Here is a 143,134-nt window from a genome sequence, read left to right as displayed (position 1 = left end):
ATACTTACCTCATCAAATCAGTGAGGATTTAATTAGAACATACCAGAGTTGAGGTAGAAATGCCAGTCAATCCTGACAGAAAAGGGGGGTAACTGGAAGAATGTTTAATAAAGGAATTATTTACAAAGGTGTGGCCAGGGTGTGGGGATGGTGCTTACCCTGGGCTGGTGACAGCGGGGTTACCCTCTCCAGGCCTGAGGGGAGGGGAGCGGGGCATTGCCAGAACCTGCCTTGCCTTGCAGGTACCCTGGGACCTTTAGTCAAGGGACAAAGCCACCCAGAGTGATGCCAGCAGATATCACCCCTCCCTCCCTCCCTCCCTCCGTCCTTCCAGCTCCCTGCCTGGGCTCCCACTGCTCCAATCCAGCCAGGAGCCAGAGGGCACCTGGGGCGGTCGGCACAGGGCAGCCTCTGGGACACAGTGCGGTGGAAAACAGTGAACTGCACAGTGAACCAAGGAGACAGAAGATAACGGGCACAGGAAGTACTCAAGAAAGGAGATCAGTTGTGATAAGTGGCTTCAAGTTCAGTTGCGAGCCTTTCCAGCCCATGACTTGCAGATTTCTTGAGAACAGGAATCTTTGTTTCCCACAAAGCATTAGCAAATCCCCGACAGACAGCGTGTGCCAATCAGTGGTTGCTGGACAGTAATCAGGTTCTGAAAAGGGTGTAAGATGTGACGTGGGAGCAAGCTTAACATTTGAATCTAATATAATGTTCAGAGATGATGGTGTTAGGAATTTAAATCACACATCAGGGAGATAAAATAGGAAAGGCACCAAGGCATCACATCTGTTAGGGCTGTATCCATTTCTTTTCCTCTTGAATTGAGTTTGCCTGCCTCACTCTCGCATTGGCAAAATGGCAGTGTAATGAACTAACAGCATTTACAAATAAGTGACTATAAATTGCTTTGTAATCCAAGGGCTAACCTGTGTGCCACACAACTATCTCTTGGCGTGTGCAATTTTCTTTGAAGTGGACGGGGAAGCTTTTTGCTTGCAGGGGGAGGCCCTGGATGGACAGAACCTATAATGTATGCATCATAAATCCCAGGTCCTAGGGCTTCATTTGGAGGAATAAAGCAGCTTGCACAGGCAGCACTATAGTGGTCTGTTCTAGAACCAGGACCCTTGCCCTTAGAATTGGATTCCACAGTGGCCAATCGGACTTTTTCCCTGGGCTCCAAGGGGTGACCTACATGTGGGAGAAGAAAGGACATTGTGGCTGCCGTCCCCAGAAATGCTCCCCTGTGTCTGTCCCTTGGGAACTTGCCTAACCTGCCCTGTAAAGGTTTCAAAATGTTCTAATGCATTAACTTTAATTTATTCAAACCCCAGTGCATGATCAGATATCTCTGGCTTTGGTTGGCTGGTTGGAAAGAAGGGTAGTGCTGAAAGGTAGTTAGATGGTGCGGCAGGGTGATCAGGAGAGTCCACTGGAATGAGTCACACTGCTCAGGGGTCAGGTAGCTTACCGAGCCTGTCCTTCAGTGTCCCAAACTAAGGCTTCCAAACCATGCTGCACCCGGGACCCAGGAATCTGCATTCTAAAGCTCCCCATTGATGTGGGCAAGCCTTGTTTTAGAAACAGGATTCCTGGGAGCAAGGGAACCAAAAAGTATACTTTAAGGAGAATTTGAGCATAAAAATTTTCTACCTTATAAGAAACTACCTACTTGCCATGAAAAATATGATCTGAAGTTTAACCACTTGCATTTAACTTATTTCTAGAATAATTGCATTGTGCTTACATTTCTTGACATGTAAGATTGTACTACCAATTGATCTTTAAAACCTGGAAAGAAAACAAATGAACTAAAAAGTTTTTTCACTCTTCCTACCATGCCAAATCAAGTAATGGTTGGTTCTACTAGTCTTCGACCGACCGATCTAATCTGACTGCTGCAAACTCAGTGGCAAATGCATCACCCAGGAAAATGACCCTTCTCTTTTGTTGTGAGCCAGTGAGCACCTCTGATGTATAGACTTCTAATGAGCACATATTTTAAAGAGGTGGCATCTGCAATGCAGGCTTTATATCTGAAGTCCCATGGTGCTGGCTGAAAAGAGGAACTGTCTGGACTTCAGTGCCAGGGTCCAGTCTGCTTTCCGCAGCCCACACTAAAATGCTGGGGGTCAGAGGAACAGCCAGTAATCAAACATTAGTGAGAAATCTGTCCTGTGGCGGTGGGAGGGAACTGGAATCCCAGATCCGGCTTTAATGCTTACATTCCCGTGGTCGAGCGATGGCGAGCCATCTGCAGACCCGCAGATGTACAGGTCTGACGTTCGCTGGAGGCCTCGTCCTGCCTGATATTTGCCTGAAGTGACAGGCGATGGGAGCCGCCCCCGCCCTCTGCCCCTTCTGTGCAATAGGAGGAAGAGTTGGTGGCTTCTGATCCCTGGCCAAGATTTCTGCCTGTTTGTGCTTTATATACTTAGTATGTCCGAAGGCTGTGTGATAGACACATGTTGATCATTCAGGACTTAGGCAAACACACTGTTTGGTGCAGAAGTCCCCAGCTGCAGACTTCTCCCAGAAATGAAGCCCAGTCCCGCTTGAGCCAGGCCTGCCCCAGTCCCTGCGTGGTGAGTGGCACTATGGCTATTCTCCTTGTCCCCTGGACTGAAGACCTGCACAGGTCCTCTGGAGTGGGGTGGTGGATTAAAAACCTCAAGACTCTGGCCCCAAAGGTCAGGACCCCGGTGGACCCTGGAGTCCCAACCCGTGGTTGCCTATGCTGCTTCCTGATGCAGAAGGTCACCTGGGACTCCCTCCAACTCCTCGGCAGTTTAAGGAAGTGCAAAGAGGTGGGCAGGCGGCCTGGAGGCTGCCCCACCCCACCCCTTCCTTCCGGATGTTTTCCTTCTACCCAGAGCTGGCAGGGAACCCGCAGGCTGACCTCACTCCCCTGTTTAGGGACTGTCCTTGCTGGAGGTGTGTTTGCACCGTGCTGGTGTGTGTCCAGCACCTTGTGTGAAGGGAGTCACGCCAGGGAAACCACAAGTCCTCGGACCCAGGAGCTTACACTGGAAACAACTGGCTGACACCAAGGCTTCACATAAACAGGCTAATGGTGCCGTGACTACGTGAGTCTACTTTGAGCCAACGTGGGTGCCTGCCTGTAACTGGGGAGAGGAGACTGCTGAGCAAATATGAATCAAACCACAGTCCAGCTGGCTGGAGAGAAAGCATGAATAAGAGAACAGAAAAATAGGAAGAGGTCAGAGGTAAAGGCAAAAGCAGAATTGATGAGAATCTTAGAAGTACGTGGGAGGAATAGTCAGTGTTCTGATTTACTGACCACATTTCAACTCATTATTTAGTGCCATGAGAACAAGGTGTTTATCAGGCAAGACCAGAAGTCTACAGGATTAATCATTCCATGTCCATGTTCCCTAAGCAGAGAGGTGAGTAGCTGATAGCACGGTAAAAGTTTAATCGGTTTTTTAGAATAAAACACAGACCACATGTGGAGAAGTAACCACTTATCCTGTGACTAAGAAAGCAGAAATCAATGGAATCTATGCACATGCCATTGTCTGGAAACCATCTTGCCACTGCAAGGATGAAAGCCATCTGCTAAGTGTTAAAAGAAGAGAAATAGAAAGAGCCTGGAACCTGATGGCATTGCGGAGCTGCCGCGTCAGCCTTGGGTGGCTTACCTCCAAATCTCCTGCTGTGGGAGAACAATCCACCTCTACCTAGTTAAACTGCACACTCAGTCTTCAGTCCCCCAGGGCAGCTGAATGCAACCCTGATGTGTGCTGCCCTCTGACAGAGCAGACCCTGGACAGAGAGCAAGAGGCCTGAGTTCCAGTCCTGACTCTGGTCCCTTATTTATTACTGTGTGACCTGAGGCAAATCACCCAGGACCCCAGGCCTCAAATTAGGGGTAAAAAAATTATCTAAAATAACATCTCTTTGATCCAGCAATCCCATTACTGGGCATCTACCCAAAGGAAAAAAAGACATTCTACAAAAAAGACATCTGCACTCGAATGTTTATAGCAGCACAATTCGCAATTGCAAAGATGTGGAAACAACCCAAGCACCCATCAATACATGAGTGGATTAACAAAATGTGGCATATGTATGCCATGGATACTACTCAGCCACAAAAAGCAATGGTGATCTAGCACCTCCTGTATTATCCTGGATGGAGCTGGAGCCCATTCTACTAGGTGAAGTATCACAAGAATGGAAAAACAAGCACCACGTGTACTCACCATCAAATTGGTATTAACTGATCAACACTTAAGTGCATGTATAGTAGTAACATTCATCAGGTATTGGGCAGGTGGGAGCGGGGAGGAGGGGATGGGTATATACAGAGCTAATGGGTGCAGTGCACATTGTCTGGGGGATGGACACGCTTGAAGCTCTGACTCAGGTGGGGGAGAGGCAATATATGTAACCTAAACATTGTACCCCTGTAATATGCTGAAATAAAAAAATAAAATTAAAATTAAATAACATCTCACAGGCTGTGCTGAAGATCAGGAATTATTTGAGCTGGGCACGGTGACATACACCTGTAGTCCCAGCTTTGCAGGAGCCTGAGGCAGAAGATCCCTTGAGCCTGGGAGTTTGAATCCAGCCTGAGCAACATAGGGAGACCCCGTTTCTAAAAAAAAAAAAAAAAGATTATCTGAAAGCATTAACATTATTAACAAAGTACAGAAAAGGGTGAATTCAGTTAAGGCCAGGCTTAAGCAAAGACATTAAGACAATGTGGCATTTGGAATTCAAAGTATAGGAGAGGAAACCTCATACACAGCGTATGTGGTTATCACAGTTGAGGCTAGGGAGGGAGCCCACGTCGGCAACAGGTTCCCACACGCTCTCAGTGGGCAGATGGTCCAGTGGCCAATGGAACCAAGAGAGGCTGGTACCTAAAGACCCTACTGGACCAGACAATAGTGGGAGATCAACCCACTCCCCAAAACTTTGTCTCTGCCCAGCTGCTGCACAGGGTGAAGGGAAAGAGGAACTTGAAAGACTATTTGCCCTAATAAGATTGAGTTAACTTGGTAGAGACTGTTTAAACCCACAATAACTATATTGCCTCCAAGTGGAAATAGCAGCTCCTGGGACATTTGAGATTAATTATAGAAAATAAAGTTATATTTCTCTATGTTCTGCTGTGTTTGTAAAGTTCAACACCTGTGCCCACAGCTACAGAAGGGTTAATGTCCGTGGGCACAGGGAAGACACACAGAGTCAAATCTGGAACCAGATACTCCTACTGAGCTGGCGTAGGTGCTAGAGATACCCGAAGGTGAGGGAAGAAAAGCAGGTCATGCAGGTAAAAGACAATAGCCAGAGACAAGCAGCAGGTGGTAGGCAGGCCAAAAGGTGTACGAAGGTTGGTCCCACAACAGGTGGGTGGGTGGAGCACAACAGTGGCAGCCCCAGCGGAGAGCTCCAGAGATGTCAGCAGATGGTCGGGGCGGGAAGACTGGCCCCACCCACAGAACTAGGGCACAGGGGACAAGTGGCAGACAGTAGTGCCAGGGCCACGTAGAGGCACATGGCAAGAGAATGCAGAGTTATGGTCCAAAGGGGTTAAGGGATCAAGTCAGGGACACGGGCACTAGAACTCATCTCTGGGATGTGGCCTCCAGGAGCAGTTACAGCCCCGTGTAGAACCAGACAGCGTATTGAATGTGTGTTTCACTAGTTTCCTGGCCTAGGAGAAGGCTGGTTCCAGAACCTGGTGTGAGGCCGTTTCCACATACTTCCCGGGGGGAGATGTGCTAGGTGGCATTGCTGGCAGGTGGGGAGTGGGCAGAGAGAGGTATCAGGTGGTCCAAACAGAGGAGGAGGGTAGAATGGTTCCAGGCAAAATAAGCCAAGAGAACTTCAAAAGCTGTGTCATTGGCTGTGGGTTTGGGCCCAGTGGATTTCCCTCCCCAGTGTGAGATCTCATTGCCTTTATGCAAGGAGTGAACAGTGACAGACGCTATCAGCCTCCTTCTCAGTGAGTGGTTCTGCTGTGGGAGAATCCGGTGTGCTGGGCAGGGGCTGGACAAGCCCCAGGCCGACTCCTTGCTGCTATTTATCCCAGAGGCAGACTGGGCGGTTGGGAGGCACTTGCTACATTGAGATTGAACTGACGCCCGGAGCGGCACATCTCTCTTTGTCAGTTTAGGCCTGGCCTGGATCAGCAAAGGGGCCCTGCTGGGAAAGGCTTTCAGGAGAGAGGAGAATGGATAAAGTTGTTGTTGTTTTTTTTTTTTTTTTTGGTGGTGGGCAAGGGAACATCAGTAGAGACCCTGGATATGCCATCTTGATAGACAGTGCATTTCTTACTAGTTAAAGGACCACTGACTTCTAAAAGAAACTGAAGAAGCACCAGCAAAAAGCACGCACCTTCACTCATCGTGTGCATGAATTTCAGAGGGGCAGGAACACTCCGAAAGGATCTTTGCTAGACTGAGAGACAGCATTCTTCAGCAAGACAGTGAGTCCAAACGCATCAGCCTCAGGTTCCTGCTGCAGATGTAACAAGAGGGGCCAGGAGAGTTGCTCAGATTTTCATCCAACGTGGATGAGAAGCTAGATGTGAGGTTGCATCTTGAGCTGGAAGCAGCCTTTGCAATCCGTAGGAAACCCTGGGTGCAGAGTCAGCCGCAGGAGGCTGCGGGTCACAGCCTCCACCCTGGCACTTCGTCACTCGAAGATCTTGGCAGGTCATTTGACTGCTCTGGTTCTCAGTTTTCCTGTCCACAAAAAGGGGGCCTACTCTCTCCTTTTCTAGGCCCTTGTTCACTGAGATGACACACAGGAAAGTACACTGTTGGTAAAATGTGATGTTCTGTTCAAAATGTAAATTATAACATCCAGGTCCCCTGCTAGCTGCTGGCCAGTAAGGACAAGACTTGGTCTTTCTGAGCAGGGAGAAAACCCCATGCTGCGTACTCGTATCCTGTTCTTCCAGCCACTGGAGGTGCCAACATTGCTCCCCAAGCCTATAAGACATGAAGGCTTTGCTCAGTGGTCTTGTGGCCTCAGCATAGCTTTACTCATTGCTATGGGCTGAATGTGTTCCCCCCAAGAACGTCACGTGTTGAAGTCCTAATCCCCGAACCTCGGGATGTGACCATAGTTGGAAAGAGTCATTGGAGATACAATTAGTTTAAGATGAAGTCGTTAGGGTAGACCCTAATCCAATATGACTGGTGTCCTTATAAAAAGGGGACTTTGGACACAGAGACATGCAGAGAGGGAAGATGATGGAAAGAGACAGGGAAAGACGGCCCCCTACCAGCCAAGGAAACAGACGAGAACGGATTCTCCCTCACAGCCCTCAGAAGAACCAACCCTGCCGACGTGGTGATCTCGGACCTCCAGCCTCCAGAACTGTAAGAAAATAAATGCCTGTAGTTTAAGCCATACAGTTTGTGATGTTCTCTTGAGGCAGTCCTAACAAACTAACACACTCATCAACTGCAGGAGGAAAAAGCTGTTTTTCCTTCTCTCCCGTATTTCCCTCTGATTTGCAATTGGGTAGAAGTACAGCAATTTTAATTGTGTAGAGATATATATTTTAATGGAAATTTAAAGACTGTGTATCCTATAAAATCATATTTGTTCAAGGCAAGATTGGAAATTACATAATGTGCTTTGCTTTCACACTTTAAGAGTATCTTTCACTAGCATTCATTTTCCCCGACCATGAGCTTTTTGCTAGTCCTTAGAGTTACTGCTAGGTGAAGGGAACTAGACTGAAATGCTCTAGGGATTTACTGAGCGTGAATACGCGGATCACGGGATCCTCTGGAGCGATCCCTTTGCCTGAACCCAGGCGGGCATATGAGTCTCACAGAAGTTTGCAAATCTAGCACGATGTGAAAGAAAACGGGGGTGGGGGACACTTCTTTTTAGATGAATCTTTTGATCTCAAAACAAAGCATTCACTTTCCTGAGCCGAATTAAGAAGTTCTGGTTGCCTTGAAACAGCAGTCAGCCTCCGAAGTTGCTCAGAGAACATTAAGCTCCCTTGGGCTGGTGTGTGGGAGAGAAGTTTTTCTAAGCAGATTATTAACAGGAAATTATTCATCTGAGTTTCTGAATGGTCTTTCATTGCCAGGCCACAAAAATTCCTTAGTTTTAAACAAACAATAATGGATAGAAATAACTAGGAAACACTCAGAAAAAATTGCAGATAAGTTCTGATTCTAGACTGCCCAAAGCTAAGTTGATGGGCTCAGTTTTAGGGGCCCCATGTCCACCAATGTGTGGACTCTCAGGGTCCACGGGGCTTGGACAGATAGGTCCTGGCACGAGGCTGGCACATGTAGGCCCACAGGAGAGATTGTTTAAGGAACGCTGAATGGCTGAAAGGATTTGCACACAACAAATCTGGGTAGTGTATGGAAATTTAATTAAATATGTTTGTTATTTTTATGAGGGACGAAGTCACGTGGCTCAGAGACAGGTTTGGACGTCTGGTAATTGCTACGTCAACTTGGCAAAATCATTTCACCTCTTTGGGCTTTAGACCTTCATCCATAAGTTGACTTCTGCCTCCTCCAACTTTGAAAAGGCCAAGACCTTCCTAGGGTCAAGGTGGGGAAAGGCCACTGAACGGAAATGAACAGACGTGGGCTGCGCCCTGGCTTTGCCCACTGTGAGCTCAGGGGCCTGCCGTTAACACAAGCTGCTTCCCGCTTCCGAGCCTCAGTTCCTCGCCTGTAAAATTAGAAAAATAGAACTTGCTTTAGGGATTTCTACTAGGAATTTACTATATAACAGAGAAAGTATCTTTTATTATAAAGAGTTGTAGAATGTGATATGTGTTATCATCTTTAATTACTGGGGTAGGATTTTGGAAGACCTTTGCTTTGTATTCTTTATGCGATGGTTGGTCAGGTGTGGCCACAAGAGGAGAGGCTCAGGAGGACAGGGTTTGTCACACTCACGGCTCCTAGAGACAGGAGGTGCGGCACACTGCTGCGCAGGGCCGCGTGGGGAAGCGCCAGGGTGGAGCGGGCAGAGGACAGGAGAGAGGGGAAGATTTAGGCCGGGACCTTTACTGAGGTTTCCTGGGAATGGCAAGGTAGGGCCAGGTGAACGGTTTAGGACTGGGTACTCTGAATAATTTTGGCAGGTCTGGGGCTATAGGGTGGGTGGTCCCTAGTTGCCTGGTACCTGCCCTGGGATGCCTAACCAGAGTAATATTGTCATCTGGGTGGAAAGGTCAGATAGGGGAGGTGTGGCCCCATTGGTTAGTTTGCATATCAAAGACGCACTCCTGGCTGGGCCCTTTGCTATCTCCAGGGAGAGGCACTCTCTCCCCAGCCAGAAAGCGTTTTTACGATGTCAAAACATCACAACATACACAAAAATCTAAAATATTTATAATATAGCCTTCTTTAAATGCATCTTAAGGATTATCAAGAAGTAACGTGAAGTATTATGAAGAATTACTGGGCTCTGAGTCTGTTTTATGTGCCCCATTGGGTGAGGGCTCCAGGTCAAGGCAGGGCAGACAACTGGGTAACTAAACAGCTCCATTTTGCAAAGTCTGCCCCTGAGGACTGGTCTGACTACTGGTTGTTACTGTGTGCTCTTGAAATATCACTCTGTACCTTTTGAATCTGATCAGTTGCCCAGAGATTATTTTTAAAGTATTACTGAATAAATATTACCAAAATGTTTCTGAGGAGGCTTGTGCCAGTTTTATACTTCCTCCGGTAAGGTTTTAGTTGTCAGTTTTCCTACCACTGGATCTGCACTGACTATTGACAAGTAGTTGAATTTTTGTTGCTTTAGTAAAAGAACTGCATCGGTGCTTTAATGCACATTTCTTTAATAATTAGCAAGGTTGAATGTATTTGTCCTGTGGTTGTTTAATAATTGTAACTTTTTTGGTTGCAAAATACCTTTTTATATCATTTATCTATTGGGGTATTACTGGATTTTGGCATCGTATTTAATAACATACTTGTGTTACTTCTTAGGGCTGCTGTAACACAACATCACAAACTGGGTGGCTTAAAGCAATATAAATTTATTCTGGCACCGTTTTGGGGACTAGACGTCAGAAATCAAGGCAGAGCCAGGCTCTCAAGGCTCAAGGGAGCCTCCTTCCCTGCCTTGGTTGCTGGAATCCATGGTGTCCCTTGGCTTACAGATACATAGTTCCGGGCTCTGCCTCTGTCCCCACATGGCTTTCTCCCTGTGCCTCTGCGCCCAAACCTCCCTCTTCCTATGAGGACACCCGTCAGAGTGGGTCCACCCTACTCCAGCACGACCTCACCGTAACCTGACTACATCTGCGAAGACCCATTTCCAAATAAGGTCCCATTCACAGGGGTTAGGACTCCAACCCACCTTTTCGGGGCCGCCATTCAGCCCACAACAATACTTAAAAAGAAAATATGAACAGGAAGTTCTTCTGACAGAAAAGGAACAAAACACTAGCAAGTGAGTGACATAATCTCAAAGGGAAATCTGTGTAGGTTTATGACCATCTGTTCTATAAGGCGACTACAGAAAGCTATGTTCTCGACATTTTAAACTATTTGGATTTTAAAAACATATAAATTCATTGTAAAGATTTCAGGAGACTAGTTACGAACTACTGGAGCTATGGAAGTAATTTCTGGCAATCTGGCAAGGTAGAAACATTCTACATCAAGTCGGGTGCTCTGGGATTTTTCCTGGTTCCGGCACTGCTTAGCTACCTGATGTAGAACGATTTTCTTAATTGTCCTATCTGTTTTTGTTTCAAAATTTGTAACATGCAGAGTATAGCAGCCACCTGTAAGACTCCTTTCAGTTCTGATAACCTACGACTGCAATGTCATAATAAGTTAACTTCATTGCTCCAGTTTTCACCTGTATGTTTATAGGGGTAAACAGTTCTCCAATTTTGTGGTTAGTAAACACAAGCCTAGTAGTTTAGGTTAAAGTGAATTTATATTCAAACCACTGTTATCCTTGAATACCACGGTGAATTCTGGGAAGGTCAGGAGCTCTGACACACTGAGATGCTCAGATAATCAATCCTCAGTTTGCTCTTCCTACAGGAAGAGAGGATATTTTCAAAATATAAAAGGCTCATTGATGTTGGAAGTGGAACTAGAGATTCAGCTATAGAGTTTTCATCTTCAAAGCCCTTTCTTTATAAACAAGAAATTGGTGGGACCTGGGGTGAGAGATTCCGGAACCTGAAACAAAAGGGTCCGATGTAGATAGAAACAGAGCTCCCTGGATCAAAAGCCAACTTGTCCCTACTGAGGTCAAATGTCCTTGTTCAAAAGTTTGGTTTTATATGTACTTCTGCCCTGTGTATGTTCTTCCAAAACAAGCATCTGGGGTTTATTAAATATGCAGGACTAAAATTGGGGTAGGTATTTTTTGGGGGGAACTTTTCAGTTTTCAGTGAAAAATCCAAGAATGATGGTATAATGAGGTGGGCCCACGGATTCTAGCTTTATTTTCTAACTTCATTAGTGATGAACACTACAATTCACATCTTTGAGGATTGTTTACCACATTTTTAACATTAAAACCAGTAAAGCTTACCTGTTTCAAATAACATTGAAGGAGAGTGGTAAGAATCAATATTTTAAAAATTAATGTATTAAGTGCTCTGAGGAATTCCAGCAAAGGTCACTGTTTGCTGTTGGCCGCTCGTAGTGCTTTTGAATCTTCTGCCTTTTCCTGTGTCCCTGTACCTTGCCACCACACTCGACTTCTTGAACATGCTGTGAAATTTCACAAGTCTAGTCTGCCCTCCCTTCTGTGCCTGACAGACTCCTACCTATTCCTCAAAGCCTTACTTGACTTCTCCAATTGAGATAATCCTTCTCTCTGCTGTGTTCCAAAAACACTTTGCATGTTCCTTTACAGTAGAGCTTATCAGCATAACATAATCACTAGGGCAGTCTCTGCTGGATGTGAACACCCCACAACGGATGGTCTGAGTCTTGTCTATCCTTGCAGCGCTAGTGCCTGGCATGCAGGAGGTATTTAATGGATGTTAAGTAAGTAAGAAATGGGGCAACCCGTAAAAGTTGTGCCTTTTATATGAATAGCTATGAAGCCTCAGATGGTTGAGAAAAAGAGATCCAGAGATATCATTAAGTGAACATTGTTATTTTTTTCTAATTCACGCATCACTTCAAGGGCAATAATGTGCTGTTTCAGAGCAGACTAACGATCAGTTTGGGCAAGTCTGGTATTCTCCTTTTCTTCAGAACTGCCATTTAACCTGGGCCAGCAAATGGGGTGTTAGGTCTTCACGTAGCTATTTACCCACCTGGCTAGAGCATCTCAGATGAACTGAGTGGAACTGTCTCAGAAACAGTGTTTCCAAGAATGAGCTAAACAGGGCTTAGAAATACAACTGTGAATGTTCCGGCTTGTGTGGTTACAAAAAGTAGACCAGGCAGTGTCCACTTTTGTCCAAAAATTTCCCTTTTGTCCACTTTTTACCAGAAATAGTCCAGCAAGCATTTCCCCACTGCGATTTACAGTCTTGGATAGTTCTCTTCGTTTATAAGGAAAGCTTTTTCTTTTAGCTTTTATTTAAGAATAATTTTGGACTTAAAAAAGTGTTGTAAAAATAGAACAGAGGGTTACTGTATATCCTTCTCCCAGCTCCCCCAATATCAACATCTGACGTACCCACAGTGCAATGACCGAAACCCAGGATATTAACAGCGACACAAATACTATTTGCTGGTACAGCCTCTTTCAGAAGTTCTCAATTTCCCCACCAATGTCCTTTTTCTGGTTCAGGATCCAAACCAGGACTGCACATCCATTCAGTTGTCAAGCTGAACTGTTCTCTCCAAACTGTTGCAGTTCTCCAGATTTTCTTTGTCTTTCATGACCTCGATGCCTTCGAAGAGTGCCGCCATTGACTCCCTCGATTCCATTGTCTGATGTTTCCTCGTATTAGATTAAGGTTGTGTATTTGGGGCAGAAACGCCGCAGAGGAGATATTGCACCCTTCTCAGTGCATGAGAAAATGTTTACCTTGACTTTTTGTGTGAGTGTTGGAACTTGCCCTTTAAGAAGTAATTGCTGCTGCTATTGTTGTTGTTCTTCTTGTCATTTTATATTCTTTTTATTTCTCGGAAATTTGGTAGATCACTCAAAAGACTTAGTGTTTGGAATCAACAATTCATGGAAGGAGGTACCCTTGGGAGAATGTTCATTTCCCTGCCTCTGGGAAATCTGAGAAAAGACTGGGCTGGTCATCCTGGTCGTCACCAAGGGGCCTTGCCGAAGCAGCTCTGCGTCCAGTCTCTGACCTTCACTGCGTACAAAGTGCTTCCCAGGTTGGGTTTGCACACTCACCCTGAGATCAAGGCTTGCGTCTGTTCCTATACCTGGGAGGCGAGCCCAGGAGCACCTGTGGGAGGGCAGGCAGGAGCAGGAAGGGAGGGACTACTGAGGCGTCTCACCTGCAGCCCCGCCTGTGGTCAGGTGAGGGCCCTGCCAGCGCATTCCTCTTCTGCCATGGGCCCCTTCCGAACTAGAGATGCCTCCAGGCAGAAAGTCTAGAAAGTCCTTAGTGTTTAAGGCAGCCGCAGGTGCCCGGAGGTGAGGGAGGGGCACCGACATTGCCCTTTCTGCCTTTCCCTTCGTCTTTTTTTATTTTTCTCCTCCCATTTTACCCAATATTAGAAGAAAAGAATCTTAAGTGGTAGATAGAATGGAATTTCAAGGGGAGGGCATCAGAACAGAAATTTTGTTTTGGTATGAAATAAAAATCCTCAGATACCAGCAGCACTCTACTCCATATGCTTGTTTATATTTTGGATCAATTGATGATTAGTCCTATTTTCTTTATTAATATAATGAATGACCCAAAGCAGAAAAGAAAAATGTGTTTTCCAAACTTAAAAAGTTGTTCTTCTCCAAGTTGTGGGCTTTCTTCCCAGGCTTTCCAACTGTGCTGTCAGCTATAAAGAGAGATGAGTGACCTGAGCTTGGGGCTGTCGCGATACCACCCACACCTAACTCGAAACACCCTGCAAAGGGAAGCGGAGAACACCCGACACTGGGCGTTTAACATTTTTCAGAAACTGGTGACTTGATGCCACATCTTGCAGTAACACTGTCCCACAGGTCTGAGATGGGCCCCCAAAACTAGGAGAAAAGGCTTACGATGGGGGCCAGAAACATGCAGCTTTAACACTTTGCTCTCTGGCCAGACGGCCTTCGGCAAGTTGTTCATCCAATTTCCTCATCTGTAAAATGGGGATAACGACACCTGCCCCATGTGCTTGCATGTGGTTGTGAAGAAGATAAGGTCACATCAGTGAGCAGTGCCCCGGCCAGGGTCAGCCAGAAAAGCCCTGAGCACATGGAGGGAGGGGAGGGAAGGCAGCTTCCCACTGCGTCTCACACCTCCTGATACCCATGGCCTCACGTGCTCTCTCCCAGAGGGTCCCCGTAAAAGCCTGTGACATCTTTATTACAGTATCCCTGCACTGCAGAGCAGAAGCTCAGTTCGCAGAGGCTAAGCCCCTGCCTCTGGGCACATAACTGTAAGTGGTCAAGTCAGGATTTGCACCCGGGTCTGTCAGATGCTGTGACCCACTCTCCACATGCCTCCGTACACCACAAACGCCACACCAAAGTGAGAGGACAGGTGCTCACCTCCCCCTGCCCTGTCCCCCCACATCAAGATGGACCAACAACAAGTGCTTTTTAGCTCTACAGCCCATGCCCAAAAGGCAAGACGAAAGAAAGGGAACTAACGATACTCAGCACCTTCCATGTTCCAAGCACCGTGCCAGGTGCTACCCGAAAAGTCTTATTTAAGAGGAGTCGGAGCATAGCAGAGCCCAGCTCTCCCTTGTGGGGACCGCACCGCGCGCAGTGAGCCCGCGCCGCCCGGGAGCGGCCTTGGTCAGGCACAGCCGAGAGGCTCTAGGGTGTTCTTGGTCCCTGCAAGTTGCTGCCCTCATGCCCCTCACTCAGCCCCGTCCTGGCTGCGGCGTGCCAGCGGCTGCAGCAGCCACCAAGAGACGGATCCCACCTCCCCAGGCTCTGGCCGGCGTGGCCTAGCTGGGGTTCCCTTGACCGCCATGAGAAGCCACAGAGGCTAGGCTGTAGGTTCCAGAACGTGCAGCGGGTAATCCCTGCACCTGCCTGACTGTCGACCCCCTGCCTTCATCTTCCGGGTCCTGCTCAGAGCTCTCCCCTTGGGCTTGAGGTGCTGACTCCTCTCCGAGAAATCCTTCATTCCTTCCAAATTTGGATGAACGTTTTAGTAGACTTACGACCACATGGAGGATGAGGAAACAGAGGTCCTTCAGGTAGGAATGAGGTGGTAGGAAGAGGAGAGAAAAGGGACATTGAGTGTATAGTTAGGATGAAAGGTTAGAGCATAGGCCAGGCATGGAAGCTCGTGTCTGCAATCCTAGCACTTTGGGAGGCCAAGGCGGGAGGATCACTTGAGCCTGGGAGTTGGAAGCTGCAGTGAGCTGTGATGATACCATGGCACTCCAGCCTGGGAGACAGAGCAAGACCCTGTTTCCAAAAAAATAAAAGAAGAAGAAAGGTTAGAGCGATTAACCAAAGTGATCCCTATTTCTGAAGCGGGCACGTCAAAAGAAACCTGTTCCAACCCCTTTCTTCTCCGGTGTCTGGCGATACTGGCATCACTCTATGATTTGGGTGTTGGGAATGTTAGGAAGAGAGAACGCTTGATTAAAATGGGCAAATCCTACTGCTCTGGAAGAGTCTGTTTTTTTTACGATGGCCACAGAATACCAACTAACTGGATAAAGGTGATGATCTGACTTCTTTTCCTCTATTAAAGGTATTAATTGGGGCTGTTGCTAACAGCTGTGGCATTGTGAAAGCGCTGGAGGATTCCAGCCAAACAGGACTTTGCGGGGTCTTTAAACAAGGTTTAAAGTATGTCCCTGCAGGGAAAAAGAAGTCTGTCCAAAGAAACTGTAGCATCCCTCCTACTGCATTCCTCTGCTGGTTCTCAGTTCCCTGGAGTCCTCAGGGGACATAAATTGAGGGAACCGCTAACAGAGGTAACAAAAATAATCCCAGACCTCAGTGAGAAGAGTCAGAGGGGTGGAGGCTGGTACCTGAACAACAGCACTTGTGTAGCTAGATTGGACTGAGGAACAGAGCAGGGACTGGTGAGTTCTTCTTCTTGTAATTCTCAGTTTACAGTTTGGGGAATGAGTATTAATAGCTAAGTGAGATCTGTCAGCCTCTGGCAGGAGCAGGCTGGAGGAAGCGAAAGCTGGTGCGCCCTGTGTGCCGAAAGGCCGCCTCCAGGAGGGCAGCTGTAATGGCTTAATCCCTGCTTCCCAGGGCTCTGAGCAACACAGGAGGGCTGGGGAGGGGCAAGCACAATCCAGGTGGAGAGAACTGTGCATGATCGAAAAATAGAGAACCGCTGAATGCCACACTGGTGGTGCTGCTGGGAAGGCGTTAAGACCAGGAAGGGGAATAATCCTTGTGGATGGCGTTGGCCAGGACGTCACAGCTGAGGCCTGGGGCAGAGAAGGCTTCATATTGGTGGAAGGAAGGAAGAGGGTTCCAGATGAGAGGGAGAATGTGGACAAGCCCTCCTGAACAAACTGCACACGTAAAACATGAGGCCTAGTCTGTCTGCAGCTGAGCTTCCTGGGGAGTGGGCTAATTCCACTGAACGGTTAGCATGAGGTGACTTTACGGAGTGCTTTGAAAGCTGGCCAGAGGAATGTGGACTTGGGAATCTTTGCTGATTACACAGAAGGGTGGCAGACCGGGAAATGGTATTTTAGGCAGCACCTATCCACATTCTATTTAGGACAGAGGGAGTCTCAGTCAACAGACTCTGGGTATCTTGATCCCATTGGCAAAGCCGGCCCTAACTCGAAGATGACTGCGGGGATTAAAGCCGGTTAAACCTGGGGACTCCAGCCCCGTTGGCAAGGCTGGGTTCCCACTGCGGAGTGGAACGTCGGACTCTGTAAGCCTGACACAATCAAGCATCTGCTTCCAACTCCCTTGATGTGACGCTCCCCGAGTGTCTTCGTGATTGTCAGCTGCTTCCTGTAGGCAGGTCTACAAGCAGTCGGTTGGTTTTCATTTAAAGACGGGAATTGATAACTGAGATTACTAAGGAGATGAACAAATGAGTAGTCTATAGTGTTATCTATATACTGTAATAATATAAGAAATAACATATAAACCGGTGTAATTAATATAGACGAGTGCAGGCTAAAAATAGCCTCTAAAATGTTCTTTAGATGATATTTAGGAAGTGCACAGAAATTTAAAAATTTTTTTTAAATTACCAATAATTTTCTTACTTGTCATAGGTATTTTTTGAATGTCATGATTATGTTATACATTTAATTAGTAGATACCTTCATATCTAAGGCATTTCCCATTATGGTTGGCTATGTTCAGAGTGCGCACTGTAGAATACCCCATTCCCCAGATGGGCCGAGATTTGTTTAATCCCTCCCCTAATTTTGAACATCTGTGCAAGTTCCAGTTTTTAAAAGACCTTATTCAGACAAGAATTTTTTTTCTTAGAAAAACCACGTGTTCCACATGGAAATAAAAGGTAAGGAAACATTGAGGGGATTCTTGATATACATCAATAAATTCTTTTCCCAGGAGGCTTGTAGATGAATTTATTATTAATATTTGCCACAGTCTGTAACTCCAAGCACACATTGGGTGAAAGACGATACCTGATAGTTAAGATAATTTTTTCTTTTACTACTAAGAGTAGAATGTTTTTTCTACTTACAGTAAAAATTGTTTCAAGAAGACCACTCTGATTAATTGGCATGGCAGGGTGACGCATTTCTAGAAACTGAGGCAAAACATGATGCAGTGAGAGTAGACAGAAGACAGAATGATGACTCTAGTGAGTAACTGCATCTTGACAGCGGTGTTAGCCCTTTTTGTAATTGTGGTAAAATATACATAACATAAAAGTTACCATTTTAACCATTTTTAAGTATATAAGTACATTTACATTGTTCTGCAACCAACACCAACATCCATCTCCAGATTTCGAACAGAAACTCTGTTCCCATTAAATACCAGCTCCCAACTCCCTCCCCACCCCCGCCTCCAGCCCCTGCAACCAACGTTCCACTTCTGTCTCTGTGAGTTTGCCTGCTCTGGGGACCTCACATCAGTGAAATCAAAAGTATTTGTCCTTTGGTGTCTGGCTTATTTCACTTAGCATAATGCCCTCAAGCTTCATCCATGTTGAAGCACATGTCAGAATTTCCTTCCTTTTTAAGGCTGAGTAATATTCCATTGTATGTATGTACCACATTTTCTTTATCCATTCATCCATCAATAGACACATGGGTTGCTTCCATCTTTCGGCTTTTGGGAATAATGCTGCCATGAGTGTCCAAATATCTATTCAAGATCCTGCTTTCAATTCTTTTTGTATATACCCCTAAGTAGAATGGCTGAATCATATGGTTTCCTACCTTTTTTGTTTTTGTTTTTTTGAGACAGAGTCTCCCTCTGTCACCCTAGCTGGAGTGCAGTGACATCATCATGGCTTACCGTAACCTCAAACGCCTAGGCTCAATTGATGTTCCTGTCTCAGCTTCCCAAAGTGCCAGGATTACAGGAACACAAGGGTTTTTGTTTTTGTTTTTGTTTTCAAAAATGTATGCATCACGTCAGAAATACCCATAGAGTTGAAAGAAAGCAGGCTGGAGTCTAACTCAGTGCTGTACAGCCTAGTTGCTTTGGCAACCTTAGAAACATTAACTCACATCAGTTTTCTGCTCAGTAACACAGACTTCTGGGTTCCCTTCAGGAGACTGACTTGATGCACCAACGCAAACGCTTGGTGCGCACATAACCAAAGTTATGACACGTTACGGTGTCTGATATGACTGAGCAAAGGCTAAATGCAGAGAGCGAGCTTGGTTGGAGAGTTGAGAATCTTTGCAAGCAATTGACTCAACATTTTTCTTGTGCCCACAACTGTTGACAACGTCCACAAGGCTTAAGGGACCAAACAAATTGTACAGGCAAAAACCATAAACAGGGGCGTTCTGTCCTAGCGATGAGTGTGTGTGCAGAGAGACTGGGAGAGCATGAGCAAGGTAGGGGGGGTGGGGGGAGAGGACACAGGAGCTGCTGTTAATTTCGGGGGAGCTGCGTGTGTGTTATTCACGGTTTCCATGAGCGTTTCTAGCAGGAAAGGCTCTGCCCTGCGTGCCCCATGAGAGGAGGACTTTGTGATTCAGGGGTGGTGACTGGCCTTGGAGGAATGTAAACTCCATCCACAAACAGAGAGGGAGAATGAGGACTTGGGTGTTATGGTAAAACTATTGGAGACTGAAGAAGAGAGTGGGCAAGAGGGGAGCGGGAAGAAGCCAAGGAGCAGAGGGGACGGTGTCCTGTCTGTCCCTGGCCGTCGTCACCATGTGGCATCATTTCCACGCTGCGGATCAGTGTGGTGTTCGCTAACTATAGCAGGGAAGGCCTGACAGCGGGGAGCGCAGACAAGGGGACCCTTCCGGTCCCACAGGAAGCTGGCGTCTGCTTGACTGTGGCAGCCAGGACTGTGGCCCGGAGGAGGACAGAGTTGGCATCTCTGAGATTCTTAGACCGACGGGAGGACAGTCATGTGAGAAAGTGGCGGGTGAGCACCCCAGGCTGTGAGGGGAAGAACGAGGCCCTGCCTCCGGGTGCCTCGGCTGTAAAGTGCCTCTCTCTCCTCTTACCTTACCCCGTCCACCACGTCAGCTTCTCCAAACACCCCCGGTAGCCCCCGTACAGTTTTGTTTTTCCCCCAGCTTTAGCACCAGTGCACACTCCCCCACCCCTCCACCCGTCCTCGGCGTCCCGCGGCTGGCATTGTCCCAGATCTCCTGCCAGTCATCTAGACAGCAGCTCTGGCCTCAGTGACGCTGTAGCACATCTTTAGCATCGTTAGTTGTCAACTCTGTGCTACGTCTCTGACCAGTACTCATATACTTTCTGGGAGACCTGCAGGTTCTGTCTCTGCCAGGGTTTCATAATAAACATTTCAAGTTATGAATAGACATATGTACAATCCCAGATTACTTCAGAATTATAATTAGTGATTTCACTTTTATTATTTATCTTCTAAACTCTTTGCCTATTTCCATATACATTTCTACTTATTCTTAAGTGAGCACTACATTTTTGTGCTTCTGACAGTCTGCTGAACATCTAATTGACTGTTTTTTTCATACTTAGCCTTTGATTCTGGGTTTTTTGTTCTGCTTACATCTAGAAGGCAATGCCGATCACTGAGGCATTTTTGTGAAGGCAGGGTCTGGAGCTCAACCATTGGAGTTCAAATACCAATTATGCTTAAGTCCCCACCCTCCTTGGAGAGGCCTCAGCTTCCTCATCTGTAAAATGGGAACATTAGCAGTTCCTACCACATAGGGTTATTTTGAGGATTCAGTGAGTAAAAACATGTAAAATGCTTAGAACAGAACCTGGTACATGTTAGGTATTTAGTAGACTTCACTGTGTTTGCTCTCTGTGTCGTCCTTAACAGTACTAAGCATTATATATGCTCAATTAATTCAACTGATACTAGTGAACTGATATTGTACATGGCCCAGGACGAGGGCAGCAAAGGGGAGGGAAGGCTGTATTGCTGGAGAGACACAGTTCAGTTCTCAGGGAATGTACAATTTTATAAAGGTGGTGAGGTTTTTTAGAAGTAGCAAACATAGGCAAAGTGTGATATGTGCTGTCTTACTCCATTCCAGCTGCTATAACAAAATACCTTAGACTGGGTAATTTATAGACAACAGAAATTTATTTGCTCACAGTTCTGGAGGGAACTACTGGGAAGTGCCAGCTCAAGGTGCCAGCAGATTTGGCATCTGGTGAAGGCCCTTCTGGCATAGATGGTGCCTGTGGGTCCCCACGTGGTGGAAGGGGCAAACAGGCTCCCTGAAGCCCTTTTATAAGGGGCTAATCCCGTTCACGGGGGTGGGCACATTCAGACCCTGGTATACATGCCATTAAAAGGCACAGGCAAGGCGCCAAGGGACTCAGGTGAGTCCTGGTGAGGGACACGACTGCTCTCCTCTGTGCCTCCTTATGCCCACAGCTTCCTCTGATGTCACCCCTGTCACACTGTGTGCAGTGACCTCCTCCTCTGCCTCCCCCAGACCATGCACTCCGCAAGGGAGGTCCTTGCCACTGACGTCCTGCACAGTGTGCGCTCTGTGCCAGTAACGGAATAAAACATGACGGTGCCCCAGCCGCCCACGCTCCAGTCCCACAGCGTCCCACATGCTCCTCTGTGTGACCAGTGTCTCTGCTCACAGAGAGATGACACCCAGGGCCTTTTCCAAAGCATGCTGTGGACGATGTCTCTTTGTCACTCACCATCACCCTTTCTTCAAATACAAGCTGCTCATTCATCAGGCTCGAATTAGCCGGTCACTCTGACCAAGGTGCCGGAGCTGAAACGCTGAGTAATTCAAAGTGCTGTCATGGAGGAATTTACACATCTTGAAACAGTCTTGTCTCTCTCTCCCTCTCTCTCTCTTTCTCACCAAATGTTCATGGCCCAAATGACGATTACGTCTTTTCTTTCTCACTTCTATGTTTTAAATTGAAACTGCTTTTTTCATCTCTGTGAACCCTTTATGTACACACAATACACGACGCAGTCGAATGTGATAAAGGCAAATGTGTGAAACAGAAGCAATTCTGTGCGTATGTGTGCAAAAAATTCTATATTACATCTGCGCTCATGTCTAATTACGATCTCTGAGTTGGGACTCGGGCTTCCTCTCCAGATGGTGTCCCTTCAATCGGATTTGATTTCATTTACACGCCCCATAAACATTAAATCAATATTACAGCATTCCAGGGCATCACAAACACGTTAGCTGCTGGGCAAAGGAGGCGATGCTAGACTGGCCCGCGAGCCTTTGGGATTCCACCAGGCCCTGTGGTCCTGGCACCTCTGCGTGGGAGCCTTGGCTGCGTGTTCCAGGTGGCCAGTCCCCACTGCGTGCATTTCCTCCTTGCTGCCACCAGCACACTCTCCTCACGGTCCAGTTCATGGGCTTTCTTCGTGCAAGGGAACTCGTTCCCGTCAGGTAGACAAGGAATAAATAATAAGCACAGTAGTTCTGTTAATATCTGACAGAAAAGTGAGGAAGTCGACGATTTAGGACTCATCATGAATCAAACACACTGTAGACGAAGAAATCAGCAAAGGCCGCCAAGGCCACTTTCAGCAGAAAACATGTGGTAGAGAGAATGATCCAGAGTAAATTGCAATGAAGAGTGTACAAATATTCTGTTAAAAAAAAAATCACAAATACCCTCCACATGTCGAGTTGGAATTCTGGTTACCTTTGAACTGTGTAGGAATAGCATTTACTTTATGTGGATCCACCCAGGAGAACAGAGTCTAAAAGAAGACATCATTTTGAAATATTTGTAGAGCTTGATGGCCATTGAAAATGACTTGGGTCGTGGGGAGGTGGCTCACGCCTGTAATCCTAGCACTCTGGGAGGCCGAGGTGGGAGGATAGCGTGAGCTGAGGAGTTCGAGACCAGCCTGAGCAAGAGGGAGACCCTGTCTCTACTAAAAATAGAAAAATTAGCCAGGCGTGGTGGTTGTGCACCTTTAGTCCCAGCTACTCAGGAGGCTGAGGCAGGAAGATCCCTTGAGCCCAGGAGTCTGAGGTTGCTGTGAGCTATGATGACACCACTGCACTTCAGCCAGGATGACAGAGCAAGATCCTGTCTCAAAAAAAAAAAAAAGAAGAAGAAGACTGGGAAGTGGCCTGGTGCAGTGTGACTGAGGGAGTATGGAGTTTGCAATTCATCCCTTGGGGTGCAAATCCCAGCCCAGTCGCTTTTGTGTGGCTGGGCTAGCAAAATGATAATAAATTCCCACTATTAATCAAACAAGTATTATTTTATGAAGACATGTATGTATGTCCTCACCTAATATTCATGACAACTCTGGGTGGTGGGTACTATTGCTATCCCTGTTTTCTGTGGCTGTGTGAGTCAGAGCCCCTGATTTCTGATGGCTATTGGGTGAAGACTGACCCCAGGTCCCAGGGGCTGCCACAGTTCTGCCACGTGGGCTTCTCCAGCAGTGACAGTCTCTACCTCCAGTCTGCTAAGACGAGGCCTTACAGGACACAACATAATCATGGGAGTGGGAGTGACATTCTGTGGCCTTTGCCATATTCTGTAGTTAGGTGCACATCACAGATTCTGTCTACATTCAGGATGAAGGGAGGACATGAATGCAAGATGTAGGGAATGCCCAAGTTATTCTCTCTCAGGGAGTGCAGCCATCATGAGGATGAGCCATTTCAGTTTTGTTACTTGTGAACATTATCAGTTTCATTCTGAAATGTTCAGGGAGCAGTGTGCATATCTCAAACAATGCAATGAATCCGAGAAGGTGCCAGAACCCCAGTGTTTCTAGATTTTCTGTCTAAGGACTACTCTAATTGAATTTGGTCAGGTGTACACTTGAAGCACTGTTTTCTTAAACTCTCAAGAACATGGTTTTATTTTCATAGCTCATTTTCCTAGCACATCCATTTATTCATCCTGTCTTGCTACCCGGGCCCAGAAGTTTACCGTGAACATTCCTTAGTGCAGTGTTCTGATGTGTCACGTTACTGCAGTATCATCGTCTCGTCGACCTGCTCCTCGTTGTTCGCAGGCGACTTAGGAGTGAACAGTAGATGATCTTGTTCACGCTCATCTGCTCTCCTGCACTTCTGGAGTCAGTGGGGAAAAAAGAGAATTAACTGGGGTTTTAAAATGGGAGAGTTTGGTCAGAGCTGAAATTTAAAACTGGTCACATGATCCACCTCAAAATATAGTCGTGGAATATGGTGGTTATCAGGAGTTTGCTCAGGATTTTGGAGTTGAAAAGAATTATTGTTTTAACAGGAAACATAAAAATTGGGCAGAAAGAGGTGTGTTTGAGGTCTCAGGGCACCACCAAGTATGAAGTAGTTAACGTTACTGTGGGGAGTCAGGGAAGGCTTCCCAGAAGTGAACTTGCATGAGTCCTGGCAAAACCCTGGAGTCCACGAGGTAGACGTGGGCTGTATGTACGTACCCTCCGCAGCCATTTTTATTACCTGCTCTTTCAGGCCAAGGCTAAATTCTTTACATAGATCATCTCACGTAATCCCCACCACAACACAGGGCAGCCATTATTGTTTCCATATCACAGATGAAGAGACTAAGTTTCCAAGCAACCTGTCCACAGCCACCCAGCTGGTGAAAGGTGGAAGGAGGATTCTGTCCGAGGCCTGCCTGCCTCTGCTGCTGCCCCATCCCAGAGGACAGAGATCTGTCCTTAAAGAGCGTTAGGGCCCACCACGTAATGACGACAGAGTCCAAGGGAGAGAACAAAAATTGATAGATAAGGATATCAATCATGAAAATTTAATAAAGAAGACAGGATTTTAGGAGTTACTTAATTAAGGCAAAGAGGAAGGCTGCTGGTGGAGACCTGTTCTGGAAAGCCCTCCCCTCCAGCGCTAGTCCACGTACACTATCGGATCCTAGATTCATTGTTTAAAGAGGGGCCAGGGCAGGGGGAGGCTTACAGGGCTTTCAGAACCATGCTGGGATCAGTCAGTTGCAGAGACAGCTACTTTCCCCAAATCCCAATGGCTTTGTGCAACTTCTGGCCTGCAAATTAGAAAAGCTGGGGACATTTTTTAAAAATTATGGTAAAATATACATAAGATTTAGCATCTTAACTTCTTTTTTTTTTGAGACAGAGTCTCATTCTGTTGCCTGGGCTAGAGTGCCGTGGCGTCAGCCTAGCTCACAGCAACCTCAAACTCCTGGGCTCAAGCGATCCTCCTGCCTCAGCCTCCCAGGTAGCTGGGACTACAGGCAGGTGCCACAATGTCTAGCGAATTTCTCTATTTTTAGTAGAGACTGGGTCTCCCTCTTGCTCAGGCTGGTCTCGAACTCCTGAGCTCAAGTGATCCTCCCGCCTCGGCCTCCCAGAGTGCTAGTATCACAGGCATGAGCCACCATGCCCGGCCACCATCTTAACCATTTTTAAGTGTTCCTTTCAGTGGCATTAAGTACAGGCATATTGTTGTGCAACTATCAGCACCATCTATCCACTGAACTCTTTTCATTTTGCAAAACTGAAATTCTGTACTCATTAAGCAGTAACTCCCCACTCCGTAACCACCATTCTACTTTCTGTCTCTATGGAGCTGATTACTCTAGGGATTTCATATAAGTGGAATCACGTGGCATTTGTCCTTTCGTGACTGTCTTACTTCACTTACCATAATGTCCTCAAGGTTCACCATGTCGTAGCATGTGTCAGATTTTCCTTCCTTTTTAGGGCTAAATAATATTCCATTGTAGGAACAGACCACATTTTATTTATCCAGTTCATCCCTTGATGGACGCTTGGGTTGCTCTCACCTTGTAGCTATTGTGAATAACGCTGCTATGAACATGAGTGTGCAGGTATCTGTTTGAGTCCCTGCTTTCAATTCTTTTGGGTATATCCCCAGAACTGGAATTGCTGGATCATAAGGTAATTCCATTTTTAATTTCTTGAGGAATCACCATACCTGTTTCCTGCAGTGACTGTGGGTTCCCTGCGCATCCATATTCCCTCCAAACCCAGCTGTGACAGCGCCCCTGTCTCCGAGAGGCAGGGAGGCACTGCAGATGGTGCGCTGGACTCTGTACTCTCTGGTCCCACTGGGCTCAATGCCCCATTTCTGGGCAAAAGGCAGGGAAAATGCTTTCCTCTCTCTGCCTAAATTAATTAGACCCTCCGCTCCCCCAGATAGATACTTATATGCTAAAATAATCTGATAAATGTCAAACATCATTCTATCATCCTAGGAAGCTTCCAATTAGAAGTCTGCTCTAATAAACTGTAGACTAAAAGATGGCAAACTCACCTTATCCATTCTAATCAAAAGTGACAGCCACCATTTATTGAGCATTTGACCACATGCCAGGCACTGGGCTAGGACTTCACATACATTATCACACTCAGTCTTTACCACGATATACTGCAGATAAGGAGCCGGTTATAGTGAGGTTAAGTAATTTTCCGGAAACCACAGGGCTGGAGAGGCTGGAGAGTGGAAGAGGCTCTGGCTCTCCTGCTCTCTTGGGTCTTGTCTTATGCTCCAGGGGCAGTTGTGGGCCACCTTTCTTCCCCTCCCACCTTCACAGCCAAATACAACGCTGGGGACAGAGGGATGAAGATAAAAATGTCAGTGATAATACTGTCAGTTGGAGAATGTGTGCACAATTCCTGCTAATAATACCTGGGTCCCCGGCCAAGTCTGGACCTTTAGTTACTCCCCAGGTGAAAGTCTTGTCTGTGGCGTCCAGACACTGACCCCAGATTGCTCCTTGCAGTAGTCCTGGTGGAAAGGTTAAAAAAGACAGTGAATCCTCTGTGCTGTTAATAAATTACTTTAATAAATTAGGTTCATCCACCAAGGAATCCTGCCAATGGATTTCTCCAACCAGTCAAGCAACTCTTTCTTCTTCTGCAGTAGAGAGTGGGGCAGAAGCCAGAAGGGTTACTTTGTCGAAGCTCCTCAAAGAAAAAGCTTAAAATGAGGAAAAAGGAGTTTCCTTTCCTGTTGTCCCTTCTGAGAAACTCCTGGCGAACGGGACTTTCAGCAGATGGAACACAACAATGCTTCTTTGGAACCCTGGGGGAACCCACAGCACTGTTTATTTCAGAGTGTTTAAAAAGCAGGAGCGTAAGATCAAATCCTGGCTCCACTGATTAGTAGCCCTTAGACCTGAGACAATTCTTTCTACCTCTTTGAACTTCATTTTCGCCACCTATGAGAAAGATCACAGTCTTGCAAAGATTGTTCTGAGGCTTTAAGGAGATAGTGAATGTAAAGGATGTGGCATACGAAGTACTCAATAAATACAAAGGGAAAGACACATTCTAATTTCATAGATGTTATGTGAAAAAAAAAAGCACCTCACACTTGTTAAATGGTGGTTGTTTCTATCCCTGGACGCCGTCCTGCAGAAAGTGGCAGTATGTTTACAATGAATCTCAGGTGAAAGTTTTGCATTGGCTACTAGAGGTTTCAGCTGCCAGTCAGTGTTGAGTACTAGTCAATCAGCAGAGAAGAAAAAAGGTCAGAAACCCTTGGAGGTTCCCATTTGTGGGGAATAACAGAATGCAGATGTCAGCTTTGTTTGCAAGGCTGTGAGTGATGGCGGGCAATGTGGGCAGAGAGAGCCGCTACAGGGGACTTAGGCTTTTAAACTTAGAAGTCACATTGTGGTTCCTGGTAGAGTGATAGAAATGGAAGGATATTTAGGTATTTTTGGCCTTGATCTCTCATTTAACAAATTAGAAAAGTGAAGATTAGAGACAGTAGGTGATTTACCCACATGACACATAGCTGAGGATGGAGCCGGGGTCAGAGTGCCCAGTCCCTCCGTGTTAGATCAATGAATTTTCTCTCAACCCATCCTGCCTGTCTCTAACAACTTTATAATCTGAACCCAGAAATATCTTTTATCCCAGGAGCTCAAGGTTTCCACTGAAAAATGGAGTTGTTAAAGGACAGGAACTAACAATTACCAAGCACTTGAATGTGCTAAGATGATACCAAGAGCCTTATAGGGACTAAAGTTTTAATTCTCCAATGGATGCAGACATAGGGTACCACTGTCATCTCCTCACTGAAGAGGAAGCGGAAACTCAGCAAGGTACAGGCTTGCCCAGGGTCACACAAGGTTTCAAGGAAGCAGGATGCCTTTAGGCCAAGTCTTTAGGATTCTACAGAAATCCATTTATCTGAGGGCCAGGCTTATTTTCCCAAGGACATGGTTTCAAGGACAGTGTTTTCTTCACTAGTAAAAGCATTGTATGTAAATATTAACAGTGGCTTCCAAGCAAGCAAAAATATTCTTTTGAAACACAGATTTTTGTTAAAGAAAAATCAAAATGTGCTCCTCAGATTTGTGCTAATTCTAAAGAGATAATAAAAACTCATTTTAGTCCTTGATATTCTTTTTTAAACAATACTAAAATAGATTTCATTGTAACATTTATGAGTGCTTCATGCAGATTTTGTTAAAGTTATATAAGGTAGAAATAAAATGGAATATTCAATGATATTAGCCTTTCATGCTGCTTCTAAAATTTTCCATGGTTTAGTTTTTAAAATATTTTTTCTGTTCCAAAAATATATGCTCATTGTCAAAAATGTGGGAAATTTCAATAAAATTTAAAAGAAAATAAAATTTGCCCATATTTCTACCATCCAGAGATAATTACGATTAATATTTTGGTGTGTATTTCATAGGCTTTATTTTTTAGAGCAGTTGTAGGTATATAGAAAAACGAATGGAAAGTACACAGTGTTCTGATAACACTGCCTCACGCCCCCTCCCTCCACACAGTTTTTCATATTATTTACCCCTTTTATTAGTGTCGTCCGTTTGTTACAACTAATGAGCCAATATTGATATATGGTGATAAACTGAAGTCCATAACTTAGGAGGTTCACTCTGTGTTGTACGTTCTATGGATTTTGACAAATGCATAATGACAGGTACCCACCATTACAGCATCATACAGAGTAGTTTTTTCAATATCTAAAAAGCATATATAAAATTAATTTTGACTTTGCGTAATGTAATTTTATACATTCTTTAGTTTCAAAATAGTGGGCATTGTTCTTCTTTGGTTATAATACATGCTTGTAATAGTATGGTGGCATAGAATAATCACCAAAAGGAATCATCTAAAAAACTACAAATTTCTAAAGACTACATTTGTTTTAATAGTTCCATTAGCTGCATGTCAGGAAGCAACATGGAACACTGGGGCGCAGATCCCAGCGCAGAAGGGTTTGCTTCCCCTCCGTGGTTTTCACGTGAATTAATGATCACGCCTTGAGCCACATCAGAAAGGTGACAGTCCTTTCAGTGGGGTCATTGAAACAGTGCACAGAAAACTTGCCCTAGACCCTGGGAAACCGGCAGCTTTAAAAATCCTCACCTTCCGTTTTCCTTAGCTCGGAGGTGCAGCCTCGGGGCCTTCGCCTGGAGTGAACTCCCAGCCCGGGGGGTGGGTGGGACAGGAGTGCGCGGCTGGGGGCGGCTGCCCAGGCAATGCGGCGGGGCTGGGGGAAGAAGCCGGTTTGCCAGAGGTGTAGCGGGGACCCAGGCTGAGGTCGGTGGTGCGGGGGCGTGGCTGGGGGGGGTGGCTGGTGGGAGTCGGGCTGGGGGTGGTGTGGCTGAGGGGAATGGGAACCCAATTGGGGGCTGTGGGAGCAGGGCCAGGGGCGAGGCGGATGGGGGAAACCTGGTGGGGCGGTGGGAGTGGGGGTGGGGAGCGGCTGGGGGGATGGTAGGGGTGAGCTGGGCCGGGGGCATGGCCTGGGTGGGAAACCGGCACGGGGCGTGGCCTGGGTGGGGGTAGCCCACAGGGGCGTGGCCTACGGTATAAGTGGGGGAGCCGGGCCGGGGGCGTGGCCTGGCGGGGCCCGCGGCGGCGTGGGCGGGGAGCCTGTTCCCCGCTCTCTCCGGGGCTGCCCGGGCTGCACCCAGCTCCGAGGCCGCGCTCCGGAGCCCGCGGAGCCCAGCTCCACTGGGAGCGCGGCGAGCTCGGGGCGCCGCCGGCGGTGCGCTGGCTCTGGGGCGCAGGGACGTCCTGGATGCCCTGACCTTGGAGGCTCCGCCGAGGGGAGCCGCGCGAGGTGAGGCTGCGCCGGGGGCGCGGGGCGCGGGCTGTGCCATAGAAACCGGGGAGGAACTGAGCCCGATCGCCAGCTTCGTGGCTGTAGGACGTCCTGCTCCCAACTCCTCCTCCTCCTCCGGGTTCTCGGAACGCGCGGGGCCGCTCACCTGTTGGGTCTCCGCGTGGGCTCCCTGCCCCGCGGTGTTGCCGGCGCCTCCGGCAGCCTTGCCGCGGGAGGGGCGTGCGTGCGGGGTGCTTTCGGAACGCCGTTTCCAGCCGAGTCGTCCCGGGAGATTACCCTGAAACTTTACCCGCGCTCGCGACTGGCCGGGCCTGGCCCGTGTGGTTGCGCGGGGCGGGCGAACAAAGGTCGGGGAGCCCGGGGGCGGCCGGAGCCCCCGTAGCGCTCGGCTCTGTCCCGCCGCGTGACGCCGCCTCCGGAGGACCCAGACAGATGCGGTTGGAGAACTTGGCTTAGAAAGCAAGTTTCTTCCCAGGTCCAAGGTGCGTCTCGTTCCAGCAGAAAGGCGTTGGGACCCGGCGTCTCCTGCCTGGAGGGAGTGAGTTGGCAGAGCTGGCTCGGTCCCATTTCTGTTCGGGAGGTGGAGAAGTCCGTATGCTAGCCCCGGGAAGACAGAAGCCGGCGGTGCCGCTGGTGTCAGGGGGAGCTCAGGTGACCTGCGCTGGCGGACCACCCGTCTGACTGTGCAGAGTTACAGAGCTTGAGCAAATTGTCCCTCCCTCCATGTGCAAAAAACCAAACCAAAGCAAGCAAACAAAATCTTCCTGGTCAGTTGCTTCCCAGCATTGGATAATGATGTTGATAAATAGGATAATAATTTGAATTTATTCAGCATTTGTTCCCAAGGCTTCCGAAAGTCTTACGTTATCCACCTCCCACAAGGTTTTCTGGGCACCTCACCTCATTTTCTGTTGCCTAGTGTTTTGCTCACTATTAACCCCTCCAGATCTCCCAGTTCTTTGCTCTCCTTTATTCCACTTGCTAACAGCAGAAATTTCACCCCATTTCCCCCTCCCCCCACCTTTCCCAGCAAATTCTCCTTTTCTGTTTGAGCCCTTCCTCCTCGTCTTCCAAACTTCCTCACTGCATTGTTCTCCGGGTGCCTGTTAATTATGCACCCCTCCATGTGCTGCAGGCCCTTGTCCCCGGTGCCCCACCCCCATTCTTTAGAGTTTTATGTGGCTATTTCCTATTATCCAGTATTCTAATTTTCATCTACCTGCTTTGGCCCCAGACTTGCCATCTGCCTCCCCGCCAGGTCTGTGCCATCCTTCTTTATTTGTGCTCCTGTGCATGTGCAGGCTTCTTCCTTCTTCTCCGTGTTTTTCCCACAAGGTACTTTCTCCCCTTGGCCCTGCTTCTCCCTGACAGGTGCTTTCCCCAGCCACAGCCTGCACAGCACACCTGGTCTCAGGACCTTTGGTGGTTTTTCATACTCCATCAGCAAACCTGGGTTCCTCGTGCCGTTTCCAGTCAGCCCTCCATTGCCTTGTAGACATCCCCCGCCCACCCTGGCAGAATGTCTGGGAGTGGGGAAGAGAGGAGGTGCGCGGCTGCATTTCTGCAGGAGTGCTCTGGATTTGGGGACCTTTGCATCTGCCACTGCTTCTGCTTGTTTGTTTTCTTACTGAAGAAGTATGGAAGTCGCACCTTATACATAGTTCTTGAAAATTGTTAACGTTGATAGCAGGTAGCATTTATCAAACTGAGTGTGTGCCATGCGCTGTTCCCAGGGCTTCACTTGCAGCAGTACTCATTTAAAATCCTCCTCACATCCCTACAGTGTAGGGTCTACTGCTCTCCCCATTTGACAGATGAGAAAAGGGAGGCTCAGAGAAGGTAAGAACAGGTGGTTTTCTCACGGCTACGTCACGATAGAGGCCCTCTTCTCACCAGGCGGTGGAGTTTCCTTGGCTTGCTACCTCTTGAACTCAGACATGCCTGGAGTTCAGCTTTGGAAATGAGGTCATTATTTGACATGTTTTATTTAGTGTGCAATGTACACCAGTTGAGGGCACACACTCTATACCTGTAAGGTAGTGCATGGAGAAAACCTAATGCCTGATGAGCCTCAGAAAGCCCGAACAGTGCCCGGGTTGTCAGCTCAGCCATGTGCTCAGCCTGCTGTCCCTCAGCCACAGGAAGCCCTGAAGAAAGTGGCATAAAAAGACCATTTCCCGCCGTCTCCTCGTGTGCATGGACAGTTCCATTTCACTTTAGCCAGACAGAACTTTGGGGTCCCTGTCAGCCATGTGATTTTATGAGTCTTGTTAATATCCATTTCATTATGTAATCTTAAAGCCTGGCTCAAACATTTCTTTGTTAGTCTTCACCTTCCTAGGAGTTGGAGGCAGTTATTTCTACTTTTACAGCAGAAAAGTTGAAGTAGAACATACACTTTTTGATAGCTGGAAGGGAACTTACATCCCACAGATGAGGAAACCGGGACCCGGAGAAATAAAATCATGTATCCAAGGGAAGGCATCGGGATGGAAATGCTGGCCCTGGGACCCTGGTCTTTGGACCTCTGGTCCCGGGCTCAATGCCTGGCCTCATGGTTTGGTGGGTTGAGCTCTCTGCTTGCTGCTGAAAGCAACCAAGCTTCTTCCCCCTTCCTTTCCCCTGAGCTAAGAGGCATGTGAAGGATTCACTTAGAATGGAGCTCATTGGTGCTTTTCTTTTTTCCTTTTTGTTTGAAAGCTAAACATATTAAAAATGTTTGCTTATGAGGCATGTAATGACATAAATGGCATCATAACGTTGCAGAAGCATAAATTGAAATGTTTTAGAAAGAACAGCTATTGTTTCCAAAACAGCAGGAAGGAACACCAAAGGTACATGGCTTTCTAGGGGGAAACCATATAATATATGGCAATTTGAAAATCAGTAACTGGAATGTTTAATTGTATTTTGCATTTGCAGAGAGGAATGCGTTAGTACAAAGTGCTTATGTGATTTTCTTCATCTCTGCGTGGCAAATAAAACAGCAGTGGAGGGGAGTGCGGAATGGTTGCTGTTTCTGTGTTGGCTCTCCTCTGCCCAGGCCCTTGCCTGGACTCCCACTGGGTCGTCCTGGCTGCTGCCTCTGCTCCCTTCCTGGTTAATCCCTTTCCTGGCCCCTCAGGGAGCCTGGAGCGTATTATTCACTCATGATGCTCAGCTCTTTCCATTTGGGCCCATTTTGAGAGAATTAAACCCTGGTTCCCCCGGTATGCAATGGCTTCACTTCTCTCTTACCTTTCTAGAAGGAGATGGGTGATCATGTCCCATCCTTAGGAGAAGGGAGGAAGCATTTGCATAAGTCGTTGTCTGTGCTCTGTGATGCAGATGAGGGTTGTTGGAACTGAATAGCAAATTAAGATTCAGGGCTCTCTAAAGGAAAGGGAGGTTCAGGGAAGCTGTTGTGGCCAAAGCCCCATGGCAAGTGGCAAGACTGAGACTGGAACCCAGGGCTGCCGGGCTCAGGCGATCCATGTGCACCCTTTTACAGATCTGTCTTCTCTGTCTTCTCTATAGCTGGTACTCCCTGGGACAGATCCTTTCAGAAAGTAAATAGTTCCTGCTTGCTGAGCTGAAGGTAAAGCCAGAGAGGAGGGGCCAGGGGACCAGGGGACCGGAGGACGAGAGCCTGAGGGCTCAGAGGAGTTCCAGGTCCAGTCCTGGCTCTTCCTTCAGGGATGTGGATGGTGCTGGCTGTGCCTGCAGGAGCCCCAGGGAGCTGTGGCAACACCGCACGATGCAAAGGGGATGGTGTATGTCTTCTTCTACATAGATACGTGGTTGTGGCAATTTGCTCTGGTCAGGCTGTCAACTTTTATGGACACAGGTAATGACCCATCTTGTGTCATCATGGGGTAATGTCCTGGACATAGGACCATTACCTCTAACCAGGACCTTAGAGGACCTGCTTCCCTGCTCAGAAATCACCTCTGCTCATTTCCTTAAAGCAGGACCACTCCGGCTCTGTGGAACACAGGAGAGCTCGTGCACTGTAATTTAAGGGACCGTGTGCCTTCCTCAAAGTGTCTTCCATGCTAGCCTGCCACGTGTGGACTGAGAACCTCGCCAGCATCCTCACCCTCTGGATCCAGCCACAAGATTGGGGAACTTTACATGTCTAATCCAGGAGAGGGGAAGGGCCAGCCTGCCCCGCTGCCCCCATTAACACCATGGCAGAGTTTGTTTCTGAAGACTGGCAAGCTGTCCCTGGAGAAAAGTAGAACACAGGTCTGAAATGGCCAGACTGGAGAGTTCCCGTGGAGGGCGGCAACCTGAAAGATCTCAAGCCCTCAGGCGGCTTCCTTAGTCCCTGGCCAGCAGGCCACCCTGCCCTCCTCCCCTCTCAGCCCCTCCCAGAGGCCCTACTTGAACTGCAGGAAAGGGGAAGTCTTTGCTCACTGTCTTGGGCAGGTGCAAGGGGAGGGTGAGGCCGGGGTTTTATTCTTACAGCGGCAGAGCAGGAGGCTGGCGGTGAGATGTGTTCCTGGTATTGCAGGTTGGAACTTTGATCACAGTCTTTCAGAGAACATAGGAGCAGTGAGCAGTCTGTTGTACTTCAGTGTCAGAATTACAATTCAGGCTCTTTAAACAAGATTCTGAGGTCAGGCCCTAGTACACAGTCCCCACAGATGATAGAGACAGAGGCAGGTAAGTGTGCCCTGAGTCCTAGACAGCTTACACATAGACTTTTAAACACATCTGATTTGTATGTTGGGACTTTCTACGGCTGAAAGAAAAATGGTTGTGCTTCAGAAATGTGCTCCGTTCCCGCCTTTCCTGAGGGGTGGAGTGCTCTTATGTGATGTGTAAGCCTCTCGCTAATTCATCATGAGTCACCTATTTGGGGATTTATGTGGATTCGTAGATACTGCTACCACAAGTGTAAGTGGTAATACCTTTGTACTGGTTTGGAGGGACAAATGTATACCCAACACTTATTGTGCATCTTTTGTGTGCTGGATGCTAAAGATAGAATTATTAATCAGAAACAGCCCCTGTTTCCATGAAGAGGATCACATTCTTGTGTAGAGGGAGCAGTGAATATGTAAAAGCAAAGTAGTGAACAGTGCTGTGGGTGTGGTGGTCAGTTTATGCAGAGGGTGCTGGGGAACACGTGAGAGTTCTAAGATCCAGGAGGGCTTCTTGGAGGAGGAGCTAAGTGAAGCCTGGGCTGAATCCTAATGGAGGAGTGAGCAGGCTGGCAGAGGGGCTGACAGAGGGAGGCATTCCGGCCTCTGGGGACAGCATAAGCAGAGGTGGGGAGATGGACTTCAGCTTGGTGACTCCAGGGCCCCTTGAACAGTTCCGTGTTGCCCCACCACCAAGCTTGTCAATCGTGACTGATTCTTTGCGCTTAGAGCATGGTTCTGGCATTAGCAATATGTAGGGATTTGTTAGAAAAGCAAATTCTAGGGCTCTTCCCTAGACCAACTGAACTAGAAAAATCTGTGGGTGGGGCCCAGGAATGTGTATTTTAAGAAGTCTTGCATGTGATTTTCATGCACGCTCACTTTTGACAGCCACCGTTTCAGAGCATACGCTTTCTGGAGGTCTGAACAGCCACTCTCTGTGGTGGCCTCACCATAGTTCAGAGGACTGTCCCCGTGCCCTTACCTGGGTGGGTTGTGTGTGGTTCCCCTCAGGTAGACAGCCGTCCACATTTCTTGCACTTCTTTCCCAAGGATACATCCTAACGGTTTCTTTTGCCCACCCTGCATTACCTGAAATGATTCCTTAGTGTTTGGCAGTCGCTAGACAACGGCGTTCAGATCTCAGCTATGCTGCTTATAACTATGTGGCCTTGGGAAGGTCTTAACCCCTCTGTGCCTCAGGTGCCACATGTGAAAAGTGTAGGTAATCCCTGTGTAGGTCCGTTTCTGCTGCTATAGCAAAATACCTTAGACCGGGTGACTTATAAAGAACAGATATTTGTTTCTAAAGTCTGGGAAGTCCAAGATCAAGGTGCTGGAGCTCAGTGTCTGGTAAGGGCCTTCTTGCTGCTGCGTCTTCATATGGCGGAAGGGGTCAAAAAAAGGCAAAAGGGATGAACACTGTGTCCCCAGGTGGCGGAAGAGATGGAAGGGCCAGGCTGCTCTCTGGATCCTCTTTTATGAGGACATTAATCTCATTCACAGGGTAGAGCCCTCATGCTTTAATCAGGTCCCAGAACGCCTCACCTCTTAACACCATCACCTCGGGGTTTAAGTTCCAACATAAGAATTTTGGAGGAGCCACGTACACTGGAACCATAGCGGTTCCCATCTCTCGGTGTTTCAGAAACTTTGCTGCGTGTTGGAATTACCTGAGAGTCTTTAGAAACATGGATGCCTACTCCCACCGCCCAAATACTGTGATTGGTTTTGGGTGTGACCTGTGCGATGAAATGTTTAAACGCTTCCCAGGTGCGGTCAAGTTTGGGGACCACTGTCACAGACTGTTGTGAGGAAGAAATAGCTGACCATAGCTGACCCTTGTAAAATGCCTGGCAGAGTGTGCCCGGCTGGCACTTAGGAAGTGCTCGTACCCAGCCATCTGGTGAAGGAGGCGGCAGTGGCCCCATTTCAGTTGTTGAGTGAGTGCTTGTTCGCTGTGGAACGCATGTCAGCATGTCAGCTTGGAGGTCTCCTGGTGGTCCTTTGTTTTGGTGTGAGAGTTGGGAAGTGAAATAGCCCTAGTGAAATGGGTTTGCACATCTAATTCTGTGAGCCTCCGCCAGGCGAGGATGCAGGCCATGATGCAGGTCACAGAACACAGGCCCCACAAGGCCAGACTTCCAGCACTGGGCACTATTTCCCTCGCCTCTGTATGGTTAAAACTTGAATTCTTAGAATAACCTGATTCTAAAATGGTGAAGTACCAATGCTTTACAGTGTGAATGGGAATGTTAATGTGACCCGGGTGCCCTGCCTTCTCCAATCAATCATTTGTACGTAAATGCCAGTTTTTGAACACACCCAATCCATCTCTAGACTTAGTCTCTTTTTGGCAACTGATCTGTCTTCTAAAATCTAAATGTCATTATGTTATAAATTATGTATTTCTGAACATTATTTGAAAGAATGTATAATCTTTTTGCATATCTTATCCTGTCATAAATATTCATTCCACCTTCATTCATTGTTTTACTCATTCAACAAATGTTGATGAACACCTGCTTTGGACCACGCGCTGAGCTAGCAATGTTATTGCTTTTCCTACTCTGGGGAGACAACATGTTTCTCTGTCAGCATGTACAAAGTATTTCTTTTGGTTTTGATTTATAATGGTAGCCTTCTCTATTTCTGTCTCTTTTAGTGACATAATTACTCAACTTTAATAATAGAACATCTGAAGGACATTTTTCATGTTGACTTCATGGGCCTTCTTTGAACCCTGCTGAGATTAATTAAATCAAACCCCATGCGACAATTATCCTAAAATATCCTGACAAGTTATTAAAACAGAGTTTACCCAGGACCATAAGACCTTGAGTAAGTGACCCGTAGCATAGTGCTCTTGCAATGAAACCTGGGATCCAAGTTTAAGTTCTTTCAGTTTTTAGGTTCTTTTAGTCCTGGGAGTGTATGCAAATTAATTATGTAAATGAGAAATATATGTGAATTCGTATCTCTAGTTTATGATTTGTTCTCTTGTGGAAAAGTTAGATTATGTTTTTGGTATTGCTTTGCTGTTTAGGCTTGCAAGTAACTGATGCTTACTGTGAGGTTGGCCCTCCTGCATTTAAATGTGTGTTGCAAATGGAAATAATTGATTCACTATATTTGTTCTGCTGCTTAATTCCTAAGCAAAAATCTACCACTGGGGCCACTTTTGTATAGCCAGCACACAAGCAGCTCAGTATTATGGTAAAGACTGGCCTCCATTGTGTGGTCTCACCATTATCACTCACGTTACCGCGGACTGAATAGGGTTTAGAAATACAGGCCTTCAAAGGACTCACCCTTGCTTAAATGTAGCATGGATCCTTCTGAAATAACATCCCTCAAACCCTCATTCAAACAAAAAAGAAGGAAGGGGATATATTAATATCTGCAGCTTCAGTTTGATTCAAAAGGATTATATATTTAAATAAGAAAAAAATTGCATTTTAATTTTAAAAACTTGAGGTTAAGTAATTCAAAATACACTAAAACAAAACCAAAAAACCCCACCACAATATTCCTTAAAATGGCATGTTTTAAGATCTGCCAGACCTGCTTTCTATGCTTTTTCTACGTTTGACTTTTCTAAAGCGAATCGGAAATCCCCAGAGGGGGCTGCTCAGCTCATCTTACTGAAGAGCCTGCTTATTTGACCAAGTTCAGTTCAGTCCTGACGTGAGGTGTAGTATGTGTCCCCAGGCCACTCTGGTTTCTTGCACTTCCTAGAAAAGGCTTGGGCTCTTCACTCTGCTGTGTCCCAGTTCCAGGTCTTGGCTGTGATCTCGCTGGGGCTGGGGGGCGCGGTGCTCTCTTGCACCAGGGCGATGTGGAATGAGCTGCTGACCACGGAAAGTCCCCCATGGAGTCTAGTCTTAGACTCCTGGCCTCACTACGTGAATCAAACAGTGAGATTCTGAAAAAGGAAAGCGGCAGCTTCTTCTGACCACTTATTTTTTCATGACAAGTTGCGGCAGGATGCGAGTGAGAAGACTGAGACAGAAACTTGGGGCTCGTGGGCTCTGTCTGTCTGGGTTATATCTGCAGTATTGCCGACTTCTGTTCTCACCAGCCGGCGTGGAGATAAACAGCTCTGCTAGATGTTGAGCCACCTGAAGGCAGGTAGACACCTTCCCCAGACTCAGCCCTTGGGATGCCGTGGGACCCTGTAACGCCCCCTCCCCAAGGTCACCTTGGCTCCCAGAGCATGAAGATGCAGTCTGGGCGGGGCTGGGGGGCTGAGGGGAACAGGCTTGTTCCCAGTGTGAGTCTCAGCAGTAACCCAGGTGGTGCTCACCTCTTCCCTCCCCTTCTATTGTCACCTTCTCGCATTAAAACTCTGCAGAGTGGGAGGAGAACTCTGAAGGTAACTTCCTCTAGACCTTTCTTCCTAGGCTAGAACCTTCTGTTTCCTCGAAGTGGGGCTCAGGAGAAGTGAGAAGGCACAGGTGGCTCAGTGGGGCCCTGCCCTCCTCCCCTGTCTGGCTGCTCTGCCTGCAGGTCACCTGTGCTTCTTAAGAACAAATGCTGGCTGGGCGCGGTGGCTCACACCTGTAATCCTAGCACTCTGGGAGGCCGAGGCGGGAGGATCGCTTGAGGTCAGGAGTTCAAGACCAGCCTGAGCAAGAGCAAGACCCCGTCTCTACTAAAAATAGAAAGAAATGATTTGGACAGCTAAAAAAAAAATATATATATATAGAAAAAATTAGCCTTGCATGGTGGCACACGCCTGTAGTCCCAGCTACTCGGGAGGCTGAGGCAGGAGGATCGCTTGAGCCGAGGAGTTTGAGGTTGCTCTGAGGTAGGCAGACACCATGGCACTCTAGCCTGGGCAACAGAGCAAGACTCTGTCTCAAAAACAAACAAACAAAAAAAGAACAAATGCTCAGGGCTTAGAGAATGTTGTACACTTCTGTGGCATGAATGCCTCAGATATAGAGGTAATCTCATAGGAGAGAGCTAAGAACTCTTCTTGCTTTTTCTAACCCTTATTTTAGTAAAATCTGACCGCTTCATGCCAAGTGCTCACCCTTATTGTCTTCTGACCCAGAAGGCTTCAGGCGCTACACAGAAGCAGGAACGGTTTGGCATTGCAAGGTCACATCTTCAGTTCATCACATTTTAGGTCTTGAATGTGTACAGGTGTATAGGTCAAAGCATATAATGTTAGTACTATAGCCACTGCCTAAATGTGTCTGATTTGGTAGCATAGTTTCTTAAATTTCCGTACTGGCATATCTGAAGGAAGTTTACCACATTGACTTCCTGGGGGCTGTTTTTAAGCCTGCTGAGATTAATTAAATAAAACCCCTTGCAACAATTCCTCTAAAGCATAGGGGCTTCTTAAATTTCAGTGCATGCTGGACCACTGAATTTGAGTCATCTAAGTAGATGATTATGTTTTTTGTTGATGTCCTTCTAGAGGAGTCTAATATCCTTTATACATTTTTGTGGGTGGACACTGCTAGTCTCTAGCAGTTTCACTTTCACCCTGGGGTGAGGAATCCCTCAAGGAAGGAGGCAGTGCCGTGGGCAGGACCAGCCCTGTTTTCTAAGCTTTCCTGGAGAGTCCTCCCCTCCACACAGTGCATCTCTGTTGTCCTCAGGTTGGAACTTTTGAAGAACACTTTGTATCGATTGGAACGTTTTCTTCCGAGATAGTGTGTATCTCTGCAGATCTGTCTGGGATGAAAAGATCATTGTGAAAGGAGCCTGGTTCCGCGGAAGGGCTCCTGGGCCTTGTTCCTCTGAACCAGGGCAGCCACCCCCTCCGGGTGTACTTCCAGGGCAACTGAAAGACCTGGGAAACACTGTCATCTTTATTGAGAGAGGATTTGAAAAAATAAAAAACGACTCTTCAAAGCGTGTGTTTGTATTGTTGCTTCTCCCGAACTGAAGAGTGTTCTTTGATGTGATTGTTGTGCAGAGAACTGGGTGGTCCAGTGACCAGCCGCACATGCGTGGTTATCCTTCCTTGGATAAGCTCGTCACTGCAGGATTCAGAGAGAATTCGCGTGGAACACGTCTTTCGTGGAGTTTTAGTTAGAAAGGTAATTCCCTGCTTGGGATCCCACAGCTTTCGCCTCAGGGGGGTGAGACGTTCAGAAGCCACTCGCAGACTGCTCACTAGCGCTGGGCGGTTTTAGATTCCTGAGGAAATGGCTCTTGGGCCATCTGAGTTCAAAGGCACTTGGAAGGCAGTGCCCATGGCTGCCTCCTGTTTCCTATGCTGCCCTTTTTGCAAGCGTTGAAGGAAGTTAGTGAAGTAAGTTAGTGAAGTAGTGACCTGGATCTCAGAACCTGCAGGGCAGATCTGGCAGCACCTGCTGCTTTCAAGGGGAGGGTGGAGGGAGATGCCGCCGCACATGTCTCATGCATGGTTTTATAACCACAGTGGCCTCACCCTGTTTCTCATTGGGCAATGCAGATGACAATGGGAATGCCACGAGGGCTGGATGAATGGTTTCAAAGGAAATGAGGTAGAGGCCAGGTAATTACAAATGGCCTCATGGGGAGGTGGCTCATGTGCTTGCTGATGGACGACTGGCTTGTCTGTGCTGGAATTCAGACAGACCTCTGCATTTGTCCTTGGCTTTCCTACCGAGCCTGTGTATATCAGTGATGAGGTTTGGATATTCAAGAAAAGGTCTCTGTAAAATAGTTTTGAACTTGTGGATTAAAGGCATACCCCAGTCCTGGTGATGGGTTGTGTGAAAGACAAACCTATGGTGCATAGATTGTTTTCAATAGCTGGATTAATGCTGGGAAAAGTCAACGTCTGACACAGAAAAGGCAAGAGTTGACATAAGAAACACGTAACGATTTGAAAGTTAAGATGATAAGTAATTGTATCAGCAAAGAGCTTAACATTCTTGCTTATTAATATTTTAAATTAAACTGTATTTTGAGACCATTCAGAGATATTTTTCTGTTTCCCCCTATGATAACACCTCACAAGACTACAGTACAATGTTGCAGGCGGATCTTGACATTGATACAGTCAAGAGGCAGAGTGTTTCCATCACCCCAAGGACCCCTCCTGTGTGTTCTCTTACGGCCACTTACACCCACTTCCCTCTGCCCACCCTTGCCTTTAGCCCGACAGCCACTAATTTATTCTCCATATAATTTTGTCCTTTCAAAAATGTTACAAAAGTAAAATGTTTGGGATTAGTTTTTCTCACTTAGCATCATTCTCTGAAGATACTAATCCTCTTTCAGACATGTGGCTTACAAATACATTTTCTGACTCTGTACCTTGACTTTTGAGTCTCTTAATGGGGTCTTTGCAGAATGAGAGTTTTTAATTTCGATGAGATACAGTTTATCAGTTTTTCCTTTTATGGATCATGCTTTTGGTGTGAAATCTAAGAACTCTGCTTAGCCCTGAATCCCGAAGATTTTTTTCTGTGTTTTTTGGTAAGCATTTTGTGGTTTTACATTTTATAGTTAAATCCATGATCTACTAAAGTTAATTTTTGTGGAAGATATAAGATTTAGGTCCATATTCCTTCTTTTGGCCTGCGGATGTCTGATTGCTCTAGCACCATTTGTTGAAAAGGCTATCCCTCTTGCATTTGATTGCTTTTGCTCCTTTATAAAAAATCAGATGATCTTGCTTGCGCACATGTGTTCCTGGGTTCTCTCTTCTGTTCCATTGATCTATATGTCTGTACCTCAGCCAGTATCACAGTCTTGATTACTGTAGTTATCTAATATTGAAATCGGGCAGACTGATTCCTCCCATTTTATTCTTCTTTTTCAAAATTGTTTTAGCTATTCTAGCTCCCATTTCTTTCTTTATAAATGTTAGAATAATCGTCTATCTATAAAAGCCTTGCTGGGATCTGATAGGAATCTGGGGAATAGTGACGTCTTTACTGTGTTGAGTTTTCCAATCAATGAACACAGTTTTTCTCTTTATTTGATCTGTTTTTGATTTCTTTCATCAGCACTGTGTAGTTTTCAGTATACAAATTCTGTACACATTTTGTTAGATTTACAGCTAAGTAGTTCATTTGTTTGAGTGATTGGAAATATTGTTGTATTTTAAATTTTGGTGTCCACATGCTCATTGCTAGATACAACTGATTTAAAAAAAAGTTTAGCTTGTATCCTACAACCTTGAGGAGCTCACTCATTAGTTCTTGAGTTTTTTTTTTTCTTTTGTAGGTTCCTTGAGGTTTTCTATGTAGGCAGTCATGTCATCTGCAAATAGGGATGGTTTTAATTCTTCCTTTCTAATCTATGTGCCTTTTCTTTTCTTGCCTTATTACACTGGCTATAGCATCCATCTTTCACCATTAAGAATAATGTTAGCTGTAGGGTTTTTTGTAGATGCTGCTCATCAAGTTGAGGAAGTTCCCTTCTATTCCTGTTTTTCTGTAAGCTCTTTCTTTTTAATGAAGAATGGGTGTTGAATTTTATCAAATGCTTTTTTCTATATCAATGAATATGGTTATATGATTTTTCTCCTTTAGCGTGTTAATATGGTGGATTACATTGATTGATTTTCAAGTACTGAGCCAGTTGTAAATCCCTGGATTAAACCCAAATGGAATGAACCCCACTTGGTCATGTGTATAATTATTTTTATATGTTGCTGAATTCTCTTTAGTTAAGAATTTTTGTGAATATATTCATAAGTGATATTGGGCTGTAATTTTCCTTTTTTGGTACTGTTTTTATCAGGTTTTAGTATCAGGTTAATACTAGCATCATAAAATGAATCAGGAAGTGTTTCCTCTGCTTTCATTTCCTGGAAAGATATTGTAGAATTGGTGTTAATTCTCCTTAAACATTAGGTAGAATTCCTCAATGAAAACACTTGGCCTGGAGATTTCCTTTTTGGGAGTTTTGAAATTACAAATTCAGTTCCCTTAATTGATTAGGGCTGTTAAAGTTATCTATTTCACCTTGTGTGAGTTGTGGTAGTTTGTGTTTTTTGCAGAAGAGGTCCATTTTGTCGAAGTTGTTAAATTGATGTGTTTAGAGTTCATATTATTGTCGTGATGTCTGCAAGGTCTGTAATGATATCCTGTTTCATTCCTGATACTGGCATACAACGTCTTCTATCTTTTTGTCTTTGTTAGTTTTGCCAGAAGTTTGTCAATTTTACTGATCTATTCGAAGAACAATTTTTTGTTCAATTGATTTTTCTGTAATGCTTTCTGTTTTCAATTTCTTTTATATCTATTCTTTCCTTAATTATTCTTCCTACTGCTTGCTTTAGTTTTATTTTACTCTTTTTCTAGGTTCTTGAAGTGGGAGCTTAGATTATTGATTTGAGATGTTTCTTATGTGTGCATTTTGTGCTATAAATTTCCCTCACAACAACCAGTGCTTTAGCTGTGTCCCACAAATTTTGATAATGTTGCATTTTCATTTTTATTCAGTTAAATGTATTTTTACAAATTTCTCTTTAGATTTACTTTTTGGCCTGTAGATTATTTATTTAATAGACATGTGTTGTTTAGTTGCCAAGTATTTGGAGATTTTCTGTTACCTTTCTGTTACTGGTTTCTAGTTTAATTCCATTATGATTGGGGAACACATTGTATAAGATTTAGGTTCTTTTAAATTTGTTGAGGTTTGCATCATGTCCCAGGATATTGGTCTACCTTGATATACGTCCTGTGGGCACTTGAAAAGAATGCTGTTCGAGGATGGAGTGTTCTATAGCTGTCTAATCCTGTTGGTTAGTGGCGTTAATCCTGCAGTGGAGTGTTTTGTTGTAGTGATGTTGGTAGTGATGTTTGTTTTTTGTTTCTTGGTTTTTTTTGGCAGGAAAAGGGGCGTAAAGATTGGACAGCATAGAAGTTGAAGTCATGTTGTCCAGCAAAAATAGCTTGGCTAAAAGTCTACATTACCAATTTAGGGAAATTTTGACAGTCAACTAGGAAGAGAGAAGAGTTAATATTCTTTGGATAATTTAGGGACCAAAGAGGGCCATTTCATTGCACTGTAATTTTAGAATTAGAAAATCTGAAGAAAGTCAAGCTTGATCTTGGAAAACAGAGGCCGACAGCTAAACTTGCCAACTAGGACTGGAGGAAAAAGTATGTGATTCACGGTTGTCTAGATTGCTTCTTGTTGAGCAATATTTATCAGTTAACCACCTTAAGGTTTACTAAGTACTTATTCAATCATTAGTTTAATTAGACCCAGAACAAGGAAATGGGTTTTTTATATAAAAGCTAGCTTATTCATTCATCTATTCTAAACAATTTGTTGACTACTTCCTCTGTTCCAGATGTAGTGCTAGTCCTTGAGGATGTGGAGAGATACGGATCTAAGTATCTTTTTTCTTCTCCCACAGAAGAGAAGCTTAGGAATCCCAATGGCTCCCATAGAGAATGATTACTAGGAAACATGAGTAAATTCAACTTTGAAGATTATTTTAGTTTTAGATGCTATAGCTTAAATTTGAAAAGTGGTATTAAAAATGCTTTGCAGAAAAACTACTCCATGTTTTATTAATGTGCTTACATAGTCACTCTCAATTCAAAATTCCATTCAAAATACAGCGGTTTTTTCACATCACCCGTGTGCCAGGCACAGAAGTGGGTGCAGGGGCTCTGAGTTTGCTGGTGTTGTATTTCTTAAATCTGATTGTTACGAAGACAGGGGCCAAGTATACATTCCTTAGACTTTATATCCATTTTTGTTTTATTTCTTAAGAAATAGAAGCCCCCATGTAGTCTGGAAAAATTCATTTCCATCTGTCATTTCAGTAACACAACTTTATAAGGACTATCTATCAACACGTCATGTTGAACTTAAATATTAATACAAACAGATCCGGTATCAGTTCTGAAGTGACCTCATGTGTTATAAACACACCATTAGTTTAACCTGTTTTACCAGGTACGACTTCAGAAGGGTGGCGGAGACCTTGGTCTATTACGTTTCGTGTAATATGTAAAAGAAGTTATAAAGTACAGCTAAATAAATCTTAGTATTTGCTCTCTCTTTTCTCCATGACATCATCATTTCCTTTTTAATATCTGCTTTTTGGATCACAAAAATATGTTGTTTTCTCAGACAACCAGGTCTTTTGATTAATAGAGCCAGGCAAGTCCCAGGGCAGGTTTAGCATCCCGGGTCCTGGCAGGAGTCCCAGCAGTGACCCTCAGTCAGTCTTCTTTCCCTCACCGTGGGGCTGTTTGATTTAATTTACTGTGTTTTGTGTGTCAGTGGAGCCTGGCAATTCTCTAAAGAAGCTCCATATATCTAAATAAATAATGATTGGTTGACTTGCTGTTAATTGTTAATAGGTGACAAGCTCATGCCGTATTGTATCATTTTATTAACAAGCCTCCTTTCTCCTTAGTATTAATATAAAAAGAAGTTGAAAATTGTATCGTCTATTGAGCTTCTTTATTATTTCTTAATCAAAATGAAATGGACATCACCACTGCTCTTTACTTCTGGATTTTTAAGTGAAATCTCTCTATTCTTAAATATTGAAAATGAATTCCATTTTTTAAAAAGTCCCTGTGTAGGCCAAACAAGGCATGGGTGCTGTCTTAGTCTGTTCAGGCTGCTGTAACAAGATACCACAGGCGGGGTGGCTTAAACAACAGAAATTTATTGCTCACAGTTCTGGAAGCTGGAAGTCCAAGATCAAGGCGGTGGCAGGTCCAGTGTCTGGTGAGCGCCCACTTCCTGGTTGGTAGACTGTGTCCTCAGGTGGTGGGAGGGGCAAGGGGGTCTCTCTTGGGCCTGTTTTATAAGGGCACTAGTCCCATTCATGAGGGCTCTGTCCCCATGACCTAATTACTGTCCAAAAGCCCACCTCGTAATACAACCACCTTGAAGGTTAGGATTTCAACATATGAATTTTTTTTTTCACTGAGGATATCTGCTCCAGATCAACATGTAACTTTTGAGGGGACCTAGAATTCAAATGGATTCTGTAAAATTGAATCCAGAAGCCAAAGCTTGGCTCCTCTGAGCATGCTTTTGGAATACCTTTATTGAATTAAGAGTAATTTATTGAGCTACATTGTGATGTGGCTGCAATGAATGAGTAGACATCATTCTGATACGTCTGGGGAACATCCATCTCTATTCTTACCGTAAGAGCTTTTTTGACTATACTCTTACGATATCACTTATACAGTTATTAATAGTACGAATAAGAAGTACCCTAATAAATGAGCCTACCATGTGCCATGCATTGCTAGAAAGGTATTATGCATGTAAGAAAGGTGTATAAATTGAGGATCAGAAAACTTCAGTAATGACCCAGGCTGACCGAGTCTACCTAATGGCCAGGCTGAGACTGTAACCCAGCATCTTGTTACTGTACCACTTCTGCCTGTTTGCCTTCCATCTAGATTAACAATTGACACCACAGCAAAGCAACTAGCCTCGTTGTTTCTTTTTTTAACAGCTTTGTTGACATATAATTGACATATCACACAACTCATCCTTTTAAAGTGTACAGTTCAGTTGTTTCTGTGTGTCCACAGACTTGTGCAGTCATCAGTCACCATGGTCAATTTTAAGACATTTTCATCACGCCGTAAAAGAAACTCTGTACTCATTAATAGTCACTTTCCATTTTCCCCTAAACTCCCAGCTTTAGGCAACTGCTAAGCTACAGTCTATCCCTGTAGATTTGGCTATTTTAGACATTTTATATAAATGGATTCATACAATGTGTGGCCTTTTGGGTCTGGCTTCTTTGACTTAGCATAGCGTTTTAAGGTTCATTCATGTTGTAGCGTGGATCAGTACTTCTTTTTATTGCTGAATACTGTTCCATTGTATGTGCATACCACATATTTATTCATTCAGTTGGTGGATGTTTGGGTTGTTTGTACTTTTTAGTTATTATGAATAATGCTACTATGAATATCTGTATACAAGTTTTTGTGTGGACATATGTTTTCATTTTTCTTGGATATATACCTAGGAGTAGCATTGCTGATTCATCTGGTAGTTCTATGTTTTTGTTTTGTTTTGTTTTGTTTTGTTTGAGACAGAGTCTCGCTCTGTCACCTGGGCCAGAGTGCAGTGGCGTCATCACAGCTCATTGCAACCTCAAACTCCTAGGCTCAAGTGATTCTTCTACCTCAGCCTCCCAAGTAGCTGGAAATATAGGCATGCACCACTACACCTGGCTAATTTTTCTATTTTTTGTAGAGATGGGGGTCTCATTCTTGCTCAGGACGGTCTCGAACTCCTAGCCTCAAGCCATCCTCCTGCCTTAGCCTTCCAGAGTGCTAGGATTACAGGCATGAGCCACTGAGCCCAGCCCCCATTTCCCATTTTTCAGTTGGGTTGTTTGCCATTTTGTTGTTGAGTTATGAGTTCTTTATGTATTCTGGATATTTGACTCATATCAGATACATGATTTGCAAGTATCTTTTCTCATTCTATTGGTTCTCTTTTGAAGATTGTTTTGGTTGCTCTGAGTCCTTTGGATTTTCTTATCTGTTGTAGGTTCAGCTTACAAATTTATGCCACGATTTTGATAGGATTGCATTGAATATGTAGATTGATTTGGGGCATATTGCCATTTTAACAATATTGACTCTCTAATCCATGAATCCATTTATTGAGGTCTTCTTAAACTTCTTTCAACAATGTTTTATAGTTTATAGAGTATAAGTTTTAGACATCTCTTGATAAATTTATTCCTAAGTATTTTATTCTTTCTGATACTATTGTAAATGAAATTGTTTTCTTAATTCCCTTTTTGGGTTGTTCATTGCAAGTATATAAAAAATGTGATTAATTTTTTTCTGTGCATTGCTTAACAACAGTGATATATTCTGAGAAATGCATTGTTAGGCAATTTTGTAGTTGTGTGAAAATCATTGAACGCACATACACAGCCTACCACACACCTTGGATATGTGGTATAGCCTATTGCTCCTAGTTACAAACGGTACAGCATGTTACTGTACTGAATACTGTAGACAATGGTGAGCATTTGTGCATCTAACCATAGAAAAGGTACGTTAAGAATATAGTATAAAAGATAAAAAGTGGTACACCTGTATAGGGCACTTACATGAATAGAGCTCGTTGGACCGGAAGTTGCTCTGGGTGGGTGAGTAGAGTAGATGTGAAGGCCTCGGACATGACTGTGTACTGCTGTAGACTTTGGCAACACTGTGTACCTACGCTATACTAAATTTATACAAAATTTTTTCTTTCTTAAAGAATAACCTTAGCTTACTATAACTTTTTTACTTTGCACACATTTTAATTTTTTTCCTCTTTTGTAATAACACTTACCTCAGAACACATATTGTATAGCTGTAACAATTTTTTTCTTTACCTCCTTATTCTTTCTTTGTCTCCTTATTCTGTAAGCTTTTGTCTATTAAAACATTTCTTTTTCTTTTAAAACTTTTTTGTTAAAAACTAAGACATGAATACACAAGTTACCCTAGGCTTGCATACGGTCAGGATCATCAACATCACTGTCTTCCACCTCCACATCTTGTCCCACTGGAGGGTTTTCAGGGGCAGTAACACACATGGATCTGTCATCTCCTGTGATAGCAATGCCTTCCTCTGGATACCTCCTGAAGGACTGCCTGGGGCTGTTTTACAGTTAATTTTTTTTTTAATAAGCAGAAGGAATATACTCTAAAATAATGATAAAAATATAGTATAGTAAGTACATAAACCAGTAACATAGTTGTTATTATTATCAAGTATTATGTGCTATACATAATTGTATGTGTTAGACTTTTATACACTGGCAGTGCAGTAGGTTTGTTTACACCAGCATCACTACAGACACAGGACAATGTGTTGTGCTACTGTGTTAGGACAGCTATGATGTCACTGGGGACCAGGAAGTTTTCAGCTGCGTTGTAATCTTATGGGACCATCGTAGTGTATGCTGTCTGTCATTGATCAACATGTCTTTATGTGGTGCATGACTATATCTTTATCCTGGAACCTCCCTGAACTCATTTATTAGTCTAATAGTTTTTTAGTGTTATCTTTAGTACTTTTTCTGTATAAGATCATGTCACATGGAAGTAGAGATATTAAATATAGTTTATTTCCTCCTTTCCAGTCTGGGTGCCTTTTTTACTTTCTTGCTGAATTGTCCTGGATGGAACTTCTGGAACTATGTTGAATGGAAATGATGCCAGCAGGCATCCTTGTTCTTGATCTTGGAAAGCATCCAGTCTGTCACCATTAAGTATGAGGTCAGCTGTGGCTTTTTTGTAGCTGTTGTTTATTAGCTAGAGGAAGTCCCTTCTACTTGTCTATTGAGTGTTTTTATCATGAAGGGGAGTTTAATTTTTCAATATTTTTTTGTGTCTATTGAGATGATCATTTTTTGGGGATCTCTTTATTGAGAATGTGTATTATATTAAATGATTTTCGGATGTTAAACCAACCTTGCATTCCTTGGATAAATCCTACTTGGCCACTGTGAGTAGGAATTTTACACGTTGCTGGGTTTGGTTTGCTGGTATTTTGTTGAGGATTTTGGTGTCTGTATCCATAAGAAATACTGATTTGTAGTTTTCTACTCTTGTGATATCTTTTTCTGGTTTTGTTATCAGGGTTATGCCAACATTGTAATATGAGTTTGACAAGGTTCTCTCCTATTTTGTTTTTTGGAAGATTTTGTGAAGAAGTGGTATTTATTCTCCTTATTTGTTTTTAATTTCTGAAAGGACTAACACAACCATTTTTTATGCCATCATATCCTTCTTTCTCTAAGCTACTCAGAGTTTTCATCTTTCATGGACATATGGTTGGATCCTACCTTTTCCATAAAGCTTTCTTTGATTATCCTGCCTCTGAAGCTGCTTTTATTCCTGAACTGCTGCACTTAATGTGTAAGGCCCAGGGGCGTAAATAATCATGCACTAGGTTGTCACACTCTCTGGGGTTCATGCTTGCCCCTTTTGTCTGCTCCACTGATCGCAAACTGCTTGAGGGCTGTGACCGGGCTTTTGGCTTCCCTTGAGTGTCCTGAGGTGCCCTGCACTTTGCAGTAAGGACAAGTAGAACATTTTATTCAATTATGTGGATTTAAAGACTCTGAAAAATCTTATTCAAGATTTCCCAGTATGTATGAGTATCTCCAAATTAGGTAGACATTAAGAAATATCTTCGTATGAGTAAACATCTTTATGTGCTTTATGTATCTGTGTATATATAAATATTTACACAGTCGTATAAATAATGACTATGCACATTATTTCAAACATAGGCCTAAATATAGTTAAAAGAGAATTTGGGAGGCAGCATTCCTGGATCTCAGTCCTGGCTTTCTCATTTTGGGTTAAATACTGGACTCTGAGCCTTGCCTTCAGTCTGTTTTCTCATACACAGCATGGATTTGTGTGAGGACTAGAATAAAATATATAAATTATTTAGGCCAATACTTCATGCTAGTGTACACTCAATATGTAAAGACTAACAATTGATGACTTAAGCTCCTTTTAAATTGTTAACCATACTCTAATACTTATGTTTTAACATTAAATCTGTGTTACCCATGTCCTAATAGTAATTTGAAATAATAGATGAATTGGTTCAAAGTCTTTGATTTTCTTTAATGGCTGATTAGCTGAAATTTAAAAATTCTCATTAAATTCTTTCACAAAGGAGTGCTCTATGTTCTGTTTTAATTCTTTGGAATGTCTTCGGGCTGTTTGGTTAAAGACTGTCATTTTTCCTTGGCCATAATTATTGTGAGTTCCTGAGGAAGCGCCTTAGCGTGGGCTCTGGGGTGGCATAGCCTGGACCGCCGTGCAGACCTCCCTCCCCCACATCCTCGTGTGTCACATGCGGATGAGTCTCTGCTTCCTGGGGTCCTTCTGGGAATTCAGAGAGACTCAGCAACAAGCACTCAGCACAGGGCCCGGTGTTCAGCGAGTGCTGTATGTTAAGTAATTGTGTTTTTTATATACTCTTCATCTTCAGCACCTCATACGGTGTCTGGCACACAAAAAATGTTTGAATGAAAAGTTTTGCTGACATTATTAAACTAATTGTGGAAAACTTCCCTTCAGAGTTTATTTTTTCCTTAGGAAGGATTCTTGCTTTGGGAAGGCAGTCTGGCTAGCTGAGACCTGTTTCTGGATAGGCTGAGAGTCGTAGGGTTGAGAAAGATCCTTTTACGCTAGCCTCAGTTTACAGATGGGACGATCGAGGCTGCAATGCTAAGAGTTTGTGGTTATATAGTTATTCTTCCTTAAGGTATATCCCTTAATTTTTAAAAGTCTTCATTTCTGGTAATTTTGTTCTGCTAGGGTTAAAATATATTTAGCTGTGCAGATTTTATCAGTGTTAGAAAAACTCAGTATGTTGTTCCACTTCATTAATCAGGCCAAACAAAGCGAGTCCATTAAACCAAACCTGATGAAACCAAAGGCAGCTCCTGTAGGGAACACAGTGGCATTGCTCACAGTGGTGGCATCGGTGCCCACGGGGGGGTTATTGGCTTGCAGGGCACCGTTATTTTTATTGGTACATTTGGGGTGAGAGTGTATGAAGCTTCTGAAGAAGGGCATCTCCTCACATGTGGTCCTTATTCACGTAACTTGCCAGGAAAGATGTAACGAAACTTGCTACGTGCCTGAATGCCCTCAGTGTAGTAAATAGTAAAGTCACCATTGTGGGCTGGTTATTATTATTTCCAACACCCTCTGAGACTAAATTTTCTCATCTAATTTCTTTCTGTTTGCATGTTGAAGAGTTTTTGGCAAAGGGCTGAATTTTTCAAATATAAAATCACATAAACTGAATATACATTTTTTCAAATATAAGTCAAATATAACACACACAAGTTTCCTTCAGGATAGACCTTAATTCTTTACGACTTCACTCTGGAAAACTGCCGAGAAACCCAACCAAGACTGAATGGCAGAACCAGGAACGTTTGACAAGGGCATCATCACACCTTTAACTTAGTACACAAAAAGGCATAGTGTCCCAAGGTTGACTCTCTTTCCATGTAGAAAGTTTTCAAAGAGGTGCAAGTTGACACTTTCATTGCTTTATATCTCCGTTGTAGCAGTGGCCTTCCCTGTCAGCAGCCCTGGGGCGGAGCGAGCAGAGAGATGAGTGGATTGATTCTTCTCTGCACTGAGGCTGGAGATTTGGAGGCTCCTTCTCATCCTCATTTTGCTCTGTGTAATTTTTAAAAATAATTCCGGAAGCATTCTCTGACACAGTGCCACGCGGTATTTCTCACATATTGGTTCATTTCATACACACAACACGTTGAGCAGACGTTATACTCCAAAACTCAGAGACAAACTCAGAGGGAAGTCACCGCGAAAAGCCGACGTCCTTCGCAGGACTGCTGGGAGAAGAAACTTGGAATAAAGTGCAAAGTGAAGAGTTAAGAGACTTCTGCGGATTTTTTCTTTATCTGCAACATATGCTGACTGCTGTGTTTGAATGACTGATTTTAAATAAATAGGTTATCTGGTATCAGTGCTTGCTGAGAATGACTTATTTTGAAAAATCAAGGTTAAAGTCATCTGGATGTTGAAACTCGATACAGAAAATTCTTGGGGAAAAGTTTTTAGTTTCGTCCTTAACCCAGGTAGGCAGTTTGCTTTTCTTTTGTACCCAGAACCACTGAGCTCAACAGAACCATCAGCTGTGGAGTGGACCCAGGGTGGGCTGAGCAGTCACCAGTCCAGAAACTTGTGGTCACCAGCGTATGCCCTCGCACGTGTGGACAGTGGGGGAGAAAGCGCACACGCACAGCCAACCAAATCGCAAAGACTTGTCACTTTTTTTTGGTTGTTGTTGCCAGTCTTGGTTTTTCTAGAGTACATATTTAACTTGTTGATTTTTTTTTTCTCTCTGATGTGTAATTGTTGTTATAGATTAACTGAATGCCAGGCAACAGCACAAACTTACAAATCACAGCGGTGGGTTTTTGTATTCTGTGCAGGACAAAGTTCAAAGCTCTGATAATTTCATGGTCTGAGCTCTCCTGCCAAGTGACTGGACCTAAAATAAAATCATGCCTACTGTGGTGTGACCTCTGTAGTGGCATTTTCAAGACTTGAAAAGGTAAGATGGGTCAAGATTGTTTTTTAAAAATAAAATAGTTCTTTAATTATCTTGATGAAAATCAGAGTTAGAGGAAAATCCATTATTTTGTTATTCTGAGTTTGAGGTTAAGTGGCAGAGTCTACAGAAAGTGACCACTTCTTTACTATTCTAGAATCTGAGTAGATATAGTGGTGGTTCCTTGGGAAATTGCCTACGCCTTTCGGAGTGGGCACTGGGAGCCAGTGTTTTGAAAAGTACATGCACGTAGCGTTGCATTTTGTTCTCCTGGGGATCTGCTCTGTGATTGTATTTATTGCCGGTTTGGGCACTTCCCCCCTTTAAGTAGTTCAACATAAGCCTTTCCCAATAATGAGGACTGAAGCACCATACTGTGACATGTGTTTGTGGAGCTGGGTAGATGCTAGTTTGCGTTACAAAAGACTGTACAATAAATGCTTTTGTTTGTAATAGTGCCTGCCACATGTGACAGGCCCTCAGTAAAGTTTTATTGCTTGCTTTATGACAGATTTTTTTTCACAAGGGATTTTATTTATTAGCAAAGTACTGCCATGAGCTTGATTTTTAAGGGCCTATAATTTAGATTTTCCTGATTCAAGGCTATAATTTATTCTAAAGCTATCTGGAGATCCATTTAGTAAGAAATAAACCTTTGCAAAGAACTTAAGGGACTGAGATTTGAAAGGACCAAATTAAGTCATGACTTTTATATCACCTCTGGAAATAATCACTCCTTTAATTTTAAATCCATTAATAGTCTTGTGTAAGTTTTGACATCGTGATTATCGGTCTTTTATATGGTCTTAATTCAGAAACCTTAAGCCAACCATTAGTTTTAACATAACAGGCATGGTGTTTTAAATGTCATATATGATGCATTTTATTGAATATTTCTAATTACCTGGATTTAATTTAGAATACATACAAATAAATGCAATTTTCATTCATGACCCCATGTTAGGCTTCTCCAGAGAAACAGAACCAACACTGTGTGTGTGTAAACAGAGAGGCAGAGATTTTAAAGGACTTGGCTCACATGATTGTGGGGGCTGGTAAGTGCAAAATCAGCAGGGCAGGTCTGTAGGCTGGAGTTGGTGTTTTAGTTTTGAATCCTAAGGCAGTTTTGAAGCTGAATTCCCTTCTTCTCTAGGGACTTCAGTCTTTACTTTTAAGGCCTTCGACTGATTGGGCGAGGCCCACCCACATTATGGAGGGTTGTTTGCTTTCCTCAAGTTTACTGATTTAACTGTCAATCACGTTTAAAAAAGACCTTCACAGTGACACCTAGACTGGTGTTTGACCACACTGGCCACCACGGCCTAGCTACACCGACACACAAAATTAACCATCGCAGCCTCCAAGTGAGGAAATGTGGGTGTTATAGTGTACGTGAAGAGACAGGCAGGTCATCTTCCCTTCACCTGCAAACATGAGGTACATAATTACAAAGTAAAAGTGGAAAACTGGGAAGTTTGTGAGTAGGCGCAGGAAAATTTGATGCTATCCCAGCAACTGGGAATCACTACTAGGACCAAAGTCAGAAGTTTATGGTACGTCACAGACACACACAGTCCCGTGTCATGTATTTGATGGGGGGATGACAATAATCTTCGAACAGAAGAGGGTATGCGAGAAGGAACAGCAGCAATGGCCCAGCAAAACTGGTGACAGAGTATCCTAAATCAGAGAACTAAAAAAAAAAAAAATAGAACAACAATGCTCTCTAAGTCAAGATTCCAGCTGAAATGATTTCGGGTCGTCCTCAGGGTCTAAATCGTGCCACTGTGCTAGGCCCAGTAGCTGAAGAGAAGTTATTTACCTTTCAGAATTTCTCAGCCTTCAATTTCAGAAACCCAAGGAAAAAGCATAGCAATGATTAATTTTCTGCCTGGAAAATACGGGTTTTAGAGAGAAGCACCCACAGGGCAACTTATTTGAGATGAACAAAACCATGATGGATCAAATGAGAAAAAGTGAAGGAAGGAAGACCAAGAGACAGGACTGAAAATAGTAGTGTGTTTGGTTTTTGTATATCCTCAGGAAATTGTAACTGGCTAATTTATCAAGAAGGTGGTTTCATTTCCGTAAAGGCACATTTAATAGGCTGTTTGGTTAAAAAGAGCCTCAGCATAGGTCAGATGTGTAGGCGTAGGTTTATGCAAATTGAGAAGAACCTACAAAGAGACTTTGATCAATCCTTGTCTTTGAGGAGGCTGTCTCAGCAAACACCAGGTGACGTGTGCTGACATTTTGGCAAGAAACTACCTTTTTCAAAGCAGTATCACCTGTTTTTAGACCCTGTGCTGTGACTACCTGTGCACTTCCAGGAATTTCAGGGCCCGTGAGTTCTTTTGCCAGCTAAAGGAGAAACAGCCACAGCTAGGTCTGTTTTTCTGTTGCGGGATCATCCCCGGAGGTAGAAGCAGGTCCAGCTCTTGAGTGTCAGGCGGCCGCTCTTCCAGGTAGCCCTGCCCATCCGCAGTTCTCGGCTGGCTTTGTTCACACGCAGTCATTGCCTTGCATCTCCCCACCCTTCTCTTCTTAGAAGTTTGGCAGGAACGTGGAAAACAGCTACTGACATACCTCGTTTTATCACTCTTCACTTTACTGTGTTTTGCAGTATGGCATTTTTTACATATTGAAGGTCTGTGGCAACCCCATGTGGAGCAAGTCGGTTGGTGCCATTTTCCCAACAGTGTGTGCGTGTCTCTGTGTCACATTTTTATAATTCCCACAATATTTCAGACTTCTTCCATATTATTATATCTGTTATGCTGATCTGTGATCAGTGATCTTTGATGGTACTATCGTAATAGATCTGGGCTGACACGAACCACACCCATGGAAGACAGTAAACTTCTCCAATAAATGTTGTGTGTTCTGACTGCTCAACTGACCAGCTGTTTCCTGTCTCTGTCCCTCTCCTTGGGCCTCCCTATTCCCTGAGACACAGCAATATTGAAATTAGGACAATTAATAACCCTACAACGGCCTCTGAGGGTTCAGGTGAAAGGAAGAGTCACATGTCTCTACTTTAAATCAAAAGCTAGAAATGGTTAAGCTTAGTGAGGAAGATGTGTCAAAAGCAAAGAGGCCAAAAGCTGGGCAAACACTTTACAGCAAATAGTTAGCTAAGTTGTGAGTGCAAGGGAAAAGTTCTTGAAGGAAATTAAAAGAACTACTCCAGCGAACACACAAATGATAAGAAAGTGAAACAGCCTTTATTGCTGATACAGAGAGAGTTTTAGTGGTCTGGATAGCAGTTCAAATCAGCCACGACATTCTCTTAAACCAAAGCCTAATCCAGAGCAAGGATTTAACTCTTTAATTCCATGAAGGCTAAGAGAAGTGAGGAAGCTGCCGAAGAAAAGTCTGAGGCTAGCAGAGATTGGTTCATGACGTTCATGGAAAGAAGCCGTCTCTGTAACATAAAGTGCAAGGTGAAGCAGCAAGTGCTGATGGAGAAGCTGCAACAAGTTGTCCAGAAGATCTAGCCAAGATAATTGATGAAGGTGGCTACACGGAACAACAGATTCTCAATGTAGATGAAATAGCCTTTTTTGGAAGAAGATGTCATCTAGACCTTTCATAGCTAGAGAGGAGAAGTCAATGTCTGGCTTCAAAGCTTCCAAGAACAGGCTGACTCTCTTGTTAGGGGCTAATGCTGCTGGTGACTTGTAGTTGAAGCCAGTGCTCCTTTACCATTCCAAAAATCCTGGGCCCTTAAGAATTATTCTGAATCTACTCTGCATGTGCTCTCTAAATGGAACAACAAAGCCTGGATGACAGCACATCTGTTTACTGCAAGGTTTACTGAATATTTTAAGCCTACTCTTGAGACCCACCGCTCAGAAAAAAAGATTCCTTTCAAAGTATTACTGCTTATTGACAATGTACCTAGTTACCCAAGAACTCTGATGGAGATGTATGAGGAAATTAGTGTTGTATTCATGCCTGCTGACACACATCCATTCTGCAGCCCATGGATCAAGTAGTAATTTTGACTTTCAAGTCTTATTGGTTAAGAAATTTTGTAAGGCTATAGCTGTTGTAGACAGTGATTCCTCTGGATCTGAATGGATTGAGAGAACAGGTCTTGGGGAGAAGTGACACAGCTCTGAGGTAGGGCGGTGGCAGAGCAAATGGGTGGGCAGGAGTGACTGCAGAGACCGGGGGTGTGGGTGGGGAATGGGTCAGGACAGGGAGAGAGGGAAGGCGGCCAGCGCTGCTGGGGACACCTGGACAGCTGAGGTGGGGTTGACAGAAGACGCCGTGTGGTACTGTCTGTGCTGGGGGACTGCAGAGCCGATGACTTCAGCTGGTGCATCGGAGTGTGAGGGTGGATCCTGGCGGGGACGCTCCCCAGCTGTTGTTAGGATGGATTCACCTGGGGCGGAGAGGAGTGGGTGACACAGTCACAGTGGCCACTCAGGTACATCGAGTGGCTGGAGAAGCCAGTTGAGCTTGGAACCTGGGGCCTGGGCAGAACTGAGGAAATGGGTAAGGACGGAGAAGGAGCCACCAGGCAGGAAGGAAGCTTGGAGTGGAATCAGTGGTTACGGCCCCGGAGCCCTCAGGAACATCACTGGGATTCTTTCTGGAAGGAGTCCATTAGATTTGGCACTTAGAGGTGCAGTGGCAAAAACAACAAGAAGAGCGTTTAGGAGAGCGTAGGGAGGCAGAGTGATTAGTGTGACCACGTAGCCATTCGTGCACCCGGCAGTTTGTTGAGTTCTCCGTGCGTCAGACGTGCTGGGCGAGAAAGCCGCAGCCGTGAACGAGATGGACGCGGGGAGTTTCTGGAGAGTGCACAGTACGACGACTGATTCGGGGATTTCGATACCTTCCCGTGAGTCTAGAAGGGAGGAAGTTCTGAGGACCGCGGAAACACAGAAGAGAAGCAGAAATTTGAGATGAGATTCCAGAGGAGACTTACCTTCGCAGCTGTACAAGGTGTCCAACTTCCCGGCTTTTCACCCCGGGGCCGGTGGCCGAGTCCTTGGTGAGTGCCTCCTTGATCTACGGTTCATGGACTCTAGCAGCCTCCCTCACAGACAGAGATTCCAGATCCCTGAGACTGCAGTGGTACGTGGAGTGGCTAAATCGCAAATTATGATTCGAGTGCCAATATGTAAAATTATTTAAATGTGCAATTAAAAGTGTCCCAAACTTTGCATCATTTCAAACATAGGATTTAAAAAAGAAGAAAAGAAAGCACACTGAGATTTCTGTTTTGTTTAGGGCCTGTAAGAGTAGGACAGGCGCTGGAGAGGAGAATTCCCAGGCCCTTTGCGGGGTGCGGTACGCGTTGTTAGAAATGTTAGAAGCGCTGGCGGAAAAGCACCGTCCAGCACTGTGAATACAACATGCCAAGTCGCTGGGCAGGTAGGACGGGGGCGAGAAGTACTTACTGCATTTGCTGCATGTGAGTGCGAGTCCACGCGTAGTAAGTCATGGACCACGGAAATGAGTTACTAGTTCTTCATCCCGCCTCCCCTCAAGTGAATCTTTAAAAGATAGTTAATTTACATCTTGATCTGTAACAGTTTTAGAACTTGGTAACCAATAACTGCCCTGAGCCCCCTGTCCATCCTCACGCCATAGACAGACTGGGTCTGCTACATTCAGGTGGGAGGACAAGTATTTCCTCTTCTAACACGCTGTTTATTCTACGGCTGAATCATTTGTTACACTATTCAAAATTCTGGCTGCTTAAAGGTATGTAGAATCGTGACCTTACTTGCAGGAATTTAATCAGTATTTCCATCTGTACCTATCCAAGGAAGTCACAGTGGTTTTCTTACCTGAAGGACAGTTACAAAATGTTTGTTTATTGTAACGGGAGTCAAACAGTGCTCCCTTTAAGGATGAATTAGGACTAAATTCATGGGAAGTGGACAATACAACTTTTGAAAACAGCTTTATTAAAATATGAAGCCCATAAAGTTCACAAATTTACAATTCAATAAATGGTTTTAGGGTATATACATAGAGAGAGAGAGAGAGAGAGAGAGAGAGAGAGAGAGAGAGAGAGAGAGTTGTGTAGCCATCACCACTAACTGATCCAGAACATTTTGTTCATCCCAAAAAAGAGTCCCGGTACCTGTTAGCAGTCATTCCCCATCTCACCCTCTCTCAGCCTCTGACAACCGCTAATCTACCTTCTGTCTCTACGTATTTGCCTATTTTGGACATCTCATATAAATAGAATCATACAGTATGTAGCCTTTTGTGCCTAGCTTCTTTTACTTAGAATAATATTGCCAAGTTCCATCTGTGTTGTAGCATGTATCAATACTTCCTTTTCATGGCTGGATAATATTCAGTTATGTGGGTCTATTAACGTTTGTATGCATTGGTTGATGGGTATTTGGTTTGTTTCCACTTTTTGACTATTATGAGTAATGTTGCAATGAACATTCATGTACAAGTTTTTACGTGGATATAAGTTTTCGGTTCTCTTGGGTTTATATATACACCTAGGAGTGGAATTGCTGGGTCATATGATAACTCTATGTTTACTGTTTTGAGGAATTGCCAAATTATTTCCAGAGTGGCTGCACCATTTTCCATCCCCACCGGCAACGTTAGAGGGTGCTGATTTGTCCACGCCTTTGCCAACACTTGTTGTTTGGAACAATACAGTGTTATATTAAACTCTTAATTATTCAGGGGTTGGTTATCTATAGGGTGGGTATTCTAGGATGTTTGTTTCTCTTTCTCTGTCTCCCAAGTTACTGATTTGTTGGTTTTAATATCTAGTTTCACTTCCCTGGAGAGTGGAGAGTGAGAACATGGGAGAACATACATAAATTGGTTAATATAGGTACACATTAACACCTGTTAACAAGTTGATTAGAAAAGTTTGGAAAAGGCTGAATTTGTTAGCTAAAGTGATATTTGGATCAATGGCAACCTCTGTAAGACTGGGGTTATATTCTTGGGTACTATAATAATTTGTAATTTTTGTGTTTCCATTTTTAAAAATATTAAAGGCTTAACCAAGCATGTTGCATATTATCCAGGTGACCACTGTATAGGGAAAACTGCAGCTTAATTTTAGTGCCTTCATTTGCCTTTGAGTTTAATCCTTTGATGCCAACAAATTCAATAATCAATTAACAGCAATTAACTTAATGTGGAGTTTTCAAAGCATCTGAAAGGGTCTGGGATAATTTTTCTACAAGCTTCGTGTGTTACTCAGGTTTGATGAAGAGTCCCGTAGTCAGTCTCCCGGGGTGTTCCCAGTGGAGCCCTCGCGGTGGCGGTGAGAGGAGGGGACGCTCCAGAGCGTGTGAGGCGCAGCACGGAGCCGTCTGTCATCAGCAGACATGACGTTGGAGTGTCACGCTTCGATCTTTTGAAATTCACATGGAATCTGTATTTTTTCATAATGTTCACATAATTTTAATATTAAAGTCTTGAATTACATAACATCAAATAAGAATAGCTGCACCTTCCCCCAGCATACTAAAAAATGTTCCAACGTATGTAGAATAGATTTTTACTATCCTTTTCATGTCATCCATTCATTTAATAAGTGTTTATTGATCCCTGCACTAGGGATATAAAAAAATAAAGATGTTCATTCTCTTTAAGATGGTATGAGGTACATGAGGAAGCAGCACTGAGGTGTGATGTTAGGAAATCAAGTACAAGAACATAAAATGAAAAAGACTTGGGGATTCTATGACAAAGATTTTTGGGCAGGGTGCTCAAATACTTGTAAATACATTGCTGAAGATGACAGGTTTACATCTGGAAGGTCGTGAGTTTACGTTCCAGTTCTTACCTTGCTATACGACTGTGGCCAAGATCCTTACCTTTTCCAAGCATCACTTTGCTTCCCCAATGATCATGCATGTTGGAAGTGTCTAGAACTAGATGAGTCTTGAGTAGTAGTGTAGTGTGGTTGAGAAGAAACCAGATCCTGACATCCCATAAGTGTGTTGAACTCAAACATCCTACGGTGTGGCCTTTAGGACTCAGCGACCTCATGTGTACAGTGGAGATAATCAGAGTTGCATGTGGAAGAGAGACAAGCATAATTAGACCATTTCTGGTCTTTTTACATTTGTGGGCATTTGATACGGGATCTAGAGAATGAGTAGAGCAAAGAGAACATATTTAGGTGCCATAGAAGCTAAGTAGGTTCATGTAATATATTGCAATATAATAATAATATATAGAAATGCAAAGGAGGAAAGAAAGATTTTCTGCTTTATGGAGTGGAAAAGTAGAGATGAGGAGAAAAGAGGTTTTTGAGAGTCATCACTGGGTTATGATGTTTTTAGAAAGTCAAGTAAAGATTACAGTTTATTTTAAAAATAATTTTGGTTTCTTGGTGTATTTGTCTGCACATGAACAGTCTTGTACGTGTCTGGCACTTGGCGTTCAATGCGTGTTATTTATTTTTCTGGAGAAAATGGCAAATTGGTAGAGGGTAGTATATTTCAAGAGACAGTGATAGGCCTGATTTCTAAATTAGACTAGAATGTTAGATGGGCTAGGAAAAAAAAGAAACAATTTGAAGAGAAGAAAGGTAGGAGTTTGAAATGAGCAACTAGCTGCTGTGTGGGGGGTAGTGATCAAATATATTGGAAAAGCAGAACTTAGTTTTTCAGAAATCTTAATTTTGTGATAAAACCTTTGTTTGTTTTTATTATTTCCCAGTCTTTAGAAAAGACCCACATTTAAAGGAAGACATAATGCCTTTAATTTACCCTCCAAGTCCTCCATAACCCCTAAACTATCTATAATATTCATGTGATGAAATAGTTAAGAGTGTAAAATAATAGTGACATAAAAACTTTGATCCAATATAGACTCAAGAAAGAAATTGTAAAGATGGAAAGAGTACACAGGGCAGTAGTGATGGCGTATAGAATAAGTATATTAAAGTACAACTTTCAAAATGTTAAAACATGGCTCGCCTACAATTACATTGTGAACACATGTCAAAGATTTATTTAGCTCATTAACGAGGGAAGCAGCTGGCTCACAGGGCATGGGGAGCAGAGATTTAGATAGTCTGCCAGGAAAGGCAAGTTGAAATGTTTGCTCAATTAGAGACAAAACTGGTTAATGTCCTGGAGGGCAGTAAAACTATAACCTTTGCAGTTATCGTTTCTGAAAGATAGACGTTATTTCCATCTCTACTGGACCAAAAAAAATATCTACAGATTAACCTGTAACTTACCTAATCAGCAGTAAGTAGCAAGTCAAAATAAGGTACTTTCTCCCAGAGAATGAAATAATCCTTGGGCGGACCAGTCAGACCAGCTCTCATGTGACGTTAAAAGGACAGGTGGCCATACTTTGCCTTATTTCCATGTTCTGCCTAATTTTCAAAATATGCTAGAGGGGCCCTTAATGATCACCAGAACTACCAGGGTGCTTGGGACTCTCCGTTGTGTCCCCAGGTCTCTCAGTGGGCGTGGGATCTCCTGGAGGCAGATTTTTCTCCTGGGCTGAAGTCCCATAAACGTATATTTGGCTTCTTAAAAAGAGACCCGTTGTTCTTCCAACTCCTCACCTTCCCACCTTTACTCTCTTCCTACCTTGTTTTGTTTCTAAATTCACTGGACTAAATGTCAGGTGGTCGTTGCCTTCCCCCCACTCCCATACAAACATAGATTCACAGGAAGTCACTTTGTAATAAAGCAGCAAGCCCATTTCAAATACAAATTGCTTTGTTGGACACTCCAGAAAGGAGGATAAAAATGTCTAGTGGTCTCTGAAACCCTTTGCCATTAAATCCTTCAGATATAGTTATCAAAATCCAGCTGGGTACAGTGGCTCACACTTATAATCCCAGGACTTTGGGAGGCTGAGGTGGGAGGATCTCTTGAGGCTAGAAGTTTGAAACCACCCTGGGCAACATAGTGAGACCCCTGTCTCTACAAAAAATAAAAACATTAGCTGGGTGTGATGGTGGGCACCTGTCATCCCAGCTACTCAGGAGGCTGAGGCGGGAGGATCGCTTGAGCCCAGGAGTTCCAGGCTGCAGTGAGCTATGATGAGGCCACTGCACTCTAGCCTGGGTGACGGAGTGAGATTCTGTCTCCAAAAAAAAAAAAAATCCACAAGCGTCTCCCACAGAAGCATTGTTTAGTTTGGCTTGGGATTACTATAGAGATATTACTGTTTTTTATTCTTGTGGCAGTTCACATCAGTTTTTAAATAAGTGTTGATTGGAATTAAAAACTGGACGTAGGGTTAAGCAAGGAAGTGAGTTTTGTTTTACAGTCTCTTTTTCTTTGTCCTTGTTCTGCAAAGCCGAGGTAAGTAGTGTGTGGGCCTGTCCCATGTGTTGCCCTTAGGACATGGAAACCAGTGAGATTTCTGTAGGTCGACAAAGTTAGGTGAATACAGCAGGATGTCAAATAATGACCCCAGGACCTTTTCTGCTGTTGACATAAGGATTATATTTTTAGAATATATATTATCTTCATATATTCTTGGTCATAAAATCTTAAAGTTGAAGGAAACCTCAAAGGTTTGGAATTCATATAGTCCCACTTGTTTATTTTTGCTTCTGTTGGCTGTGCTTTTGATGTCACATTTAAAAACTCATTGCCAAGACCAATGTCAAGGAGCTTTTCCCCTTTCTTTTCTTCTAGGATTTTTATTTTTAATTTTTATTTATTTATTTTGAGACAGAGTCTCCCTCTGTCACCCAGGCTAGAGTGCCTTGGCATCAGCCTAGCTCACAGAAACCTCAGACTCCTGGCCTCAAGCAATCCTCCTGCCTCAGCCTCCCAAGTAGCTGGGACTACAGGCATGCGCCACCATGCCCAGCTAATTTTTCTATTTAGTGGAGATGGGGTCTTGCTCTTGCTGCGGCTGTTCTTGAACTCCTGACCTCAAGTGATCGTCCTGCCTTGGCCTCTCAGAGTGCTAGGATTACAGGCACGAGCCACTGCACCCAGCTTCTTCTAGGATTGTTACGGTTCCAGGTCTTATGTTTAAGTCTTTAATCCACTTCGAGTTGAGTTTTGTGCGTGGTGTCTTTGTCTTGCCTAATCACTCTGGCTAGGACTTCCAGTACTACGCTGAACAGAAGTGGCAGGAGTGGGCATCCTTGTCTTGTTCTTGATCCTAGAGGAAAAACTTTCAGCTTTGCACTGTTGAGAATGATGTTAGCTGTGGGCTTGTCATATATGGCCTTTATTATGTTGAAGAACATTCCTTGTATACCATATTTGTTGAGAGTTTTTATCATGAAAGGATGTTGAAGTTGTCAAATCCTTTTTTTTTTTTTTTGCATTTATTGAGATGATCATAATGATTTTTACCCTTCATTTTGTGGAGGATTTTTACGTCTGTGTTCATTGGGGACATTGGCCTGTAGTTTTCTTCAGAGTCAGTTCCTTTAGAACAGAACTCATTGTCTTCCCTCCCCTCCTGTCCCCTCCAGGCCTTCGTAGCTCAATAACTGCATCTCTGTCGGACCCAGCCTGAAACCTGGAGTCACACCTGTCTCTTCCCTCCCTCTCTCTCTCTCTCTCCCCACGTGTTCAGTCGGTCGCCAAGCCATGTTGATCCTGTCTCCATCACTTCTCCCTGCCCCACTGCCACCACTCAAGTCCATGCCCCACCCTGTCTTGCCCTGGCAGCTCTGATGGCCTCCCTGCCAACTTTTCCTCGTCTTGCTGCCTCCGGCTCTGCACAGGTCGCCTGCTGCTGAAACCTCTGCTGCAGGTTCCCGGGACCTTAGAGCAAACCCCAAATCCTTAACACAGCTTACAAAGGCCTAGGCTCCCCCCACCACCCTCCAGCCAGGGCCGCTGTCTCAGCCCTTGCTACCCCCACCGTCCCCCATCTCTCTGGCATTCTAACATCATGTCTTTTCTGAAGGAGGCCGGTTCAGGTATCATAACAGCACTAGGACTTACTTAGTCATCTCTCTTCCCACCTGGCTGGAGCGGTCTGATGGCTGCGACAGTGTCTGCTGTTCTCCATGCTCCGCGTGTGTCTGCCCGATGCCACCAGGCAGGAAGGACCACGGAGACATTTGTTGAACGAGTGAATGAATGAACAAATGCTGTCTGGTAGGAGGTTCTTTTCTTGTTAAAGGTGAAGGAAACAAACCACAGGAACCTCATTTAAACACGTTCCTTTCTAATTTACCTTTGCTCAAATGATGAGAGCCTTAGGTGACTTTGCAGGTGTTCTTATCTGTAGGGGCCCTGAAATGCTTATGTAACTGCCCCAGGGACAACTGAGGCAGGGATTATTGCCAAACCGCCTGACTCTCTTGCATCAGGGCACTTGGTCTAGGAGGGACTATTGAGACTGAGAGAGTGGTTTGCCATATCATGGGTTATAGTTCTGAAATTATAATTGGAAAAGAAATGAACCAGCAGATGTTGACAAGCTTTTTTTTTTTTTTTTTTTTTTTTTGGAGAGGGTGGTGAGGGAAGGGGAGTGAGGGAAGGGGTGAAGCCAGGGTTGATTTTTTTAAATGAAATTTGAATATAGTTAAATGGGTCACATTGAAGCACATGCCTGGACAGCCACTTTGCCAGATACTGAAGAAATGAAAACCAGGCTTTGTTTGGTGGATGGGCGGGTGAACCTCACAGTCCTGCTGACTCGTAGCCAGGTGCTCTTGCCGTACCACTCCTGTCCCTGAGCCCTGGAGTTGCTGCCACTGGAAGAAACAACAGACGACAATCAAACAAAGCAAGCTCACCATGCGTTAGAGGTGCCACGTGACCGGTGGTTTAGAGGAGCTGACTCCATTGCAGGTCTGACCTTAGGGGTGGTAGCAGGTCACAGCGGAGGAACTTTCAGGGAGTGTGCAGCTTTGTGCTGGCCTGCTCGGGTTAGCCCCCATCTCCGCAGCACTGAGGACAGATTCCTGGCTGCGGAGCTGAAGGAAGGTGGGCACAAGGCGGAAGTGACCGCTTGGCTTCTGGAGCATTGTGGGCTGAGAGGGTGAGAGCAGCACAGACAGGATGATCGTGCAGAGAGGAGGGTCAGAGGATGCCGGAGACACAGGGACCCGCTTTAGAATACCATGAAGGGTCCTGCTCGTCTGGAAGGAGGACGGTGCTCTTGCTCACACATTCTGCTACCATTCAAGCTCCTAAGCCAGAGAAATCAGGCTCATCTCAGAGAATTGTGAGTGTTCATTTACTTCAGTCTGTTACTGATGAACAGTTTTAATATAGCAATCCTATTACTATTTTAAACATAGTTCATTTACACGATGAATTCAGTGGGATTGGGGATATACTATGAGGATCTTACAGAAAATGTCTTAAGGTCTGAAAAACAACTTATAAATTGACATTTAGAATACTGCTTGTTCAAAATTTTGAGATTCCTGATATTTATATTTCACAGTCAGGGTTGCAAAGAGGCCTCAAGGCATAGGTTATCCATATTCATGGGGAAAAGATAGAGCTAGTTTAAAAATGAAATAATGGCATTTAATATCTATTTGGTTTCAGTGGAGTTCTTTGGGAAAAGCAGCCACATCCTCCCACCTCGGCATTCAGGCATTCCTTTGCTGTCCCTTACCATGCCATTGCACAGGACTTCCATCTGGCCTTGACCTTTGAGCTGCAGATGACTGTGGGAGGAGGAGGTGCTTCCATCTGTGAATCACAAAGCAGAGCAGCCACAGAGCAGCCGCCTGCACATGTGGGCTGCCCAGGTCCGGATGCGTGTGTGGTAAACGTAAATGCATTGGCTCTGCAACAGAGTGCTCCATTCTTTGGGATGGGGAAAGTTTGCTCCAGAATTTCATTTTCTGTTAACAGTGACCTACACCTTTCAGCTTTATACTCTACCTAGAAGAGTGCCATGCCACAAGAATAATTAATATTTCAATAAGAATATTCTCTTTACAATGCATTTTTTTTTCTGCTAACAGCACTGTCAACTGCTCTCAAAGACATTTGAGGATCCCATTGAGAAAGCTGAGGTCAAATATCTTTTGTGACTATCCCAGGTCACACAACAAAGCTAATCAGAGCAAAGAACCCTATCCCTGGAATTCTGAGCTTCAGCCACTGCCCTTCTTCACCTAAACTGCCTTCAGCTGGGCCTTGGTCTGAAACTGAGAGGGGCCCTCGGGGGTCTTACCGGTCATCACTGGGTTCTTTGCATCTGTGCTCTCAGCGGCAGATCTGTTCCCTTCCTAGTGGCCTGGGGACTCTCACCTCAATATGCTGTTGTCTGGTAGAGGACAACCCTGGTCTCAGCTTGCATGCTCCACTTTCCTGTTCTGGGTTCAACATATTTAACAGTTTGTAATTCTTTAAAGATTTTTTTTTTGGCACCTAAACTAAGCTGGTTTTGAACTTCTTGCAAAAGACCAGAATATATACTTTCTTTCATTTCAGGTCCCGCCAAGCGTCTGGCATATTTAAGATGTTGTTAAGCTCCTTGTCGGAGGAGCCATGGCAGTGGGGTGTGATGGCAGAATATTCCCGAATCCCCTGTGTTTGTTACGTTGCAGCGCAGCAGCGTCCCCCGAGGACGGGCTGGTGCACAGAGTGGGCGCCGGCAGGCGGGGGTGTGAGTGGGGGTCCCCTGCTCGGGGGCAGTAGCTGGTGGCCTCTGGCTTTGTTCGCTGGTGGCGTCATCCTGCATTGCCATCGTGCGCCTCCTCGAGGAGGGTGTGCATGCCGGGAGGCGTGAAGGGCTCACAGGGGAACAATATCCAAATGTTAGTTTAATTAGAAAAAGACAGTTTAAATTAGGCAGTAGAAGGCGTTTCAGCAACTGCTTTAACGTGTAAAACTAATTTGAGAATATGAGATACTCAACTGAACAAAGCAGGGGAGAGGGGCTTTTTCTGGGCTCAGTCCTGGGCGATGGCTGAATGGGCTGCTGGGACATCCCCCTAAATTAAGACCTAATTGGCTCCTGGATGGAAACCGAGTTGAAAGTTGCCTCGTTCCTCAGAGTGCACTGTTATAAATTGGGGCTCTGCCTGGAAACACACTTAATGCAAAAACAAAAAAAAACTTGAGCACCAAAGTAAACGCAGGGAAAATACAACACAAATATATGCTCTTATACACAGTTATTAAGTATGTCTAATTAAACGCTGGATATAAAAGCTGCGCTGTTCCCTTCAGGGGGCTTTCAGTGCTGATGGCACAAGGAGCGTTTCAGCTCATGAGCCCAGTGACGCATGGCTGCAGACTCTGGCCAGTCTGCCTCCAGCAAGCAGAGACATTGTTTTTGCTCCAGTGACCTTCAAAGTGCCTTCAAGATTAGGGTCATCCATCTGGAAACTTTCATTGCTCTGAATGGCAAACGCGGGGGAGGCGCGGTCTCCGTGGTGACATCAGTTTTGGCTTTGGTGCAGGCATTAGGTAGTCCTAACTGTGGAACTTTGGTGGTTACTGGGGAAGTGTCGTTTACCAAGAGAAAGGTGGTGGACAGGGATGAGCTGTGAGGAGTCGGGACACACGGCCGTCTGCAGAGCTGCGGTGGGCAGCAGCTCTCAAGCCTTCCAAGGTTGCCCCGAGAGAGGGGGATGGGGGCTCAGAGGCTGTCACTTTAGGGGTTGCGGACAGGGGCAGGGAAGGGCAGTGTGGAGGATACCAAGACCTACCTGCCCTTGCGTCGCTGGCCATGCCTGCCTGACCCCCAACATGAGAGGCAGAAGGAAAATTTCCCTCTTTGGTCTAAGGCCCACCTGGCAAATCCTCTTCTCTCCATCCTGTCACCCCAGAGGACTGACAAAGGGAACATGCATCCCCATCTGGAGAAACACCATTCTCACCCCCGTAAGGCAAGCCAAGACAATCTCACGTTTGTGGGAAATTGACACCTTTCCCAGAGATGCCATTATTCAGTCTTCTCCACTAGGATTCTACATACACTCTCAATTCACAAACATTCGACTTAAATGATTAACTACTTACATGCAGCCAGAGCCACTGGCTCCTTGGAAGCATCTCCCCGCCCACCTCCTTGCACAGAGAGGCCTTGGGGACACCGGGTCCGTGGGTGAGGGGCCTTCTCCCTTTGCTGGGATACATATATTAGGGCTGAGAAGGAGAGGGAACGTGTCTAGTGTTAGGACTGGGAAGCAGGGAAGACAATGTCATCACTGGAATTAGAACCTACGGTTGAACCTTGGATGCAGTCTCCTATAGAAATGTTGTAAATTGTGGTTAAATTCAATGACAGCTACATTATAATTTGATGGACTGATCTAAAAATATAATATTTATTCCTGTGGGGAAATAGATTGCTCTTGTAAGGAACCCTGTAGCATACGACCTGTTTATAAATGTAGGGTACTGGATGTTCCAGCGTCTGGTCAGACTTCTGATTCCAGGGAGGTTCCAGGACTTCACAGGAAGACAAAGGGGAGAGTAAGGCCACCCGTCAAGCACGTGAGAAAGCCTTATCACCATGGGTTATAAAGACAAAATATAACTTTATAGAAGAAACATTATTTTTCTGACAATCACAAGTATGTTAGGATCCTATTGGAACATTTTTTTTTTTTTCTTTGAGACAGGGTCTTACTCTGTTGCTCAGGCTGGAGTGCAGTGGGTCATCAGCTCACGGCAGCCTGGAACTCCTGGGCTGGAGAGATCCTCCTGCCTCAGCCTCCTGAGTAGGTGGGACTACAGGCACAGGCCACCACGCTCACCTAATTTTTCTATTTTTTGTAGAGACAAGGTCTCTCAATGTGGCCCAGGCTGGTCTTGAACTCGTAGCCCCAGGTGATCTTCCCACCCTGGCCTCCCAAAGTGCTGGGATTATAGAGGTGAGCCACTGTGCCTGGCCTTTCTTTGAACATTTCTTATTCAGCTTTTGCTGATTAACATGGAGATTTATGGATCAAAATATATCTTATTAATATCTACATTTGAACATTAATTTCAAAGACCATATTTTAAGCGTGTTATAAAACATTTATAAAATTCTTAGTTGTCATAATAACTCAGATATACATTTTTTGTTATCTGAGCATTTAAATCACTAAAATCACTAAACATTGGTAGATGAATTGATTACCTATTAAGATGAGATATCTGTATTAGTTAGTTAAAAAGTGACCATTTGGCTATAATGGTTAACAGGTCAGTCTTTACTTTCCTATATTATTACATTTTTAAACTGAGTATCTAAAAAGTTGTTTATAAAGTTAGATACACTGTTGCAATAATAGGATAAAGTTGAACTTCCTACTACAGGAAAACTGTAGTTGTTAACAATATTACAGTTTTTAAAATTGTTTATCAGTACTATCAAACAATAAAGAGAACATTCTGTTTTATGGTTAAAAGTGATAAACTGCAGTAGTTTCAAAGAACCACTGTGAAACGAATAGATGGCACTTTCATGGTTTTCAGCACTTTCTCTATTTATTATATTCCTTCTTCCTAATAGCGTCAGTGGCCACAGTCACTGCTAAACATCCCACGGAGCACAGGGCAGCTCCCACAACAGAATCTGGCCCCAGACATGAGGGTGACAGACAGAGGTGTGTGGAACAAGTGGTGATGTCCCCACCCAGCCAGTCCGTCGCTAGGCAGACTGAATGCTGAGAATACGGTGAAACAAGACGTGGTTTCTGCCTTCAGACAGCTTTTCAAAGGCTTCCAAGAGGTGGGTGGGGAAGCCAGACGCGGCAGCAGAGTGACAGAGCAGTGTGGTAGGCGCTGGAACCCAGCCACGCCCGCGCTCACGGAAAGAGCATCTGACTTGGAGAGCAAGGAATTTTTAGAGAACAGTTAATTTGAACTAATAAAATGTAGTTAGGCAAAGCACCTATCAGTCAGGAAAAGAGAAGTGTCTCTGGGTGTTTCAGACAAAGAGAATCTAATCCTGGGGTTATTTTTATACAGCTGAGAAAGAGAAGAGAAGACAGTGGAGAAACTCAGACAAGCAGTAGCGGAGGCTCCTCCATCCCCCTGGGCTGCAGGGATGAAGAGGAGAAAGAGGTGGTGTTACTTGAGCCAGGAACTGGTGCCACCTGGCAGGACTGGGGACCTAGGAGGAGGGAGGAGCCACTCAGCAGGGGCTGGAGCCAAATCGGAGACACCAGAGACACTTGAGACACCTCAGCTGCTGGGAATGTCCCCCTCCAGCAGCCCACACGAGGTGGGGGGAGAGTACCCTGGTGTGTCCCTTCCTCCCAGCCCCGAATCATCTCCACCACCTTCCCACTGGCCAAACCTGGCCAGAAGCCATTTGTCAGGGGAGCCTGGGAGTTGTGGTTCCCAAAGCACAGAGAGACAGCATGGCTGGAGAGGGACTCTGCAAGCAGGCAGGGACATACCGAAAGGCATGGCAGTGTGGAAAAGGGTCACTTAAATGATCCTGTGTGGCTGGAGGGAGAGGGGTTGGGCAAGGCTGAGGAGATTCGACATCTCGAGATCCAGAGGCAACCAGGGCCCCTGGGTGGGTGACACAGGTCCGTGTGCAGTTTGGGAAGGACAGTGGCAGCGGAGTGAAGGATGGGCTGGAGGGAGCCAGACTGGAAGGCAGGAGATGCGTCCAGAGGCCGAGGCATTTGTCCAGAGGGAGGCAGTCCGGGCTGGGAGGAGGCGCTGGCTGCCCTCCCCGACACAGGGTGGGTGAGATGTACGGGAGGATCACTTAGGGTGACAGGTGAGATCTGCAGGGAGAGGAAGAGGGTGACCCCAGGAGGTGGCAGTGCTGGGGCTGGAAGCCCACTGTTTCTGGGACTCCCACCCCATGTGCTTCCGCTCCTAGCAGCAGTAGGAAAGCACTCAGCCTCGCTGGGCCCCAGTGTCCCTTGGCCCCAGTGTCCCGTCTTCACAGTGAGGGTTTTGATGTTCCCTAGGCCGATGTTCTCTGGTGCTGTGATTCAAGGATGCACCCTTTCACTCCTGGCATTTCAGATTTCAATCTGTTTTCTTCTACTGTCACATTGTCTGTAATTCACATCACAAAAACCTTGCTCATTTGTACATTTAATTGGTACAGATTCCTAAATTTCAAATTCAAATTCTTATTTAAAAATTGCTGGTCAGAGTTGTTTTTAGAGAATTCTCACTACCACTAAAAGGAAATGTTCTATTCTAAAGTTCATAAATCCCAGAATCCAGATTGTAGACAATGGATTTCACAATATTCCTATCTAAAATTCTTTCTTGTAGTACTGTTCATAAATATCTCTGGCAGAGTTCCCACAATTTATAAGTCTTGCTACAAAACCACTAATTGAATTGTGAGTCTTGGTTAGTTAATAGAGGTCAAAGTATTAGTTCTAAATAATGCAACTTGGTATGTTACTCAGAAATTCCAGGAAAAGCTTTCTTTCTGTGATTTTCAGTTTCATTCTTAGCAGCACACAACAATCACATTGTTCAGCTCATGAACAAAATAGTCACTAGTTTTTTAAAAAGCATGTTGCCCCAATTAGAAACTCAGATTTTCTGCATGTATTTTATGGTATCTGAATCCTAGGACTTATTTAAGTTTTAAGTAAATACTTAAGAGTTTTTAGTGTTATAAAAATTTAAACATCTTCACTCTACAAAAATACAGTGGCATATAATGACTTGTTATCTTGGTACAGATTAGACAAGGAAGATAACTGATAGCATTTCACATAGAAAAAAACTTAACTAATCTAAGTTTGTAAAGCACACAGTTCTTGCCTTCAAAGAGTATGCAGTTTTGTTTGAAGCCAGCTGTATAAAACCATCGTTATCATTCTTTTTGGTAAAACAATTTGGTGAGATGCCTGAAGGCCTATGGAAGCCCAGAGTAAGGGACCACACTCATTCAGGGGGTTCGGGAAGAAATTCCCAGAGAAAGTGACACCTGCAGTTGGCCTCAAAGAATGATCAGGTGTTAGACTAAGGGTACGTAGGCTTTTCTAAACCTGCTTTCACCTTGTCTCTGCTACTGCATTCCATTGAATCATCCTTCCAACTATACTGTTCTGCTTACTGTAGGGTGATTGGGTATCCCAGTTTGCTAAGAGCTTTCCCGGTTTCCACCCTGACAGTCCCACATCCTGAGATAGCCCTCATTTCCTGGGTCCGCCTGGACAGCTGCTCACCCTAATTCCTGCCTCCCAGTCATACCATAACTGTTCACGACTCTGTTCCTTTGCTTATGCTAGTTGCTCATCTAGAATGGGCTGTTACTTCCACGTTAGTATAGTGGTGAGTAAAAATGGAAAAAAAGAGTAACCTAAAAAATAAATAAATAAAAAATAAAAATAGAGGAAAAAAGGAACATAGAATGGGCTATTCCCTTATCACTGCCGTGAATTCATTCTGGGGCCCACACAGATCCTGGCACCCAGTAAAGGCTCATGAATCAACTAGGTCTAGGTGGACAGATATGTAAATGCTGGTACTGCTTTCTCTGTAGACAGCCCTGAAGCACAGACTGCTGAAGTGACTTACTCAAGATCCACGTGACAGTACTAAGGCTAGCATTTAGGGCTACTCTCATGTCTTCCATAGAACATTCTCAAACTACCCACCATTAAATCAGAGGTCCTCCTTGGTCATAAAAGGTCTCATGGTGCCCTCTAGTTGTGGTGTCAGTAAGCTGTGCCTGTCAGCTGAATTACAAGGTGGGGGATCCTGCCTTGTCTTCTGTGTCCAGGGCAAGTCATAATAAGAGCATCATTGGCCCTCAGTATGCCGTCAGTCAGTGAACTGCACTTGACTGTTGGATTAAACATCCCTTTTGTTTCAGGATTCTGAAACAGAAACAACCAAATCCCCTACCTTCCAGAATAGGCAAGGGTAGACAGGTGATGCCAAATGTTGGACTCATTTTGGAACTGGTTAAAGGCTTCACGTCCAGTCTCAGTGTGGAGATGATCCAAGCGTCTGCTTCTGTGGCCCATTCAAATGCGATTCATGACCCATCAGGCCCCTAATTTCTCCGCTGGAACATTAAACTGCAGAGGTCCTGTGGTAGCCCATCCGTCTTCTGATTAGTGGAGCTGGCTGGTGGTCTAAGTCAGTGCAGCCTTCCTTGTCCCACATGGAATCAACGCTTTAACCCTTTAAGTATGTCTGTCCCTGGGAATCCCTCTTCAATGGGCATGATGTCGGGGCCCATAAAAAAGGAACCCATCAAGAACGTGGGGCATAGTGGCAGATGACACATACTTACTTTTCTTTGCATGAGGTCAAGTTCTGCACTTGAGAAGGGTAAGCTAAATTGGGATCTAACCTCAGGGTCTTTTAACAACGTCGTCCTCCTTCTCCTCTTCTGCCTTTAATAACTGCCTTGAAGGTAATGGCCTTGACTGGCGTCTAAGGACTGCTGGGATTTGATTTCAGTCAAGGTCATGAGGCCGTGGAGCTGGAGTCTGATGCCTGGGGTGCAGTCCCAGCTGTGCCCCTCTCTGTCCATTGGTTTAATGCAGTGGAGAAGAGCATGGGTTTTGCAGGGGACAGGTGCAGGACCCCAGGGAAATGACCTAACCTGCCCCAAGCGTCCATCTGGTTGTCTGTAAAATGAAAATCATTCTGTTGACCTCATAGGTTTGTATGAGTACTCAGTGGCATGATGTTTTCAAAGACCTTAGTGGGGGGCCTGACACATACATAGTAGGCACTTAAAAACTGGTAGTCTTTTATGGTTATCGTAATCTGTCATTCATTCATTCAATAACTGTTTATTGAGAACAGGAGGCTGTGACATTTAAGCTAGCACTTGAAGGCTGAGCACATCTTGGCCTGATGGGAAGAATTAAGAACAGCTTATTCACTTTTCCAGAGATGGGCATGGTGTGGGGTGGGGGCAGGGGAAGGGCATGGACACAGGTGTGTTTGGTTGTCAGGTCATGTGGGAGGAGGGAAGAAGGTGCAGTATTTGTTTAATTTAAATTCTGCAGCCAAGTGGTGGCTCACACCTAGAATCCTAACACTCTGGAAGGCCAAGGTGGGAGGATCGCTTGAGGCCAGGAGTTCGATAGCACCCTGAGCAGGGGTGAGACCCCATCTCTATAAAAAAATAGAAAAATTAATCCCAGCTACATGGGAGGCTGAGGTAGGAGGATCGCTTGAGCCCAGGAGTTTGAGGTTACAGTGAGCGATGTTGATGCCACTGCACTCTACCTGGGGTGACAGAGTGAGACTCTATCTCAAAAAAAAAAAAAAAAAATCTTCATCCATCAGCATCATCCTCTTGTCTCTCCATTCCCTGGCCAGTTAGCATCTATTGAAAAGGCCCCTCGCTAACGCCATTTCCTTCACAAAGCTTGTCCTCAGGCTTCGTTGGCTTAGTCCCTCTCACCCTTGTGTCCCTGTCGCACTGTGTGACTCTCTGTCAAGTTTTGTAGCCCTCTTTCAGCAGTGAGCAGCTGAGAGCAGCTTGGTCCCCGTCACATCCCCTCTAGTGCTTGCGTGCGCTAAGCTCTCGGGTTGAGTGGTAGCTGTGCTGGATTTAACACAGGCTGGCATTTTAATGAGACACTTTTTGAAAGTGGAGTTTCCTTTTGGTATTTCATAAGTTTTTCTTTTTCTTTCTAATGAAGGGAAGACACGGTCTTGAATAATGCCTTGATATTTTCATTCCCCCAGTTTTGCAAGTTTTACTTAACAGGTTTCAATGAATTCAAGAGTTTACCATCATACTGAACGCAAAACCCATCGCTGTCTTTTTAGGGATATATGTTGGCCTTCTTCCTTTCAGTTTCTTATTAAATGAATTGAGGAAAAGAAGTAAAATTTTAATTTAAGTAGTTTTTATTTAATCAGCACTGTCACGGGGCGTGCCTTTTTTCTATTAGCAATTGTTAAACAAAATAATTAGCCTGTTTATGGAGGCCCCTGTGGGGGCAAATGGCTAATGCCTGTGTGTTCTCTCTTGCAGGCCGTGTTCACCGCGGAGGAGCCCGATGGGCACAGTGGGTGGCAAAGCCAGGCTGGCGGCCGCCCCGGAGATGCAGGTCTGGAGCCGGGGCCAGTGGACACCGCTGTGCGTGTGGCCGTGAACCACGCCGCCCTGTGGCCCCCGGCGCCCCGGCCCAGGAACATGACAACAGCGCAGAACGGCCACGGGCGAGGTGCCGCACCCATCTGCTCAGTGTCCGACGCCAAAGACCCCAAGATGGTGACGTCCCCCGCGTGGCAGAACGGGGGCTGTCGCGGCAGCGACGCGGACGCCCAGGAAGCCCGAGGGAGCCCCTCCAAGCTCGTGCGCCTCTTCTCGGTGAGCCGCAAGAGGACGAGCGCCCACCCCGAGCGGCCCCGCCCCGCTGTGCTGGTGGGAAACTCCTCGACTTGGAACGCCCTCGCCTCCTTCCGGAAAATGGGATCTTTTAAAAAATTGAAGTCCTCCGTCCTCCAGGGAATTCAGCACCGAGAGGGGTCAGATGCCTCAAAGGTGGAGGCTCCGGAGCATGACCCCGGGAAGCTCACCCGAAACGGCGCTGTCCTGGGCGTCCGGGCAAGCAGGTGGCCCTCCTCGGGATCGGCCAGCGACGGCCCCAGGGCGGGGGACGCGGGCGCGTCCGACTGCTCGGACCCCGAGGACGGCGACGACGCCTTCCAGCGGAGCACGCACCGCTCGCGCAGCATCCGCAGAGCCTACGGCCTGGGCCGCATCAGCCTGCGGGACGTCGACGCGCCCCCGGCCCCCGCGCGGCCCCTGTCGGCGCTCGGCCCCGAGCCCGCCCTGTGCGAGGTGCTGGCGAGGGGCCCCGACGGCAGCGGCGTCATCCGCAGGAAGAGCAAGAGCACGGACAACCTGAACTTTCTGAAGAAGGGCTCCTTCAAGCGGAAGTCCACCTCCAACCTCGCGGAGCTCAGAGGGGCGCACGGAAAGCCGCCGCCCCAGAGGACCCTGAGCAGCTCCTCCGCCGACTCCGAGACGCTCGGGGCGGCCGAGAGAAGGACGAAGCGCTGGAAGAGCCCGATAAGGGCCAAGGACTTCGACAGAGTCTTGAAACTTGTCAGCAATGTGACAGATGCCGCCTGGAAGAGGGAGAGCCCCAAGAGCGCGGCGCCGGCCCCCAGCGAGGCCGTCCTGCGGCTGCGGCTGCACAGCAGGCTGCACGACGACTACTCGCGCCGCGTGTCCGGCAGCACCGAGTGGGACCCCCGGCGGGGCGCGTCGCCCGCGCCCGGCGCCACCGCCCCCTGCCCCGCCGCCCCTGGCTCCGGCCCGGCCACTCCTCAGGGTCCCCGCATGGACGTCGACACGGCGGTGTTTCCTCTTGAAGCCAAAAGCTCCCGGGCGTCAGTAAGTGACGGTCCTTGTGCCAGCAGCTCCTCATCAAGCTCGCTCGCCCAGGATGTGTCGAGCAAAGACTCGGATGAGCCAAACGCTGGCAGCCGGTTCACATTTGACCTGGAGCAGCCTCCTACCCCTCTAAGGCCCACCACGCCCAAGCCCCAGAGCCCTAAGAGCCCAGGAGCAGGAAGTGCCAACTGCCCCAACCACCACAGCGCACTGTCCCTCAGCTCAGTGGAGAGTGAAGAAAGGGCAGAGGATCCTGCTCAGAGAGAGCTGGAGCCTACGTCCCCCCAGGGTTCCATGCAAACCACATGCAGTGATGGGGACAGCGGGGACCCTCAGCTGAGCCTGGGCCAGGCGGCCAGTCCAGAGGAAAAGAAGGAGGAGGTAAGGGCTGAGGTAGGGTCTTCCCCTAGGTGACCCTCTGTGGGAGGGGAACTTGTGCAGTGAGGCTCTTATGTCACCTGGACACGTCCGTGCTGCACAGGTGTTGCCCTTGGTCCTGAACCTGTCAAGGACAACGGCCCTGTGCTGATCATGTTGCTGTCGCAAATATTAGTGGGAACGGGAGTCCTCAAGTCATTGTTTACCAAGTTCAGAAGTAATCTCTATCTCTTTTGAAACAAATTGCTAATGTGTGAAATTCCCTTAGATGGCGTTTACACCATTCATTCGAAAGATGTTGATTGAGCACCTGCTTCGTGCTAGATTCTTGGGGACAAAAATGTTGACAAAGCCCTCTCTTCCACTCCATACAGCCATTAGGTGCTCTTGAGTTTTTCATTTTTGAAACGATTTTTACTACCCATATCGTGCTTCTTTATATTTTAAGCTATTTCTATATCTTTTCCAGCAGAGTACATAAAAGTGAAATCCTTTGTGTTAAGAGATCATTACATGTACTAAGTCTGTTTTATTTCCTGGGAATGAATTAGGAATGTGCAGTTTGGTACCTGTCAACCTCTGAATGATGCTTGAGATTTTTATGATGGTTATTGTACTTATTTTTAGAGTAGCTCATAAGCATCTCATGAATTGAATCAGCTAATAACTGTCAGGGCTACAAGAGCAATGTTCTTTTCATATCCTGTCAAACATCCAGACAGCTTTTTACTGTACAATTTTCACTTTATAAATGCATTCAGTCATTACCTTACATAGCTGAAAGATGGGGAAATGCATCCATGTGTATATATTGCAAATTATTCTTTGCATACATTTCCAGATTATTTTGCAGGTATGAATTGGCATTTGCCATAGAAAATAATCCCCTTGCACCAATCCTTGCAGAGGACCTCAACTTTTTCTTAAAGTATGCGGGTGAATGATTGCACAGCAAGGTTTGCAAACTCGGGAGCCAGGACAGCCTCTAGACTGTCCATTTTTGACCTTTGCAATACAGAGAGACCTAGATGGTAGAACCTTTCTAGAAAAACCTAGAAAGTAGAACTATTACAGAATACTTTCAGGGTGCCTGGATCAGCCTCAAGGGTCCCTGGCGCCGAGGGTCCCTGGGCAGCCAGAGAGAGAAGTGAGGCTGCCTTACTCTTTGTGACTTCAGGTTTGCATGGAGAGCTTGGGCCAGTCTGTCTTTCAGAGGTCTTGAATATTGATGACCATGTACTCATTTGCATATTTTGAAAAAAGCCTGTGAAACGGTTGTATGGACACAGGACTAGTTGCCAGCCTTGGGAAGGAATCCCAATTTTGCCAGTTCTGGTTTGTATAATTGGCCAAAACCATCACTCATTCCTGGGTGAGATGAAGTATAACATTCCTTCCACTAAACACCCTGGCCTGCCCCACTGATAGTTTGTAACTCTCCTGCCCCCAAAAAAGATTTGTGTAAATCTAGGGGGTTCTTTATGTTAAAGGTGGGATTTTATTTTCTGCCTAACAGAGTTAGTAGAAGAAAAAAAAAAATCATTAAAATATTTTATTCCTCAGTGCCTATTAAGTAAATATAAGCAAGAGTTACTGTCTTACTTAATCAGCTACTTGCCAGAGTGATTTTGACCATTTTATGGTTTTGTATGTATATATGCTATTCTTAGTTATGTATAATTTAATTTCTACCCACAAAGGATCACCAAAGACAGAAAACAGAAGAAACAATTATATTGAAATTCAGTTTATTAAAGGTGCACACATGTTGATAATTCTACAAATTTGCCTTCAGATGTTCATCACTTTGAGTTGTGTTTATTGCCTCAAAATTCTTATATAGTACATCAAGCTTCCTCTTGTACTTTTAATGTATATGTGAAAATGAGAAAATATAGTGATGGTTTTACACAATTTGCATTTTATACATTGGCAACCTTCAGTGTTACTTGCAGAAAAGTATAACCTGAAACGTCTTTTATTTTGATATTGATAAACAGATTACAAATTAAAGGAAACAAACAAAAAATCACTTTGCAAAATGCAGGAATTCAACCTTCATGAGTTAAAAGTTTTTGTCTATTTGTATTTTGCCTCTATGTATATATTTATGTTAATATATACTTTAATATAGCCTCTTTATACATATTTTATATATATTTTGCATTACAAAATTAAATTTCCACCATTACTATATTTTAATATAGTGTATTATTTTTTTCTAGCTTGTTGACAGGATAGTTCAACTTATATGTTTAAAGCGAATTTAAGCTGTGTTTATTTTTGAATGTGAAAATGTTCAAATCAGTGTATATTATGGTGTTAAAGTAAATACAGTCTCAATAAGGAAGAATAATGTTTACTTGGAGTAATTTATAACATACAAGTCTCAAAATGGCAAAATAATTTTTGAAAAATCATAAGCAGTTTAACAAGATTGCGTATCACTGTGAAAAAGAGCTGGGAAAGTGTCACGCCACTTTCATTTGTAAAGCGCGTTATACTCCTGCCACCTAGTGGTGAGCTTTGTTGTAAGAGCAGTGGTCTGTTGAGAAGTCCCTGGACTTGTCAGCTGGTTTAAAAATGCGGTTTGGCATTTACTCGTTGACAGTACTACCTGTTCTCTTGTAAAGGTATAAGCACAGGAGTCTGGAGTGTTAGTAGTGCTTGTTTTCCTACCAGTGCACAGAGGAAAGGGACCCTCTCCTGCTCGTGCAGTCTAGAGTCAGTAGTTCATGAGCATTGAAATATGCCGTAGACAAAGCCCATTTAAGTGAGGAGAACCAATTGTACCCCTTTCCAGGCAGCGTTGGTAAGGTGCAGTCTGTTGGTAAAGGTTTCTAGTTTGGTGGGACCCTGGTATGCCATTCAAAAGATTCTCAGCCTTGGAAAACTATTGAACATCTCTTGGCCCTAGTGTTCTCAAGGGTAGCTTGTGGAGGGCGTGTAACAACCAATGAGATTATGCACGTTAAACACTTAGCCCACTGTTTCAACAGTGGCTGCCACTGTGTGGTTGTCACTATCAGTTTAGATGATTTTTCCATCCTAGATTGACTTGGCTTTTTAAGACAGGGGGGAGTTAATGTCATTTTTTTCCATAACTCTCTTGATACAATGCTGTGTTAGAGTCTTATGGGGGACTGGGAAATTCTTCAGCAATTAATTTGGCATCACATTAATTTTAAAAAACATGCGAGAGTTAAGTTGTAATGTAACATTTATGTGGTCATTCAGTAGTGCACCAAACCAAATTTGTTGAGCACCTACCAGGTGTGGCTCTATGGGGAATGTGGGCGATGCCAAGGAGGTTTTACACAAGCCCAGATGTATCTTAATCATGAGAGAACTGTGCAGAATGGATTAAATCCTGCAAAGGAGGTAAAAGCAAAATTCCGTGGGTTTCAGAGAGTGGCAGTGCTCACCCATGTGCCAAATCAAGGAAGGCTTCATAAGGGCAACGAATCTGCAATGGACATTTTCATGCAAGTCCTTAAGTGGAAATACACTTCCTTTCTCTTGGATAGACACCCAGGAGTGGAATTGTTGCATCATATGCCAATCCCACATTTAACTATTTGAGGAACTGCCAAACTGTTTTCCAACATGGCTATACCATTTCAGATCCCACCAGCACTGTGTAAGGGTTCCCGTTTCTCCCCAGTTTCTTGCCACTACTTCGTATTGTCAGTTCTAGATTCTAGCTTTTCTTGTGGGTGTAGAGTGATATTTCATTTTGGCTTTAATTAGCATTTCCCTGGTGACTGATGATGTCGAACATCTTTTTACGTGCTTATTAGCCACTCATATATCTTATTTGGTGAAGTGCCTATTCATTCAAATCTTTTGCTCATAATTTTATTGCATTCTTTGTCATCTTATTATTGTGTAGTTAAGATTTCTTTATATATTCTGGGTGCAAGTTCTCTATCAGATATATGATGTATTATTCAAGGTTCACTAGAGAAGCAGAGCAAGTAGGATGTATATGAGATTTATTATGGGGATTGGCTGATGTGATGATGGAGGCTAAGTCCCAAGATATGCCGTCTGCAAGCTGGAGAACCAGGAAAGCCAGAGGTGTAGCTCAGTTTCAGTCTGAAGACCCGTGAACAGGGTGTGGGGGGTGGGGGTGCTGCTGTCAGTCCTGGAGTCTGCAGGCCCTAGACCCAGGAGGTCCCATGTTCCAGGCCAGGGGAAAGTGGATGTCCCAGCTCAGAAAGAGGAGAGGATTCCCCTTCCTCAGCCATTTGGTTCTCTTTGGCCCCTCCAAGGATTGCATGATGCCGCCCACATTAGATTCCAAGGCTCATCTCTTCTGGAGACACCCTCACAGACACACCCAGAAATGATGCTTTACCAGCTATCTGGGGTGTCCTTAGCCCGGTCAAGTTGACACATAAGATTAACCATCACATAGGAATTACAAATAATTTCTCACAATCTGGTTTGTCTTTTTATTTTTTTAAATGATATTTCTTGAAGAGCAAAAGTCTCCGGCTTTGATGAAAATCTAGTTACCAATTTTTTGTGCTTTTGTGTTGGATCTGAGAAATCTTTGCCCATCCCAAGATCACAAGATTTTCTCCTATGTTATCTTCTGGACCTTTTATAGTTTTAGCACTTATATTTATAGGTGTGCTCCATTTTTGGTTGTTTTTGTATGTAATGCGAAGGTTCCCTTTTCTGCATATGAACATGCAAGCTCCCACCTCCATTTATTGAGCTGTCCATGGTTTTTACGCTACAGAGAATGTAAGTTCCCATATTCACTGGGTTCACATGCATTTTCTCTGACAAAGAGGTCCTAGAGTTTGAATCACAAAAATTATAATTATAGTTGGAAAGATAATTTTTAAATAAGATATTATTTGTGCTTTTAAAAACTATTTTTCTAATGAACTTAACATTTTTTAACAGGAATATCAGCCTTGTGATGACTGTCAGTGTTTTGTATTTCCTAAATAGCAGCTGGGGTGGACATGCAACAGATACTATCCTCTCATGGGCGGCTTGTTAGTGTGGGGGGAAGAGAATTAATGTGCTTTCTATTAGTCATGTTTGTGCTAGCTTATGTTTGGTTTCTGCTAGGGTATTTTTAGTTTGTATTTGTTTGTTCTCCTTCTGTGTGAGAAAAATTCTTAAAGTGAAAAAGAGTCTTTTACAGAAATACTAAATCATAGAAATTGAGATCATGAGTCTAAATGTGAAAGTAGCTTTATAATTTAACAATGGAGTCATTTTCTAGGTCAGTTTCTCATAGAGAAGCCTCCACTTGCTCTGAAATGTTTATGCTTATTATTATCTAAAAAGATACATCTTTTCCTGTGGAAAGTTTCAAAGTATTTCTAAATGGGTGCTCAGTGTTTGACGGGCTATGTGGAACTTTATAAACTTGAAAAACCACTTCTAAGCTTATTTCTAAAAATCTAAAGAAAATAAACAGTTTTGAACTTTCCAGTGGTTCATTTCTAGAATAGTTTCTCTCCAGCGAAATGTCATCAAGTAAGATTTTTCCATTAAAAACAAAGGGGGAGAGGGAATTGGAATCATACACCCATATACGTGAGCAAGAGATCAATTGCCAACTTTTATAGAAATTACCATAATGACCATTAATAATTAACTATAAGTGATACACTGTATCACATTAATGCCATGCATATTAACTTTTTTTTTTTTTTTTTTTTTTTTGAGACACAATCTCGCTCTGTTGCCCAGGCTACAGTGAGTGCCGTGGCTTCCCTCCTGGGCTTAAGCGATTCTCCTGCCTCAGCCTCCCCAGTAGCTGGGACTACAGGCATGCACCACCATGCCCGGCTAATTTTTTCTATATATATATTTTTAGTTGGCCAGATAATTTCTTTCTATTTTTAGTAGAGGCGGGGTCTCACTCTTGCTCAGGCTGGTCTCGAACTCCTGACCTCGAGCGATCCACCCACCTCGGCCTCCCAGAGTGCTAGGATTACAGGCGTGAGCCACCGCGCCCGGCCCATATTAACTTTCTAAAGCTTATAAAATACTTAAATGAAATGATGTGAACAAATACTATAGTATATTCGCCGAAGTTTTCTTATTTTCTCTTAATTATTGCCTTGTTTTAATTCGTGCATAGGAGAGATGTAGTAAGACCTTGCTGGAGTCCTAAAATACAGAAAGGTAAATTTCAGTGGTCTCCAGGGGGAAATTTTAGCTTGATGACTAAGAATTTGATTCCAGTATATATATGTTTGTCTCCTGTTCTATTTTTCTCTTCTTGAGCTTCCCTATAATAATTAAAATCAAAGAGAGTCCCAGGTGGGAATTACTTTCCAGCTGGCTTGGTGACACATGTTCATTTTGATGTGTCTGCCGTGATAATTGGAAGGAATACCATGGTTTCTTTGGCAGAGTAGAGTGAGTGCAAATTGCCACAAGTCACTATATAAACTGAACATCACCCTTTTCTTCTACATCTAACAATCTGAGGACAGAACCACCATTTGGAATGCTCTGTTCATTTAGAAAAATCACAGTGAAGCTAAGGGGAGGACTTTTGGTACAGCAGTAGAGGGAGAGGCGGCTGGGTTGGAGAGGGCACAACACTTACGGCTCTGCTTTCTGTCCTACACTGATCTAGTAACTTCCTAGAAGCCAGGATCCACATGGTTGCCAGCCATCAGTCCCAACAAAAGTGGTTGGGAAGCTCTATGGGGTCAGATACCGTAGTTGGACTACGCAGTAGGGCTGCACAGTCCTTCTTTATTACTAACCAGCTGTATGTATGTCTTTAAGAAAGATACTTGATCTACTTAAACCTCAATTTCTTTAAAAATGGAGATGATAGTATCTACCAGTATGAAATGAAATAATGCATGTAAGACACCACAGTGTCTGGAACATAGTAAATTTAATAAATGTTAGCTTTTTTCATAATCATAATCATTGTTATCATTAAAATTGCTTCCTTTGGTCAGATACTTCAGTGTAGTCCAGGTAAACTTTGCAAATTATGCACTCCTGAAGTTCTGGCAAGAGTTTCTCTAAGTTTGGAATGAAGACCACCTGGGGTGCAAGCTAAAGGTGCAGATTCCTGAGCCCTACCTAGACCCACTGAATTAGAGTCCCTGTGGTTAGAGGCAGCAACCTGGACTGTTAACAAGCAACCCAGGAGAATGATTTTTGCCACACTAAACTTTGAGACCCACTGTCCAGGCTGGGGCTCCTCCAGATATGAAGAATCCTGTGCTTGAGTTAACCAGGATAGATGATTTAGCAGAGAAATACTGTGATTGAAGCAAGAGAGGCATTCCTGGAATAAAGATGGCTTGTAATCTTTTTTAAAAATTAAACAATATTATCAATTAGATATACATGCCTGTAGATAAAAATTACCTTTGGCAACAAATGAGATCACAGCTTTTCAGGCAAGAAATGGTGCAATAACAAATTTTGTTTAAAATATGCTGAAGGCCAGGTGCAGTGACTCATGCCTGTAATCCCAGCACTTTGGGAGGCTCAGGTGGGAGGATTGCTTGACACCAGGAGTTCATTGCCAGCCAGGGCAATGCAGTGAGACCCTATCTCTAAAATAAAAACTTTTATTAACTTTTAATTGATAAAAGTTCTTCACGAAACACTGTTGCATTTGATTCTCACAGCCACCCTGTAACATATATTATTTTTGTTTTTGCTTTAACAGAGGAGTAAAACTGAGGCTTGGAAAAGTTAAAGGACTATCAGAGCTGGGCCTACAGCCAGTCTTCAAAATGGGGAAGGAAGGGGGCCTCGAAACTGCATCTGCCTTGGGGTCTAGCATGCATAGTCGCGGTCTCACCATTTACCAGTTTCCTGATCTCTGGTGGAATTACTTAATCTTTAGCAGTAAAGTAGAGTTAAAAGTATCTACTGTAGAGTTTTTAAATTAAATGAGATTCTCAGCAACAACAACAACAACAACAACAACAACAACAAAACAACCTAGTTAAAAAATGAGCAAAGGACGGCAATACACATTTCTCCAAAGAAGGTACACAAATGGCAATAAGGTGCTGGTCATCACTAGTCATCAGGGAAATACAAATCAAACCCAGAATGAGATACTACCTTGTGCCCATTAGAATGGCTACTATCCAGAAAACACAAAAGTGTTGACAAGGGTGTGGAGAAACTGGAACACTTGTGCATGGCTGGCGAGAGTATAAGGTGGTGCAGCCACTGTGGAAAATGATATGGTGTTTCCTCAAAAATTGAACACAGAATTACTGTATGATCCAGTAATTCCCGTTCTGGGTATATACTCAAAAGAACTGAAATCAGAACTCAAGCAGATGTTTATGTACCATGTTCATAGCAGCATTATTCATAAGAGCTAAAAGGAGGAAACAACTTAATTGTTCACTGACAGATGAATGGATAGACAAAATATAGTGTGTATACACACTGTATACACGCAATGAATTTTATTATTTGGCCTTAAAAAGCATGCTCCAACATGGATGAAATTTGAGGATATGCTAAGTGAAATAAGGCAGTCACAAAAGTCACAAATACTGTATGATTCCACTCATATGAGGTACCTAGAGTAGTCACCTTCATAGAAACAAACTATTAGAGAATGATGGTTGCCAGAAAGTGGGGAGAGGTGGAATGAGAGTTAGTACTTAAGGAGTACAGAGATGCATTTAGGGAAGATAAAGAAGTTCTGGAGATGGTGGTGATGATTGCATAGCCATGTGGATGTGTCGGATGCCACTGAACCGCACGCCTAAAAATAGTTAAAGTGATAAACTTTATCTTATGCATATTTTACTGCTCACAAACAATGAGATGGTATAGGTTAAGGCCATGCTTCAAATGCTGGTATCATGGTTATTTGATAAAATTTCATTCCACATTCTCTTTTGACTCCATGTGTAGCCGTCTTTCCCTTGAGCTTGGGTCACACTTCCTGCTGCAGTTATCCCTGCCCAAATCAGTTCTTCCTCTTGACTTTTTAGGTTGGATTTTTTTGGCTAGTTGGGATGGGCTAGACAGCTCAACTGAGGTGCCTCAGTCCCTTTTCTGGCCATTTGTTTTGGTAGTTCACCTGATGGCACAGGAAGCAAGCCACCTTGGACTCCAGGGTGACTCCAGGGCCAGATCTGTGCCATTTTTGTAGATCATTGCCACAGGTGGGGACAGGTGGCTGGAGCCCTCAATGTAGTTTGTGACTAAGGCAAGGGACTATATCCCCATTCTCTAACGTATATTATAAATTTTTATATATTTTACTTATAGCAAAGATTTGTTGTGTATTTGGCTTTGTATGTTTACCCTTTTGTGGTAGAAATTATTCATCTGTGATTCTTTCACTGCCAAGTTTTTAATTAAACCTATTCGAGCTATTTTGCAGTAGACACATTAGATTCTCATATGTCTTGGTGGAAATTAAAAGGAAACACTACTGGTGCTGTCTCCGGATCTTGCCTCGCCTTGTGAAGGCCCCTGTACAGACAGTCCATGTGACTGAAGTGCCCTTGGTGCTCAGCACAGCGAAGGTGGGTGTTTACTTCTCAGGTAGACACTGGACCCTTACAGGTTTCAAGCAGGGGAAATACAGTCTACTTATAATCAATGGCAAACTTCTTTGTTGGCAAGGATCCACTACCTTGATCCTCATATGTCTGGGATTGAATAGGACACCTTCAAAATGGGATTGGTTTTTTTTTGTTTGTTTTTTTGAGACAGAGTCTTGTTCTGTCTCCCAGGCTAGACTGCAGTGGTGTCATCATAGCTCACTGCAACCTCAAACTCCTGGGTTCAAGCGATTCTCCTGCCTCAGCCTCCAAATAGCTGGGACTACAGGTGTGCACCACTGTGTCTGGCTAATTTTTCTATTTTTTGTAGAGATAGGGTCTCACACTTGCTCAGGCTGGTCTCAAGCTCCTGAGCTCAAGGGATCCTCCCACCTTGGCCTCCCAGAGTGCTAGGATTACAGGTGTGAGCCGCTGCCGCGCCCAGCCCAGAACAGGATTGTTGATAGCTGGGGAAGGAGAGTTGCAGTCAGTTTGTCTGCAAGGTGGCATAGAATTCCAGTAGTTGATGAGGGACACAGGGATGGGATGGGTGACTTCCTGATCTAAAACATGGTCATTGGTTTTGAAATACTTGGTGGTCCTCAATCAGTAATTTCAAAAGAGGAAAGTAAGTTTATTTATAAAATCATATGTGAATGGAGGGTGAGCCCAGCTTCCTTGCCATCCAGACTGGCCATTTCTTCGTTTACTTTTCTGTCTGTCAGCTCACCCATTCGTCCCTTTACCCATTCAAGAAACATCTTTAATTTGTGTTTAAATTTCTCAGGCACTATTGTAGACTGTGGGGCGTTTCAGATAGTATTAAACAGTTTGAAAGAATCTAAATAGCTTCTCTCATGAGATGCTCAGATAAATAAATGCTATGCAAATATTAAAACCATGTGCAAACTATACTTTTAACCAAGGCACAGAAAGGAGCTACTCTGTCTGAGCCCAGGGGAGTTTATGGAGTTTTCATATCACAAGAGGTGATATTTGAACTGAATGTTCAAGAATAACTTTCCCAGGATGATGAGGGTCAAAATGGTATCCTGGAAGGAGCAACATTTGCAGCAGCCCCGCTACCCAAGCTTTTGTTTCTGCGATTTCAGTTACCTATGGTCAGCCGTGGTCCTAAAATAGCTGAGGACAGGATAATAAGGTATTTTGAGAGAGAGAGAAAGAAACACCACATTCATATAACTTTTATTAGAGTATATTGTTATAATTGATTTATTTTATTATTAGTTATTGTTGTTAATCTCTTACTGTACCTCATTTGTAAATTAAACTTTATAAAAGGTATGTATCTGTAGGAAAGAACATAGTATATTTAGAGTTCAGTCTATCCATGGTTTCAGGCATCCACTGGGGGTCTGGGAACAGATCCCCTGGGGACAAGGGGGGCACAGTACAATTGTACAATTGCATAAGGTAAATGCATAGCAAATGGTGAGGCCTTCGGCGTGGCTGGAGAATGATCCTGTCAGGAGACAGAGGTGGAAAGACATGTTGGATGAGCTGGTGAATGGCCCGGGGTTCTGGTCTAGGTAATGCCCATCTCTGATCACATCCGTGTTTCAGTAGCAGAGTGGAGAATGGATTAGAGACAGGGGCACTAGTGAGGAAACTGTTGGAGTAGTTTATGAGAAACGACGAGGGCTTGAACTGAGTGAGGGAGGGAACAGATTCCTCCTGGCGTTGAATGACTGACGGTGTGGGGACTGTCTATCCGTGGAGCGCGAAGAGGAGGGAGAGTTAGGACACCTGGCGCGTGGTGACTGGGTGTGTCGGGTATCCTAACTAAAGTAAAAAAGGAGTTTGGGGGAGAATCGATTCATAAAAAGTGTAATTCTGCATTCCGATCCAGGAGCCTTCAGGTGTCATGATTCTAAAGGCACCTGGCCTGTGGATTTGGATGCCTGTGCTGTCAGCGGTGCCTTAAAATGTCAGTGATGTTGTGAACAGACACCTTTCTCCATCTGCTTCCTCTAGAAAAGACACTGGGACCTGCTTCCTTGCTTCCCATTCCCTTTCTCCTCTCCTCCCCGTTCCCTTTGCCCTCTCTCTACGATGAAAGTCAAAACCAGCATTAAGAAATAAACTCCAAGCCAGGTGCACTGGTGCACACCTGCAGTCCCAGGTGCTCAGGAGACAGAGGTGGGAAATCACTTGAGCCCAGGAGTTCGAGGCTGCAGTGAGCTAAGGGGTTCGTGTTGGTGGTGACAGCCCCTCTGATGTAGGGGAGGCAGGAGAGATCAGGGACACGGGATGTGGCAGGGGGGTGGCACGGAGTTTATCCCCACCATGTGGAGGTGAGCTCAGCCGCACTGATTTCTCTATCTAGTATTCAAAGTGTACGACAGTGATTCAATTTTTCCTAAATAGTATTAAGTGCTTTTTATGTTCATGGAACTGGGATAACAGTATTAGGTGTTCTCTATGAACTTGACTATGTTTGCATTTGTAATAAATGACCTCATCAGTCTGTGAAACAGGTGGCAAGGCCACGGGCTCACCAGCTGTGGCTGAAGCCCCTTTATCATCCCTTCTACACATGCAAGGACGACTGAAACATCTAATGTTGCCACTGGGCTCGCTTTTACTTCCAGGGAGATAAGAAACACTAATTGTTCAAAAATGTTTAACAAATGTCCGAACTGTTTCCTGAATCCCAGAGACAAGGCCACAGCTTTCCAGATTACAGTAGTTTCTTATTTTTTTGTTTTTTGGAGACTCTTTAAAAATTCCAGAACAGCTTTCGGTGAGTCACTCGTGTTTCATTTGCTATCAGAATTCCACCAACCACTGAAGATTCTTACAGGTTAAAACCTTACATCTTAAATGAAAGATGCAGCATGTTTGTAAGAATGTAATACAGCGTTAATATTACTATTTATTTTTTGCCTAAGAGCCAAGGGAGGACTAACACAGTAATACTATGCATTTACTAACACAGTAAATGATATTTCTACCCTCCTGTAACATGCCTGGTCTGTTTCTTGCTCAGGACCTGTCTAGACGCAGGCCAAGCCCAAATCTGTCCTGAGAAGAGATGGTTTAAGGATGGTGTCTGTCGCTTTTCAGGACGGTCCCTGAACTAGTGGAAACCCTAAAGGGTTAGCGGAATCCCTGACAGGTGCAGCGGAGCCACCCTGCACACGCACCTCTGTGAGGCATTGCTCAGCGACGTGGAGGGTGCTTTGCTATTTACTTATTTCAGAACTGGTCAGAGGCCACCCCCTGCTCTCCTCCCACTTGCTTGGGCAATTTTGCTCTTGAGAAATTCCCTCCCCTCACATTGGTTGTTTCTCAGCTAGCCTAGGTGATGTAGGAAGAGACACAGGAACCAGGGGAAAGAGTCGGGGGAGGGGGGCTCGGGACACCTGCGTGGAGGGCGGGCCCATTTCCAGGGCCCCTCCCTGGTCCTGCGCTAGTTCACCTCCACTGTCCCCCAAACACACACACCCCATCGGGGGCTGCAGGAGCAACAGGCGACTTTGGAGACAGAAAGATTGTTCCACCTACTTGTTATAAAAATTAAGGATAAGAAACCAAATGTGATTCAGTAAATGAAATAAAATTGACTCTGTTGCAGTCCCACGTATGATCAGGTGAGTGGAAAGGGTCAAGGCGGTATGGAGAGAAGGGAGGGAGCAGAGGAAGGAGTGAAGGCAGGCATGTGGGCTGGGAGGAGGCAGGGTGGAAGGGTCAGACAGGTGGGCACATCCGTGTACAAACACACACCGGTGAGTGAAAACCGCAGAGCAGCAGGAAGCCCAAGTGCAGAGCTGTCAGTGATGGGCACGTGGAGGCTTTCGGGGAGCAGCATCAGGTGGTCTAGTTTTTGGAAGTTGCTGTTGGGGGTTTTTGCCATAAACCATAAAACCATTTTGCACCTTTCTTACCTCCTGCTGCAAATAGAGGGGTCATGTCTAGTGCCAGCTTTGCAGAGATGAAATTAAACAAAGTGCCTGAACTGTCTTGCATTGCTCTTATCTTTCAGTAAATCCATTACCTTCTTATCTCTAAAATGGGTATAAGAATGTCTTCTTATCAGAAAATATAATTTTAGGTATATGTGAAAGCAATGTGAAAATTTAAGATTTCTAAGTAAATGTAACACATTACCCCTTTGGTGTTAAAAATACCACAAGAATGTGGTAATTCTTGTGGGATCTTATGCATTCCATATATTTACAACACATAATAAATGGGCCTTACTAAATCAGAGACCAGAGACAAAAGAAAAAAAAATGGGCCATGCAGGGTCTTTTTAATTATGACACATTAATTTTCATTTAAGGGAAATTAGGTAATGGGGTACAGTTCTAATTAGTGAAATGCTACTTTTTTGATGTTGTAAGATAGGAGGCCTAAACTTTCATTTCTCTGGAATTGGAGCACATGGCTGGTCCTACAGGCTACTCTTAAGTGATGTTGTCTATCTGGCCTGGGAGTTTTAACCTGGGTTTATCCAAGGACATGGGTAGAAATCAGGAAGTATGGATTTTATTTTTATTAGCCTGTAGCTAAAATGTAGCACTTCCTTCAATTATGAATGTGAGCATCAAACCAGAGCAGCTTCAACAATACCTGTAATATTATCTGATCACAGATCTTTTTTACATTATATAACAGGTTTTGATGATTTTTTAAAAAGTTTTTTTAGAGACAAAGTCTTGCTTTGTTGCGCAGGCTGGCACAATCATAGCTCACTACAGCCTTGAACTCCTGGGCTCAAGCGATCTCCCATCTTGGCCTCCCGAGTCTCTGGGCTCACAGATGTGATCCACTGAGCTCAGTGGGTATCTTGAGATATCTCTTATACTCGTCAGTACTTCAGAATGTGGCAGTTATTAGACCTAGCACTAGTCTTGCTAATTCACATGTGGCATACATTACTATATTAGCTCCATCAGCTTACCTCTGCGATCCTCTCATGTTCTTTTGTGCATGTAAAAATAGGATTCTGAGAAGAGGTCTGTAGATGTCACCAGATTGCCCAGGGCACATGTATTTACAAGAGCCTCTGATAACTGTCATTCCCTCTCTCCTCCCTCTGAGCCGTCCTATCTAAGGGAAGGAAAACCTACAAAGTTCCATTTTCCTTCTGCAAAAGCATATGCCAGGGATGCAGCCTTGCAGAATGGAAAGCACAGAGGTTTGGAACCAAACAGACTGGGCTGTACAATGGGCCCTTCCCCTTTCTGGCTCCATTAATGTGAGCGAGTCATTTTATTTATTTTAGCCTCAATGTCTTAATCAGTAAAATGCAGCAAGTAGTACCTGCCTCCCAGGGTGGTTGTGAAGACTAAATAAGGCCATGTGTGTGCCTGGCACAGGTCTGGCGTGTCGTAGGCATTCAAAAACTGCAACTTCATTACAGCCGTTGTTGCCGTCGTCTGCAGCCTCGGCTGCCCAGGTGTTTTCCCTGCGCACCTCAGTCTCTGTGACCACGGCAGTTGCCTATGGCGTCCAGGACTGTGGAGCCCTAGGAGAAACCCGGGAAGGTAGCTTGTTGTATTAACATGCATCCTCAGAAAGCCTTTGGCTTGTTCAGAGTCCCTTTGCTTTATTTTTTTTCAAATATTCATAAAGTATCTTTAATTTCCTTGCCCATAATATTTTCTTCTGAATTTCCTTACTGTGTTAGTTTCCAAGGGTTGCCACAACAAATTACCACAAACGAGGTGGCTTAAAACAACAGACGTTTCATTCTCTCACAGTTCTGGAGGCGAGAGTTTGAAATCAAGGTGCCGACAGGTCCGTAATCCTTCCAGGGCACTAAGGGAGGGTTTTTCTTTGCCTCTTCAGTGTGTGGTCGTTGGAGGCAGTCTTGGAGTTCCCTGGCTTGGAGATGCACCAGTCCGATCTCTGCCTCTTCCGGGGCTTGTTTTTGTATTTGTCTGGGTCCAAATTTCCCTCTATTTGTAAGGACACCGGCCATCGGATTGGGACCCACCTAATCCAGGGTGATCTCATTTTAACTTGATTACATCTACAAACATCCAGTCTCCAAATAAAATAAAAAGTCACATTCACAGGTATCAGGAGTTAGGACTTCAACATCTTTTTCAGAAACACAAGTCAACCCACAATGCTCTGCCATTTGACCCTCTATACTTCATTTAGGTCAGGCTTCTTTCTGTTTAGATATATTTGAAATCAAGTTAATAATTGGCTTTCACTGTGTTTTAAAAAAAAATGTTTTGAAGTGGCTGGGCACGGTGGCTCATGCCTGTAATCCCAGCACTCTGGGAGGCTGAGGCAGGAGGATCGTTTGAGCTCAGCAGTTCAAGATCAGCCTGAGCAAGAGCGAGACCCCATCTCTACTAAAAAATAGAAAAAGAAAAAAAAAAATAGCTGGGCAACTAAAAATAGAAGAAAAAGTTGGCCGGACATGGTGGCATGTGCTTGTAATCCCAGCTGCTTGAGAGGTTGAGGCAGGAGGATCACACTTGAGCCCAGGAGTTTGAGGCTGCTGTGCACCACGGCACTCTTGCCTGGGCAACAGAGTGAGACTCTGTCTCAAAAATAAAAAATAAATGAATAAATCTGTTTTGAAGTGTCTATCTGGAGGTAACAAAGTCTATATTGGCTTTTTGTTTTCATAAAGTGAAAAAAAAGAAACTTTGTATAGGGAAATAATACTAAGGAAAGCACTTAAAAATATACAGAGAAGCAAGAGTTAAAAGGGCGGGGACTCCACTGAAAAGTCTGTTTACAAAAGTTTACGATTTGGGTGTGAATTGGCTGTTCAAGCTGATAGAGCCGGGATTGATCCACTGGACTGGGCAGAGCTGTGGCGCGGCCATGCAGGCAGGACCCCAGAGAACATGGACGTGGTCAGCTGCCTGCTCCTTCAGTGTGTCTGTGGCCACCCCCTGCCCACGCCTGAGGTAGGTTCTCAGCTCCCTGGAGAAGGTTGGTTGTGGGCACGTGTGTGTCTGTGGATCCCGGTATAATCACAGTCGAGCTGTATTCCCTGGAGGGAACCTGCTAGCATTCCAGCAGTCCATAAGCTTTCCTAAGGATTTGGTTTTGGACGACCCATCAAAGTTCAGATTTGTTTGACAAGGAATTTCATGCTCTTCTGGCTAAGAATCAGTATTTGAATGTGAGCTTAAATCTGAGGGTTTCCCCCCATCCTTCCTTTTATAGTTTTGCTGAAGTAAAATGACAAACATTTCAATTTTATGTGTTATTCTGATACCTGATTTTTGCTATTCCTAGAATATTTGGGACCTTTCAGAGGGCATGTTTTCTCCTTTTATATCTTCAGTGAAACTGTATATATACTGAAAGTAAAGGGTCTTTACATGTGTTCCACTGTGCTGACACTGAGGCATGATGTGTTAAAGGAATAATCCTGTGCCCTGTCCCCTGCTGTATACAGGCCTGCTTTGAGCACACCTTCCCATACCCAGCCTCAGGCACTTTCCAGAGTATTCCCTTATTTTGGGCACCACTGAGAAAAAGCAGGCTGCATGTTGGATAGCTGCAAAAATAAAACAAACCAAGATGCCCAAAAAAACCTCAAAAAACTGCACGCACATTTGTGAGCAGTTACATTTCTTGCCTGTGATTTTGTTGCACTTCTGTTTTTCTAGCATGTTGTTTTTGAACCTTTTCATCCCAGGCTAATAACATAATTGGGTTTATTCTCACTGTGTACTGAAGTTGTGCCATGTGATTCAGTAACTTATTTAAAGTATTCATAATAATCTTTTTCCTTTGTTACGTAGAAAGTAATATTAGCTTTTCCATGATTTTTCTCATATTTTCTGATGGTGATAATGGGAAGGAAAAACTTCTCCTCTAGGCTCAGTTCTTGGGGACGTGTGAACTAAACTGACAAAAGACAGATGTTTATACGTGTGTGTGTGTGTGTGTGTGTCTGACAGAAAGAGAAAGAGAGTTCACAGAAAAGTGTGACTCAAAGAGGCAGCTAGAATTGGAGGCTCATGTACCATCTTAGTGGGGGGGGGGACTTACAGGGAAACAAATGGCTTTTAGGAAAGATATAAATGGGCTTTTAGGAGAACGAATGAGAGACATGATGGTTTTATGACAATGTTTAGTTGTGGATTCTCCTCTCTTCCCTGGCGGAAGCAACTCCCCGGAGGGGATTTATGATAGTTGAGTTCTTTCGGGAGGCTCTGCTTTTAGGCAAATAACAGAGTTCAGAAAAGAAGCCTATTCTCAAATGCTTTCAGCTCAAAATCATTTTCATGCCACAGTGGCCTATTCTGTACCCCCTCTGTGGTGATGTGGGTTAATGACAGCACCCCAGGCGGTAGGAATCGCAGCGTCAGTGGAGGTTGCTAGGACAACCTTTTTTTGGAGCAGAGGTGATGATGTGACATTTTGGGGGAAACTTCTGAGACAGAAATTACGAGGCCCACCTTTTTGTGTCTTTGTTGCCACTAATTGGCTGTGTAGCCCTGGGCGAGTCATTCGCTTCCTTAGGTCTCAGTTTTCCTAACGTGAGGACCGAGGGGCTGGAGTGGAGGACCCATAGGTCCCTTCCTGCCTCCTCGCTCTCGTCACTTCTTCACCGAACAAGGTCTTACTGAGCGTTTAGACACATCAGGCTGGAAGCCATGAGGCCTATGTCACAGGTCTCAGGTCTCCGTTTCACTGGCCAGAGGTGTGTCTTCTTGGGCCACCACCACCCACCGTCTGCCCTTCTTCAGGCCCAGCCAGTCTGGGGACAGGCAGGGCTCCAGGGCTGCGTCGCCAGCTCTGCAGGCGCCTCCAGGGACCCCGGCTGCAGCCCCGCTGTCAGAGTCTGCCTTCCTAGCTGTTCTGCTTGTCCTCCCTGTGCCTGTGGCCTGACAGCCCTTTTTGTTTTTATCTTTAAATAAGGAACAGGGATGGAAGCACTGCAGGTGCCCAGGCATCCTTGCAGGCTTGCGGCTGGTGCCTGCCGCCGGCTCGGCTCCCACAGGGCTGACTTTGAGGGGTCTGCCGAGATAGCCCTATCTCAAGGCAGGCTTGAACCCTGGGGACAGTTACTCTTCGGCACAGCTTTTCAAGAACGATAATTAAATCCGCTGATAAGGGCTATCTTCCTATGTGGCATCTCATCCTTCCAAGGACCTACTATTCCCCAGTGAAGAGTTGCAGAGTCAAATTGCAGAAGTCCGGTAACTTGCCTGAGGTTACACGGCCCCGACACCATCACCGTCATGACAAACCTCATGTGTCTTTCCAGTATGTTGTGTTGCCTCTGAAAAAATTACTTGAAAAATTAGAAGTGTTGCCTCATTTAAGATCATAGTCTTGAGCTGTGAGATTGTCCAGTCTAAACTAAATTCTGAGATCCGGAAAAGTTGGTTGTGACTTGTCTGAGCTCTCACAGCCAGTGAGTAGCCTGCTCTAGTTCCGTGACCCTAGGTCAGCGCTGTCCCCATCAGACCGCTGCCCAGAGGCTGTGGCAGGAGCCAGGGGGTCCCGAGTGCTGGGTGTTGGGTCCTGACAGCCGTGCACTTAGTCCTCTGAAGGCACCTTCTATTTTTGCTGGGTACACACGGTTGGGAGGAGGTCCCTCAGGGCAGCAGTGGGTAGCATCGCCCATTCATTCATTTCTCCTCCTGGCTGACCTTCGGGCCCCCAGGCGGCTGTTATGTATATTTTGGGGGACACTTACCCTAGTTACAGAGTGCATTTTATAAACTCACAATGGTGCTCCTTTTCCTAATGTCTTTTATCACAGCTCATCATTGGATACCAAACATTACTATTTAAATTATGCTTTGATTCAGCCTAGAATGAAAGATGGATTTGGTTATTTTAATCCATGTTTTAGTTGTATTTTCACTGTCTATTACACAAATCACTGTTTTAAATAAACAAGAAAGCCCCGAGGCAGAGCTGGGGTTGGGGGGGAATACATACAGCTAGTTCTTTTTTAACACCTTCTTGGGTGTTTGAGCTCACCTAACCTGTTCACGTTTGAAAAGGTTGTCGCTGGTGACCCCTGGAGGCCAGGCTCGTCCCAGGAGGAGGAAAGGACGGAGGCACAGAGAATCAGCAGGAGGAGATGGGGTTCTGGACGGCGGCCCCGGCCGCGGCCCCTCTCCGACTACGGCCAGCTGGCCAGCCGCAGCCTGTCTATTCCTGAAGACTCCGTTGCTGCGGACCCCCAGGGGGAGGACCGAGTGGACGGGGACCCCCAGGCGAGCGTGGCCGCTGGCGGCCCTGCAGACCAGAACACCTCCGTGGGCTGCCCCAGAGGAGCTCGGAGAAGACGCCCCATTTCCGTGATAGGTGGGGTCAGCTTCTACGGGAACAACCAGACGGAGGAAATAGAGAATCTTCTGACCCAAGTAAGACCTGGTGTGCGTCTCCCACCGCCGGCACAGACCTCCGGCCTCCTGGCCTTTGTCCCCCTGCGAGCTAAACAGGATGCTGCCTTTCCTCCTCCTCTCTCCCTCAAGGATGACGTCATCCGCTCGCTGCCTCTTCTTCCTGACTTTGTTGAAAACATGCATGAATTCAGACTAACCACCTGACATGGGGACGCCTCCTACTAATCTTTCTTTCTTTCCTGGAATCTCAATAATATGTGAAACTCACTCGTTTGCCATTTGTTTCTGAATAACTTGAGATTTTAACCAGGGGAAGGTAGCAGTGCATATCTAGTGAGCTTCCTAAAAGAAGTAATTCTTAAAAGAGAAAGTGTGGTCCATTGTTAAAATGGAAAGAAGAAAATAAAGATGTGTATTTTTTTAGGAGATAAGAAAGTAATTTTTTCTACCATTTTCTTTATCTTCAAGTTGCAACTTTGCAACTGGTTTGACAATAGATTAAACGTTTACCATTGGTCCCTTAGTATATTTTAGTAATTCAGAAAGTATCAGGTACCCAGTGAGCACTTTGAAGATGTAAAACATTTAATTAAAGGCCCTGTTTTGGAGAAGCCTATAACGTATTTGGCAAGGCTAATACCCTGGTCGTGGTCAGATGTTCGCAGAACAGTATGTGAGTAATGCATATGCCCAATTTCATTTTTAAACCTGCTACCTGATGTCATAAATAACCTGTAAAATTCTCCTAAAAAGGGAGTTCTATACAGTATTAGTAGTGGACTGTATGTTTACATTCTCCCTGTCAAGCCCAGTGCAGTGGTTTATAGGAGGCACTCAAAAACTCTTGTTTAATTCAATTGAATTGAATTGAATTCTTAAGGTAAAAACAAACTGAGTCAAAGAATATCATGAAATCTTTGAGGACTGTTTTGTTTTAAGATGCTCCACTTGCTAGGAAATAATTCTGAACTAAAGCAAATTGTAATCTATTTTAACTCAAAACACAGTGTAAAAAAGATCTAAAGTGTTTAGAAATTATTTCACTTCAGAGCATCAAAAAGGAATGTAATGAAATAATTTTCTGCACTGTAACCTAATTCAAGGAGTTGGGTGGGAAAATCTTAAGAGAACCTAAGGAAAGCTTGACCCAGCCGGGCCTCTGCTGCATAGTTACAGGGATCGTTACTATGGAAAACCAGAAGGGCATTGTAGACAGTTCTAAAGAGACCTGGGTGAATGCGTGAAAAGCCAACTCTTCTTTTAAATAAAGCTCAACTGTCATGTTAGTTTAGTGAAGCAGGAATTGTCTTCAGGTCCACAAATCCTCATCCAGGGCCTGCAGGTGCCAGGCTCAGTAAGAGGGTCTGCAGGGTGGAGTAAAACCAGGCTGAGTAACAGGCAAGGACTGAGTCTGTCACCCTGGCCGGGTCTTCAGCTCCTGGGCAGGCATCCTCCTAACCCTCTGTCCCTGCGTCTCAGTGAGAACTCTACCCCTTCCTGAATTTACCTTGCTCTTCTCAGACACCTCACTTTTACTTAGGGTTACCTGTTGGCATGTGGCTGTCGAATGAGAGGAAGTTTGATGCCGCGAGGCTGGTGAGCTGATAATAGATTGCTAAAAACCGTAGAATAGCAAATCGCCACCGAGCCTCGGTGCAGCCTGCAGCTCTTGGCAGGGTTTGGAGAAACCACCTCACATCTGTGAGTGGCTTCGAGGTGCGAGCGTTGTGCATGTGAGTTGCTTGCAGGAGCTGCCACTTCCTGGCACCTCTCACAGCTTTCTGCTTCCCTTCCGCAGCCGGCAGCCAGGCCACCCGTGCCCGCTCACCAGGTGCCACCCTACAAGGCCGTGTCGGCCCGGTTCCGGCCCTTCACCTTTTCCCAGAGCACCCCCATTGGGCTGGACCGCGTGGGACGCCGGCGGCAGATGAGAGCGTCCAACAGTGAGTCTCAGTCCCTCCCCTTTCAGAAACCGCTGGGGAACCGTCCCTTTGCCTGTTTCCGGTTCACCCGAGGTGCCCAGGTGATCCTGGACCTTCGTGCCTCCCTCTGGGCCAGGGTGTTCCCTGGGAGGGAGGACGGCTCATGCCGGGAGGCGGCTGCACCGTCAGCTGTCCGGGGCGGCTGCTCTGCGCACCATCCAGGCGGCTCTCGGTTTGAGAAGTTTGCTCCTCTCTCTCTTTGGCGTCTGCATACCTGGGTTCCAGCAGGTGGCAATCCCAGTAAGAACTGAGTCCCAGGCTCGAAGTGTCAGCGGGGCTGGGTCTTGGGAGGGCTGTGTGGGAGGACCTGTTCCAGGCCTGTCTCCCAGCCTCGGGTCGCCCTGGCGCTGTGTGGCTTGTGGATGCATCATCCTCAGCTGCCTTCATGTCCCTGTGGCGCTGTCTCCCAGTGTGTCTGTCTCCTGGCCAGATTTCCCTCTGTGTAAGGACACCCGTCTTACTGCGCTTGGGCCCACCCCAGTGACCTCATTTAACTTGATCGTCTGCAAAAGTGTTTCCGATCAGGGCACACTCCAGGCACTGGGAGTTAGGGCTTCACCGTCATCTGAGCGGACATAATTCAACCCAAAACATATACCATGTTTGTGACCTTGTGCACCATGTACACATGTGGTCAAAGATTTTAACAGAATAGGCAGAAATAAAAATAGTGTTGTGGGAGTGGCAGGAGTGTAGGGGCCTTCTCCAGCTCACCCACACACACAGACAGCCTGCTTGTGTTTTCTCTGACACTGGTTTTGGTTTTTGTTGTTTTTAAAACTCTTAAATTTAGGATTCTTTTGTTGAAAAGCAGCAAAAACTAACCGGCTAGCTTAAGCAAAAAGGGAATGTATGGGAAGGGTGTCAGGTGCTCCCAGAATTGGTGGCATGGCTGGGAACCCGGCCAGGAAATGCTCGACAGTCAGGTTGCTCCTGGGAGCTGAGGAACCACAGGAAGACGTGTAACGGAAGACTGGCCGTAGTGCCACCTCTGGGTACAGGGGAGGCCACCCTGTCCTCTGTCGCTCACCCAAGAGTCAGAGTCCCAGGATGGAGGATTCACTCTCTGTGTCCACCAGCTGGCGGCGCTGGATCAGGGAGAAGGACTGGGCACCTCCAGGGACACCTGGCCGTTCCCATTTGGAAGCAGCTGCCTGGTTCCCCAGCTAAGGCTGAGTGCAGGAGGGGAGGGAGGCCGTGCTCCCAGAGGGGCTCCAGGTATGGCCAGAAGCACGGACAGATTCTGGATGGGAGGGAGGGAGGCCGTGTTCCCCAGAGGGGCTCCAGGTATGGCCAGAGACACGGACAGATTCTGGATGGGTCTCACTCTTGCTCGCTCATTTGTGCATTCAGTGACTATTGAGTGCGTACCGTGTACCAGGTGACAGCAATGAATGGAACAAAGCCCCTTCAACCACTTACATTCTAGTGAGAAGATCATAAATTAACAAGTATTTAACAGGGCAGACAGTGCTGTAAAGAAAAATAAAGCAGGGTAGAGGCATGCGCTTCCAAAGAGCGTCACCCCAGCATGGTGCACCTAGTCCACCGATGCTCGAACCATCCTCCCCGGTTACGCCGCAGCGCCTGGAGGCTGGGACTCCAAGTAACAGCCATTCCTTCTCCAGTTCCCTGGCAATGTCCTATCCGTGTTTATGACCGGAGGTGAATTTAAGCAACACACTCACCATAATGGGAGGGGAGGAGGGAGGGAAATGAGAAAATTTGGGATACAGCAGGGAATAAAGCACAGTAAAAAGTTTACAATCCAGCATTTGGACAGATTCCGTTAAGTCTGTACATAGGATTCTCCCCGGCACCAGTGGTTACTCTGGGGAAGATGACTGTGGGGAACGTGAGCAGGTGGGAGCAGGAGAGGGGGAAGGCCACCTGCCCAGGGAGGTGACGCAGGGGCGGAGAGTGGGAAGGTGTATGGGGGCAGCGAGGCAGAGCCTCGAGGGAGGAGAGGGCCCAGAGGAAGGAGCTTCAGATGCCCAAAGACAGGCAGGAACTCGATGTGTCTGAGGTCCCGAGGGGCCAGCGTGCCTACACTCAGGGAACAAGGGACGGAAGAGGATGCTGTGTGCCCAGAGGTAGCACGTGGCTAGAAAGGGCGCTGCAGGTCACGGGGAGGAGCTGGGTGGTTCTACACGTGGCGCAAAGCCATTGCCAGCTGGAGAGGAGTATGTGCTGATTTCTGCTTTCGAGAGGGACAGTGGTTTTGGGGGGGAAGGCGGAGGAAGGGAGGCTGATGTGAAGGCTGTCGCATGAGTCCAGTTGAGGAACATGGTGGCGGTGGCCACAGAAGCCATCCCTGTTTGTTTTGGGTGCTCGTTTTCCCAGCGGTTCCCATTAGAACCAGCCCCAGTTCCAGTTCGGTGGGGCCAGGGCTGTGAACTCCAGAGGAAGTACATTTCCCCTGGGGGACTAATTTCAGCTTCAGCAGAGGGAAGAAAACGTTTTGCGAGCGTATCGTTAAGGGAGCCTAAGAAGCTACTTCTATCTTTACCCTTGGTTTCTGGACCCACGACTTGGGCTGTGGGTGAGCCTCACCACATTAGTCACTGGTTCAGGGCCTGCGTCCCGCCAGGGCAGCACGGCAAGCTCAGGGCGTGTCTCCAAGCTGCCTCTGTAACTCCATTTTTATTAGGCCATTATGGGGTGTGATACGGTCACATGCCTCTCTCACCGTGGAGTGCCGTGGACATCAGTGTTGCGTAAGACACCGCAACAGTGTAGCAGCCGTCAGGAGGATCCCGCAGAGGCCTGACAGTTAAGGAAAACAAATCCAAGTCCAGCATAAGTGGCTCTTCCAGTAAGGACAAATCGTCGCCCCTCTATTACGAAAGGCCCCACTGTAATCAGCTTTCCCCAAGCAGCTATCTGGTTCCTTGGACGAACCGTATCATTAGCTTTGTTGAGGGGAAGGCCCAGGCTTCCTGTGGTCTAGCCCAGGCTCGGCATCCATTTCTGCCACCATGGCCTTTTTCTTTTTTCCTTCTTTTTATGAACTCACTGAGCAAGCATTGAGGTGACTAGGAAAGAAGATTGACATCTGCACAGCGGGACACAGTGCTCACACCTGTATTAACAGCCTCTTTTGCAGTAAGGATTCTCATGGGACAGACATCTTTGCACGCTCTGAGTGTATTCCCACATATCCGATCCAATCCCCTTCCCCAAACCAATCCCCAACCCATTTTGCTCTTTTCGCAACCCCCCAGGGGACCCCTAACCTGGAGTGCACACAGCTAAATCTCTCCTGAGGTCATCTCTCTTTGCCACTGGGGGGGTTCCTTGTCTTGGGGACACAGCTACCAGGTCAGTGGTGGAAGATCCCTTTGGGGGAGGCTGGGAAGAAGACATGCAGTCATAGGGTACCCACCCAACGTCACCTGGCTTCTGCTCCAGCAAGAAGCACTGGGTCTGGGAGTTGCATGAGGGCTTTGATCTCTCCACCATGTTTTCTCCATCATGGTGGCTCAAGTCAGGCTCTGCCCACCAGCCCTGGAGAGTTCCTGCTCCACAAATCAAGTAATACCTTAGTGTAATTCCCCATCAGTTTTGTTCCTGGGGACCCTGAGATCAGTTAAGCACAACCAGAGATCTCATGGGTCAGACTAGGCCAGTGATGGTGCTGACCCTGCTGCCTGGTGCCATAACTACGCCCACTTGTCCGGTGACAGATGGCTCACCTCCATGGAGGTCCACGTGTTCAGTGCAATGGAAGCATCTCTCACCAGCATCTCTAGAGAGATTAGCAGCGCATTGATTATAACAGTCGTTGCCACTTTCATCCTCTGAGAGATGTAGTCTGAGGGTGGTGAGACTACAGGGTCAACCATCTCTAGCATTTCTGTCTCTCAGTCCCAGAATTCCTTCCTTTCTGTATGCTAAGGGTTTTAGGGTTACATTATTCCGGCCTGTTCCACGTGCCCTTCCTTCAGGATGTATGGGCCAGTCAGAGATAAGGCAGGGACCTAAATAGGGCAAGAGGAAAACACCAACACTAGGCAAGAGCACCATGCAGTGGTGCAAAGTTCTGAGAATGGGGAGCTAGAATGGCACCCAGATTGATACCCACAAACCAACTGTAAAATGATCATTTTTACATAAGTGGGGAGATTTTCACATGAAACATTTGGTGACATGAAGGAATTATTGTTAATCTTGTTAGCTGGGATGACGGTAGTACAATTATGTTTAAGTCTTTATTTGTTATAGATACAAACTGAAATACTTTCTGCATAAAATAATACATGTGAAATTTGTTTTAAAGTACCCCCCAAAAAGTTGGTGGGAAATAGTCGAAACAAAATTGGTAAAATATTGATAATTGTGGTTGCTTTCTCTGCTTTTGTGTTTGATTGAAATTTTCTATAATAAAAACTTTTTAATAATAATAAAATTATATTTTCTCCTCCCTGGTCAAGTGCTCTCAAAATCTCCAAATCCATAGTGAAAGATTGGTTAATGGACACAAAAGTAACAGCTAGATAGGAGGGGTAAGTTCTAGTGTCTTGTAGTATTTTAGGGAAACTACAGTTAACAATAATTTATTGTTTCTTTTCAAATAGCCAGAAGAGTGGATTTTGAATGTTCTCAACACAAAAAAATGATAAACGTTTGAGATGATGGATATGCTAATTACTGAGTTGATCATTACACATTGTATACATATTTCAAAATATCAGTCTTTACCCCAGAATTATGTACAATTATTATGTGTGAATTAAAAATAATGATAAAAGCAAAATAACTCTCCACATCAAGAAATACCCACAACTAAATTTTTCTCAAAATATAGAAAATTGAACATTAGCAATTTGATTTTTTTTTTATTTTAAAGAAATGAAGACCTACTCCTAGGTAAAGCAAGCTCCTCCCCCTTCTCAGAACCTTGCACTACTGAACTGTGCTCTTTCCTAGCACTTGGTGTTTTTCTCCTGCCCTGTTTAGTACCTGTCTTATCTCTGATGAGCCCGTGCGGTCTTCGGAGGAAGGTCGCATGGAACAGGCTGAGTAATGTTTATTGACTGCATGGGTGTGGTGTGTGAGATAATAGAATCAGGATGATGAGTCTCAGTAGTGCTGATATGTGCCTTTATCAAGCTCATAGAGGGAAGGCTACCAGTCTATGAAAACTCTATTGCTTTTTGGTGATGATGTTTGTAGCTTCCTTTTACCTGGTTTTAGGAAGGGTACCTATGCTGTTAGAACTTTGTCCCAGAAAATTCTCTTTGCTGCCTTTGCTTTCTTCTTTAATGAAGCTTTTCTATTACATTTGAGATGACTCATTGCATCACGGCTTACCTGTGCTCCTAATTTTCCTGTACTTTGGATTCCAGCAATATTTCCTCCCATTCCTAGTTTGTATATTTGGATCAGAAGTCAAATTTGATAGTTTTTCAAAATTCTTAGCTTCATGTCCATTTCCCTTCTCTTTCTACTTACTCTATCCAGAGTTCAGATTAGTCTGTTTTGTGATAAGCCAAGTGACTTCTGTTCAGTATCTCCTCCAAGGGAGAATACCCAGTTTCTTGAGTGTCACTCTGGAGGGGGTTCTCTAGCAAAGCGCTAAAGCCAGCCCGTGCGCTCAAGTCAGTAGATTTGGTTGTACCACTTTCAAAGAAAGACATCTATCTGTTACACTTTTTTAAAGCCCTTTGGTTAGCTGGTAAGTACTATATTCGAACATTTAATAATAATGCCAGGTAATAAAGGAGAGAAAGCAAGATTAAATACAGTGATAACTAGGCATAAACACTAGAGAAAATGCCCTTCTAAGGGGATACAAACATCCACAGCGTGAGTGGATGGCTTTAAAAATTTTTTCTAACTTAAATAATTGCTTGATTTGATTTTTAAATTTGTTTACTTTTTTTCTGTGATCATACTCACTTTTTGCAAGCTAGGAAAGAGAATCAAATTAACGCAGTCTCGCCCTCTGGTGACGTGGGCTGAATCTCTCAGTCCTCACCAGAAAGATGTAATAACATGAGTTGCTAATTAAGCAAGTCGTAGAACTAAATCGTAACCACCTATCCATATTTTTCATTAGGAAACAACCAAAAACCCAGTCCTTTCAAGGCATGATATAGATAAAGAGTGTCTTAATCTACAGAGGATGGTGTGAGCCAAATTGTATGCTGGATGACCTGTCTGTGAAGCACATCATAGCTGGCCAGTGATGCTGAAATTTGGAAAACCTGCTCTGAGGTTCTAAAAATACCTTGTTCTGCTGTCAATAAGGAAACAAGTACAAAGTATTACAGATGCCCTGAAATGGATCATTGCTTCTACTGGGATCTACCGCAAGAGCACAAAGTTAGCCTGGGGAATAAGATACTTAAAATTTCAAAATAAATTCCTTAGTAATAAGAAATCCAGCATACTGCCTTTTTCCTTTTGCCACAAGAACAAATTAAGGACTATTTTAAAGAAAGAGTTCATTTCTAAAAAGGGTGGTGGCAACACATTCTAGATCCACAGAGAAACTTCCTGCTTCGCCATACAGTTACTGTTGCTGTTCTTCCACTGTACATATCCATGTGGAAAACCTAATTAGGAGCTTTTTGCCAGGACCAGGAGATAGATAAACGAGAGCGTGCCCTAGTTAGCTAGTTGGAAGCTCAGTTACCGTCTTTTGGGATGGACCCATCTGTATGGGTGAGCCATAGTTTTGATAAACATCTGCAAACTGCCCTTGGGCATTGGCTTTAGGCCAGTGTCTTAAACTTGGCTTAGTTCCTCTGTGACCTCCTGCCACCAAGTTGGGTGCTGGTCCTCACAGGTTAGTCCCGGGAGCTTTGGGGTGCCATGCAGGGGTGCGTAGGGGTAAACCCTCGCTGAGCCGTTGAGAACCAGAAAGGCCTAAGCAGAAATTGCTGAGCTCCTGAGGCTCCTAGGAGGTCGCTTCTCGTAAATGGATCCCTGAATCTTCCTGCCACGGTCCCGGGTCCCAGAGCGAGTTGGGGCGAGGGGCGTTGGCCCATGTGGGTCTTCGCTCATCGGCCCCGCGAGGACCCCAGAGCTCACTTGCTTTCTTCATCTGGTAAACCTTTACACAGATTTAAGGTTGGTTTGTCTAAAGAAGAAAAAAAAAAACGTACCAAGACATTTTCCAGTATGTTCAGGGCCCAGTAGCTTCCAAGGCCAATTGGGGGTTTTCATGAAGGGGGCAACATTATTTCTGAATCTACAACTCCTGTTTCTTCTGTTTGATTTCATGCTAAAATGTATACAACCCTTAGAAACAGAAATACTAATTTATGTATTTATTTACTTTTACCTATTTAGGGACTAGTGTTGGTTGTAAAAGCACATCGATTCAACATTATTACAATACATTCATAAGCTTCAAATTATTGGGAAATGCTATAGGATCTGCCATTAGGGCATAATCAAACAGCCTGACCTCAGGAAGTGTCCAAGGTGCTCTGAAACCTTTCTGGGTTGGATTTTCAGTGTTCTCTTGGTTGCAAGGATACTTCCTTGGTTTTATTCCACTTAATAAATGTATAATGTATTATGTTCCCATTATGAGTGCAGCACTACACTGGGGGCTGGGCCGTCGGGAGGAAGCAGAGTGTTCTTGTAGGGCTGCCAGGATGGTAGATGGGAAAAGCCACCACAACTGTATAAACAGGGTGACTGTCAGATCTGGGGTGTCCCAGGACTTCCTGGAGGAGATGACATCAAAGCTGAGACTCGGGGGATACAGGGTAGTTGGATTAAGTGTGTTGCTGGGGCGAGGGTGTATTCCAGGCGGAGGGAGCAGCGGGTGTGTGGGTGGAGGCAGAGAAAAGAGCACCAGGAGAATCTGAGAGTGGGGTGGCCCAGCAGAAGCTGCCCCCCCAGACCCACACTGGTCAGGCCGGAGCTGTCCTCCGTGCCTCTGCGAGGCCAGCCGGCCGTGCCCGCGGCACGCCCCATGCCTGCCTCCCTGGGCTGCTCTCTGGGCTGCTCCTCACGGGTTGTGTCCTTGGGAGTCGAGGGCATGACCCCAAGCCTGTGTCGGCAGTTGTATTTATTATTGTGATTATGGAACTTACTTAGATATTACGTAAGCAAATGAAATGTGATGAGACTGCAAAGAGATTCACATCTATGAAAATGAAATAAAAAACATTGGGGGGACTCAATAAAATTGAATTGTTCAAAAACATTTCTGTCAAATTAGATGAGAATTGACAGCTTGGAAAAATGGAAGAATCAAGGAGTCTGCACTCTGGTTGCCTCATCAGTGTCTGTGGTTTTATTGCTAGACTTGAAAGAAGCCAGAACTGGAAATCACGGCTGACGTATTACGGGTATAGATTGTGCAAGAGAGAACGCAGAATTCCAGTCGGATGATCGTACACAGAGAGCCCCGTCCCACAGCAGGACAAAGATGAATAGTTGCACCTTTATATGTTTTAAGTTCAAATGTCCACGGCACAAACGTGCGGATCACTTTTTCTGCCTGAGGACTTTTAGGCAGCCCGATCGCTCCAGGTGGGAGGACCGGAGCTGTAGGGTCCTGTGGCTGCAGCAGGATGCTGGTGAGGGGCCGCTGAGAGGCAGGGCTCCACTAGACGTCTGGCTGCCTGAGAAGGAAGAAGGAGCCTGGGGCAGCCAGGGGCCACGAACAGCTTTTAAGTGGAGTGAGACGGTCAGGTTTGCATTTAGACAGATCACTGGGCAGGTTGTGGAGTAGAGACCTAAGGAGTCTGTTCCCTAATCAAGTGGCAACGGAGCCCCGACCTAGGAAAATGACAGTAGCACTGAAGAAATGAACGACTTGGAGGTCAAGCTAATTGTCTGGATGTCTGGGGCAAGGGAGGAGGACTCCGTGCTGACACCAGTGCCCGGGAGATAGGGAGCATGGGAGAGGAGCGCGTGGGTCGGGGAGCTGGTTCCAATCCAGGCAGGTGGAGTTGGAGCTGCCTGTGGGACAGCTCAGTGAAGAAATCACCACCCCGCCCTTGGTTGTAAGTCTCTGGCTCGAGGAGGGAGACCCACGCTCGGGGTGAAGATTTAGGAAGCATCAGCAAGATGGATGGCTCTTAAAGCTCTAGAAAGGAGTGTGGTCCTGGGGGTCGGCAGGCGGTGAACCCTGAGAAGAGGCTCTCAGGCAGTGCTCTGAGGATCAGCAGCTTTTGGGGACCAGTAAAGGAAAAGAAATTCACAAAGAAGATAGAACAAAATAGCCAGACAGGTAAGTGGTGTCCCAGATGTCAGAGGAGGTCAGGGCTTTGAGGAGCAAGTGGTTGACACTGTCAAATGAGACCCAAGTGTTAGGAGTGAAAAACAGCCATTGGACTGAGCGGCAAGGAGGAGCGGGGTGACCTTAAGAAAAACAGCCTCGGTTCAGCAGTTCAGCGCCAGGGCAGAGCCAGAATGCAGTGGGAGGGTGTGGGGGGAGTTAAATTTCAGGATTGAGATATTTTATCTACTTTGCTTAATCTGCGTTGACGGATTTCTGATTTTATGGTTGAAAATATCCCATAAAAGCTAAGGACTGGTTGAAAATGATTCGTTAGGCTACCATATTAAAAAATTGTTTTGGCTTTATGCTACCAGTATCTGAAAGCTCATTAACATGTATGAGTCAGTGTTTATTCAGAAGAAATAGTTAAGGTTAAAGAGACATCAGAAAGTTTTACTTTTTGATTTAGAATTTATGTAATACCCCAGCATTTAGGAATGGGGAAATTTAATCATAATAAGTGCTTATATAATTTAAAATTTGATTTTTTTGATCAGGTAAATTGAACAATAGGAAATTACTGGAGCATATTTATTTGAAAATTCTTATAGTGAAGAAATTTATTAAAAGTCTTTCAATTTGTTTTTTGCTTGTTTAAAACAAAGAAAGTGGGGGAGGTTCTTTTTTTTTTCCCTTTGTTTGGTAGTGGCTTTAAAAAATCCTTCTGATTTGTTAGAAATAACAAATTTATGCATTGATAGTTCGATTAAATACATCACATGTTTCTGTTTTTACTTAAGATATTCAACAGAATAAAGCAGTAAGAATTCTTAGTAGACCTAATGACTCCCCAAAGAAAGGGGACTCATATAGTTATTCTGGCATTAGTCTGTTCTAATTATTGCTGTGAAAGTTAATTTTCTTAGCAGCAGCCTTTTGAATCAAAAAGTGAGATTGTAATCCCAGTCTTCTATTGTCTAGCTCTGTGACCTTGGGCAAGTCTCTTAACCTCAAAGTCTTAATGTCTTTATCTGTAATAGGAGATATTATTATTAATATCATCTACCCCACAGATGTGGAGAAACGACCTAGTGCATTGCAAGCATGCAGCAAATATTGCTGATTAGCTACATGGAGGAGAAAGGCAATGATGAGCAGGGAGCTGTTTACGGCCGGAGTTCCAAGTTTACGCATTTAACTGCTCTAACCAGCAGCTTAACCTTAGACACGTCACTTAATCTGACAAGTCAAGCCCTAGAGCACTAGGAGTCTATATGGAACAATATTCTGTTTCATTATTATCCAAATGTAGGTTGAACAAATTTAAAAAATATATATATATTCAGGTTATCAGGGGAAAAAAATCTTAGCTGATTCTTTCCCATTGATTTTTCTGGACTCAAAATTTATTCATTATCTAATGCTTTTTCGAAATATTACCCAGAGACTCCACCAAATTTTTTTGTTAAAAGGGAAGAAAAAAAGAAAAGCAATAGCAGGTGTTGAGGTGTGTGTGATGCCTTTGAAATGATTTTAAGCACACCATAAAACCTTTTTGTTTGCTCTCATGTGTTTTGGATTATCTCTTTCTGCTTGTGCATTTTTTTCAAATCACTGTTCAAAAATTTTCTTTTAATAAAGAATCAGGGAGAAAATCAGATCTTACTTGCTTAGCACCTGTTGAGAGCTACTCCGTAACTGAGCTCCTGGGGAAGCTGGTTGCATAGTTGGCCACCAAAGAGTTTGATTGTGAGGTGTGGATGCCACACATCTTGCCTGCTTCCCTTCCCCTTTCTCATCCCACTTTATACTCATGCCAAGGAGTATCAGGTGTTGATTGTACAATTACCCTTCGTCCTTCAAGGAGGGTTGGTTTCAGGACCCCAAGGATGCCACGATCCAGGGATGCTCACATCCCTGACATAACATGATGTGATATTTGCATATAACTTATACACATCCTCCCATGCACTTTAAATCATCTCTAGATTATTTATAATGCGTAATACAATGTAAATGCTATGTAAATGGTTGTTGTACTGTATTGTTTAGGAAATGACAAAGAAATTCTGTCCACATTCAGTACAGATGCAATTTTTTTTAATGTTTTCAATCTGCAGTTTGTTGAATTCACACTGCATAACCCGTGGATATGGAGGGCTGACTGTATGTATTTATGAACAAGATGAATCATATTGTTCACTTATCAGTAGGCAAGTACTTGTAATAAAAGTGTTTTCCTGACTGCTAAGACTGTACACAGTAAAATCCCTGTCTTCAGACCATGCTATGAGACAACATGGATTCCATAGAATCCGAGGAATTTAGAAATTATAAATGGCTTCCGTATGCAGGAACAGGGATTACAAATGTGGGCTTAAGTGCCTGAAGCCATGTGGCCTTCAAGTCTCAGATTATACTAGCTACAACAGCAGTTATCTTAGCTGATATTCTATGCCTTATCATTGCCTATCGTCAAGACTTTTAAAAAGGAACATAGTGTTCTATTCCTTGTCTCAGAAAAACATAATAAAATCCTTAACATTTTCCAGCAAACTCATGAAATTTTATCTCCCAGCAATTAAAACATTCTCAGTTCTAAATCTTGCATTTGTTCAGATCTTTCTAAACTACTAGAATTAAAAAGTAACAGTTCTTCAAAATATCATGTGTCTAATTACTAAGTTTCAGAAATTGGATTTTGAAAGGAGAAGAACGAATACCAAAAGTCAGAGGAAGGAGAGCGAAAGATCTGAACATCTAGCAAACAGTCACCAAGTACCACTACTCTGCACATGCTACTGTGGCCTGATCTTAAAGACAAGGAGTCCAAGGCTTAGAAAGATTCTGTAGCTTTTCCTCCCTCAGCTAAGCAAGATTTAAGCAGTAGATAGTGGGGCTGGCATTCAAACCAGATCAAACAGACTTGCAAGCACAGATTGCTTCTGTTCCACTCACTGTCTCCCATGTGTTTTCTCCACCACCAACACAAAATTATCTCATTTATTTGCACAAAGGCTTATCTGTTTGAGGTATTTAAGACCATGCCCTAATAATTGCCTTTTACTATAACAAAGAAAAAAGTGAAATTCGTTCAATACCTATTGTGTTCTTGTTATGTTTCAAACATGCTCAGTCCTAAGGATCCAAAGACAACTAGATACAGAAAAGAGGTGAAATCTTTCCTAGGCCTTGAAGGATGAGAAATCCACTTTCAAGGTGCTTTCAGAGGACAGGAAAGCAATGGCATTCAAATGAAGATGGCACCTTTTCTTTTAAAAGGCAATTTTATATTTATTTCTGCATTAATCAAAGTTCTAGGTAGTGCCCGGATACAGATTGTCTTATTTGGAGCAATTTTTGGAGAGGGTGGGGTATGGAGTAGGGGGTCAAGATGAGAGGGTTTATTTAAGCCCCCAAGAGCAGATGTTCCGCAGTTTTGTGTGTTCAGGTCCACATTGCTCCAAGCTGAAAAGCAATCGCTTTGAAGGCACACAAAGAGGCACTTTTTCCTCCTTACTGTCTTCAAGCATTCACCGGGCGGCTCTCACATGGTGTGATCTTGTAACTCAGGCTCCGTTTCCTGTGTGCCGGGTGTGAGTGTGTCCTCTGTTTCTGTGAAGAGTGTGTGGCAGCTGAGCGATGTTTCTGGCAGACCCGCACTGAGCCTGCCTGTGCCCTGCAAGAGCAGCCAGTGTGCTGAGACAGTGGCCACCCCCATGCCTCAGCACATGCTAGAAAATGTCGTGTCGTGTGTTCTGTTCGATGTCTTTCAGATTTCTCTGGAAAATCGCATAACTGTGACCTGTAGATTAGTAATAATGTTTGTCTATTTAGAATTAAGGGATCACTCTGGGCACTCAATTATTTATGCTAATGTACATTGGCATAAATGTCCAATGTCGTTATTCATTGGTCGGAATAACTGACAGCAAATGTAGCAAATTATTTCCTGTTGAGGAATCGCCCATCCAGCTTTAGAAACTGCAGCCCCACATCAGCTGTGGGAGATGGCACGTGACGAACGTAGGTCCTGGGTATGTTACTCTTGGTTCTGAGTAGTCATTGCCCACGTGGGAACTTGGGCCGTGGCCCAGTCCAGCCAGTGGCAGCCAGAGTTAGGGGCTCCTTGGTCCTTGGCTGGTGTGGTGCCCGTCCTTGACCCATTTTCTAAAATTGGCATTAGTGCTTTGCCAAAGAATAGTATTACTCTACCCCCTGGGGCCTTCCCCTCTCTAGCATCTGTCCTGCAGTTCTTAGTATTGGGACCATTCCTAAACCTAGTGGGGACGTAAGGTTCCTAGGATATTCCTGGCTTCTGGATATCTCTATACCCTGTAGGGAGGTTGCTGCTTTGAGAAAACAGCAGAGAACCAGGTAATCCTTCTGCACATAATCAGAAGGTAGCCATTTAAAAAAATATATGCCATATTGTACTTACCATAAGAGGATATCAGAAAATTAGAGCTCAAAGGAACCTTAACAAGCACCTAGTTAATCTCAAGAAACAGTCCAGGAGAGTAGTGACCACTGCTTTGAGTTTGAGGTATTGCTACTAACTTACCTCTCCTATAGTTTTATGGCATTTCTTTCATATCTCTCTCACTCTCTCTCTCTCTATATATATATATATGTATATATATATATAGGGTTTGAGGGCCATTTTGCCAAAAATAACTTAAATTCCTATATATATAGAATAAAAATGATCCTAACATCCCATGTGTTTTCAGCATTTATTTTATTCTCTCTGGTTTCTGAGTGTTTGATGTTAATCTATAATTTGGATGTCTCCACTCTTGTGGGAGTGATCCCTTTGCATAATTCTCTTGGTGTTGCCAGTAGTGTTTGCAGCTTCCCAGACCCGTGATGCAGTGGTATCTTATCCAAACAGAATAGACTAATTTGGGGGCGGTGGAGGGAGCAGGATTTTAAGACGTCTTTCAACTATGCATAAGGTTTTTGTTGTAGCTTTCTTATTGATCTGGTAAATGTAGGCTCTCATCACTAAAAACTTTTTAAAAAGCTAAAAGTCAGATCTCTTTATTCTATCATACCCCTTTCTACATTAGTAGTAGCTTCTTGCAAAAATATCTTGGAAGGGTTTTTGGGTCACATCCTTTGAGAAGACGCCCCGTTTCAATGCAGTTTTTGTTTATTTACCTTTTTTCCTTCTTTTTATCTTCATTTTGTCTTGAGTGCACAGTAAAGTAAGTTTACTTAGTGAGTGCCTCTGGTTTCAGATCCTGTAATCTCAAGGCTCTTAGTCTAGTGCCATGACCCCGTCTAAGTCCTCGGGAAACAGAAAGGCTCCTCATGAGACACCAGTGAAAAGTGAAAGTGAGCGAAGAGACCTGTAAGCCAGTTCTAAGGAAATGTGCCGATGAGACCGTTTGTTTGCTTTTTGAAAACCAGCAATTTTAACAACAACAACAACAAAAAAAAATTAGAAAATAAAAGCTCTCTGAATTTTATTTGAGTCCTGCTGGAATTTAGGCATTGTTAGAATGGAAATCGTTTAGAATTAATTCCCACTTTTCACTGCTTTGTATCTCGGTATTCCACATTTTACCTCTTCGTTCTTATTAAAACCAGGCCTGCTCACTCCTTCCTGGTGGAACTAAACTCCATTAGTTTCTGATCGATGGAGAAAGCACACTGGCATTCAAGATTTTACCCTATAGCAGCGCGTCTCAAAATACATTGCACAGTTTCCTGAGTTGCCTAGAACAACACTTGGCAAACCTGAACACGCATTTGGATGACCTGGGATCTTGTTAAAATGCAGATTTTGATTCCACAGATCTGGGGTGGGGCCTGAGAACGTTCATTTCTAACCAGCTGCAGGTCATGCCGATGTGGCTGGTCCATGGATCCCACTCTGAGGAGCAGGGCCAAAGAACACTCTCTTTGGCTTAGTAATGTGTGTTATTGTAAAAAGAGAGTTTTGTGCCCAAATGAGATTGGGAAACACTATTTTAAACATGATTACACAGCTATCTATTTGGACTTCTTAGAGCCTGTGATTACTAGTGAACCCTGCGGATATCCAAGAGGTAGCTACAGTATACAGTGGTTTTCAAACTTTTTTCGTGAAACATATTATGCAACTGGTATTCTATGAGATTTTCTTAGGAAACTTTACATGATAAGGTAGTCTGCTGTGGAAAAGTTCCAAGGAGTCTTTTGAGTCTTATAATTCCGTAAAGCACCACCTTTATCGATACTAAGTAATAGATATACCCCTATTGAATGAACTATCTGTTAAATGTCTTAAATATTTGACTCTTTTAAATAATCTTTTAAAAACACTTGGAAAGATTTGAAGCTGATCTGGTTGTGTGCGTATCTGTGTGTTTCACCCTTATTGAGGGTTATTGAAGCTATGGGCTCCCCAGAAGACTTTCTGCAGCTGGATTTAAGGGTGGGGTGCAGCAAATCAGTAGCAACAGCCACACGCAATTAGAGGTAAGAAAAGCCTACAGTACGGCATGCAGTCAACATGGGTGTTATAGCTAATTACGCAGCTTTGCGTTCTGAGTTCGTGCTCTGATTTCCGTGGGAACTAGCATGTTATTAAGGGGCCTCAGGGTTTTCAAGGCAACAGTAGCAGCACAGCAGTTAATGTTTATTAACCCCTCATGAAGTGCCAGTGCTATTCTAAACCCTTTGTGATTCATTTTTTAATAACTCGGTGGAGATTGTTGGTGGTCCAGCCGTCCCCACTCTGCAGATGAGGAAACTGAGCTGCCTGCAGACCTGGAAACTTCCCCTAACTTAGTCATGGGAGAGCAGATTTGAAACACAGACAGCCTGATTCCAAAGCCCATCATGGTAAAGCATGCATTTTGCTAATTGGCACTGTCACTTGTTTTACCCACATTTATTTAGAGGTGACCCCAAGGTCATTGGTTCTTCTTGTTCATAAAGTTAAAAAGGTAGCGTCTTCCTGTTATGAGGAAATTCAAGGAAGCACATTACTTGCTAATAGTTGTAGTTTCACAATACAAAAGAAAGACTTGCTCACTGAAGTTAATTGGGAAATACAGAAAAGTATAGAGGAAATAAAAATAACCAATAATGTATTATCTAGAGAGAACTTCTTTTAAGAAAAACAATTTTCTTCATTGTAGAGGATATATACTTTACATTATAAAAGATACACATATTCCTTTCACATAGTAGAGTGAGTAAACACATATTGACCTTTTAAACAAAACCCCTCTTTTAAAGTGATTTTTATAAATTTATAGCTAACTTAATATAATATCATAACTCAGATTTTTGTCATACCACAATGTGAAATCCTCACTCTGTTTTTGAACTTAGCGACCCCTGTGCTTTTCTCCTGTGAAATAAATACCTTTTGAAAAGCTCTCTGAAAGTCTAACTCAGGTCTGGGGATCGCAGTTAAAAGCAGCAAACGCGTTTCCACCGCCTCCCGGGAAGGCTCTCGACTGCACCCGAGAGGCTTGTGAGTATGTTTGGGTTTGGTGTGTGTAGGTGTAGGTTTTGCCTTGGTTTAGAATTTCCTCCCCGACGGTCCCCACGATGTGGCTGGAGTCACTCGCCCTCAGTCACACTGAGCCAGGAGCCAGCTGTCAGCTTCTGGGCAGGCTCTGGCCGGGAATGCACACAGCGTCAAAGCAGTGAATAAGCGATTTCTGCAGTTCCCGTAGCTGCAAGCCTGTGCGATCTCACTGATGCTTTGAGGACCGGCTCCTCAGTCACACCCCAGTCCTGCTCTGAATGTGGCTGTTTTCCAAACAAAAGGATGGTAGCTAGAGGGGAAATAGCAAGATTTTGGAGTCTGGAAAGCCTTCACATGGGTATGTGTACAGAGAACGGATTATTCTCTCCGGCAACATTGCTGATTCGACTCTTTCCTTTCAGAGTAGCGTGTCTGCCTCCCTCTCTCTCTCTTTCTCTCTCTCTCTCTCTCTCTCTCTCTCTCTCTCTCTCTCTGTCCTGCTGCTTGTCAGGTGTGAGCATGCACGGGCAGCTCACTCTTCGTAGGAAAAGGTCCTGAGGGTAGTTTTAGTTGTGGACATAATCAGTCAAAGAAATTGTTTTTGTTTGTGGCACAAAAGTTTGTGTGAAATGGAAAATAGTAAGAGTCAAGCATGGACCATCCTTCATGAGTTTTGGGCCTGGTTTTTGCTGCTGTTATTGTTACTGGTTTTTGCTTCTATTATATGAAATTCCTTTATTCAAGAGGTTACTGTTGGGACATTTAAAAAGGCTCTTTGCTAATTTAGGATGTATGAGGTTTTAAGGCTATGAATGGATTTTTTTCAAAAATGCTGTTTCTTGCTTTCAAAAGTGATACTGCCCAGTATTCGCTTACTATGTTGTGCCGTATCTCCCCCTTCTTAATGTTTTTATGAGTATTGTCACCTGGCCTAGTTCCTACTTAAATGTGAAAGAAATGTCATATTCGCACATTAGGAAGTTATAAACTCTAATGCACATATTTTTAAAAGGAAGTAAGAGAAAAAAATACTTTACAGACAGAATTTTCTCTGGCTGTTCTACATGGATACAATGGGATGCTTTAGAAACAGATCTTGTCTCTGTGTTTGCCTTAAATAGATGCCAGGAGCTGGGGCTGCAATGAATGGGAGCTGTAGCTGGCAGCCCGAGGCAGCCTGGGCCTTGTGAGCGGCGCAGTTTGTAGTTGGTGCTGCTTCCTTGTTTTGATTGGTCTCGGTGCGGGCTGAGAGAAAATAGGGATGTGGTTATGGCTTCTGTGTCTGGCGGAGTATCAAAAGGCGGCGTGCACTCCCTTCTGCTAGTCAAAATTTAGAAAAAGAAAAAAAAAAGTTGCCCCATGATTTCTATATTGAGAACACAGCCCACACGAGGGGCAGGACGGGGCACCAGGCAAGGCCGGTGGGGTCGAGGGAGTGGGCGTGTGGGTGCCCCTCCCTGCGGGCCAGGTGGCTGTGGCTGTGAGCAGGGCTGGCTGCGGCCAGTGCGTGGGGTGCAGGGGCGTGGGTGGCCCCCCAGCATTCCTCCACTCTCCCCCACATGCACAGAGGCCCCAGGGAGGCCCATCCCAGCCCTGAGGGGATGCTCCCTCCACGCAGCTAAAGACACACGGTAGCCAGCGTCTCCCCTCCCAGGCTCAGTCCTTTGGGGGACTCGGTGAGCCCTCTCCCGAGCTCCAGCCTGGCTGTAAAGAGGAAGACACCTGTGCCCACTGCCAGCGCTGCCTGGCCAGTCCTGTCCCAGTCTTTCATTTTCTTCTGAGAGGTACCTGGCTCAGTGTGTTCCAGAGACAGCATTTAAAATATAGAATAAAGCTTGCCCGTGGTGGGTTCTCTTTCATTTGCGAGCTCTGAGAGGGCAGGGACAGGGGAGGGGTGGGGCCCTCAGGGACAGCCTGGTGGCTCCCAGGAGGACACCCTGGCAGGGAGCAGGCCTGGGGAGGGTGGACCGTGGGCTGCGGTCCTGTCCTGTCTGTCTTGTTACTACTGTGAGCTGAGTGGGCCGGGCCCCAGGCAGGCTCGTAGCAGGATGGCTCTGCAGCCAGGCACACCTGGGTTTGAACCCAGCCCCACGACCTGGGAGCAGTTACTTAACCCTGAGCCACAGTTTCCTCCCTGATAAACAGACAGCAATAACCCAGGATGCTTGTGTGGCTCAGAAGAGAAGAGTCACGTCAGACGCTGAGCGCAGAGCTCCTTGGGGGGCTGTTGCTCAGGGCTGTCCAGCCAGCCAGCAAGGGAGCTGTCAGGGAACGGCCGAGTGGAGGAGAGGGCACCAGGTGTCAGCCAGGATGGACAGGGGGAGCAGCACCTGGCTGCGAAGAGGAGACAGATGCCACAGGACAAGCCAAAGGTAAAACCTGAGGGCTCGTCTAAATCCCAGGTCTGAACTGGAGATGGAACGGAGGCTGAGCTCTGAGAGCAGGAGGGAGCAGAGCTTCTGGCTTGGCTGGGGGGGACGGAACCCCATTGTTCCCCCAGAGGTGGGCGCAGAGGGGATGGAGCCCTGTGGGGGTTGGCTGCCCAGGGTGCCTGGCCTGACCTTCCTACCCTTACATGGCCCTGAATACCCATCTTACAGATGAGCACAGTCAGGCGACTTCTTTTTTTTCTTTTTTTTTTTTTGAGACAGTGTCTTGCTCTGTCACCCAGGGCTTCAGTGCAGTGACTCGAGCGCACAGTTCACTGCACCCTCAAGCTCCTGGGTGGGAAGGTTGCTCCAGGTGGAGAGGCCAGCATGGATAAAAGGATTTTGTCCCTTTTGCTGGAACAGGGAACATTCAACGGTATGAAATGGCTAGCTCAGGGGTTTTCAGCCAATGCAATCAGAATCTATTGCCCTGCAACCTGTGGCTCGCTGCGTGGCCAGGCACCAAAAGGCCCACATCCGGGAACAATCCCCGCATGTGGCCGGTTTAAAGAAGCTTAACCTGATGGTGCAGTGGTTAGCCAGGTGTTAGAATTACTTGGGCAGCTTTTGAAAATAGATTCTCAGCAAGTATCCCACCCACCCACCAGGTTCAGTGGCCCAGGTTAGGGCAGGATCTTTATTTTTCTAAACATTCTCCATGTGACTGGATGCCATGGGCCCTGGGTGTTTGGGAACCGCTGCAGAGGGGTGGACCAGGTGCCCTGGAAGTCGTGTAGCATGTCTTGTGACCTGGCTTGTCCCCTCTGTGTGCATCTCCCTGGCTTGAGAGTCACCCTGGGGGACCAGGAGTGTGCCCCCCAGTCGAGCCCACAGAGCAGCAGCCTGTGAAAGCTGCCCACAGCTGTGAACGCGAGCTGCCGGCCTGTGCCTGCCACTTCCGTTTCGTAAGATGAGAAGCTGGAGTGGCTTATCTCACCCTGAGGAAGTCTGGGTGGCTGGCAGGAGCGGCTCTGAAACACATGTTTTTAGCAGATTACTCTAAGTGCAGGAATTTCCCTGAAGTCAAGCGAGGGGGAGTCCCAGCAGGCAGGGCCGCAGCTGGGCCGGAGCAGCCCGTGCCTGTGATGGAAACAGCAAAGGTCTGCATGGCCTTCTTGTCCGCCTGGCTGTTGGTTTGCATCTCCCTTTTGTTTAACAAAACACTTCCACCTCCACCCTGTCAGCACACCCTCACCCTCGCCGGGAGGGGGAAGGCAGGGCGTTTTCTCCGTTCCACATGAGAGAGGCGAGAAAGTGAAGGTGCAGAGAGGCGTGGCTGCCCCAGAGGGTCGCTAGGACTGCCGCTGAGGTCTTGGGACTCCTGGCCCAGGGCTTCTGAGAGCCGATCACTCTGATCAAAAGCCCTGAAGTGTGCAAAGTAAGCGCCGCCGCAGGAAAGAGACCTGTTGTTTGTCCCACGAAAGCCCCCCTCCAGGCCAGGGGCTGTGGGCCTGCTTTCTGCGTGTGCTAGGAGGAAGGTGCGAGGAAACAGAGTTCTCCACTCTTGATGGTGTGTGATATTTCCTGTTGTAAAAATTCACCTTTAGAATCAGTTGTCAGGTGTGGTCCTGTCCCAGATGTAAAATCTAAGTTCAGACAGAAGAATGTTACTATCCTGAAGAGTATAAAAGCTGTTTATTGCTGGCCTTTTTTTTTTTTTTCTGTATGTCTTCTCTGATGTATTTGTAGCAGTTCTACTGACCAGTGTGGCAGATCCTCTGTGGCTGCCACGCTGCTCTCTGAGGTTGTTCCCAAAGCTGTTCTGGCCAGGCCTGGGCAGTTCTCCCCAGCCAGTGGAGAACTGGTTGGTTCATCCGGGAAGAAGACAGAAACGGGGAGAGCAGACGACGGTCGTGTGTGGGGAGGGCCAGTGAGGATGGGTGCTGGGTGCCGCCGCGGGCAGAACAGGCCCTGACACCGTGCCCGCCAGACCAGGAGGACAGCGGTTACAGGAGTGGTGATTAACCAAGAGCGTCATCCGTTCATTTTATTGTGTTATCCGGAATGGATCGTACTCTGGAGAGATGTGTGCTCTCGGACTCGCCCCGGCCAGAGGGATGTGCCGGCCGGAGTGTGCAGCGCTGCTAGACGCTAAAGGATGTGCTTCCTCCGCTCCACTGGAGCTTTGAGAAGAGCTGTGGAGAGAAAGCTCATGCCCTCTGCACTCATATTGGCTATCTAAGAGTTGGGGTTTTAAAACTGATTTCAATTTGGAGCCGTCTTGGCTCCATGTTTACAAGATTATTTCCCAAAATGGCTTTTCCACACCTATATTTTCAACAAAAGAAACAGTGCAGTTGGTGAGGATGGAATGCTTGTGCACTGTTGTGGGAATGTGAAGTGATGCAACTGTTATGGAAAACGGTATAGAGGACCCCACCAAAAAATGAAAACTAGAGCTATCAACCAGCAGCCCCACTTCTGGGTATATATCCAAAAGAATTGAAAGCAGGGTCTTGAAAAGATAATAGCAGCATTGTCCACAATAGCCAGGAGGTGGAAGCAACCCCAATGTTCATTCACAAATGAACAGATAAACAGAATGTGGTGTATGTACACAGTGGAATATTATACAGCTGTTAAAAAGAAGGAAATTCTGACACTTAGTGCATATGGGTGGACCTCAGAGACATTATGCAAAGTGAAATAAGCCAGTCACGAAAGGATAAGTGCTGTATGATTCCATTCATATAAAGTAGCTAAAGTAATCAAAACCACAGAAACAGAAAATAGAAAGGTGGTTGCTAAGGAATCGGGGGAGGGAGGGGGAAAATAAGTGTTTAGTGGATGTAGGGTTTCAGTTTTGCTAGATGAAGAAGTTCTATCTGTTGTGCAACAGTGTGAACATGCTTAACACTACTGAGCTATATACTTAAAAATGGTTAAGATGGCAAAATTTAGTGTTATGTGGTTTTTTGTCACATAGGAAGAAAGAAAACAGAATAAAATTTACATTTTTATTATGATAATAAATTCATTTCCCCTGATATTGCTGAAGTACATTTTGAGAATTTTTATAGCACTACGCCATGGAAAATTCCGATAGAGAAGAAGTCATCATTATTAACTGTAACGTATAGGTGAGGATCTTGCAGCTGATGGACATCAGTGCGGCCGCAGTGGTCCAGGCCCGTGGGTCTGGCCAGGGTGCAGAGGCCTGCCCGGCCCAGGGGGTTGGGCCTCGACACTCAGTGGGCACACAGAAGGTTCCTCATCTGAACTGGCAATTGCTGTTTCCCCAGGATCAATTTGTAGTTTAATTGAAAAACACTTACCGGAAGTGTTTGGCACGCGTCAGGTTATTTAAGTACAAGGGAGTTGGGGTACCAAGTGCTCAGAACCACCTGCTTGTGCAGTGCTCAGTGAATACTCGTCCATGGTGGTGCAGTGGTTGCTGCTCAAATCTTTCTCGTGACCCACCCTGCCCAGAACTGTTTTCTAAGTGTTTGTGACAGCAACTCAGAGAACATCCGTGTTCCAAGTCCTCGCCTCTTTCCAGAGGGTTTTATTCTGGCACCTCCTATAAAGGTTTCACACTTTGCAGTAGATTCCCCTCTTCATTAGACTCCTGTAAACTGTGGATTTGTGCACGATTATTACTGGCTTTCTTTTTCTTTACTGATTTTCACAGTAACAGCCGGGTAAGATGGTAAAGAATTCTCCCTGGGAAAGCATTGTTCAGTGGCTCTCTGAGGAAAAGGTGTCATTTTCAGGGCTTTGCTCTGAGCAGGGCCCAGGTGCCTTTATTTCACTGAGAGCTTCACTTTTTCTTGGCTCAACCATGGCTTAAACATGATAAGGCAAAATGCCGTTGGTGCCAGGCAGTGCCAGATCGGTGCTCGCTGCACCTGAAGATTCCTGCTGCTCTGGGCCCCTGACAGACCAAGGGTTGCATGTACTCCCCTCACCCGGGAGCGTTGGACTGTTTCAGCCATTCAGCAGTGTAGTCACTGGGCCTCGTGGTCTGGGCGCTGCTCCGGGGTTGGGGAAGGCTTTCAGCCTCAGTGCTGTTTGCTTTGTAGTCTGAGACACACTCATGCATGAAAAAATTGTTTTCTTCCTCAAGACTTCCTCCCCTCATCCCCCATACACACAGCCACACACCAGGGAAGTACACTAGGCGAGGTAGCCTCGTGTTCTCCGCCTGCAGGGGCTCTGACCACAGCATGGGAAGCGGAAGTTACACTTAAAAAGAAACAATCACCATGTGTTGTACAGGCTGAGGACACTCCTCAGACAGCACAAGGCCTCCCGCCACACCCCCAGCAAGACAGACCCGGACACACAAGCACACACGTGCAGTGGGCTCGGGCTGCCCGCACGCCCACAGTGCAGTCCCCTCTCCTGCGGGCCAGGTCCTTCCCTGCCCCTGGCAAGGCTGCCCCCTCTCCCTTGGGAAGCCAGTAAGAAAGCCCGGGGCCCAGGCGGCGGCGCCAAGGCTGTGGAGAGCTTTCGTCCACTTCTTGGCTTTGTGCTCAGGTCCAGGAACCTGTTCCTCCTGGCAGCCCCCGTCTCTGAGGCAGCTCGCTCTCACTTTGACCTCCCCTTCCCTGGATAAGGCTGGGGACGGGCACAGGAAGGGGGTGTGGATGTGGGGAGGGGGCGCCGGGCTTCATGAGGCCAGAGCCCAGAAACCTGGCTCTGTCCACACCAAGCGCTCTCGCTCACCTTCATCACCATCAGCCCATCCGAGGTTCCCTGGCTGTCCCGATGCCCAGTGCACGGCGTGGGCGCTCACACAGCTGGGGCACAGATGTGCAGACCCACGGCCGTGACTCAGCTTGGCAGGTGCCATCATAGAAGTAAGCGTGGAGGGAGGGCCAAAGGCGCACCTGGCTCCCCCTGGGCTCACAGGAGGGTTCCGGAGGGAGGTGACAGCAGCTGTGTTGTGGGGGTTTTGCTGTGGAGGGGACACTGCAGACAGCAGGGCGGCAGTGGGAAGTATGGGCCCACGAGCACACCTGGCTCGGTGGGTGCGGCTGAGAGGTGCTGCGCCCAGAGCTGGGGCACCTGGACAGGGCCAGCCGGGCAGGAGGCGGCCACCGCGCAGTCTGAGAGGAGGGGCTGGGGCCAGGCCGGGAAAGGGCCAGCGTCCACGTGGCCACACCTTTCCGCCCTCCCTGCTTCGCCTGCTCCGGGCTGCTCTCTGGTTCATTGCCTCGAACTCCTCATGGTCACGAGAAGAGCTAAGAACCCAGTGCATGAAATAGCAGCGTGTGGCTTATCTCACTGCACGGATAACTCCCATCATTGTGAATCTTTTTCAACAGTTTTCGTTTCTCTAGTGTAAGAATTCCAGGCTCTGTTTACGAAATCTGATGCTGTCAACAGCAGCGTGGCTGAGCGATGAGGGGCAGAGGGGAGGCAGGAGGGCAGGCGAGGGGAGGCAGCCTGGGGCTGGCGTGGAAAATGCACGTCAGGTTGATAAGAATATAAAATATCTCCCCTCAGAAAGAGTTCTTCAGTTTAGACAGTGTACCGAGCCTCCGAGGGTGAAGTCTCTAGGAAAGTGGATTTGCAGAAAGCAAGGGCAGTGGTGTGCCATCCTGGGCCATCGCCATCCTTCCTGCCACCCGGGCCCCGCCCTCTGGCTTCCCTTTTCTGTTCATTCTCCCAGGAACTTGGGATTTTGTGAAACACCGTTGACTGGGTCTCTTTGTTGCTCCAAGCGTGGCTTTCAGTTCCTGATTTCTCCCTAGCCGGCCACTGTGGCTCCAGGCTCTGCCCAGCGGCCCTGCCTCCACGCCGTGGCAGCCCTTCCTTGGTCCAGCCCTCGTGGCACCTGATGCCGAATTCTGATACTGAGAGTTCCAAACCTTTCATATATGGACAAATAGTAATGACGACTGCATGTTTTCACTTAGGATACGTGAGGACTTTTTCATTTTACTAATACTCTTGCTCTGCAGGTAAAAAATGGAAGCAGAATACTTAATTGTAGTTTTCACTATCTTTATCCCTCGGGCTTAGCAACACATTGCTTGGAAACATTGTTATCTGTATTCGTATTTTTTATATCCACTTTGGAGCACAGATTTCCAATTAAATCAGAAGTAATTTACTCGGTGTCTTAACTCCCACGATAGCATGGTACGGGCAATACATTGCACTGCTCACTGACGTAACACCTAACTCCAGCTCAGCATGGACTGCTACCTTTGGATTAATACATCTGCACAAATTTTCTAACAATTTCTTATTCTGAGTAAGATAAAAATGCTTATTTTCTTTGGGGAATATGTTATCAAAGGTCGTTTATTTTGTTATGTGAAAAATTTTTGTTAGCTATGTCTTTTAAACCATGACTATTTTGTTTTGTCTATTTAGTTTCTGCAGATGGAGGTACCGAGTCCTCTGCCTTAGTTGATGACAACGGCAGCGAGGAGGACATCAGCTATGAAGACCTCTGCCAGGCCAACCCGCGGTACCTGCAGCCGGGCGGGGAGCAGCTGGCCATCAACGAGGTACTGGGATTGCACGAGACGGTGGCGGATTCCGGATACCTGATCTTCAGGGTCCACAACCACTTCAGGCTTTGCTCTCTGATGATTTTAATAATATGTTCTAAAACTTAGAACTCTGATTAGAACAACACTGTGGTTTTTCTGGCATTGTCCAGGAAGATTTAAGTGGCTAAGCTTTCAGGATAACGGAGGCTCATCCCTTTGGGTAGTAAGAGCTGCAGTCCTTAGCATTTGGGTAGTGCTCTCCAGTTTATGAAACGCCCTCCCTTTCATTATCCCATGTAATTCTCACAACCGTTCTAAGAGGTAAATGTTACACTTGCTATCCACATTTTAATAAATGCTTTAATAAATGAAGAAGTTAAATTACTTGCTAGCAAACGGCAGAGCTGGTATTAGCCACATATTTCTCACTCCAAATCTGGTGTTCTTTCTACTACATAATGGCTTCAGCCCTTTTTATAGAAATCTTTCTAGAAGACACCTCCAGCTTTTGGCATTCTTGAGCAGAGTATGTGGCGCTTAACTTCTCCGTAAGTTAGCGTATCCACTGAGGTCACCAACTGTCACTGTAGGATGTGACACAGTATGTTCGTGGGAGCCGAGGACGTGTGCAGAAACACCTGCTCCTGTGGCCAATGAATGGACTGAGCTGTGCCCCATGTCCCAAGATCATGCTGCGATCTCTTTAATTACAGTACACTATAAAGTTAGATAGAAACCCTACTCAAATTGTGAATAATATGTGGCTACTACACGCTGGGTGACAATGTGAGGGGCTTCCCGTAACATCTATGTGACTCTAGAAGGCTTGGCTCTATAACACCTAGTTGGGCTGCTCAGAAACCATTTTTGGAGTGAATATTCCAGATAGTCAAATGCATTAGATAACTGAACCAACAGCTCATTGAGTTATGTATACATTTTTTAAAAGTGGATTTGGGGTTTCCTTTAAGAGCAGGTAAGAGATGCCCGCCTGATTTTGTTTTCCCAGCACGTTTCCTCCGTTCATTCTGTGTAACCAAATGGTCCACCGGTGCATCCCAATGAGACCTAGAAGATGTCAGTGCCCCCTTCACACGGTGGCTCCCTGGCCGCCCTGCCCGCGTACTGTCTGTGCTAAGCACACCCCCGTCTCCATTTCAGCTGATTGGCGACGGCAGCGTGGTCTGGGCGGAAGCCCTGTGGGACCATGTGACCATGGACGACCAGGAACTGGGCTTCAAGGCCGGTGATGTCATCCAGGTTCTAGAAGCCTCCAACAAGGACTGGTGGTGGGGCCGGAATGAGGACAAGGAAGCCTGGTTCCCCGCGAGCTTTGTCAGAGTAAGTGTGTGGCTCTCTGTGCTGTCCGAAAGCACCTGTCGGGGAGCAGCAGAACCGTTTCAGGCCAGATCCCGCTCTTGATACAGATTCGCTTCCTCGTATTTGTTTGTAATCTGACTATAAGATATTAGGCTGGGTTGCAGTAAAAATTGTAACGAAGGCAAACGAGTTGTTTGGCATGGCCGCTGTGGTCCTCGGGCACCCGGGCTCGGCCGAGGCTCTGCTAAGCCCGTAGAGACGCAGGCTGGGGCCGGGCTGCCTTGTAACTGGTCACAGAGAAGTGGCACCCCGGGAGGTCTCCCGCCTTGGTTCTGGCGCAGCCTCCCCCCGCCCCAGTTTACCTGTCGCCTGTGTGTGGACCACAGCTGCGTGTGAACCAGGAAGAGCTGTCGGAGAACTCCAGCAGCACCCCCGGCGAGGAGCCGGACGAGGATGCCGGCCACAGCCACCACAGACACTCTGAGAACAAGCACCAGATGAGGACGAACGTCATCCAGGAGATCATGAACACCGAGCGGGTGTACATCAAACACCTCAAGGACATCTGCGAGGTAAGGCGCCAGGCCCCGGGCCTCCTGCGGTAGCGCAGGGTTGCGTGATGTGCCAGTGGGTTTCCTTCCCGCGCCTCCGTCCGGGTCGGACCCTGGCAGGTGCGCACTTGTCCACACTCCTCGTAGCTCTTGCCTCCATCCTGGCCGTTCCCCCTGCGCAGACTGGTCAGGCACCTGCCGTCCGCACCGCTAGGCGTAGGTGGCTGTGGCTGTCCTACCTGGCGGTGCGGCAGGCCTCCCTTAAGGGCTCTTTGCAACTGTCTCTTTCAGGACTTAACTCCTGAGGTTATTGAAAGTGAGTGATTTTCATAGGAGGCCACACCCTCACTTGACTTTACAAAGAATCAAGGTTTGTCACTGTCTGCAGCCCCGTTGCAGCCGGCCACTGACTCACAGGCAAGATTCTGAGTCAGCTGGACACAGACGGGTGGGAATTGCTTTTATCTGGTGATATCCAGGGTTCTGTAAGGTCATGATATTCTACTTGGCGGTAAGTTGTATAGTCTTGTCCTGATTTCAGAGAACTGACCATTAGTAGATGTGTATCTGAAAGGGTTTTTTCCTCCTATGGCATTTTTCGTTTTTACGGATTTTGTATGAGTGCCGCACTAAACTGTTGTTTGCCCAGCCCGATCATTCCAGCTCCCCTGGCTGTGGGTGCTGATGTCGGCACTATCGATTCAACTGTGACCGTTCAGCACTGAAGACAAGCTGAAGTCAGAGAACTGCCCATCCTGTAATCGGATTAGCCGGCCACATAGACATGCCAGTGTTTAGCTTATTCGTGCCAACTGTCTTATTCCGTGTAAATGTATGGTGGAAAAAGTGTCCTTAAAGTGGCATTTTAGGAAAATTAGGGTAGTTGCCAATAATCCGTTGAGCATTCACTGTATTCCATCCCTTTACCTGGATTAACTCAGTTAATACAGCATTCTCACTAGGCAGATCCTATAAGCAGCTCTATTACAGATGAAGAAACTGAGGCATAGAGAAATGAACTGGTAGAGTCGAGATTTAAACCCAAGCTGTCTGCCCCAGAGCCTGTACTCTGAACTATTACATACAGTATATAGTTTTTCTATTGAAATTCATATCAAATAGTCTGGTATGTGTTTTACCTTGTGGTCAGTTTAGTCTATTTAATGACATGATGCTCTTTGGGAGGTAACTATTATGTGTATGGATGGCCTTTTCTTCCCATCCCACTGACTCCTACCCAAGCCATAGAGTATATAACTGTGGTATTGTACATAGAGAATTAATTAGTGCTCTTCATTAGTGCAGGCTTCTGATACAGACCTATAGACTTAGGCTGTGCATGGAAAGTGGGTGGTGGCAGAACCCTTGGGAAGACATCCTTGGCTGCCTGCCATGGCAGACAGTGAGCAGAGCTGCAGTAGCTATTCAGCAGGTGATGACACTGCATTTGACTGGTCTGCTCAGCTGTGAAATGGAATTAGGGACGGGAGAATGATTATCTTAAGAGTTTGGGGAAAATGTGACAATACCAATTTTTGAGCTCTGGTATTTAAAATTTGTTTCTGGAAACATCATATGAGTTCTTGGATTATATTAATAAATCCAACCATGTGAACCTTTTTGCTTTTCTTTTGTTTTTTAAATATCTATGGCAAGTTATAGTCACAGGAGTATCTCAGCAGGACCCACAGAGGTTAAAATAATTTTCACTAGTTCAAATCCACTCCAAGATCATGGCTTTAGGCCCCCAAAACTGTGTTATTCAAATAAATATTAATAATTTCTTTGAGTTTCCAAACAAACTAAAAAGTTGCTTTTGTCTTTTACAGGGCTATATTAGACAGTGCCGCAAGCACACGGGAATGTTCACCGTTGCACAACTAGCCACTATTTTTGGAAACATTGAAGATATTTACAAATTCCAAAGAAAGTTCCTGAAAGACCTTGAGAAACAGTACAATAAAGAGGAACCTCACTTAAGTGAAATAGGATCCTGCTTTCTTCAACATGTACGTCACGGTTACTTCTCTACTAATAACATCTGGTTAAGTAGTAATCTTGTTTCCTTTTCTTAATTTAAAAATGAAAAAAAAATTTTTAACTTAACATACCCACGCCATAAAAAAGTAATTTTGAAACAAGTCTTTTTTTATTTTATTTTTTCTGTTTGTTTGCTAGGTTAATTTTCTATCAAGTGGAGATGTCCCTTGTAAAATTAAGTGGATTGGTTTATGTGGTCAGTCTGTACCAGACATCCCAAGTCTGTCTTTTCAGAATCCTTTATGTAGTCTGGAATTAGGAGGTTGCATTTGGAGTAATTTCTAATAATATCTAGAGTCTCTTATATTTCAAGCACTTTTGGGGGGAGTTTTCTTATATTGACTCCTATGAGGTAGGTATGGTTATTTTCCCCATTTTATAGATGAGGAAACTAAGGCTCAAGGTCACACCCTAGTAAGTAGCAGATGTGACTTCAGACCTAGGCATGTGCTCTAGTGACGGCTGAGCATTCCCGTGATAATGACCTGAGTTTACCATTTTTTGAGTGATGATTTACTATTACTGTTTGATACTAAAAGATTCCAGAGGAAGATTTTATTTCCGGCCCAAATAGGGAGCAATGAAAGTAATGATAACAATGACAACAACCTCCTTCACTTCCTGGGTGCTGGACCCAGTAGCATCCTAGAGCTGGTCCTCTGGGTGGGTAGATTTTAGTAGCTGAGGATAATGTTTTTGTGGCGCAGATGAGAAGATGGGCCCGGTAGGTGGCCTGGGCATATTTGGGACCTTGTAACGGGCCTGCCTTTGTGGCTAGAGCGGAAGGTTCCTGCAGAGGAACAGTAAGAGAGAAGCTGTGGACCAGGCCAGGTCAGGCGGGGGCAGGATGGTGAGTCCCTCCATGGAGAGCAGCAGAGGTTGTCGCTGCCACTGGGGAGCGGCCGAGGTGGCCTGGCCTGGGGAGGGGGAAACAGAGAGACTGTTGAAGTGGGTGTTTTTAAGGAAAACCCGACAAGACTGATTATAAGCAACAGAGAAAAAGCAGCAAACAAAACTGCATATAGTGTTTTGAGTCTCAAAGAATTAACACGTGGATTAGGAAAATGTGTTTCCTAGGCAAACCAGAGTTTGGTTTTGGGTGTGTTGAGTCTGAGCACACGGAAGCCCCAGCCCTGGCGCAGGGCACGGGCAGGAAGGACGGCTGCCTGGAGCGGGTGGACACTGCGGGTGCGGCGCCCAGTGGTGGGGGTGACGTGAAGGCCACACTCAGAGCGGAAGAGCTGTGCCGTGGGGACTGCGCCTGAAAGTAGGGGAAGGGCGGGGAGCCCAGGACACGTGCAGGGAGGACGGGGAGGGGAAGACGGGGAGAATGTGGCTCCGGAGCCCAGGCGCAGGGCAGGGCGGCAGCGGCCTCAGAATGAGAAGGTGGGGAGACGGGGGTCAGCAGAGGCCTTTCTGTCTGAGGTGAGAGGGTGACAGGGTGACATGTGTGGCAGCCAGACCCAGAGCGTTAAGGAGGAGGCTCATGGTGAGGAGGAGAAAGTGTCCAGTGGCACCTCCTGGTCGAGGAGTCTGTTACAGTGGACGATGAGGCAGGAGGGAGTCGGGCGTTAGAGCAGCACCCCCCTCTCCTCTGCTGCTAGAGGTCAGATCACGGCTGGGGGCTGGAATGGGACAGTGTGCGGAGTCCCAGAGCAGCCTCCCCCCAACCCTCGGAGAACCGTGGGAATGCCCCTTCCTACCTAGGAGACCAGGGCAGAGCAGCTTGCGGATCCGCCCTCCTTCCAGGAATCATCCCCCTCCTTCCCAGGAGTGTCCCTTAGAGGGGACCAGGGTGTTGCCTGTCCTGTCACAGTGGAGCCACCCCAGAAGCTGATGCAGCTGTGCCTTCCCCTCCGCAGCAAGAGGGCTTCGCCATCTACTCCGAGTACTGCAACAACCACCCGGGCGCCTGCCTGGAGCTCGCCCAGCTCATGAAGCAGGGCAAGTACCGGCACTTCTTCGAAGCCTGCCGCCTGCTGCAGCAGATGATCGACATCGCCATCGACGGGTTCCTGCTCACGCCGGTGCAGAAGATCTGCAAGTACCCGCTGCAGCTGGCCGAGCTGCTCAAGTACACCACGCAGGAGCACAGGTGAGGGCAGCGGCAGGGGCCTTAAGCCTGCACGCAGGGCCTCCCGGGACAGCAGTGACAGGCGGGCTTCGGTGTCAGCCTTACCCCTTTCAGTCAGCTCTACGGGAGAAGTCTTTGGATCATTCAGAATGCATTAGCTATTGAAATGGGATCATTGAAGAGCCTCTGGAACAGCCATTCCTAGAGATGTGAAAACAGAAGGCTAATTCTTAAGCCATGTCATGAGCACGTGAACTTACGTGTGTTGTATAAATACTGCTTTTTAGCCGCGCAATAGTTAAGAAACAGACCTTTTTAGAAGAAAGGGGCCGTGCAAATACAGCCTCAGAAAAACGTTCCTCCTCTCCCGTCCTGTACTCCTCAGGGTGATTCGCAGCAGCTCTCAGAGCAGTGTTACTTATGGCTGAAAAGTTACTTACTTTCTAGAAGGGGTGAGGACGCACAAAAGTTTGATCCATAGCCGGGTAGAGGCTGGAATAGCTTTTATAGGATCAGCTTAGCAGACCCCGTTGCCGAGATGCTGAGGCTCTGAGCCCTGCCTGGCTGCCGGTGCTGTCTGTGGTCCCTGCTCCCCTCTGCCCTCGCGGGAAGCTCAGGGCCACTTTCCACAACTATCTGAACTGAACGCTCCACGTCCCGTTCAGCTCACTCTGTGCCTAGCCAAGCCCTTCTAGCTACCCACAGCACTTCTGCACTTTGAATCGCAGCTTCTCCTGAACAACAGCAACAAAACACACTCTCTTTATTGAGTCTGCCTTGATTGTTTCTGGATTCTTCTCAGGCCCTTGTTCCCTAGCCAAAGGGTCTCCTCTGGGGGAGCCAAAAAGTTATCTTGCTTACTTAATGGCAAACCAACATTTTCCCATGTGCACAGAAGCCCTGCTGTGATTACTCCTAAGATACGTCCGCTGTTCAGTATTAGAGCGGGCATGCCCGTTTTCCATGATGTGGGAAAATGGCACCACAGCGTGACCCAGCTGTTTGGTGCCTTCACGTGGCAGGGCTTGGTTAACTGATCAAGTTCTCACCTGGCCAGCTGGGACAGGATAGTTATAGGGCACCTCCTGTGTGCTGGACCCTGAGCCGGATGCGCAGTGGTGCAAGGTTCCAGGTAGAGCTTGTTCCAGGGAGAATCGAGCCAAACAGGGTCCATGTCACGGGCACAAGGCTCTCCCTGCACCTGCAGTCCTTGAGAAGCTCCTCTTGCAGGGTCCTGGGGAGAAGAGGGAGAGGGAAAGGATTGTACCTAGAGGAAATTTCTGTGGCAAACGCAGAGTTCTGGGTTTTAACAACTAAATGTCTCCCTGTAGGGAATGGAGAATGGATCATTCTTTTGTCCTTGGAGCCTCTGAACTCCTATAGAGGGACAGGGCTTAAAAAAGGAACTTTATTACAATTAGATTGGAAGGTAAAGCTATAAGAGGTCTTTGAACAATGGCCCTCAGATATGGGTGTTGGTTTAAAGAATTAGGACGAACAGAATAAGAGAAAAGAGTTTATCGAAATAGATACAAGAGAGCTGTATCTAGTTCTTTCTCTTTCTGACAGAAAAATCAGAAAAGTTTAGTGGAAAAAATTAGGGAAGTCAAGAGAGCCACAAATATGAAGAAAATTTTTTTTTTAGTTGTAAATATTTCTACAAAATTTTGAAGAAATTTTAAAGAAAGAATGAAAAAGCATCATGGTAAGGAGCCAGAAAAAATAAATAAGAGAATTAAAAGCAAAATCTTCTTGGAAGACTTGGATGGGCAGCTTAGTGCGTTCCAAGGTGGAGACACTATGGCCAGAAGTCCACACGTCACTCTGCAATAGTTGGTTTTTCTCTTTTCAGGGCATTTTTCACTATAAGCGTCTGCAAATTAGTTGAAAGGAAATGACAAAAAAGAAAAAAAAAACAAACAAACAATACTTCCTTAAGTAAAACAAAGCAAAAAAAAATCTACAAACCATTACATTCTGCCTCTTTTCTGAAATTGTCCAGAAAAACTTATTTTGCACCCTTTCTTCATTGCTGGAGGCCTCTTTGGGGGTTTTGCTCCCATTCTTTCGGCAGCCCCCTGTGTGGCATTTTTGTTCCTGCTTTCTGCTCTGCCTCTGAGTGTGAGCAGGCCTGTCTGAGACAGCAGGGCCTGCTTGGTGGAGCAATGCCCAGGGACTTCCTGGAGCTGAGCTGAATTGTGTTTGGTAAATAGACAATAGAATCTGCTTTCAAGGCTTTTTTCCCCCTGCCATGCAGGCTTTCTAACGCATTCCAGCCGAGGTGTGCTGGCTCTGTCTGTCCTGTAAGTCACCACGGGGAAATAGAAAATGCAGCTCATTAGCTGGAGGGTCGGTTTACACATCCCCAAATTATTAACACTGAGCACGACCTGAACGTAAAACTTCCAGATCCTGGGCATGCTCTGCTCTAGCCTGTGTGTTTTGGTTTCCCGGTCCCTGTAGTTTTAGCAGGCTTGGGGGCAGGTGCCTGCTGGGGAGAACATTTCAGTGTGATGCGACCGAGTGTGCACAAGGCACCAGGAATGCAGATGTGCTGGTGAGGCAAATGCCGTGCTAGCATTTCCATAACTCCCCTGTCCTCTCCTGAACAGCAGGAAAGATGAGACTGGGAGCAAATAATTACCCTTGAAAATGGTCAGTGATTTTTAAAGTACTTCATATAGCAAAACTGGTTCTATCAGAATCAAAACAGTGATAGACTATTCTCTCTGTGTTAATGAAAATAGTCCATTATCACTGTGACTAAAACTTATTTCTTGTGGCATTTACTTTCATTCATTGTGATCTCCGGGGAATGAATGAAAACATTCTTATTCCAAAGAATTCTGAATTGCTTTGCGTCAGCTCCCCCAACCTATGCAGACTGTGGTCTATTCATGGGGGAATAAGAAAGGGGAAACAAAGGCTGTTATTTAAATGCCACTTTGCCTAAACTGTTGGTATAGGAAGCAGGGATTGAGTGCGTCATTTTGTCAGTCCTCGTCTGCAAGGTCCGTGTTATAAGATTAACATTAACTTCCCATTTTGCAGTGATTACAACAATATAAAGGCAGCATATGAGGCCATGAAGAACGTGGCTTGCTTGATCAATGAGCGCAAGCGCAAGCTGGAGAGCATAGACAAGATAGCCCGCTGGCAGATGTCCATCGTGGGCTGGGAGGTAAGTGGGAAACGCCCCCACCTGGTGCAAGTGCTTGCTCCCCCTGCACCTTCGATTGGGGTTAACGTACTTTGAAATCCTGTGATTCATACTTTATATACTTGGCTTTAATGGTATATATGCTATCAATAGTGTATTTTGAGGAATATTGCTGAATTTAACACACAACTACTTTATGGCCCCTCTCCATGAAGGAATAAAATCAGAAGTGTGTCTGCAATTGATTTTTCACTTAGCCCGTCTGTCCGATAGAGAGTAAGCCCCATGGGAAAGCTGGAGGACACTCCAAATGCAGCCACAAGGCACAGTGGTAGTAGCATGGCGGACTCGAGTCACCGCCTGCATTTGAATCCTGTTCAATCTGAGCAAGATATAAGTGTTTCATCCTATAAATTGGGAAGGAAAATATTACCCACCTTATGGGCTACTGTGAGCATTATAGAAGACAGTACAAATACGAAGCTTGACACAGCCCATAATAATGGTCCAACAAATACTTTCTGTCTACGTCTTAATATATATACACACACATATATTTATAAAAACAATGACAATAGCTAGCACCTGTATTGTGTTTACCATTTATATATACACAAACTCATTTAATCCTCTCAACAATCCTATGAAGTAGCCACTGTTTACTACCTCCATTTAACAGATGGGAAAACTGAAGCACAGAAAGGTTAAGTAGCTTGCCCAAGGCCACACAGCTAAAAAGTGGCAGAGCTGGATTCAAACCCAGGTGGCCCTGGCTTCAAAGTCCATGCTGTCCCTGTTACTAGGAACAATAAGCTGATGCCATTCCGATTGTTTTTAGACCAAGTCGCATTATCCTACATCCATTAATTGAGCAGAACTCCTTTTCCCAGAGGAATGAGAAAATCTGGAGTGAGAAGTGAGGTTTTTAACTGAAGTCGGTGATAGCAGTGAAAGTTGGTGGGAAATGCTAATACTACAAGGGCCTTATAGACGTCTGGAGCTTGGACGGGACCTCAGAGAACACGAGTCCAAGTCCCTTACTTTGTGAGGGAGGAATCTAGGGCATGCGTTGCTCTGAGCAAGTAAACAGAAGAACTATTTTGGAGTCAAGCTCTTTTGCCTCCAGAAAACATTGTGTGTGACTGGGATTAAAGGAGAACAAAATCTTATAAAACAAAGCCAGGGTCATACCAAATACCATAAAGTAACACTGGATTTGTGTTTTTCCTTTTGATCTTGGATTCTGATATTTAGGGGGTAGTTGGTAAGAGGTTTACTATTTCTTGTTGACAATTTGTCATCTGGCCTTTCGTTTTCAAGACCCTAAACTAGTTGTTATTCCAGGGAGCTGCTCTGTACCTGGCACAAAACAGAAGTCTTTGGTACTGTGTTCCCATACAGTAGGCCTCCTCATTGCTCGCTTGTTCTTGGGGTCAGTCTGGGTCCGCTGCCATTTCAGATCTTAGCTGGATGGCATTAATTAAGCGTGCTTCAGGTAAGGAAGACACTAAAGATAACATAGGGGTAACTGTAACATTTTCTCATTGAATAAGAAAAAAAGAAAAGAAAGAAATTTCATGCCCAAGGAGAGCAATAAACCCAGGTTTCAATGGCCTTGGAGGTCCGGCCCACCTGTGAATGGGGCAGGTGGTGGGCAGCCTCAGGTAACCAGGAAGTCTGAGAAAGCTGCGTCGGGGCCTCTCCCACATTCCTGACATGTGAGGAAATCAGAATTAGAAGATCCTAAGGTGTGTTTTTATTCTTCCAGGGACTAGATATCTTAGACCGAAGCTCAGAATTGATTCACTCTGGGGAACTGACCAAAATCACCAAGCAAGGCAAGAGCCAGCAGCGGACGTTCTTCCTGTTTGACCACCAGCTGGTGTCCTGCAAGAAGGACCTGCTGCGCAGGGACATGCTCTACTACAAGGGTCGGATGGACATGGACGAGATGGAGCTCGTGGACTTGGAGGATGGGCGGGACAAGGACTGGAACCTCAGCGTGAAAAACGCCTTCAAACTCGTCAGTAAGAGCTCGGACGAGGTTCACCTGTTTTGTGCCAAAAAACAAGAAGACAAGGCCAGGTGGCTGCAGGCCTGTGCGGATGAAAGGAGGCGGGTGCAGGAGGACCAGGAGATGGGTGAGCAGCCTCGGCCCCCGGCCCCCCGGCCTCTGCTTTCTGGCCTCATTCTCTGCCCCCGTGTGCCTGCTCTGCCCAGCCCTCTCCATGAGAGACCAGTCCTGCCTTGGGCAAAGGATAAAGGATTTGCGAATCCTGAATACTTGTTTGTAACCTTGCTTAACCGAGACAGACCATGACAGTGTAGTTAGTTACTGCAGCACCATTTATGCAACACTGACCTTGTGTCAGACACTGCAGCACATTCACAGAGATTGTCACATTGACTCCCTGTGAAGTGGTTACTATTGTTATGCCTACTTTACAGGTAAGAAAATTGAGGCTTACAGAACTGGCCCACTCTTGAGACATGGCCAAGTAGCATTTAAAACTAGCTCAGTTGTCCCCGGAGACTGAACCACACTGTGGTCACTATCGCCCAGGGCCTCGGAAGTATCAGATGATTCTAGAGGCTTCCCCCAGCTGTGTCTTTGCAAAGCACTTAAATTGACCTTGCTGCCACAGTCGATTCGCACCCACGGACTCCGCCTGCTGTTTCCCCATCTCTCGCACTTGAGAAACTAGGGACCCCGCGTCGTAGATTGCAGTTAAGGCTCCTTCATGCTCAGGATTACGCTTTGCTCTTTGGTCTCTCTGCCCAGCCTCTGCTGGCCTGGAGGTGTTGCGTGGCCCCGGGGCACGGAAGCTGCTGTGCCTGGCATTCAGGATGGCAGCACCACAGTCTCCCAGCCCCAGTCCCAGGGCCTCCCGAGCCCCCTAGGGTTTCCAGCATAAACTGTTGAATGGAGTCTGCCCGAGTGAGCCCAGACCTCAGGCCACGTGGGCCAGGGTGGAGGCACAGACATGCCCCTCCCAACCCTCACCCACGGCCGTGAGCAAAACCAGGCTGAAGACCAGGAGGTACCTATAGGTCCTCCCCAGCCCCAGCTCTAGGCTTGGCTGTGGATTTTGGTCTCACCTACAGCAGGTTTTGTGGGATCCTCTGTTAGAGTCAGAAGGGATTTACAAGTGGGTCAGGCTAACTGCCATCAGTAGCAGGAATCTCCTCAGAAACGCTCTCAACAGGCGGACGTCGGCCTGTGCCTGGACCACTCTACAATATGGAGCCCCCCACCTCACAGGCGGCCCCTGCTACCGAGTGTCAGGGTGTCCTGTAGACTAAGGACATCTGAGGCCCAGCAACTGCTCTGTATTATTGGTGCTGATTCCAGGGCCCATTGGAATAAGGCTAATCACTCTGTCATGCCCAGAATTCTGCAGATAGTTGCAGATTAAAATGCAAAATCACAACCTCATATCTTTACCCATCAGGTATTGTGGTCTAGTGCAGGCCCTGAAATCATCTGTAAGTCGGAATGTTTGGATTTGCCCTGAAACAGCGCTGCCTGTTTACAGGGGCATCCTAAACCCTTTCCACTCTGCCCTCCGTGGAAGAGAAGGGAGGGCCCTGCTGTGCAGTGCTCAGAAGACATGACCGTCTGGGCAAGTGTGGAGTAAAATAGGTCACAGGCCTTTGCCTGGAGTGTCATGCCAGTCTTGGTGCCCGATACATCGCGTGTGGTTGGGTACTGGAAAGAGTGCCGTAAACCAGGCCGGGCCTGGGGGGCATCCGAGGCTGGAGACGCCAAGGGCGGCCATGGAGCCCAAACCAGACGTCAGGACCAGTCAGGGACAGATGGCAGGGCCTGGACTGGCTCCACCTAGGTAGAGTGAGTGCCTGTCTGCAGGAGGAGGGCTGCCCAGGGGGGAAGGCAGGATCCAGCATCCACCTCCACCTGTCGTGGCTCTGTCCTTCTGTCTGTCCCCATGTCCTGACTGTGAGGCCGAGGTTGGTCCCATCTCCAGTTTTCCAGCTCTGGTGGCTTCACGGAGTTCTCCCACTGCACACAGCATCACTGCACTGCAGAGCTTTACGCAGAGGGGCGTTCACAGCTGGGGTGCAAAATCCCGTTCCCATTACTCAGGTAGTGCCTTTGTCAGGGTCGAGCTGCTAACTCCCAAAGCACCCGCAGCTCACGGGCAGGCAGGCCTGGCACCCTCGGCTTTGTCCTCTCCTCCCAGGACCTCAACCTTAGCGTTAGCACTGGGGTGACCCCGTGTGAACATTTACCCGGAAGGGTCTGACTTTACACAGTCTGTGTGCGTCATTATTAACAGCACCCATTTCACTCCAACCTGTGTCCAGGTTTGGAGGATAGTTCTGTGGCCATCCAGTGATGATCCCGCAACCGCCCTGTCCAACCTTCAGCCTCCCCTGGTTCTGTGAGGATCGAGGTTCTTTGCCTCCAGTTACGGCGAAGACCTCGGTGCCAACGTGGGTTGTGGTACAAGTTGTATTCCAGCGTGTGTTCACTGGCTCTGAACATGTAATTTCTTTCTAAACCCAGGAATGGAAATTTCAGAAAATCAGAAGAAACTCGCCATGTTAAATGCTCAAAAGGCAGGACAAGGAAAGTCGAAAGGTAAGGTTTGGAGCAGGCTTCGTCTCCTTAACGTGTACGAGTATTCTAATAAAAGTGGGGGGAAGTTGTTAGCCTATGGCCAGCTCTGAGCAAAGGAGAGAAGTGCGATTTAAAACTCAAAAGGACAGATCTGAAATAGGGGACAGTTGAAAGATAGCCTGTGTCTGGTTTTACATGTATGTCAGTGTTTGCTCCCGTTGGAATGTGGGCACAGGAAAGGTCTTTAGAGGTGGTACCAGAGGGTTGCAGACCTCCCCACCCCTGAGGGACAATGGTGTTAGCCCCACCAGGCCACACGGCACCGGTCTGAGGCAGACAAGGACACTTGCATTTTGGGGGCATGAGAGGAGGAAATCACCAACCCAACCTGCATGTCAGCTGTAGGCTGGCTACATTCTAGTTTAGGTAAAAAAAAAAGATCTAAGAAAGTTCAGTATATCAAGCAATGATGACACAAAAAGAAGACACAGGAGCTTATTTAAAGCAGTGATTCACTACCCTCTGTGCACATTAGAATTACTGGGCAGATACTCAAAAACACTGATGCCCAGGCCACGTACCCAGGGGTCCTAATGCACAAAGATTTTTGTGACGATCTATTCTAGCCCCAAAGGAATTCAGTAATAAGGATTTTTATTCCAAAAATAATGCATTATATTCTTAAAAACTTTATTCAGGTCAACTTTTTACTTTAAAAGGGATTTACCCTATGAAATTTATCCCATTCAATATTTTCCTAACTGAAAATGCGAAAACAAGGACCGGTTAATCCCAGGACTATGACAGGCCATCAACAAATGGGCCAAGAAGAATCCGTCACCAAAATGACACTTAGCATCCCCTGCTCTCCCCACGCAGATGCAGATTTCCCCCCACTAAGTTATAAATATCTTCAAGGCAGAAAAACTCATTTTTTAATTTTTTTGTATCTCCACTGTTAATGGCAGATGACTAGTAAATATCAGTTTGCTAGAACTTACTAGTTTCTGTCCGTATCTTCTAGGAGTCTCTCGCCCGCAGCTAGGCACTGAAGAATGGAATGAACACTAATGTTGATGGGTGGCCACCGGGTCGGGCACTGTGTGGGTTATCTTATTTCCTCCTTCCCATTGCTTGGAATATGAGGAAAGCCCTATGGCAAGTTGGGGGCAGGCGTGGTTTCTGAACCAAGTCCTGCCTGCATCCAGAACCCACCCTCTTCCATCACGTCATGCTGACTTACACAGTTACCTTTTGATCTAATAGCTGATTTTAATTATCCTTTTAAATGACCTGTGCACAGATTTAAAATGCCTGCTCTAGGCCAGGTACAGTAGCTCACACCTGTAATCCCAGCACTTTGGGAGGCCAAGACGGGAGGATCACTAGAGCCCAGGAGTTTGAGGCTGCAGTGAGCTATGATTGCACCACTGCACTCCAGCCTGGGTGACAGAGTGAGAGACTGTCTCAAGAAAAATAAATAAATAAAATGTCTCCTAATGAAACGGTTTTGATGAGAGCAGTCAGGTATTGGGGCACTGTTCTGAGTACCTCCATTAACTCATTTAATTCTCATAGCAGCCCAATAGGTATTGTGATCCCCACTTTAGAGATTAGGGAACTTAGGCACGGAGAAATCAAATGATTTCCCCAATAATCACAGCTAATAAGTGGCAGAGAAGGATTTGGGCCGAGGCAATACAAGCTCCAAGCTTTCGTGTAGAGCATTTCACTGTTTCTCATCCTGTCAGTGGGGTTCTAATTCTGCCACTTACTGCTGTGTGGCCACAGGGGAGCCCCATGACCTCTCTGGCTTTCAGTTTCCTTCCCTGTCAATTTAGCGTAACGGTCCCCTCCTTGGAAGCTTTTGGGAGGATTCAGTGAGATCACCTATGTCAAGCTCCACACACAGCATCCAAACGTAATAAATATTTCTCGTGTAGCTACTAGAAGTTCTGTTGGTTAATGTGAATTAAGAATTAGCTAAGAATTTTGAGTCTTAGCACTTTTTTTTTCCTTTTCAGTTAACAAGTGACCTCAGTCCCTGTTCCATCTTTCTCCCCTTCGATGTAGGCTACAGTGGCTGCCCCATGGCCCCGCCGCACCAGGGCTTGCACCCCCTCCACCAGCGCCACGTCACCGTGCCCACCAGCGTCCCCCAGCAGCAGGTCTTCGCCCTGGCAGAACCCAAGAGGAAGCCTTCGCTCTTCTGGCACACCTTCAATAAGCTCACCCCTTTCCGGAAGTGAAAGCAGGAGGGCTGTGTTCCAACTGAGGCAATTGTAAAGGGGAGAACCATTTTTATTTCTTCTGTGCTTAAATCCAAGGAAAGTTTCTTGGACCCAGTGCTGAAAACTTCTTGTTGGGGATCAATGAAAGAGAGAAGGACTTGGACTCACCTTCAACCTTCAGAGACCCAGCTGCCTTCACAGAAAGGTGAAGAAGGTCATGACGCACAGCTTCATCCTGCATGAGAACCCCCTCGCCCTGCGACCCGCTCTGAGGTGGCCGGGACTTGGGACCCAGTACCACGCTCCCAAGGGAACGCTGAGACGGGGCCCCGGCGAGCCTCGCCCATCAGTGATGAGCAAGCTTCTGCCACGGTTCCGCACAGGGTGTCACGAGGTTTTCAGTCCCTAAGGAAGGACTAAATTAGAGGATCCCTTTTGCATTTGAAAAGGGAGTCCTGGAGACGAGGTTGGTCCCATGCTGTCTTGCTAGCACGCGGCTGCGCACACCTAGAAGCTGAGCTCTTACTCCTTTCCATAGTATCAGGGAACCCTCCGCTGCTGTGAGGGCCGTGGTGTTTCCTGGTGTCTTCTGAGTCCACACAGTTGCCAAATCGTAGTACAGGCTTCGTCTTGCAAGATTCCTTTTCCTACAAGCAAAGGGGAGAAAACAATGTTGCATCCATCACCTGGCAGCGTGGCCTGCAGTGCAGAGTGACTTAAGCATCCTCAAGATACCGCTGCTTTCAAGACAAGGAGGGAGAAATCCTCCTGCATGCCGGGTTTGTCCTTAGGCAGGTCCTCTCCTGCCTTGAATAATTCCACAAGCAGAAATCGTGTCTTGCCCACACGCCATAACCTAAGAAAGTCCTGCCATTCAAACAACTTTTTGAGATATAAAAGCCCATTTACTCTAATTTTTATGAGAAAGGAAATATGAAAATGCACTGTTGGAAGGCATTCTCAGAGAGCATCCCTGCACTGCTCCTGACATCCTCACCAAATTGTAACGAAATTACAAAGACACATACATTCCACGGAGAAAACATGAGGGGGCTGGAGCAGTCCTGCTTCCTGGGGATTTGAAACTGCCTTTGTCACATAAACCCAAAACAAAAGCATGTAACCGTGCCACCATGAGAATGTTGGCAGATTTCCGAAGACTGATTCTTTCCGAAGACCTTAACAAAATATCAAGGCTTAGAGATAGCAGTTTTAACGAAGGCCACACGGGCTGATACCTGCGGATAATAATCTCCTTTATGTGTTTATGTTGTGCATTTTGATGAAAATAACTTTTAGCTATATCTGGAGAAGACAGGCTCTGCAAGGGAGATGCCATTTTAACCTACTCAGTGCCCTGGAGGGAAGGTATCGTGTATCGTGTTGTACAGTTTGTGGATTTCTGTTTCAAAAGCTCGTTTTTATATGCTACTCTTGCAAAGTTGTTTTTTCTAGTAGATCCATGTTTGAGAATAAACAAATCTGTGAAAGACAGAGGTGTAATCTCCAGTCTCCAGGTGTGTGTTCCTCCATTCTCTCCAGCCTTCCCCCACATCCAGAGCTATGCCTTGAGGGGGCGACATCACACATCAAGAAAACATGACTGTTCAGGACCCTACTCTGTGCCTTGGCATGCTTGCCTGTAGGCAGCAGTGCTGAAGCATGGTGATGCCCTGCAGCCAGTAGCCCCGGGGTTGCTTCTGTGGATGGTCACACTGCGTGTCCTGAGATAGCAGTTGCTCTGGGAGGAGCACTCTTGGGAGGTGCTATGGCGTGTCACTGGGTATGTGTGCGTTTACTTCTTGAATAGACATTTCAGCTTTAGTTGTGTTTATATAACTGACCTTTTTACTAACAAAATACAA

General features: G+C 45.6%; 2 protein-coding genes across 5 annotated transcripts; one reads left to right on the top strand and one right to left on the bottom strand.

The window, feature by feature from the left end:
• Window positions 1–20,765: 20,765 nt before the first annotated feature.
• Window positions 20,766–35,966, bottom strand: LOC123649096. Its single transcript, XM_045567007.1, has 6 exons — window positions 35,894–35,966; window positions 29,863–30,398; window positions 29,015–29,138; window positions 26,295–26,393; window positions 23,596–23,738; window positions 20,766–22,285 (listed from the first exon to the last, which is right to left on the bottom strand). Exons 1-5 carry the CDS (start codon window positions 35,964–35,966, stop codon window positions 23,719–23,721), a joined length of 852 nt encoding a protein of 283 aa, XP_045422963.1. The 3' UTR covers window positions 20,766–22,285; window positions 23,596–23,718.
• A 40,229-nt stretch (window positions 35,967–76,195) lies between these two features.
• On the top strand, window positions 76,196–142,772 carry SPATA13 (spermatogenesis associated 13). Of its 4 annotated transcripts, none has more exons than XM_045566745.1 (12): window positions 76,196–77,941; window positions 97,443–97,808; window positions 99,589–99,733; window positions 125,190–125,326; window positions 126,473–126,652; window positions 127,018–127,203; window positions 129,012–129,191; window positions 131,085–131,317; window positions 134,348–134,477; window positions 136,225–136,597; window positions 138,985–139,059; window positions 141,112–142,772. In XM_045566745.1, the coding sequence occupies exons 1-12, from the start codon at window positions 76,352–76,354 to the stop codon at window positions 141,285–141,287; spliced, it is 3,771 nt and encodes a 1,256-aa protein (XP_045422701.1). In that variant the 5' UTR covers window positions 76,196–76,351; the 3' UTR covers window positions 141,288–142,772. The 4 variants fall into 4 exon arrangements, with proteins under 4 accessions (XP_045422701.1, XP_045422700.1, XP_045422703.1 ...); XM_045566744.1 differs by having other exon boundaries at window positions 76,270–77,941; window positions 141,063–141,119; XM_045566747.1 differs by lacking the exons at window positions 76,196–77,941; window positions 97,443–97,808; window positions 99,589–99,733 and adding an exon at window positions 116,566–116,791.
• The last annotated feature ends 362 nt before the right edge of the window (window positions 142,773–143,134 follow it).

The sequence above is a fragment of the Lemur catta genome, chromosome 13 (genome assembly GCF_020740605.2).
Source record: "Lemur catta isolate mLemCat1 chromosome 13, mLemCat1.pri, whole genome shotgun sequence".
NCBI lineage: Eukaryota > Metazoa > Chordata > Mammalia > Primates > Lemuridae > Lemur > Lemur catta.
Note: the sequence above shows the minus strand (reverse complement) of the source record. Positions and strands in the feature narration are given on the sequence as shown.

Excerpts from the sequence above, each read along its gene's own strand:
- LOC123649096 (XM_045567007.1), bottom strand. The coding sequence starts at position 35,966 with ATGGTTCCAGTGTACGTGGCTCCTCCAAAATTCTTATGTTGGAACTTA. Across the intron at positions 30,399-35,893 it reads CGAGGTGATGGTGTTAAGAG|TCAGACGGGTGGTCCGCCAG; the intron begins GTGAGGCGTTCT and ends AACTCTGCACAG. Across the intron at positions 29,139-29,862 it reads CCCACGCGGAGACCCAACAG|CCCCGCCGCATTGCCTGGGC; the intron begins GTGAGCGGCCCC and ends TTCTTCCCCCAG.
- SPATA13 (XM_045566745.1), top strand. The coding sequence starts at position 76,352 with ATGACAACAGCGCAGAACGGCCACGGGCGAGGTGCCGCACCCATCTGC. Across the intron at positions 77,942-97,442 it reads CAGAGGAAAAGAAGGAGGAG|GTTGTCGCTGGTGACCCCTG; the intron begins GTAAGGGCTGAG and ends ACGTTTGAAAAG. Across the intron at positions 126,653-127,017 it reads TCCCCGCGAGCTTTGTCAGA|CTGCGTGTGAACCAGGAAGA; the intron begins GTAAGTGTGTGG and ends TGTGGACCACAG.